Below are 144,179 nucleotides of genomic sequence, written 5' to 3'. Positions count from 1 at the left end.
GTGGCAAGAGTGCCTGCCTCGGATACACGAGGCCCTAGGTTCGATTCCCCAGCACCACATATACAGAAAACGGCCAGAAGCGGCGCTGTGGCTCAAGTGGCAGAGTGCTAGCCTTGAGCGGGAAGAAGCCAGGGACAGTGCTCAGGCCCTGAGTCCAAGGCCCAGGACTGGCCAAAAAAAAAAAAAAAAAAAGAAAATAACTGTGGTATACCAAGGACCGATGGCAGCCTGGTGAGAGTGAAAAAGCTTTGCACGAGAAAGGGCATTTTCTGGAGCTGAGTCTTGAAGCATGGGGTAGGAGTTGGCAAGGTAGGAAGAGGGAAAAGAATTCGTGCGCAGTGAACAGGATATCCAAAGGAAGGAAGTAGAGCAACTCCAAGTCTACCTGAAACATAGAGTTGCTTCCTTAAAATGTACATTTCTGAGCTTACATAGGTATTGGAATCAGAATCTCTGTAGGTAAGGCCTGAAATTTTACATTTTTAACTATGCAAATGTATTCTTATATGCCTATAGTTTGAGAACCTCTGGTATGGAGGAAATACATAAATTTCTGGGTGTTCCCTGTAAGAAGTCAATTCTGCAACGCAATGGAGAGATTGTGCAGGCATTCAGAGGGTAGAATAGAATGAGTATTTCCCAGATTTGTAAACTTTTAGGGGTCCAGTGGTCAAGAATGTCAGATATATACTATCTCAATTACAGTATTCTACCCTTTCTACTACAAATAATGTTTCACAAACCCTACTGGGTCCCTGGGTTCAGTGTGCAGGATATTTCATAGTTAGGGCTACTGTGTCAGCTTCCCTGATCAGTGACACACAAATCTACCTGCTAGCATTGGGTATGATCACAGTAGAAAAGGTCTGTCTAGCCGATGTTGGATGTCAATGGTGGTCAACGATGTGTATGGATTTGTAGCAAGATACAGTGGGAGAATAATAAAGCAAGGCCCTTGAGCTCTGGAGTAATACAATTTAATCAGAAGTGAAGAATTATATGTCTTTTGGAAAACATTTCATGAAAAACACCGAATGCCTGTGTGGTCATGAATCTAGACGGAAACAGGTAGAAGAATATAGCTGTATGAGGACGCACATATAAAATGAAGATGAATATAAAGATTTCAAACACTAACACCCAGGAGATCCCTGGAGGAGGTATTAGACAACTGTGTATACACAATAATACAGTCAGCTGTAATCAGGTAGCTTCTACCACTAATTACCTGTCATATTACCTTTTGTGCTGCTACTGTACAAGACGCGAGGCTGGATGATAGTTAAAAGAAAGGAGTTGATATAGCTCATCATAGTTGAAGTTTCTCTATGCTCCTTCCACCCAGACTATGAGAAACCCCATCTAGATACTCGGGTGTGCTACTGTGATAAGGATTCTCCCTGCCACAAGTTCCTCAACCTGCCCTCCCTTGACTGTGGCCTATGACATTCATGTGCACTTGTACAATCTTTCCAGGCCTTCCTTCTGCAGATTCCTCCATCCATTCTCCTAAGAACTGCACTTGGTCCTGGTCCTCACTCAGGTCCTTGCTCTCTAGTCCCTTCTTGCTTGGTTGAGCTGCTTTCTTCTGCTCTCTCTCTCTCTCTCTCTCTCTCTTTTTAACCATGTGCCCCCTTGCATAGTAGACTGATCAGTCCTTTTCCATGTGTAGTTTCTGAAGTTGTATTAGAAAGATTTATAACAACCCCACAAGAGGACCGACTTCCTTCTTTATAATAGTGTCTCCTATTCACTCAGAATAGCACTGGGAACTTTCTTACCTTGCAAATATTATGAAAATACTCTTAATTCTTAATGAAAAAACTTTTCACTTGTTGACCTGCACACATTCACTTTCAATCTTACTGGTTAGCAATATGGTTTGACCTAAAATTCTTTTGGTTGTATTTAAGTAGCTCCCATGTTGGCAGCTATTGAATAGGTCAGTTTTAATAGCACCAAAAATATCAGAGAAATCTCATATTAGAAAAGCAGCGGTCAGAGGGCTTGCACAAAATGTTCTGGGTGAGAAGCTGATGTTCTTTAAAACTGCCTAATCCTCACTCTCTAAATCATGTATGTATTAATTATTGTAGAAAAACTCAAAAGCATTAATATAATTTCTTATCAACTCAAAGCATCTCATAAAAATCCATTAAAGACATTATAGGTTGGACTTTTAAAAGATCAATGTGTTTGAGAGAAAAAAAATGAATGATCTTACCCAGAAGCCATTGGTCATATTGAAAAAACCAAACCAAACAACCACAGTGAGGAGAACATAAGAACACACATTTGCAATTTCTTCAACCTGTCAAGATGATGAATATATAATGGTTTGGCTTTGGACAAATTTATTCTTGGCAGTAATGTAATTTCAATTGGGAAAAGCAGTTCTTGTACTAGTTAAGGGATTAGCTGGAGTTTTAACATACAGGTAAAGCCTGTTTACTGGGAATAAACCTACTCTTGGGTTTTAAGATTTGTAAAACTTCACCTTGAGTGGTAATCTGAACTTTTTGAAAGTAGCCTGCACAGTCCCTACACACTGCTGTAGATAAGCTATGTCTTATGTGGACCCCTTCAGTATGGTGTCTACAACAGATGACAAAGGCTTCTCTGTTCCTGGAACAGAAAAATTATTACCTGGCCATGGTGTGAGTAATGGCTGGAAGAACAGAGTGGCTACATTTCCTTGCCCCAGGCACCTAGAACAAAACAACCGAACTTTCTGAATGGCAAACGGAACATGAAAGAGAACAGGAATTGCTTCTGGCATTTTCCAGTTACTAGCTGTGCCTTTGAGAGGCCTCTAATATTAAAAAGTTTTTTCAGATATTGAATTAATGGCTTGAAAAAAAGTCTCATGTCAGGCCTTGATGGCTCACACCTGTGATCCTAGCTACTCAGGAGGCTGTGATTTGGGATTGTGGTTTAAAACCAGCCAGAGTAGGAAATTTCCTGGGATGCTTATTTCCAATTAACTACCAAAAACTAAAAATCTGGAAGTGGAGCTGTGGCTCAAGTGGTAGAGTGATAGCCATGAGCAAAACAAACTCAGGGACAGAGACCAGGCTCAGAGTTCAAGGAAAAAATACTACATTGTATTACAAATAAATCATATTAGGAAGGTCTTGCTTTAGGAAGCTTTGCTTCATATGGTCTGGGACCTCACTATCCTTCACTTCCCATTACTTTCTGCAAGCTATCTTGCCACTCAGCCACTGAATGGCTCCATGCTCTTCTCCCTATGCTCTCACCCAGCCATGCTCCCAGTCTGCTTCTAAGTCTCCACTGTGTTGGAAACCCTACCCATTCTTTCAGGTCTGGTTCAACTATTACTTCCTTGAAGAAACCTACACTCATCAATAACAGAGATGAAGACATCTGGCTTGTGAATGAAACCTGTTTAGAATTCATGTGTTTCCTTCTCCAGATCACAGGCAAAGACAGAGGTTAGGTCTCCTCTCTGAACTCTCCACTATGTGAGTTCCTTCTTCTTCTACTCTATATCTGGCCTATGCTTCCTGGATGACATTTTTTCCTTTCTTTACCATAATACTTTATTTTCTTAAATTGGTTATTTCTAGGGCTTCAATTCAAGGGCCTGGGCATTGTCCCTGAGGTTTTTTTTTTTTTTGCTCAAGGCTAGCATTCTATCATTTGAGCCACAGATCCACTTCTTTTTTTTTGTTGTTGGCTAATTGGAAATAAGATTCTCATGGAATTTCCTGCCTGGGTTGGCTTTGAACCATGATCCACAGATCTCAACCTCCTGAGTAGCTAGGATTATGGCATGATTCCACCAATACTTTGATTTTTAAAAATTAATTTCTTTGATAATAAAAGAGATATATATATACATATATATGGTGGACAACAGAATATTTTGATATGCATGTGCATTGTAAAATCATTGTCAGAATCAAGCTAATTAACACAGATATCACCTCAACTAGTTGCCTGTTTTGTGTATGTAAGAATATTGAGGATCTTTCTTAGCAAATTTCAAGTACATGATACATTATTAACTGTAGCTACAGTATTGTACATTAGCTCATCAAATTTTACTCATCTTTGCTATAGCTTGAATCCTGAAAGGCTCCATGTGGTAAAGGAATGGTCTATAGCTTGTGGCACTCCTGGGAGATAAAGAAATCTTTAGGAGGAGGGGAGGAAGTTAGGTTATTGGGAGTGTGTTCTTGAAGGGGATATTGAAGCCTTGCCCCTCTACTCTTCTCTTTTCCTTTTGACCTCCATGAGATGAACAGGCAGCTTTCCCTGCCATATGCTCCTGCCATAATGTCCTGTACCAACCCAGGCCCCAAACCATCAGGACCAAGTGGTTGTGGATTGAAATTTCCAAAACCATGAACCAAAATAAATATTTTTTTTTTCCTTGTAAGTTGATTCTTTCATATTTTTGTCAGAGTAACAAAACTCTGGCTAATCCAATCTTACAAGTGAAAGTACACTGGTCAGCACCTCTTTAATTTACCCCCTTTAGACTTTGATAACTGTCAGTTTACTGTCTGCTTCTATCTATTCTACTATTTTAGATACTATATATAAGTAAAATCATACACTATTTATCTTTCTGGGCCTGCATTTTCTCACTTGGCATAATATCCTTTAGGTTCTAAGATGACACTATATAAGACAGACCTGTCCCACTGAAGCTTCATTGCCTTTCCTCTTCCTCCTGCCCATAATCCCCGGCCAGTCTATAAACAGAGAGATGTACAAATTCCTCTAGAAAAGCATCGAGGAGTATCCAGTGTCCAAACCATTAGAAGAGTGCTTGACCCACAGGATACATCTAGCAAAAAGAATGTCACTTTATCCCACTATAGTTTGCCATTAAAATTAGTAAGTACATTTTCATTCAGGTCAAACTGTATTTAATAGTAAATATTTTCAATCTGTCAAATGCTTTTAGAAATGAAATAATATTATTGTTATCTGACCCCAGTTGATTCCCTTTAAAGCAGAGCCTAGGTAGTGTGGTCAGTGATTTAAATGGACTAGAAGATTACCAGCTGGCTTACCTGGCAGAAATTGTACTTTTCTAGAGAGGTGGCCTCTTGTAAGTGAGCAAAAGCCACATGCATGATTAAAGGAAAGTAAACAGGATACATTTCCGATGTTGAAACTTCTCAATCTAAAAGGGATCACTGGAACACACCCTGCAACCCAATGTAGACTTCTATTTCTATTTCCACTTCTCAATATGCAACAATAAGGAACTGTAGCAAACTGAAAATGATCAAATGCTGAACCAAATAAATTAGAAATGTGTCAAGTCTATACTTGTGACTTTCTAATTTTGAAATGTGTAATAAAACTGTCAGGATTTGGTACAAATGCTGGCAAAATGTTTCAGTTCAAACAGTGCTGCACAAACCAAATAGCTGCTCTGCAAAGAAAAATGGCACTTGGGGATACTTCAAGTAAATGACTAGCATGTGTGTGGTGATTTCCATTTGGGGCAGTACAGTGAGCCCCTGTTCTCTGAGCTTAGGAACTGTTTACATGAAGTGACACTAAGTTTTGGAACTTCTTAGATGTGCAAACCTAAGATTAAACAAGCACATTCAATGATACAAATGCAGGGAAAGGGTTATTACATTCTCCAACAAAGGCCTTTTCACTAGTCAAAAACTGTGTGTTTTACTAAGTTAAATTAGGTTCAGACTAATTTAAGGTTGTACTTGTACCTAGTATTTGTTCACCATTTGCCTAGCTTTACTATATTTTCAGAACCTAAGAACCAGATTTTATTACTAAGAAGAGAAAAATACAGACTGGGGATTTTCCATGCCCAAGCACATTTTACCTTACTTTTCTTCCCCCTTTCCCCCTTCCATTTTCTCTTCCCGGTTCCTTTCTCTTTCTTCTTCCTCCTCTTCCTCCCATCTCTCCCTCCCTTTCTGACAGAATCTTGCTATGGAGCCCAAAGCTATAATCTTCCTACCTTTGCTGTCCAAATGCTAGGAGTAAAGATGTGTGTCACCCTACCCCTCTGGGAAGACAACCTAAAAGATTTTCCTTTTCTGATTCTTCTTGATTACTCTTTGCATTTTCCAAGAGCAGAGCAAAGAGGCTGATAGGAGAGCTGGATATGTGAATGTATTGAATTGACTTAATTGGAATTAGAGTATTTTGGATGAAGGTCAAATTTATTTTAGGCGACCTCTGATAATGATAACACACTGATTATTGTACGAGTTTCTTTCTTTCTTTCTTTCTTTTTTTTTTTTGGCCAGTCCTGGGGCTTGGACTCAGGGCCTGAGCACTGTCCCTGGCTTCTCTCTGCTCAAGGCTAGCACTCTGCCACTTGAGCCACAGCGCCACTTCTGGCCATTTTCTGTATACGTGGTGCTGGGGAATTGAACCCAGGGCTTCATGTATATGAGGCAAGCACTCTTGCCACTAGGCCATATCTCCAGCCCCTTGTACGAGTTTCTTTTTGGAATGTTCTATGTTTTGAACTCGAGTTCTCATACTTGGTAGATTAGTATGCTACTACTTGAGCCATGCTTCCAGTCTTGCTTTTTAGTTGTTGTTGTTGTTTCTAAAGAGGGAGTCTAGTGAACTTTTTTTTTTTCCCCCCAGGCTGGCCTTGAACCCTATTACTCCAGCCCCTTGAGTTTCTAGGATTACAGGTGTGAGCCACTGGCACTCTGATTGTATTTGCTTCTTTCTTCTCTTAATTCTTGGGTAATAAAATCCTTCTTGCAAAGATGTTCCTGTGTTCCTATCTTGTCTCTGCTCATGATTGTGAGCCAGGAGATGGAGAAGGGTTTCAGCCACTTCAGATTGATCTTTAAATGATTTTGTGCATATTATAAACTGGCAAACATATGGTAACTTGATTAATACATGTCTTTTTTATGAAAGTTGTAAAATAACAGTTACAAATGTGGGTTCTGGTCTCAGACCACATAAATCCCAGGCCAAGATTCTGTTGTTGGCCAGCTGGGCGATCTATGGCAGATCTCCAAGTTTCTGTTTCACCCTTTCCATAGGGGTGATGATAATTGAGACTATAAGAGATCATATTTGTAAATACCTTAGCACAGTGTCTACCGCACAGCTGGCACTCAATAAAGGTTAGCTGCTGTTTGTATGTGGGTTATCATTACTACACAGTCTTCTAATTTTGAGAATTCTGTTGGGGCTCTCATTCTATTCAGCCCCTCATTAAACCCATAACTGGGTCACCCTCACTTAACTCTTCCACAGAGGTACTGCAGGCCTTACCTCCCAGAGCGCTGACACTGATTTATCTCTTTTTAATTTATCAAGGGACTTCCACTAGCTACTAATTTAGCAGAGCCTAGACTCTCTGTGTATGTCCTTGAGCTGAGATGTAGGGGATTGGAGAGAGAGAGAGAGAGAGAGAGAGAGAGAGAGAGAGAGAGAGAGAGAGAGAGAGAGAGAGAGAGATTAATTGCTTAGCTCCCAGCTGTTCATTTTCTTATTTTTCAAAGTGGCTTTTAGTAGCAAGCAGGAGACAGAAAAAAGGTGGTTCTAAATTGGAGCTTGATTTAGTGTGTTCTGGCCACACAACTTTCACTTTCAGCTCTCTTCAAGTCAGTGGTGAGCAGGGTGGAGGTCAAAGCCAATCTGACATTAGGACACATGTGATCTTGTTTAAATGTTGTTTTTTGCAGGTTGGCCGTGACTGGGTGTGTTTGACTATCCTCTGAGCTCTGCAAAGTTAGAGCATGAGATTAATACCATCCCTTTCGGAGCAAGGTCAGGACAGCCAGTGTCTATTCCCTTCTCATTCCTTTATGTCTGACTTTGAGCAGACTGGAGCAGAGGCCGCAGCTCCCATGGAGTCTATAGAGAGGGGGCATAAAGACAACTGTGGCGCAGCCTTTGGTGGTTGAGGGCAGGAGAGGAGGCCCTGATAGAGGCTGAGCAAGGCCAGGGACATCATAGTGATTGGGCCATGTTGACTGAGGTGAGAGCAACCAAGGCCCACTTCATTCTATTTGGGAGAACAACAAATTCTCTGCTTTGTTTCCTGTTTGCATGAAATATATGTATCTTTTTCTTTTGAGACAAGATCTCACTATTTTGTCAGTCAGGCTTTGGCCTGGTGATTGTCCAGCCTCAGCCTCCCAAAAGTTCATGCCACAATGCCGACTTATACTGAAGGATATTGATTATAGAAAACAAATGAAGGGTACATATTTCCCCTTCTGCACCATATCTTTATTCTAAAAATAATATAATATGCACAAGGTGGAAGAGATTTTAACTGTTGATCTCATCATTCTGACGCTGGAGAGTTGTTCTATTTTTGGTTCCTTTAATTTGTTTTGGATGTCTATTTCCTCACACCAAAAATGAGGAACTTGGAATAGATGAGCTACAAAGGTTCTGGCAGATTTAAAACTGTATGGTTCTGTAAGAAGCTTAATTTATGAAGAAATATATTACCCCCTCCAGTCAGTTCCAGATAATGTGCTAGTTTTTTTTTTTAACAAATATTTCTGATACAGCATCCATTTTCAGTTCCAATGAGATGGAGGACAATGCACCCATTGATAAGCTGACTTCAAGAGGGAACATTAGCTACTAGTTATCAATCCTGCTATTTAATCTTCTTGATAAGAACCATGTTATAGAAACATTTCTTTTGCTGCAAAGCTAATAGCCATCTCAGCTGTATTGGATAAGACTGGACATGCACTCTGTAATAGCTCTGAAAAATAGATTTCACATTTGTTGCCAATTCAATTTGGATGTGTCAAGAAAAAGAGGGAAATTCATTTTTCTGTTCATCTATCCTGAACAACTAAGCAGTTAAAAAGATGTGTTTTCTCCAAGTCATTAGAAAACCTTAACAATTGCTTTTCATGTGGACTGTGAATGTGTTTGGGATGCAGACATGACTGCTGTTAGGATAATACATTTCTGCAATGGGCACAGGGTAGAGGGGATGAATTTGGTCCACGTGTACTTTGCACATGTATAGAACTATTGCAAGGACATCCACAAAACACAGGTGTGTATTAATTCAAAATTTAAAAAAATATTCAAATAAACCAAATTTCTTCTTTAGATTTAGGAAAATATCCTCCTCATATAGATGGTTTTAGACACTGCACTTTAAAAAGGGCTGGAGGGCTGGGAATGTGGCCTAGTGGTGGAGTGCTTGCCTAGCATGCACGAAGCCTTGGGTTCTATTCCTTAGCACCACATATACAGTAAAAGCTGGAAGTGGTGCTGTGGCTCAAGTGGCAGAGTGCTAACCTTGAGCAAAAAGAAGACAGGGACAGTGCTCAGGCCCTGACCCTAAGCCACAGGACTGGCAAAAAAAAAAAAAAAAAAAAGGCTGGAGATGAACAGTACATGGGGAGTAATAACAGTGTGGGTAGAGCCCTGTGCAGCACTGCAATCAAAATACAGCACTGTGTAATGGATTGGTTGGTAGATGTAGCTTCCTTAACTCCACTGATCTAGAAACAAGCTAGCTACTGTATTCTGTGCTCATTAGAGGAGATTAGAAAATTCTCTTTTTTCACAGGGCTAAGAGCTGCAAATATTGAGTAAGTGATGCCAATGATTGTTTGCTAAACCTTCAATTTTACACAATGAAGTTCCTACACCCAAACTAGAGGCAAACACCAGAATATGTAATGTTTTCGTAACATCATGTGAATTTCTAAGGGCATAATTTGAACAATTCCACAAGATGATCATCATTAGCCAGAACAATCCTATTCAGTACACAAGAGAGCCTTCAGAAATGCTTTTCAAAAACAGAACCAGCCCTTCAAAATGAACCTAGATCCCTTCCACTTGCTGATCCCTCTGCACCAGAGACACCACACACACACACACACACACACACACCCCGAGTTACAATCACATGTGCACACAGCATACATGAACACACACAACATGCATGCACATACATGTACATGCATATCCATAAACAAGTCACATGTAGCTGCAAGCACACACAGAGACATACACATACATAGACAAGTTCCACACACAGAGGCATTTAACAAACACCTATGATCACACACATGCACCCACCACATAGATACACAAACTCATACAGACACAGCCTTTGCATGGCTGGCGTGGGAGGAGGACACCCTTTGAGTGGCGGAAGTGCCACGTGAACAGGACAGTGTGGGCTTCTCAGAAGGAGCTGCAGACATGCAGCTGGAGTCCTGGGAGCATGGTGAGCAGGCTGCTCTTCTCAGATCACTCCTGAGGGGGTGGAGTGAACACTGGAAAGTAAATGAGGGAAGAAAAGGGAAGAGAAGTGAGATGAAGTAGAGGGAGAGAGAAAGGAAGGAGAGAAGAAAAAAGAACTCCTGAAAGCTGGATCTGGCCCAGGCGGAGGGAGGTTCTCTATCCTGCTTTTCTGATCCTGTAGGCAGAATTTGCAGTAGTGTCCCCAGTATAGGTGATAAATGGTCAAGCATATATTCTCTGTATGCCAGCGGCATGCCTGCCAATAGGACACCAATCTGGGGAGGGTGTGTGGTCACACGGTGCAGCCAGGAAGGGAAGGGACTGAGGACTTTGGACAAGAGTGGGCCTGGTGGGAAGGAAGGTCAGACAACTGAACTGCTCTCCTGTGTTCATGTAAATCAACTGATAGACAGCTTGTAGTTTAGATGACCAGAGACATAATGTGTTATCTCTAGAATCGCCATCTTAAGATTCAGTAAGAGTTTTCTTTGGTATCTCTGTTCCTACCCTTGTTCCTAAGATGCTTCCGCAGTCCCCACACCCCGGATCATCCTCCCACCCAGTGCAGGATGGCTTTTGGGGGCTCGCCTCTAGCCAGTGGAATGGGGCAGAAATGAATAAGTCATAACAAGCCTCAGGATTCTTCGTGGTGTACACTGCCCCTTCTCCTCCTCAGAGAAGGAAACAGGCATCATCTCACCAGCTGCTATGTGGAGAGGCAGCTTTCCCACCAGGGGCCGATGTCTCTGGACGGTGACCAAGGCCGGACGGAGGCTGCCAACAGTCAAGGTAGTGAACGTGGAAGCAACGCCTCTTCCAGCCAAGCTTGCGATGCCGTAGCCCCAGCCCACCTGCAATGCAATGGTGAGAGACCCTGAGCCAAGAGGCAGGCACTCAGCCCCTGCCTAGATTCCTGGCCCATGAAAATGTAGCTGGCGCTTTAGAACTCCTTCATTTGGAGCAGGTTCTTATTCCGTAATACATAGCCAAGACAAGGCCCACTTCTGCTGCCTTGCAGGGTTTAGGGATTAGCTGTCCTGCCTCCCACTGGCAGCATCTTGCTAAAGCAGAATGCTAAAACTAGATGCCTCTGACCAACACTAATTGAATACCTACTGTTTGCTAGGGTGATAGGAGGGTGAGGATTCAAGAGGTTACAAGGAAATGATAACAGGAAGTGAGGGAGGGAGGGAAGGAGAGGAGGGAGGGAAAGAGAGAGGGAGAGAGGCCTGATCTGCTTCATTCTGTGTCTAAGGTCTTAGTCTAATGACCTAAAACTTTCAGGTCCTCAACTCTTATTTGGCCCGTCAAATGAGCTACTTCCTTTTCCGATGGGGATACTCCTGAGCCACGGGTTCCTCATCCGGTTTCCGTTCGAGACCAGGCCCCTGAGCTAGTTTCCTTTGCTCAAGGCAGAGGCTGAGGACAAGGGTTACCACCATTACAGGGCTCAAGGAAACAGCGGCTCCATTCCTGCAGCTCACTAGTAAAACTTCTGTTTGACTCAGTAAGCACTTCACTATTGTTGGTTTTTAGGGCACAGTTTACCTCTCAATGAGGCCACCATTTCTCTCTTTACTCAGAGCCTGGAACTTGCTAGGCAATCCATCCACCCATCTGAGCCCCATAGCTTACCCTTGGATTTACTCTTGCATGAATTTTGCCCAGGCAAATCTCAAATTTGTGGTCCTCTTCTGTCTGCCTCTCTAGTAGTTGGGACTATTAAGCGTTGGCTGCTATGCCGACTTCTTACCTTTTGAGAAGATTCTTTTCTGGTTTTCTGATGCAATTTGCTCTTTAGAGGCAATAAAACATGGCGGTGAAGAGCTTGTTTCTGGATCCGTACTTGCTGGTTCAGCCACTGGCTGTGTGACTTTGGATAACTTGATTCTCTTTTCTGTGCTTCTATTTATGCATGCAGATATTGAACAATAATAACAAACTCGATAAATGCATATTTCCACTCAGAAGGACTAGGGATGGTCCACTGGTTTGAAACAGCCTCCCAGCCCTGCAAGTACTTGGTCACAAGGAAGCGAATACACGCAAAGTGCTCAGAGCAAAGACTGCTCCGAGGGAGTGTCTGTGAATTTTAGCTTCTACGACTTCAGTATCACTCAGGGCAAACATAAAACAATGTTCTTCAAAACCCAAACTGCTTCCTTGGGATAGGTTTGTGCTTTTTAAAAAAAAATTTTTGGAGTTTCCCATGAATCGAGGAATGACATGTACTGGATCCTTAAATAGAGTGATCGAGAAACTGAAATTTCTCAGAAGAAATAAGACTTCCTCTCTCTGCGAAGCCTTTAGAAAGTCATCCAGATTCAAAGAGTGGGAAGAAGTCTTACGTGACTTGGGAAGAAGAGAAAGTACATACATAGTAGGTGAGATGGGGACACTGTAGTGTTGTTTATTGAACATCTGAAGACCTGCAATTTGTAAGGTAAATGAGTCACGGTAGGAGTCCTTCTGTTGGTTAAAGGAGCATGCAGCAGAACGTTCAGTTTTGCGATCGGGGTGACGAATATGTACTCAGGGATGCATAGATACTTGCAATGACCTCAGAATAAAATGTTATCAAGAATAGTTTGCAGTGGACTAAGGGGCAATGCGCGCGAGCGTGCGCACGTGTGTGTGTGTGTGTATGTGTGTGTGTGTGTGTAATGGTTTGTTTTTAAGGACTGAAAAATGGAATACATCTCTCAGAAGGGGATGTGAGTGGGGCCTGAGTTTTCTTACAAGCTTGGATATATCTGCTTCCAGCCTTTTTTCAATCTTCCTTTCCCCCCAATTCTGTCCTGACTTCCTAGTCTTTCTATTTGCTACTTTCTCAGCCCCTAACCAATCTATCCTTCATCAATGTCCTGGTTCCGCTCACACACAGAGTCAGGTAGATGCTTCTTGTTTGGAACCTCAAGTCCGCATGGGGCTTTGAGAATGTCCAGTCTGGGCGTGCTTTTCCCACAAGCTCAGGAAAAAAACATGAAGAGAAAAAAAAAATCTATGACTGCAGGTATTATATAGAAAATCAAAAACCCATAGCAGGTTCTAGAATCTTGAAATTCAGAGTGTGATCCATGGGCCTCCAGTATTGGCATAATCCGGGCCCTTGTTGAAAGTGCAGACGATCTGACTCACAACCAAACAACTAAATCTGAATCTAGTTTTTTTTTCTTTACATAACCATCATGGATCTGTATTCACATTCAAGTTCTAACAGCACTCCCCAGAAACGTAGTATGTTAAAACTCACGCTGTTATAGCAGTATGCCACGGTAATAAAACCAAAACGTGAAGCTAGGCGCATAGGCTTCAAGTCCTGTGCCCACCACATATGAGTCACACCTTTTTAACCTCTTAGAGACACAGCTTTCTCATCTGAATGTGGGGATGATAGAAACATAATCCCATTGAATTGTTAGTTGAATTAATAATTACAGTGTTTAGAACAGGGGCTTCCACTCAGCAATTAAGTTCCATAAAGAGTGTTGACTAAATATTCTTTCGAGGACAACATAACCTCATCAAAAAGCTCTAGAACCAACCTTCCTTCCTTCCTTCCTTCCTTCCTTCCTTCCTTCCTTCCTTCTTTCCTTCCTTCCTTCCTTCCTTCCTTCCTTCCTTCCTTCCTTCCTTCCTTCCTTCCTTCCTCCCTCCCTCCCTCCCTTCCTTCCTCTCTCCCTCCCACACTCCCTCCTTCCCTCCCTCCCTTCTTTTCTTCCTTCCTTCTTCCGAAGTACTGGGGTTTGAACTTAGGGCCTCATGTTTGCTAGGCAATCTACCACTTGAGCCATACTACTGAGCCTAAAGTTTCATTACAGAATAGATATATGAAAATGATTCCTAAGGCTCAATCATTTCCTCCACATTCTCACCCACAACTACATTATGCCCAGTTTGGCAAAGCCTTTCCATCTTGTATATATTTCTATGCTGTGTTTATTTACCCTGGAAGGTAATTATTTGTGTATATCTGCTTTCCCCATTAGTCTATGACCCCTGGGAACAAGACTATGTCTTTGTCTTCTTGCTACTCCATCATGATCTGGAACCAAGAGATGATCAACAAACATTTGTAGAATAAATGAATATTTTTTAAATAACTATTTTCTGATCTTTTTCTATCCAGAAAATTCTTTGTTTTCCTCATACATTATTCTTTTTATGTTGTTAAGGACCAGGTTGCACTACCTAAAATAAGACACTTTGGTATATTATTTTGAGCAGAAATCCATGAAAAACAACAGATGCAGAGAGAGAGACTTTGTCTGGATTCTCCTTATGTGTTAAAGATGGATCTTCCAAAAAGCATTCGATTGTCTTTGATCCCCTCCAGAAATTTTACCAATTAATGGTCAACTTGTAATATAGGAGAGGACAGTAGAAGTCAACACTTCAACTAGACAAATTCTATCACAATTCTATCATGCTTTCCACCTGCTCTTCTAAGGGCCCATTCATTTAAAAATTATATAATAAAATCTTATCTTTTCCTTGAAGTGGTTTACACCTCCCTTCCCATTTCTTCTTAATCTATATATGCATAAGGTTTCAAATCTCCCTCGTTTTTGAGTACTCACTTTTTTTCCTGTGATCTCCCATGTATGCAATGTTAAAAAAACAAGGAGGTATCAATAAACATATATACAATACCCAGGGTACCAAAATCAGTAACAGTGACATGAGGGCTAAAACCTTGGCAAAGAAAGACAAAAGAAAATAGCATAATTTCACATGATACATTGAAAATAACAATGACAATGATAAACCACTTATGTCCATAGCTTGTAGTTCATTTCACTTAGCATAATCTTATATAAGTGTTCATATGTACATAGTTATTGAGCTATTGTCATCTTCTGCTAGGACTATCCTAGATGTGTACTAACCAATGAGGGAAACCATAGAGTATTTTTCTTTGAGTCTGGCTCACTTCACTTAGTATAATTTTTTCCAAGTCCTTCCATTTCCTTATGAATGGGGCAGTGTCATTCTAGAGAAGGGAAGGGGAACATCAAAATGGGGACTCAAAGGGTAAAAGGCGAGCCAATGCAACAGCAACACTTACAAAACTATATGCTGTAATCTAACTGTGAAACTCATGGGGGGGGGGTGGAGGGAATTGGGGAGGGGGGAAGGAGGGATAAAAATGAGGGAGGAGGTAACAAGTTTGATAAGAAATTTACTTACTGCCTTATGTATGAAACTGTAACTGTTCTGTATATCACTATGACAATGAACAATTTTTTTAAAAAGGAGGTATCCATTTTCTTCTGCTAATCTCCATGATATTGGTTTATATATAGACCTGGATATAAAACTTAAGTGGGTAAAGAATAAGTTCTTCTTGCCCTATAAGTGATCACCAACCAACATTTATAGAGAAATCATGTATGTTGCTGTGCATATTCTTTGGCTTACTACATACATCTTTATGTTGCTTATCATGTTGCTTATCAGTAGTTTCTAGTGGTCCTAAGAATGCAAAATACAACAGATTTATACAAGAGGGAGGACTTTCTACTATAATAAGTTTGTCTTCCACATCCTTCACTAACAGCAGAATGTGATAAAAATGTTCTAGCCTTAAATTATAGTGAAGGTTAAATAACTGTAAGTTACAAAAAACCACAGATTTTTAGAAACAGGTAAATTTTATGTTATGGTAAGTTATATTTCAATATTACCTAAAAAGGTCTTTGCAATGGTATAACTAATAGCTATCCCTTTTCTAATGCTATACTAATCAATCTAATGAAGTCCTCTTTTTTATTTATTTATTTTTGGTCTGAGACTGGGACTTGAACTTGATACCGGAAGCTTTTGCTCATTGGCTAGTGATCTACCAACTGAGCCACTCCTCAAGCTCCTAATCAACTTCTTCTTCTTCTTCTTCTTCTTTTTTTTTTTTTTTTTTTTGCCAGTTCTGGGGCTTGGACTCAGAGCCTGAGCACTATCCCTGGCTTCTTTTTGCTCAAGGCTAGCACTCGGCCACTTGATCCACAGCGCCACTTCTGGCCATTTTCTGTATATGTCGTGCTGGGGAATCAAACCCAGGGCTTCATGTATACAAAGCAAGCACTCTTGCCACTAGGCCATATTCCCAGCCCCCCAATCAACTTCTTTAATATACTTCTCAATCTAATTAAGTTGACTCACATCCCCATGGGTCTTTCACCCTTAGTCCTCCTTGGGAATATCTTGCAAGACATACCCATAGGTATGCTCAACTAATCTCTTAGAAACCTCTCAATCTAATCAAGTTGACAATCATAGGGCATCATGTTTAGCAAAACATATTCAACACCACCTGTTAATGAACAGTGAGGCAGACTTTACTCAGAGCCATCATTAGGAACCATCTCCATATGGGTAAGGACCATTGTAATGGGACCATATAATGGGAGAGGAGATTGAAAGCCCCAGCCCAGAGGACCACATGAACACCAAGTCACATACAGCAAAGTTCATTGGCAGCAAGATGACAAGGCTGTGCCTTTGGGGCTGAGCGCAATGCTTGTCAATGTTCAAAGCTTGTATCTTTATAGCAGGTAGCCAGGGCGGGGTTAACTGATTGCAACAGGGTTGGTTAGGTCTGGGCAGAAGGTATTCAGTGCTTCAGCGGGAGGCTATCAGTGCAGGGCTGGGAGTTATCTATTGCAACCAGCTGTGGTCTGGTCACCTGATATCAGGGAAAGGGCTGAGGACCTACAATGGAGGTTGTTAAGTCAAAATGGAGGAGGAGGGCATACTAACAGAGGTTAAGCTCAACTCTGAATACAGTATGGGTAAGAGAGAAGGAGCAGGGAAGGGATCATAAGTGGGTGGAAAAATGACTGAAAAGAAATGTAGAGATAATTCTATCTAAATTGTTCTAACAGTATTCTATTGAACACAGGCCAGGGTAAGAGTTGGTAGATGAGGAAACCAATCAGGTACTGTATTGAGGGCAGTGAAATCTTGCTAAATCCATTTATCAGACTTCTTGCTAAACCTGGATTTTTACAAGGAAATGCACAAATGAGATTATTAGGAAGGTCCAGAGGCTGAGCATAGTTTTGGTTAAGCAAAGAATTTGTCAACATCTATGAAACATCTAAAAGGAAAACAGAATAAGTTAGTGCTATTTTGTTTGTTTTGGGGTTTTTTTTTGGTAGTAGGATTGGAACTCAGCGATTTATACTTTCTAGGCTGGAACGCTCCCAGTTGAGTCATAACCCCAGATCTTTTTGCTTTCATTATGGGATCTTTCATTTGTGCTGGAGCTGCTCTGAACTATGATTTTCTTGTTTAATTCCTGGAGAGCTGGAATGGTAGACATGCTCTACCACACCCAGCTCTTATTGGCTGAGATGGGTCTCATTTGGCTTGAGCTGGTTACAAATCTTGTTCCTCCTAGTCTCTACTTCCCAAGTAGCTAGGATTTTAGGTATGAGCCACTGTACCCACATGGCTTTAAGTCATTTTTAAAGAGCAGAGTTTTTATAAAGGTCAACAGCTTTGCAAATTTCATCTTTGTTAGAATCCAGATTGTCATTTCCTGAGTGATCTCTCAAAATGATACAAAAAGTCATAGGCTGAATAATAATAATAGGTGATTATAAAAATAGGCACATGGACATTTGCACACAACTTAAAAAATATATATTATTATTACTGCGAAGGTGATATACAGAGGGGCTATAGTTACATCAGTCAGTTTATGCGTACATTTCTTTTTGAATAATGGCACCCCTTCCTTTGCTCTCCCTCAGTTCCTCCCTTCCCTCATCACCCACAAGGTGTATAGTTAATTTCCAACATAGTGCACACATCTTTTTTTTTTTTTAAGAGGTAGGGAGGGCATCAGAGATACGCATTGAAGAAAAGTGATGAGGTCTGCATAGGAGCACTAACAGCTATTGTTGATCTTGTTGTCCTTCAAGGAACACTAGGGAGCTAAAGAGCCTTGGGCTCAGGACTCGTCACTTTCAACTGGTCTCTTATAGGAGCTGTGGAGGGACTCTAGCAATTTTATATTCTTTATTTAGGAGAGTAGCTTTATTGACGTGTAACATTATATTACATAAAGTGGGCTTTTTTCTTGCATTGTTCTTTCTGCACCTCAAATGGAGCAATGCTAGTACCAACCTCTGTACTCCACCTTAGTTCCATAAAGAAAGCCATTTTCTCCACTCTCCTCCTCATCTCACTGTGGATGTAGCTTTCCAAATGTGCCGAGAGTTCTCAGTGCTTCTGATAAAGACACAAAGACGTGACTGTCCTCACACTAGAATAACGAGCACAAATTTCCCATGCTAAAGTTAGAAGATATAAATCTAGACATAACAAAGTCTAGCATTTGTGCTCTAAAACAAAAAGTACATGATAGGGCTATTGATGTAAAATAAAAATTCTGATTTATTGTAACTACTTTCAACGTCCCATGTGTATCTGTAGCTTCTATTATTGATGATGTTCTTGTATCACCTTCCAGTGGTTGTACCTACACTATCTCTGTAATCTTATCTGAGTATATTGGAAACCGTGTATACTGGTATTAGAAGTAGGAAATTGAAAGGGAATACCAAAATTGAGAGTCACAGGGAAAAAAAGACAAACAACTACAAAAGCAATACTTGCAAAACTGTTTGGTGAAAGTGAACTGAACACCTCAGGGGGGGAAAGAGAAATGGGGAGGAGGGAGGGGGGTATGAGGGACAAGGTAACAAACAGTACAAGAAATGTATCCAATGCCTAACGTATGAAATTGTAACCTCTCTGTACATCAGTTTGATAATAAAAATTTGAAAAAAAAAGAAAATGAAACAAAAGAAGGAAACTGTAATTTCTAAACTAAAATTAAAGCTTCGTTAAAAACAATACTCTCAAGAAAATAAAAAAAAATTCTGATTTAAAACAAATAAGAAAAGAGTTTATTCTGAGCCAAATATGAAGGAACATGGCCCAGGAAAACAGATTCAAGTAGCTTTGACTGTCATGTCTCACAGCAGACATTTCATGAACATTTATCACTACGGATAAAAAGAATATCATGTCAACACTTGCCAAATGTATTTGTGGGACATGAGGTAGAAGAGTCTACAGAATAGGGGGACATCTCTCGTTATGGTTTTAGGTGTTATGTTACAGCTTGCTTAGATTCAGTGTTGGTAGAAGACAGGTCTCCTAAGCATAGCAATAGACACTAAGATGATTATCTTGTAGTCAAGAGGGTATAAGGTCACATACAAAGGATTAAAGCAAATGACTACTACAAAGATTATGATAGCCAGGTGCCAGTGGCTCACGTCTGTAATCCTAGTTATTCAGGAGACTGAGGCTTGAGGATTATGGTTTGTAGCCAGCCCCAGCAGGAAAGCCCATTGAAACTGTATCTTTATTTAACAACCAAGAAGCAGAAAGTGGAGCTGTGGCTCAAGTGGTAAAGCAGCGACCTAGAGCACAAAAGGTTAGGGACAGCTCAGTCTAGACTCTGTGTTCAAACTCCAGGACTGTCACAAAAAGAAAAGGTAAAATAAGAAAATGTCTAGGATGCAAGTGGCTCTTGACAATCCCAGCTACTCAGGAAGTTGAGATCTGAACATTGCTGTTTGACGCTAGCCCAGGTAGAAAAATCGGTGAGACCCTGATCTACAATTAACCAGCAAAAGAAAGCCCTTAGTGGAGGTGTGGCTCAAGTGGTAAAGTGCCAGCCTTGAATGAAAAAGTCAAGCAAGAGCTTAAGGCCCAAGTTCAAGGCCTTGAGTTCAAGCCCCAGTGTGGGTACAAACAAAATAAGAGAAATGTATGACAATTATTTATTAGCTCCTTAATTAAAGTTTAAATGACCTTTTGACTTTAACAGAGGATTATTTTTTCCTGCCAGACAAAATTCATTTGCAGTTACCAACAGGAACCATTTCATATTCCTATGAGCAGGAAATATTTGGTTATTTCCTTCCTGCAACTTAGACCCTGACATTACAAAGTTGTAAAATGACCTTGTCCATCAGAGGCTATAGAAAGTACACATTAGATCAGAATTAGATCATTCCCCAGAGAAGATGAAAGGACCCAAGGATTGCTGGGCTCACCTCCCATTCTAGGACCACTTTTTCTACTTGGGGGATATGACTGAAGAGGAGAAGGTTCAACAGAGGATAACTTGGACAGCAGAAGTTGTTTAACATTGTCAGACTGGGATATTTGTCATTGTTGTTGTGGTGACAGTCCTGGGGCTTGAACTCAGGACTTGGGAACTATCATGGAGCGCTTTTGCTCAAGGCTAGTGCTGTACCACTTGATCCACAGCTCCACTTCAAGCTTTTTTGGTGGTCAATTGGAGATAAGAGTATCACCAACTTTCCTACTCAGGCTGGCTTCAAACCATGATCCTAGGATCTCCGCCTCCTGGGTTGATCGGATTATAAATGTGCACTGTCTGTGCTGGGCTCAAAACTGGGATATTTTGAGACTAGCAGAGACAAGATACCTGGAGGACAGTGCTGTCAAATACTAACCAATAAACCAACAACACAACACAACCTAAACCCAATTAAACAATCCTTCAAATGTTGTAACCACTTGTGGAGGAAAGAGAGAAGAAATAGTAAGAGATGAACATACTGCTTTAACATTTTTTTCATCACTGAAATGTGTATGTAGGGGTTCTGTAATTTTCTGTTGGAATTTTATAAGGGGATTTTGACACTTTGGTAAGCCTGAACTAAGACATCCACTTCAGCTCATAAAACCTTGTAGGTTGCTCATAAAATCCTGGCATTTTGTGTGTAATTTTAATTTTTTTTGTAGGCTGATTAAAAAGGCAAGAGATTCATTAAATTGATTTCAATAATATATACTGCTTAACCCAGTATACCCAAATCATTATTTCAACATGTATTCAATACAAAACATTAAAGTATTAAACAGAAATTACAGGATACTTCTCTTCCTCCTCCTCATTATTATTATTATTAATGCTGGCCCTAGGGATTAAACTCGGCCTGGACACTTTCCCTGAGCTTTTTCAGTCAAGACTGGTGTTGTTCTGTTGCTTGGGCAACAGCTTTGCTTTTTTTTGGAGGGGGGGGTGCTCAATTGGAGATAAGAGTCTAACAAAACACTTGTGCCCTGGCTGTCTTTGAACTGTACTCATCCGATCTCAGCCACCTGAGAAGCTAGGATTACAGGCGTGAGCCACAAGTGTCCAGTAGTCACTATTGTTTTTGATTGAGCTCTGCACTAGGTCCCAGAAGATCAGACTAAAAGTCAAAGCCAACTCAAGTCGTGTGAAAAATTCACATCATCAAACCATCTCATCTTAAGTTACCAGGAGTGGTAACAGCCAAAATTTCCAAACAGCCCAGTTTTAACCAGCATGCTAATGAACTTCTCTCTTCTTTAATCTTTCCAAAAGACCCACTAACCTGGATAATCTAGTATTATCCTCCCTCCCTCCCTCCCTCCCTCCCTCCCTCCCTCCCTCCCTCCCTCCCTCCCTCCCTCCCTTCCTTCCTTCCTTCCTGTCAGTTGTGGGGCTTGAACTCAGGGCCTGGGTGCTGTCCTTGAGCTGTTTTGCTCAAGGCTAGTGCTCTACCACTTTGAGCTCCAGTGCCACTTCCTGTTTCTAGTGGCTTATTGGAGATAAGAGACTCACAGACTTTCCCGCCTGGACAGGCTATGAACAGCCATCCTCAGATCTGGGTCTCCTGTGTAGTTAGGATTACAGGTGTGAGCCACAGGTGCCTGAGAGTTATTCATCTTTTGATGCATTTCCTGGTCCCTACTTTTACTTTGTACCCACCACTGGCTGTTTGTTTCTGCTTTCTTTAGCCCTTTTTGTTTTCTCAGCTCCCTTTACCACTTGTTTTATTTTATGGATGGAAGTGTGTGATTATTGTGGAACCACAAAGCAAATGAAGATCTCGAAGCCTAAAACTTTTGTGATTTTTGTCTGTGGAGCGTATTAAGTTACTGAAATCCACTGTAGAGCTTATAATTGCAAGCATGTCTCATTTGGTCTAGGACCATTTCAAATGCCTTCAAATTGTCAGGGGCGAATGTAGAGGAGAATAAGACTGGCTCCATCTTAAATTCACTGAGAACTCACCCGCCCTTGAGAACTGACAACAGCTGACTAGCTTGTTGCGCAAATGTTATCCCCAGTAACCGCATCCCTGTTGGAAATCAGCCAGTTTTTGTGAGCACCCCGGATTCCCCCCAAAATGTCCAAACTACCCCAACAGTTTGGCTAAGTCACCGCTTACTGTACTAAGAATGTGCAGTCTGCTTGCCCACCTGCGTTGTGGGTTTTTCCCTTCCTACGCCCAGCCTGAAAACTGATCAGGGTCACGGTGGCAGCTCCCCAGTCTGCCCTGTGTCCCTGGCCGGTCAGGGGCAGAGTCTCTGCTGCGGCCCTGACCGGTCAGCTTGCTCCCCATGCTTGGCGCGAAATCAAGCTGATTGTGCTTTGGCTTGGTGCCAGTCTCCTTCCTTTGATCACCGGCCCTTATCACCAATGACGACTGGCTACCTTACCAGCCAGCACCCAGTCAGATGATTTGTTCTCAAGCTCTAGAGGGCTTGTGAGCGTGCCACAATCAGAAGCTCCTCCTAGCAGTGTCAGGGACACTCAGGACAGATTCTCAGGCTGATGTCACTACTGCTGAAGCACCACCATCCCGCAGCACCGGGTCTGCTTGCCACCAGTGGCCCACTAGGCACTGGCATTCCATGCCCGGCTCCACGCCAGCGAGCAGGCTTCTTACCCATTAAAAGTTTGAAGAGAGGTTGAGATTGTGTAGGTCCCAAGACCTCTGATCATTCACTTTACCGGATCAAACTGCTTGGGGGCTTCCAGAGTGCCAGCTACCCAGAGAGAAACTTCGGTGGCATGACTCCCCTGGTAGAGTTCCAGCTAGGGGAGAGCTCTGACCCTAAGTTCAAGCCCTAGTACCAGTATTAAGAAAAACAAATAAAATATCTTTCAAAAATCATTTTGGTTGAGTTCTATAAAAATGATCTGTTAGACCCAAGGCAATTATAAAAAGAGAAAAAAGAATAGGGTATGGGGAGTTGCATTTCAGAAAGATGCAGGTTTAGATATTCTTGGTAGCCAAGAAGACAAAAGTTTCTTCTCAATAGATGCAAAGAAAGACAGATCTGTATTTTCATGTAACCAAGAAACAGAAGTTGCTTCTTTGTGGGATATTCTGGAAGATAGGAGGGACCATTTTCTCACAGTGATCACAAAGGCACAAGGTTTCCATCAACTCCAAATACAGATGGACTTGGATATGCATCTGAGTTAGAACACGCGGTCTTTGTCGGGCTTCTGTTACACAGGGGAAGATCACTCATGTGGGAGAAATTCACAAAAAGGATAAGAATAAATGGTTCAAAAATATAAGATATACTAAATTTCAACGTGTAAATTAAAAAAAAGTCTTCTTGACTAACAAAATTATATTTTCCATAAAAGACTAATGAATTCAGATCTATTGTGGCCTACAGGTGCCATTTAAGAATGGGACTTAGCGGGCTGGGGATATAGCCTAGTGGCAAGAGTGCCTGCCTTGGATACACGAGGCCCTAGGTTCGATTCCCCAGCACCACATATACAGAAAACGGCCAGAAGCGGCGCTGTGGCTCAAGTGGCAGAGTGCTAGCCTTGAGCGGGAAGAAGCCAGGGACAGTGCTCAGGCCCTGAGTCCAAGGCCCAGGACTGGCAAAAAAAAAAAAAAAAAAGAATGGGACTTAGCATACTCCAAAATATGTGTAAGTGGAAAAATATATTTCAGTTGTTTCAAAGCAATTCTAGAATATTCAGAATCCTCTCCTCTCCTCTCCTCTCCTCTCCTCTCCTCTCCTCTCCTCTCCTCTCCTCTCCTCTCTCCTCTCTTTCTTTCTTTTGTGCAGTCCTGCGGCTTGAATTCATGGCCAGGGTGCCTGTCCCAGAGCTTTTTTTGTTCAAGACTAGCACTACCATTTTGGGCAATAGCTTCACTTCTGGCTTATTTGGTAGTCAATTGGAGATAAGAGTCTTAGGGACTTTCCTGCCTCGACTGGCTGAACTGCAATCCTCAGATTTCAGCTTCCTGAGTAGTTAGGATTATAGGTGTGAGCCACTGGTGCTTGGCCCCGAATTTTCATTTTTGAGAGTCAAATTATAGAGTTTCCAAGAGTTTTATAGTAGATTATTTTTCATAAAAAGATTAAGAACTCATTATATGAGTTAATCATGAGGCCTTCATCAAGTATCTCCTCTGAGGATGACTCTTACTGGTATTTAAGGATAACCAAAATACAACCACTGTCTTTTGGGAGTGTAGGTCAAGTATTAGAACAAGACATGCAAGACATGATTTCAATGCAAGTGCTTTGAAAATAGCAAGCACTTGCAGGTTGGGAGCTGGGAAAAATTTATGGGGAGAAATGATTTGAGTAGAGCTTTGTAAGTGGTGAGGAGTGGGGAGAAGAATGATCAGTGTTATGTCTTTGGGCTGAAGGAACATCAGGTATCATAAATTGGAAGTATATGGTACCTACGTGACCCAGCAAGTATCCGGTGTTGGAGGAAGGTTCAAGCCACTTGCGGTAGGCTCACTATGGAGAACACGGGAATCTTCAAGTTATAGGACTTTGAAGATGGAGAGAGCTGCAGGGAGAGAGACCCATGAGGGGCAATTGTAGTAGTCACCATAAATAAACATGAGGTCTAGTCAGGGGGCTGCTAGCTGATTAGATACATTGGCGTATGTATCAACAGGGATCTAATAAGAGTTTGAATGTCCAATTCCCTTTTGTAAAACAGATTTTAGCATGTCAACCATTGGTTATTTATTATTATTTTTAACTCTTTTTTTTCTTTTTGGTGATGTAAATCAAACCCAAGACAGTCAATTTTATTATGAGGATTTATTTTCTTTAAAGATCAAAAAGTGAGCTAGAATTTTTTTCCCTGGCAGATATAATATGCTAAGGTTATTTGATTTTGGTCACTTATAATGACTTTAAATATTAATCTACATTAGAAGATTCTTCTTTATTGGTGGACAAAACACTGCTGCATGGGCATTTGTAAAGCACGATACTCTTAGACAAGCAGTATGAGCTGGTTGCTGGTGACACATGCTACTAATCCTAGCTGGTTTGGAGGATAAAATTTGAGGCCTGAGGTTCAAAACCATTCAGGGCAGAAAAGTGCATGAGATATTTATCTCCAATTAACCAGAATAAAAGCTGGAAGTAAAGCTGTGGCTCAAATATAGAGTACCAGCTTTGAGTGCAAAAGCTAAGGGACGGCACTCAGGCCCTGGGTTCAAGCCCTAGTACTGGCACACACACACACACACACACACACACACACCACACACACACACACCACACACACACACACACTACAGAAATCGTGGGAAACTTTATTGTTTTTGTCATCCTATTATTTCTCTTCTTCCCAAAACAGGGGGGATTGTTAAGCAGAAAGTAGCTATTACATTTCCTGTATAATTAATATAGAAAATGACAAATAGAGTTAGGTGGATAGATTATTTTTTTGGTAAACTATAAAAAAGGAAAGCAGTTTAAGGTGTGTGTGTGTGTGTGTGTGTGTGTGTGTGTGTGTATGTGTGTTTGTGTTGGTTTAAATAACAGAAATTTATTTCTCACAGTCATAAATGCTGGCATATTTGAGGGGCTGGCAGATCCAGTGTTTGTCAAGGGCCAGATTCCTGGTTTAAGGGATTTGTTTTGAAATAGAATTCACAGGGTTGAATTTGAGAGTCACAGTGGAGTGGTGAGAAAGAAAAAAGTACAACTGCATTCCAAGCTTCACATACTGGCCGTCTGCATGGTGACTTCCCTCAATGTGACCAGAAAAGTCAGGTAGTGAGGGCAACTAATCTAGTTTTAGACAGGTGATTGAGAAGCAGCTTCACTACAGTGATAAAGAAGTTAGATTATAGCTATATTATTATTAACAAATTTCCAGAACCCTCAAGGACTAACTTAGGTTTTAGAGTTATGAATTCATACTTTTATAATATATGTTATATATTATATATGCTGTTCACATTGAAGATCATGCCACCCTTTCTAATGTATGAATGTAGATGAATCAGGGTGTGTTTGTGCAAAGTGAAGAAACATGAAGTTGTCTTTTGATTTTCATTGTTATTATTATTATTTGAGACAGTGTTTTGCTATGAAGCCCAGGTTGGCCTGGAACTCACAATATAGCCCAAGCTATCCTGAAATTTCAAAATTTCCTGCTTCAGTCTTCTGAATGCTAGGCTCACTGGTGTGGGCCATCATGCCTGGTTTAGATAGAATTCTGTACATTAGGCCATCTTTGTTGACGGCCTTGTGTCAATCCCACCCAATGGCTCCCCAAGTTCTTTCAACTTTTACAATGGTAGTCCCATGTCTTCTAAAGACTTTCTCATGGTTGTTCTTGAGGCATTCTGAGTATAGGCACACTTTTCAAATTGTAAGTTCCCCAAGGACCAAGACCAATCCTATTGCTCAGGATACCCAAAGCTTTAGGAAAATGTCTTCTAGAGTACATAAACGGAAAACATTGCCCGAGTGAATGGACAGATGGATGCATGCACATGTTCAGGTCAGGAAGACGTACAGGGAACAGTATAGGTTTAGTACTGATTGATTGCCAGAAGAACCCTTGAACTTGGGTATACTCTGGTACCACATTAATCATGGTGGATCAATGATGGGCCACACATATTGTGGTGGTTCTATAAGATTATGTTGCTAGTGACATTGTAGCTACCTAAGTCTGTAAATATATTCTATGCTTCTAGAACAAGGAAATCAGAATTTGTTCCCTTGTTAGACCATGCATGACTGTATTTTTCTTCTTACTGTGTTCCAGAATGTGTGGAAGGCTTACACCTCTAAAATCTTCCTGCCTCTTTTCCATCTTCCTAGTTCCTTGATTGTCTAACTGGTTGCCTCCTTCACACCTACATGCCAACAGCAATTCTGTTTATGTAGTTGTTGGTGGAGGGTGCTATGGACAACTCATCCAGAACTCTTGAGCATGTTTCAAACCAGACTATCTTCATGTCAGATGCCTAGAGGTGCCAGAAGGTCCTAACTTAATCTGTGGTCCAGTTACTAGGGCACTCAATATATTTGAGTGGCAGATGGCTCTTGTGTTGTTGTACCCATTTTGAACAACTTCATAATTGTGCAAGTTATAAAGACACTTCTGAGTACAAATATAGTAGTGATCATTACAAGAGAGGATGAAAACTATCAATAATCAAGGTAAAATGATCTAAGAGCATTATACATACCAACTTTTTGTCTTATAATAATAACAATATAATTGCAATATGAGTGCTTATTACACGCCAGTCAAGTTTTCTAGAGCATAACACATCCCCATCTAAATAGCACTGTGCTCTGCAAAAGCAACAATAAAACTACGAGGATTATGGGAAAATGGAGTTAGGGGTACAGTAGTCTATGCAATATTATCAGTGGCACATTAAACACACACACGTACCTAATTAAATGACAGCAGTTTTTACACAGGTTCAATGCTTATACAGGAGTAATTGTCAAGTCAGAATGGGATTTAAACTTCAACCAGGGATGCTCTGTGTTTGTGGGAAGGCCTGGAGGCTTCAGCAAGGGTAAGTGATGGGGTGACAGGAAGGTTTTCCTGACATTTGATGGAACGTTTGAACAACAGATGATGATGACTGAGGTACCTAGTGGCTCATGATTGCATTGTTCACATCCCTACACTCTCAGTTCAACTGGGTGTGATTTTTCTGCTTGTTCTGTAAGTATTATCTACAGATCAAGATGGTATGAATAAATATGGAGGTCTTATTCTGCTCTACTTGTCCTCCAGTATATTAAAGTCACTGAAACAAATCTGCATTTTCAGGCTTTCCTAAAGCCTGACTGTTGTACTAGTTCAAATGGTTTCTTCAGATTAATTTATTTAATCTTGCATTGAGTTCTTTTGCTTTGGGACAATTAATGTTCTCAATTGATAAGAAAGGTTGTGTAACTTGATCAAGATAAAATCTTATTAAACAATTCCTTTCAGAACATTATATTATGCTAACATAGTGATATGTTTACCACATGTTTCCAGTAGGTTTTTGAAGTTGGATTCATTTTAGAGAGGGCCACTTTAAGTAATACTTATTACTTGATAATTGTTATATCTCATTTAAACTTTTCTTTTTGTAGTTTTAGTCTATTTTTCCAGTTGTTCCTCTGTCATGGTGGGGAATGAATCAGGCTATCACACTGTATATTACTGCTTCTTAAGTAACTGATTTGAAAGTATTGTGGTTAGTCTTTCTTGTGTGTGTTCAATACTGGCTTGACTTTCTCTTCTCTTATTGATAATTATGCTGCAAATAATACCCAGGAAGTCTAATCAAGGGTCTCAGTCATGGTGTAAACATTCTGTGCTCCATTAGCATCCCAAGTGTTTATTGCTTTGTGTATTTCATTAGTGTCCTTGGTTCCTCCTCATTATACAAACTCTTTACAGAACAGAAATATTTAACACAAAACATCTTGAATGCTTTCGTTTTTGAGCAATAGCATTTTAGATTGCTAAATAGACACTTCACAATTCAAATCCCATCGAGAGCTGGTAGCAAATGTGAATGAATCACTGATGACACAGTGAATGGGCTTTTGGCATAATAGTGATTACCATCAGACTTGAAGGTCAAGGGTGGAAGGGGGTTTGGATTGAGCTCTGATTTTGGAGTGGTCAGTTGCGTTCAAGCCTTAAAGCCTGTCTTTGTTAGCTGTATGATCAGGGATGGCTAAAACACCTAATCCTCTGGGAATTTATAGGCTCATCTGTCAAGAAAACTTTTTTTTTTGTCATGTTTTCCTCCTATCTTGCTTTTTGCTTATCTGTCTTTGGGAGGGTACAGAAGAGGCACAGAAATGGAGGGGCAAAGGGTGAATAAACACAGCAGTGGTACACACTAGACCCTATGTGGAAAATGAACTATACAACTTGTGGGTGGCAATGGGAGGGAAAAATTTGGAGAGAGCTAGGGAAAGAGTAAATTGTCCAAAAATGTACTCATTACCTGACTCACGTAACTGTGACTGCTCTGTACATAACCTTTACAATAACAATTAAAATATTGTTCAGTTAAAAAAAGAAAACCTTTTTTCATATCATTATGAATGAGCTAGGTCACATTATGCACATGATACATAATAGGTAGTTAACTACTTGTCAATGAAAAGGACAAAGAACAAAGGACACTGAATCGCCCGTAGAGATGGACCCTGGGTTGTTGGCCTGAGCCTGAGGTTGTAGATACGATGTGGATAGGTATCTTCCTGATTCACAGCATCACAAGGATAATGAATGTGCTAAAACAAGCAGGGACCACAAGGGCAGAGAGAGAGAGAGAGAGAGAGAGAGAGAGAGAGAGAGAGAGAGAGAGAGCAGAGCCGGAGGGAGGAGAGATGCAGGATAGTTGGTTGGGGTAAAAAAAAAAAAAATCTTTGTATTAGGGGATTCCACTACTGCCCCAAGCAGTGTTAAACATAGACTGTGAACATAGAATGTCCACCACCAACAGTGACTTCCAATGCAAGTTCTAGACTTTAGTTAATAACAATGTACCAATCCTAGCTCATCAAGTACAGCAAGTGTGCCACACCAATGTTGCTAATAAAGCAAAGTAGAATGGGGTGAGAGGGTGCATCAGTCCTTTATGGCAACATTGCCTGTAAATTTCTTTTAAAAAGAACTTGCTTTAAAAAATAAAAAAGAACAAAAGAGTTGATGTTAAGAAAGTTTGTGCTGTATTTTTTTTCAGTGTACCTACCCTAGATTTTTCCTCTTAGAGCCTTGTGACCCCAATTTTTGGTGGACCAGTGTATCTCTTGGCTGCTCCAGAGGAATGCCATGGGTCTTTCAGTGTGGTTATCGATTCCTAGAAGTCTTGGGCTGATGCATGCTCTAGAGGAGCGAGGACACTTTGGCTTACTCCCTACACTGAAGGCTTACAGCTCAGGGTTTAGAGTTCAGGCTCTGGGATGAGATAGATCCTCTGCTCACCCACTGACTGTGTGTAATGTGGACAAGTCTGATCTCTCGTTTTCTCATCTGAATACGGGATGGTATTTTTGAGCCTCTTATGAGAACTAAAGGGAATAGGAGTGTGGGAAGTGTGTGGTATCATATCTTGTACATGTTAAGTGATGGCTTTTTGTAAAAATTCCATGCTGCATTAAATCAATGGCTTAAAATTCTGATTTTAGATTTCTCATGAATCAGTGGTCCTAACATTCAGCTTAGGTGGGTGGTTCGTGCTCCACAAAGTCAGCTGGGGTGACTAACTTGGCTGCATTCAGCTGGTGGCTAAGCTGTCCTGGTAGGTCATAGAGCACTTTGCGCATGAGAATTCTCCTTAAACTGCCTTCTTTCTCCATGTACCCAGCTTGGGCTTTCCCAAAGCATGATGGTCTTAGGGTAGTAGGATTTCTCACAAGAGGATTTGTTTCTGAACATGGAGGAATTGGTCAGACTCTTAAAAAGTCTCTGCCTGAAACTGCATACTCTTATACAGTCTCCTGAATGAAGCAAGTCATTCACTGGCATTTATTCAAAGGCAGGAGGTCGGCATGAGCCTACTGGAGGGATGAAGTAGGGAAGCCATCTTTGGAGGTGATCATAGCACTCAAGTTATTATGTCTCCATAATTTGGCTGGCTATCTTGCCTAATAGGAGAGGCTGCATCTGTAGGATAGAATGAGGTGATCCAGTTGCTTTGGAAGCTGCAGTATTTGGTTGGCCAAGAAGTCATTCTAATGTGGCCATGAAATCTTGAGGATGACGATGTAGCTGTACAGAGGTCACCATTCCATAAGTGAGATTATGAGTAATGCATATTGATCAATGTCACCTCTTCCACTGTTCTTATCCCATTTTATCCTTCTCATATCTACCCTCCAGTTATGTAGTTAAACTTCTACATAATGCACATTGAATATAATGACTGCATTTGCCCACTCTTCCTTCTTCAATTCACTTGTCCAACTTTTTTCCTGCCCCCCCCCCCCCCCAGCATGTTTTTAATTCCTGGCATTCATTTAGATCAACAGTATACTGGTTGTTCAGAGGAAGTTACCCCTTTGGATTCCTCCTCTGTGTAAACTGTCCTTTAGTCAGTTTGCGTATACAATGCATAGATGTCCATGGAATCTTACAGTTGAAAAGGGCTAAGTACATTGTTAGTAATACTGTCCTGCTGATAATGTGCCTATCATCTACTTTGTATCATCTCATGTTGTGACATTTTCAGATTATTTTTAAAAGTCACTATAACATTTCTTATCCAACTTTTTACCTCCTCCCTCATTTTTGTCTGCTTCCCTCCTCCCTCTTCCCCTCCTCCGCCCCCCATGAGTTGTATAGTTGGTTTACTCCAAATGGTTTTGTAATTATTGCTTTTGGAATGGTTTGTCTTTTTATCCTTGGTCTCTCGATTCTGGTATTCCCTTCCCCTTCCCTAGTTCCAATACACGTCTATCTAGTATCTGGGGTATTAAAATCAGTTACAGTAATAGCAGGAGTAAAACCACAGGAAGGGAATACGAGAGAAAAAAAAGGTATGGTTTCACATGGCATGTTGAGATTAAGTACAACAATGATATAGTTTAACATTATCTTATGTGTTCATATGGGCATAGCTTTTGAGCTATTGTTTTCTTCTGCTATGTCTATCCTAGAGATGTACTACTTATTCCCTATGAGGGAAACCATAGTGTCCATCTTTCTTTGGGTCTGGCTCACTTCACTTAGTATGATTTTTTCCCCAAGTCCTTCCATTTCCTTACAATTGGGGCAGTACTGTTTTTTTCTGATAAAGTTGGGTAACAAATGTACTCACTGCCTTACATATGAAACTGTAACCCTTCTATACTTCACTTCTACAATAAAGAAAAAATAATAATAAAAAAATAAAAGACGAGGGAGAGGCTCAGTAGAGATTAAAATTACTGATTTCTTTAAGGGGTTATAAGTTCCTAGATTTTTTTTAAATTTAATTGGAGAACCTAATGCAACCATAAAAAAAGGAATTCCAAAACCTTGGGCAGCTGCTTGGCAATGTTCCTCCTAGAACAGCTTCTAGAAAGATCCACAAGTTTTGTATAGTCATCCAGTTCTCGATGATATCTGTTGAATTGGAAAGGTACTGCACCCATTTTTGAATCTGAGCTTTGAATGGCATATTGTACCTAAAACAAAAGTATGTTCAGTAAAAAAACGTCCCTATAACATATACATGTTATTTCAACATGCAGTTTTCTTTGTAATTAATGCAGTAGAGAAAATAAAGTAACTCGATCAAAATGTGAATCAATATTGGCTTTTGAGGTTTGTAGTTTGTTTTACCTTCAGATTGGTATGTTCTTGGCTAATTTTTCACCATCTGGAGTCAGAAGGCAGTTACTTATCTCACAGGCCACTCACGTGTCATTTTCTTTATAAAGTCCCTGTGGGCTCACCTGCCACCTGGTGCACTTGATCACTCCCCATTCTGAGGCCCTACTGAGTCATGAAAGCTTCCACCTTAGTAACTGTAACTGTAATTGCACTCATATATTTATCAAGGCTAATGGGACCACTATATGATCGGTGACCTAAGAAAACCAATTGATCACCCTGTACTTTGGGGAGGGCAAAAAGAGGAAAAAGGTGAATCCTTTGCTCATTGTCTGTTAGAGGAGAAGGTAAGAAAAAATACATTTAAAATATAATCTTTGGTCTGACTCTGTGTGAATGCCTAGAGACCTGTAAAATTTATCATGTCCTCATTTTTTTTTTTTTAACAATCCAGTGTGTTTACTTGTAGAGTTATAGGCACATTCTAGTTACCACAAATGAGGGAAACCATTGCAACCTGTGATTCTTTGGTTCTGAAATATTTCACTTAATATACTTTTTCCAAGTCTTTTCACTTCCTTATGAATGGTATGAGACCAAAGGAGAATATACTTAGAGGAGGATCACAAAGGTGTAGTAGCTATGTGCATCTGCTCATATAAAATAATATTTATCAAAATAAACTCCAGGAAATAGAAACAAGAGGATTGTTTTTCTTTATTGCTGTTTATATTTTCTTTTCTTTTTGTCTTGTTTGTTCATTTATCTCTCTTTGGGAGGGTAGAGGGATATAGAAATGGTGGGACAGATGGTGAACAAATGTAGCCATGGTCCTCACTAGACATTATGTTGAAAATGAACCATGCAACCTGTGGGTGGAGACAGGAAGGAAAAATTGGGAGAGGGCAAGGGGGGCTGTGACTTTTTCAATAAGAAATGTACTCTTTATCTGACTTACGTAACTGTAACCCCTCTGTCTATCACCTTTGCAATAACAATAATTAAGGGCTGGGAATATGGCCTAGTGGTAAAAGTGCTTGTCTCGTATACATGAAGCCCTGGGTTTGAGTCCTCAGCACCACATGCATAGAAAAGGCCAGAAGGGGCGCTGTGGCTCAAGTGGTAGAGTGCTAGCCTTGAGCAAAAAGAAGCCAAGGACTATGCTCAGGCCCTGAGTTCAAGCCCCAGGACTGGCAAAAAACAAAAACAAAAACTAATAACAATAATTAAATTAAAAAATAAAAATAACCCTAACACCAGAGCTAGAATCCTTGCAGGGTATTATTACAGGCATAGGGAGACAAAGCACTTTATTATTTAAAGTGGGGGTTTTGCTTGGCAAAAGGATTCCAAAAGAAGGTTTTGTTTGTTTTAACTGTAGGCTTAGGAGAATCATGTTAATCGATAGTGATGATGTGTTGTCAAACATCCCAGCTTCAGCCCAGGTCATTTAGGTGTTGGTAGGCCCCAGTTATAACTAGTGTAGTTTTAGTATTTTCCAGGGATGAGGGATTTTCTCACTGTGTTAGGGATTTGTGAAGACCCAAGTAAGGGCCACGGTTTCTAAGAGATTTGCAAGGTAAACATTGCTGTTTTAGGTTGTTTTGTTTCTTTACAGGACAGAGAGGAAGTTTTTCTTCAAAGAAAAAGACAAGCATGAGGAAGCATCTGAGCAAGTAAAATTTACTCTACATCTCTTTTAGTTGATGGCTGACAGTCAGCTTTCACTAGGTTATACTGCTGTAAAAATAGATCCTTCAATCTCAGGGGCTTGCCAAAAAAAAGTCACTCACTGGGGCCATTTTTCTTTTTGAAACAACGCCATTTTTGGATTGGGCATTTCAGGGAATGGCAGAAAAACAAAAATGAACAGAAGCACATAATAATTATTGAAGCTTTATTCTAAACAAAGTGATACAGGCTACTTCTTGCCATATTTCATTGGTCAAAACAAGTCATATAGCTAAGTAGTGAGGGCCCGCAGATAGGTCCTACTACAGCTACACAAACCCTACAAGTGGAAACTGAGAATTCCTTCTAAGACCAGGAAGTGGTCAAACAAAAGGGGTTTATAAATGTAACTTTAGGTAGGAGAAATAGGAATTTTTTGAAGAAAAATATAAAGGAAGAATTAAAACACCTTTTCTTATAAGTTTGGAAATCTTCAGAAGTGGAATTGAGGAAAATGATGTCCTTCCTGAAAACAAAATGAGACTTTCTACAAAACACTACAATCCCACTCCTTGGCATCTACCCTGAGCAGGTTATGCTAAGGACATCTGGATATGGTAAGGACCTCTGCACATCCGTGTCATTGTTGCACTATTCACAATAGCCAAGATATGGAAACAACTCAGATACCCCACAGTAGATGAGTGGATCCAAAAAATGTGATACCTATATACAATAGAATTTTACATAGTCATTAGAAAGAATAAAATAATGTCATTTTCAGGGAACTGGATGGAACTAGAACAAATCATGTTAAATGAAGTAAGCCAAGATCAGAGAGACAAATGGTGCATGTTCTCCCTGATATGGGGAAGTTAGATTTAAAATGCACTAGGAGATGACAAATCACACAGAATTCTACATGTTCACATACAGTGACACCAAAAGAGGATAGTCATAGGAGAGAATAACAAAGGTGCAACCCCCAAGTGCCTCTTCATATGTATAAAATAATATATGTTCTGAAGCGAACTCCAAAGATATGGACACAAAGGACTTCTGCTTATGTTTTTCTCACATGACTCTGTATTCTTTATCTTATAGACAGTGTCCTCACATGCAAATCTGTGAAAGAGTGAGGGAGAGCACAGAATCTGGGGAAAAAGGGCAGCAGTGGAGCTCACTGGACAACAATAAGAGTGCACTATGGGTGAAGATTGGAGGGATGGAATGGGAGAGAATGAGGGAACAGATGACACTGTGTGAAAGAAAATGTACTTATTAACTGATGTATGCAAAGGCAACTCCCTGTACATCACCTCTAAAACAACAATAAAAAATTAGAAAAAAATGGGACTTACAAGGTAGCAGTGGTTCACATGTATAATCCTAGCTACTTAGGAGGCTGAGATTTGAGGATTGAGGTTGGAAGCTGGCACGGGCAAGAAAGCCCTGAGACTCTTATTGCCAATTAATCACCAAAAAGCCAGAAGTGAAGCTATGGCTCAAGTGGTACAGCTTAGCCTAGAGAAAGGAAAAAAAGAAAAAAGCACAAAGACAGCATCCGGGCCTGGAGTTCAAGCCTCAGGATTGGCACACACACAAAAACGAGACTAATGAGGTGTCTAGCCTGTTGTAGTGAAGCCTGTTGAGGCACACATTTTTACCACGACTTGCCTTCGCTTTGGCAGGTCACAGAAGGTATTTCAAGGGAAAATGGACCCACAAGGAGCATTGCCATAATTGGGCATCATTGCTTAGACCTGGAATGCTCTTTGCACGTATTACTTTCCAACCTAAATCCAACTCATTTTTTTTTAAAGGTTTGCCTTAAATACCATAATTTCCAAGAAATCTTCCTGGAACTTTCCCATCAGTATGAATCACATCTTCCTTCAAAGCATTTCTGTGGAGTATATTTCATATTGTGTTGTGCTGTCATTCTTCTTCTGTCTTGAGGACAGAATTGTTGTCTTATTCCTCTTAGGATCTCCCACGATGTCTATTGCCGAGCAGCCAACAGTTCGGAACACAGCCATTTCCTGTCTCCAAAGTTCATGAATTGCAGTCTGGATAGAAGGCATTTTGACATGCATGGATTGGTTCCACTCTCCAGCGTTCTCAGAGTAGAAGGTGCACACAAAGGTAGGAAGGTAATAATTGCTTATGATTATTTTAGGACCCAAACTTATCACTAAGAAAGACTTAGCAAGGTAGGCAAATAGTGAGTAAAGATTGGGCGATGGCTGGGCATGATAGGAAATATTTGTAATCCTAGGTACTTGGAAGAGGAAGATCAAAAGGATTGCTGTTCAAGGCCAGCAAAGAAAAAAAAAAGAACAGTTAGCAAGATTCACCCCTACCAACTCAATAAACAAGCTAGAGGTGATAGTGTACTCATACGAATCCAGATATACTGGAGGTGTATGAAGGAGGTTCATAGTCCAAAGTAGGCCCTGAGCAGAAAGCATAAGATCCTATCCCCCAAATACCTTGAGCAAAAAAGGGGGTGGGGTGTAGCTCAAGTGGTAGCGTACTTATCAAGCTAACACAAGGCTTTCAGTGTATACCCCAGGACTCCAAGAGGGAAAGAAAAGAGCAGCAGCAGGAGAGGACTGTGCGGGTATGGGGTACTGTGAAGCAATCCTAGTATCTGTTCTTCTGTACATTAGTCCATCCCTTGAAGTTCTTTACAATCACATTTTTTTTGTAATATCAAGTGCTAATTGTTGTATAGTCATAGTTTTCAGAAATTGTTCTGGTGATGAGGTTCGACCTTAGTTACAAAACACTGAAAGTGAGTAGAGTAAGGATAAGTTAAAGGATGACATGCGATGAGGTTGTAAAGGATTAAGAATCAAATAGAGAGCTCTGTGTAAGACTTATTCTCACAATATAGAGCATGGATATTTTTAGAGTCTCTATATTGGATTCAGATGTGCTCGTTCTATTTTGTAAATCAAAGAAGTGGCCTATATCTTTCATTTGTGTGTTTAGGTTCTGTGGTGAGAGGCACCTTATGAAAACTAGAAATAGAAATCTCATCTTTGGTGGTAATAAAGCACAAGGACTTGAGGAGAAAAGGTTTTAAGGTGCTGGTAATTAGCAAAAATCTGAAGCACAGTCTCAAAGCAATTAAGGATGTTAATTGAATATCTATCTGGATACAGAATGGAATGGTTCTTAAGTGGCTGGACAGGGGAATCCAGGCTTGCTCTTGGGACTTACACCATACCAATGATGTTGAAAATCCAGAAAGAGCTGGGTGCCAGTGGCACGCTTGTCACCCCAGCTGCTCAGAAGTCTGAGATCTGAGGATTGTGCTTCGAAGCCAGCCTGGCCTGGAAAGTCCATAAGACTGATCTCCAATTAACCACTAAAACTCTGGACATGGAGCACCAGCCTTGAGCAAAAAGCTAAGGAGCAGTGTCTAGGCCATGAGTTCAAGCCCCAGCACTGGCACAGACACACACAAAAAGAAAACCCAGGAGACTAAGTAGGGGTCAACCCATGTTTGTCTAGTAGGCAACAGCATTTCTGAATGGCAATATACCGTCAGCTGTATGCAAAGCTGTGTATTTGAAAACGTAATATTAACCATCAAATCACTCATCCTATCTTTTTGTGAATATGGCATGCCATTCACTCATGGAAAACCCACTTATGTGTCACGGGGATTTTCATGTTTTCTGGTTTGGTAGGGAAAAAATCCCTCCATATCCATATGATTCTCTAAACGTCATCTATGGTTCCAGAATGGCTGCATTGTCACATCTATGTGCATTTGAGGACAGATAGCAATGAATATTGCTGATGAGCTCAGAGTGCCAATGTGAGTTTAATTTTGAGGTCCTCCAGAGCCTTTACCAGGACTTCACTAGCTGCCCCAGTTGCCTAATGTGAACACACCCCTAAAAAGAAAATTCAAAACAAGGGTTTCCAAGTAAAAGAAAAGAAGTGAGATATTCCTTTTAGAAGAACTTGAAGGGTAGGTAATTGGTTGGTAATTTTTGATAGGGGCTATGACTATGGGCTTAGGGAATGCTTTTGGCTGTCTCAGGCAAAGACAAGAGAACGTCCACTTACACAGCCTTGGAAGTAGCTCAAGCTCGACTGAGGGACTGTGTTTTGACTAAAGTCTATTGCTGGTGGCACACGACTGTTATCCCAGCTACACAGGCGGAGTGCCTGTCATCCACAGCAACACAGGCAGGCACAAGTACAATGACTGAAACTGAGGCTAACTGGACATCAAACCCAATCCTTACCTGAAAATACCCAGTGGTAGAAGGAGCTGGGGCTATGGATTAAGTGATACAGCATCTGCTCAGCAAACAGGAGGTGCTGAGTTTTATTCCCTGGTAAGACCCCAAACAAAAAACAAAAGCCCTCCAAGGCAGAGAATACAGACCAAATTCAGATTCATGGACTGATTCAGTGTCTCTGAATGATACGGCCGACTTTATTATCCAAATGCTTGAAATCCATAGCGTCTAAGCTAAAGTTGATCAAGTTTTCAACATTTTAGCTAAACTTTCCAGAAAACAGCAGACTGAAGTTTCTACTTCCTCTCTCAGCCTCAATACTGTTTCTAGAGAGGTTTCTAGACAGGTGCTTTTTGAAAGTGAAGGTGTCTTGTAGGCAGAAGAGGACAGGAGGACACAGAATCTAAAAATTCTCAATCTGATCTCTCTCCTTACTTGAGGGATCAAGCATCCACTAGGCTGGTGTGCTTGGGCAACTGCAGTCTATTCAACTACTAGCCAACGTTTTTGACATGTGCACCGGGCCTAAAACACAGAAATTGTACCTAAAGCCTGAAACTGGGCTTCTTATGTAAACGTATCTTCGGAGTGTAAAGCAAAGGAGCTCAGGGGGTGACTGAATATATTCAGAGCTTCTTATTTTCCCAAGGCAGTGGAACCTGGGGCTGGGGTTGTCAGCCCTTAACACAGGATGGGGAAGCAGGCTGAAGAGGCAGCAATGTGACCTCTTGGGATCAGGAAACGTTCCTGCTTGTTCTGTAAGGTGTGCATGTCATTATTTACACGGCTTGGCAGGGCGATTGATGGGGAGTTGTGTACACAGCAAGGTGAACGGTGAAGCTTCTCTGAACTAAGCTGGAAGGAAGCAACCTCCCGGCCCTGCTGCCTCGCCCTGGCTTTGCTTTACAAATAACGCTCGCAAAAATTGTCCCGACTGTTATCCATTTCTTGACATTAAAATTATTAGAGTTTTTTTTTTTTTTTTCCTCTCGAATGATTTTTCGGAGCTACAAGTTTCTTAGAAAGCTTTCCACACTGCCTTTCCTCGGTCCCCCGAGGAGGCCCTTTTACATGGTTAATTGTGTTCCAGGGCATTCCTGCCAACCCCCCCCACCCCCCCCACCCCCAAACCCCCCCAGCACGTTTCAAAGGAAAAACATCGTTTGTTTTGTCTTTGTACTTTGGAAATCTCCTGCACACTGCAGCGGGCCTTGGGTTGAGGAGGGAAATCGAGGAAGGGGAGGGAGACCCGGCTGAGGCCTTTGGGGTCCTGCCGGCTGCCCTTGGACAACTCGGGGGGGAGGGGGAGGGCGGGGGGCTTGGGATGCCCGGTGCAGGCGGCGGGGCAGAAGCAGCGGGAGTGAGTACCGGCGGCCTCGCGGAAGGGGCTCGGAGGACCCTCCGTCCGTGGGTCTGTCTGCTCCGGTGCCCCAAGTCGCCCAACTGCGGCTGCTGGCTCCCGGGTGCCCGGGCCAGCTAAGCGCGAGGGGGGGGGGGGGGCGGGGCGGGGGAGGGGGCGTGTCCTCCAGTGGGCGTGTCTCCCCGCAGTGGGCGTGTCCTCGCAGGGTGGACACACCCCCCCGCCGGGTTTATAATTCGCCCCGCGCACCCCGCCTGCGGACCGGCCTCCGTCGTCGCCCTCGCTCTCCGCCCGCCCGCCCGCCCGCGCGGGTCGCCCCGGAGTTGCCGCGGGCCGCCGGGAGTCCTCCGCACGCCCCGCTCGCGCCCTCCGGCGCCCGTGCGCCCGTGCGCCCCCCGGGGTCCCACCGGGTCGCGCGCGCCCACTCCGCTTCCCACGCGGCGCGCTCGTCCCGCCCGGCGGCCCCCCGCGGCCTTGCCATGGCTGACCTGAGCTTCATCGAAGATTCCGTCGCCTTCCCGGAGAAGGAAGAGGATGAGGAGGAGGAGGAGGAGGAGGGCGTGGAGTGGGGCTATGAGGAAGGTAACCCCCCGGATCGCGGGGCTGGGGGTTGGGGGACACGCGGCTCGGGGTGGGGGGGGGCTCCCGGGGTCCCGGCGCGGGAGGGAGGCTCTCCGGGGAGGTGCGGCCGCCGCCCGCGGTGCCCGCTCCCCCGCCGTCCCGCCCCGGCCCGGCCCGGCCCCGGCCGTCCCGGCGGGCGGTGGCACCTGCTGCCGTCCCCGGCGTCAGCCCCGCGGCCCGGCCGCTGCCAAGAAGGGCAGCGGTGGCTGTTACTCAACGCGTCGCCGGGCCACTTGCTTTCTGGTCCTGTTCGTGCTTGGGAACCGACGTGCTCAACTCTTCCCCACACAGGTCCGGAATTTCAGAAGGGATCCCTGGGCTTGGCGAAAAGAAGGCTGACTTTTCTTTTTACAAAGAAGAAACTTGTTTTCCCGGATTTATCCTTGCCAACCTAGGGGGCCTAGCAGCTAACCATCACTGCCATAGAGAAGATGCAATTTTAATTATTACAGCTTTGCATGTACATAGACGCACATGTGAAATGCGTATGCATACAGTGTACACACGTGTATACATGCAGGCGCACGCCTTACGGTCTCATTTCTATGAAGATGTGTCCACCAGCATCACGATTACACTTGTTGGCGTATGCCCACCACGTTGAAAGTTACAGCTAATTCCTAACTGTTGAACGCAATTCAACACTTTTGTGGTTGCTTTTCCAATCACCGCGAGCAGATCTAAATGTTTTAGAGCCGTAGGATGTTACCGCTAGTGGGCAACTACAAAAGAACAGAATAGTGCATTGGTGTGCAATATTGTGTCTGGTTAAGATTAGATCGTTCCCTACATGCACAGAAATCCTCTTTGTAACGTCAAGGATCAGAGAAATGTTTAAACTCATTTTTCCATGTTAAATCTTGATTTTTTTAATTTTTATTTTTTGCTCTTAGGTGTTGAGTGGGGCTTGGTGTTCCCTGATGCCAATGGGGAATACCAATCTCCTATTAACCTAAACTCCAGAGAAGCTAGATATGACCCCTCCCTGCTGGATGTCCGCCTCTCTCCAAATTACGTGGTCTGCCGGGACTGTGAAGTCACCAATGATGGACACACCATTCAGGTTATCCTGAAGTCAAAATCAGGTATTTTAGGAAGCTTGTGTGTTTTGTAAACTAGAGGTCCTGCTGAGGTTGATGAACTTTGGTTTAACTTGGACGATTTTAAAGCTAGAACTAACATAGCTATGTTTTCAGGCTATCTTTACGTTTTGGGAATTGTTTCCTGAGGCTGGTGAAATCAAGATCTTGGTTGAAATTTTGCTTTATATGATGTTTCTGGAGCCACTACAGTTGGTGGATGTGTGCTTTGTGAAATAGGATAGGTCTGGCGAGCAGGTGGACTGTTGTGCACCTTTTGAGTGCTATTCATTTTGCTGATTTAGCTGACATAGTTTCGATAATGTTCTGTTTAAAGACTGAAATGGAAGGCGAGGACTTGTTGCTCTTCAGGTTTATTTTGATAAAATTTTTTTGACCTAATTTTCTCTGCTATGGTACTATGACAAGACAAATACTAAATAATAGCACTGAAACCTCCACTAACTCTGCCAAAGATTTAAATGGTAAAGCTCTTGTTTTATTTATCTTTAAATCACCTACTCCTGCCATCTGAGCCTGTTTGGGATAGATGGATCTGAAATGATTTGGGGAGAAGGATAGTTTCCAGCGAAGTTGATGTAATGTAAGGGAGAGGAAAGCAGGTTAAGAAAAAAAAAAAAAAACCAACATCAATATCATGCTTTTCACAGTGAATCATCTTTACCTTTGGGAAGAATGTAAAATTAAAGTATGTTAAAATACATACTAATGTGTTTGAAAAACAAAAGGATTGCCCAAAATTTATCCACATTGCTAATTAGACATTTTACACCATAAAATCTTAAAGCTCAATATTAAGCAGGGCAAGTACTGATTCCAACTGTGGAATTAATTAATTTTTATTAATTTAATTAATTTTTATTCATTGTGAATTTAGATTCCATATGATAGTCATAGGTTCATGGTGTTCTCACCTGTGTTGAGTTAGTCTAGGCTGGGGCTCCCTAAGGAGATTCTGGATGTAACAAGTACTTAGTCAAAGAGAAAGAGCAAACTTAGCGTTGAAGTTAAATCAGAATTTTGGGGTGTTACCCATGATGAGACATTATGTGTTTTTTGAAGTGTATTGGAAAATGATTGAATACTAACCATCGAGGCAGGAAGTGTTGAGTCTTCCTCACCAGTGAGGAAGAAATTCCTGCCTGTGCCTGGTTCAGAGGCCCAGCGCTGTTTCTCAGAGGCCCTTTTGATAGTTCTACATACCTTAAAAAAGTTCACTGAAAAACATGTTTTGACCAGTTTATTACTTTTTTAGGTCATTTACACTTCTCAACGAAATAGTCTTGAAGTCCTAACCACTCTGTCATTTCTTTAAAGTCTTATCTTTATGAAAATGGAACATGGCATAATAATAATAGTTGAGTATTATTGTTTTCCTCTCCCTCTGTTTTACCGGATCCTTTCCACCTTCAGTTTCTGTTCCCTAGTGACATGTACTTTGAAGTACTTGTACCTTTTTAGCTATTTTATGTATAGTGACCTCCACATTTCTTAATGCTGTCTTTATGCAGTTGTGTTCTGATAGTTAAGATTCCCTCAAATATTAGATATTAATATTTGGAAAATGAAGACAAGTCTCTTACTATTCTCATGGAGTGCCTCCCTTATTGTCACACACCCTCTTTTTTCTTGTGGTCCTGGGGCTTGAGCTCATGACCTGCTGCTCTTCCTGAAATTTTTGGCTCAAGTCTAGTGCTCTACTACTTGAGCCACAGCTCCACTTCTGGCTTGTTTCGTGGTTAATTGGAGATAGAGTTTCATGGGCTTTCTTGTCTGGGATGGCTTTGAACTGCCATCCTAAGATCTCAAACTCCCGAGTAGCTAGGACTGTAGACATAAGCCACCAGCACCTGTCTGTCTCCTTACTTTTAAATACATTTTATTCAGATTAATAATCAGTGTTGTGTTTTTTAGTGTTCTGATGAAACTATTACTTCCAGCTGAGTCTAAATTCTTTCCAGCTGTGACTATGTTCTGTTTCATTTTTTGAGCAATGTTTTCTCCTGCAGTTATTTTTTATTAGCTTTTAAATTTATCTGTGATGAATTCATACTAAACATTCTGATGGATGACAGCTCTCTCAGCACATTCTCAGTCATCAGATAGTCTTCCCTCCTTCCCTCTTGTCTTTCTTTCTTCTTCTTGGTGAAGTAACTCCAGGTCTGGATCCCTCCCTCCCCTCGCATCATTTACAGCCACTGCCTGGCCCTTCAGGGATAGAACACCTGCAAAGTCTTCCGATTGTCTCCAGTATTTGCTTCCTTCTCTCCTGAATTAGATCCGTCCCCTGTAGGGCTGCTCCCTGACGGTGGAGAGCCTCTTGTTTCATTTGTTCTAAGGTTTATGTTCCAGGAACTTCCTGAACAGAGAGGCAGGTGAAGGGTAAGTGTAGGGCAATCTGATGTGTCTACAAGATTGTGTTTAGACCTCTCGAATTGACTGGATTTATCTGGCTGGCAGTCTGGCTTGGAAGGGATTTTTAGCATCATTTGGATGTCATTTCCACACTGTCTCTCTGGCCCTGGTCTTGGGCTGGGAAAATCTAGTGCCGTACACCTTTCAGTCTTCTCTCTCTGTGTCCTTTTCCCTCCCATCTTACCTCTACTGTATGGAAGCTTTTATAGTTTTCTCTTTCTTTCTGTTTTGAAATTTGATAGCCACAGGTCTTTGCATGGTATTTATTTCATTCTATGTGCTGGTCATGTCCATTTAATCAGGATAATTGTGTCTTTTATTTCTCAGAAATTGTAATATATTTCTTGTTTATAAGTTACCTGAAATGAGTATGGTAGCACACACTTACAATTCCCGAACTCTGTAGACTGAGGCAAGATGATACATACATAGTGAAGCCTCCATAAAAAAAAAATGTTTCTTAGTTTTTATCTCTGTCCTTTATATTTCGTTCAGTTATTTCTGCTTTGCTTTTGCCTTTTCTTCCATTTCATAGTAGGTTTTTCCATTTCCTATCTTTCAGATTTTCTACTGAATTTTTAATTTTTGCTAACTTGCTTGCATCATATATATGTTTAATTTTTGCTTTGAACTCATGTACCGTCTGTCTCAGTGTTCTAAGTGTTCTGAGCTTACAGGTGTATGCTACCTCACAGAGCTTCACATTTTTAATTTCTAAAATATGATTTTCTGTGAATTAAAAAATCTTAAAAATTGTAGCATCCCTGCCAGTCACCAATTGTGTAGATTATGCCTACTGTCCTGGCTACTCAGAAAACTGTGATCTAAGGATCATTGTTTGAAGCCAGCCTGGACAGACCTGATCTCTAAACAACCAGGTAAAACCCTAAAACTCAAACAAACAAAGTAGAAGTAGAGTGTGGCTTAATTTGTAGAGTAGCACCAGCTATGGCTGAAAAAGCTAAGGAACAACTTGTGACCTTGAGCTTAAGCTCAGTACTGGCAAACAGCTTTAAAAAAATAGCATCCAGTATTTCATGACTGTGAAACTTTTTCTTCATTCTTTTCTCTACTGCTTCTTTCCTGTTCTCTGTTTATTCTAGGCTCCTCCACCCGCTTGCTTTGGTCCCTGTCTTTGACTCTGGAGGTTCTCATCAAATGTCCGATGACCTTGGTTTCTTGTACAGATGTGAGAACGGCTCTAAAAGTGAAGGAGCAGCTCTGAGCACAAGGGAGGGACGGGGGTCGGGTGGACCTCATGGTAATGTGTTTTGGCAGGGACTGAGCATCTTGTGGAAGCCTCTTCACAGGTCTCGTTGATTTCCCTGGAACGTGCTTCCTTTCTGGTTTTGGTTTTATTTGGGGTGGAGGGCAAGCTCACCGTGGGCTCTTGGCCATGATCAGGGAGCATTACCACTTGGTGTCCATTTTTCTTCTGTCAGAGAATATAAGGAAGCGTCTCAGCTATGAGGACTAGGAGGGAGACGCATCACAGATCCTCTTAGAGACTTTAAGTATATTTTCCTGCATGTGCTTTCCCACTCTGCACCTTTCCATGGGCAAATATTTGATGTCTTTATCTCTTGAGCCTTTCCGGCTATCTGACTCCATTTGTCTGCTATAACAAAATACCATAGGCAAGGTAATTTATAATAGGTGTACATTTGAACAGTTGTGTCTGAAGTCCAAGGTCAAGGTGGCTGCAGAGTTAGCATTTGATGTGACCTGTACTCGGCTCCATAGTCGTGCCTTGTTACTGTCTCCTCACCTGGCAGAAGGGCAAAAAGGGCCCCATGAGCTCCTTTGTAAGTCACTAAGCCATTTCTGAAGGGTGGGACCTCATGAATCACCTCCTGAAAGTTCCATCTGCAGTGTTGTTGCCTTTGGGACTGAGTTGCAACATGCATTTTGGAGGGCATAGAAACATTCAGACCACAGCACATGGCTTCAGTGATATTCGTTGCTGGCCCCTACCTTTCCTCTGCCTATAGCTTTGAGTCCACTTTAGCAGCTCCTCAATTTCTAAGAGGCTATTATTTCTGCTCCTGTTCATTTTGCCCTAGTGCATTTTTGCCCCTTTGTTTAGTGAGGATTGAGAAGTGAGGGAGGGGATAAGTGCTGGAATACTGGAGTGTAGTCCTCCTTGTGTGATTGGAACGGTCTCCTTGAATTATGGCATGCTGTAATTTTAAGTAAAAAGCATTGTATAGTAAGCACACCTTCCCCTCCCTCCCCCTCCCTCCCTCCCTCCCTCCCTCCCTCCCTCCCTCCCTCCCTCCCTTCCTTCCTTCCTTCCTTCCTTTCTTCCTTTCTTCCTTCTTGAAATGATATGTCTCAGCCCTCCCAGGGGACCATACAGAGATAGTCACGGACAGGAGAAGGTTCATAAGGAGGTTTATTAGTGGGGCCATATCTCCCACGAGAGAGTGAGCATCGTGGCGGCTGCACCTTATCCAGGTGGCTGCTTCTCTGGGGCTAAAGGGGAAGTGGGTAGGTCTTAATGGTGAATAGGAGTGGCCCATTATAGTTCTAGGGAAGGGAGTTTAGGTCTGGGTGGATCTGGGGCCTCATGGGAGAAGCTGAGGACCTAAGGTGGGGGAAATGCTAACCCATCCTTCCTTCCTCCCCTCCTCCCCTCCCCTCCCCTCCCCTCCCCTCCCCCCTCCCCTCCCCTCCCCTCCCCTCCCCTCCCCTCCCCTCCCCTCCCCTTCTCTTCTCTTCTCTCTTCTCTTTTCTCTTCTCTTCTCTTCTCTTTTTGTGGTGCCAGTCCTAGGGCTTGAACTTGGGACCTGGATGCTGTCTCTTAGCTTTTTTGCTCAAGACTAGTATTCTACCACTTGAGCCACAGCTCTGCTTCCAGCTTTTTGTTGTTTAATTGGATAAGCACCTTCTAGACTTTCCTGCCCAGGTTGGCTTTGAACCTTGATCCTCAGAGCTCAGCCTCCTGAGTAGCTAGAATTACAGGTGTGTGCCACCAGCATTTAGCGACACACTTTTAGTTTTAATTAAAAAAATAGAAATTAAAGCAGATTTTATGCTTACCAAGCTATTGAAACCTCTGATCTTCTTGAGGCTGTCAGAGGTTAGTTTTCTTTCTTTTTCATTTTTTAAAATATTAAACCATTATGCAGTTGTCCTAAAAGGCAATTACACTATAATAATTGTATTATTTGAATGCTTATGCTTACCAAGTATAGCTTTTTAAACATAGTTTTAGTGATTTGGTTCCCACAGAGAAGCCCATCCGGATAAATTGCCTTAATTTGTATTTGAGCTATTTCCTAGGCGTGAGCTGAACTCCCCTGCCCGGCCATCCTCTCATCTGCTGAAACTTCTCAGGCCAGGGCCACTGGGATCCTCTTTTCCTCTTACCCCAAGTGCCCACTGTGTAATTCTTGTAGTACTTTAACTCTGTTTCCGTTGAATGGAATTTTGGGAAACCTTCTTTACTTTTGGTCTCTGTGACACATTCTCCTGGTGTTTCTTTTAAAATTTTAATTGCCTGTTCTCTGCTCGTTCTTCACGCTCCATTATTCTTAAATAATAGGTTTCTCAGTGTTTCTTGGCGAACTCTCTTCTCAATACTGTACATACCCCACACGCAGAAAGTGTACCACGAGGGTGGAAGGCTACTTCTGCCCAGTAAACAGCATCTGGGTTTAGGAAAGGGGATGTGTAGCTGCAAGTCCTCTGGTGACATGGGTTTCTGGAGGGTAGCTGGGCTGCCAGCTTCCTCTAATCACAGACCCTCTGATGGTGCTGGACAACCTGAACTTGAAGCTCAGACATACACAGTTCTTTCCTCATTGAGGAATCCATTTTGTGGGTGAGCAATTTCCACAGTCAGAAAGTCCTGCAGTCTCCCATTGTTTATTGTTTTTATTTTAGAACTCTGGACCTATGCATGACAAATATACCTGTATATGGCATCATTGAAAATACCTGTTTCTGTCAGTTTGTCATGTAATTGCCTTTTTTTCCCTTCCACACATGTTTAGCTCATTCAACGTATGGGCTAGTCCCTCAACATTTACTTATTACTTGCCACTTATGAACCCACTTATCTCTAAGGCCAAGCATATACTATGACTGGAAATGACCAGGAGAGCAAGACTATAAATAGCTTCTGACCCCTTGGTATCATCTGCAGTGTTGGGAGGCAGTAGGGTCTGGTGGGAACTTTGAAGGCCCACAAGCTAAGAGAACTGTATGCCAAATATATTAGGAGAGAATCTGCACCTCCAGCATGGCTGCTGGTTGGTTTCCTCTGACCAGCAGGGTGCATTTGACAGTCTGTTTTACCCTACCAGAGTTACACATTTTGCATGAAGTAAATACAAACCAGAGCCATTGCCTGTTCTCTGTGAGGTTGCTGTGATAGATCATGAAAGACAAATTTTGTAGGGGAAATTATTTTTGGTGGAAACTATTGGGGAAGGGATTTTGGAAGAACCCCTTGGATCATTTGAAATGATCCTTGATGGTTGAATAGCATATGGGTATGGTGGGCAGAAGGGACAATGTATAAAAGACATAGCTGTGGGAAGCTAAATCCTTTAGTGCATATGGAGGAGAAGAGTCAGTCATCATAAAAGGAGTTAATTAACTGGGTGCTGGTGGCTCATGCCTATAATCCTAGCTGCTGAGGAGGCTGACGTCTGAGGATCACAGTTCAAAGCCAGCCTGGGCAGGAAAAGTCCATGAGACTCTTACCTCCAATTAACTACCAGAAAACCAAAGTGGCGCTGTGGCTCAAGTGGACGCGTGGTAGCCTTGAGCTGAAGAGCTCAGGGACAGTGCCCAGGCCCAGAGTTCAAGCCCATGACCAAAAAAAAAAAAAAAAGAGAAAAAGAAAAAGAAAAAAAAAGATGGGTAATACCAATACCACAGATGGCATTTTGGAACACATTCACAAGGAACCTCAAGCATTCTAACTTTTCTCTGGAATAAAGTCAAAACTAGTGTGTTACTTTAGGAAAAATAACCTTGGAGCCCTAAATATGAGATTGGATCTGCGAGAGTTTGGGAGCAGGTTTAAAGGTTAGCGCAAGAGACTCAGTCACCACAGCCCTCATTCAATACCTATCAGTGAAAGATGAAGGGTGACATGGAGATTTCTTAGGTGCAGTACACAGGACTCCCGTGAGTAGCCTGTGGCACAGAAGATTGGATGGGAGTCCTTGAAGAGATAGGCAGTGGTGGACCTCCTGAGCTTGGGCCGTGGTTCACATCCCGTCACCCCTCCCCAGCCTTCTAGCTGGGCATATTTCCAGGTGGCAGAGTCCCTCCTAAAATGGATTTGAGCCAGTCATCATATTTCAAGGGCAACCTAACCAGACTGCTGGCCTTGGTTATGGCCACCATAGAGATCATTTCTCAGTAGGATAGATACAGGAATTGTAACATTTAAGGTGCAAAGACAAATTAAAATTGAACCTATTTGTGATGACAAGCAGCATAAATATAAAAATATAAATGATGGTAGTCCTCGCTGACCTCTACCTGGAGACGATACCCAACTCTCTACTTGTTTTTCCTATCATGCATACCTGTGAGAAGATGTAATTTAGGTAGAGCAAGGGACTAACAGACAATAAATAATAATGCAGTTGACCAATTCTAATAATATACTATAAAAGTTATATGAATGTGGTTTTTCTCTCTGGAGTTTTCCGTAAACTACAGTCACAGAATGTGAAACTTGGAGGAGAGTCTCAGCACAGAATGCTAGCCAGAGTGCTGTGGAACTTAGTGAGAAAGCATGAGACTGTCAAAGCCTGCTCCATGGAAAGTCACTCTGTCGGATTACAAACTGTGTGTTAAAGGTAGTGGCATCTTGTTTTTCAAGACAAGGGCTTGCTGTGTAGTCCTAAGTTGCCCTCAAATTTGAGATTCTCCTGCCTTAGCCTCCCAAGTGTTGGAATTATAGGTGTGTATTAACACACCAGCAAGGGTAATGACTTTTCGTCTTTTTGAGAAGAAGCTCTTGTGTTTTTATTCATGTGGTTGAAAAGAATCTTCATGGGAGAAAAATGGTTGACTTTTGTGCCAGCCTTGGAGCTATATAGTTCAAGTTATAACTTGCTCTGTAACTCAGAAGTTGTCTTTGTTTTAAATAAGCCTCCAAAATTTGTATTGGAACAAATATCTCTAAAATTTGAAGACAAAGTACTTCTGATTTTTACCACATTTTTTTTACTGGGTAATGCCATTTTTAATGGGTCAAAAGTGTGAGAGAATTGCTAATCAGGATAGATCATTTGTGTCATCTACTGTGACTTAATATAGAAACTTTAATTAGAAAGTTCTACTTCTGGGACTTTCATAATTTTCAATAGTAATTTTAGGCTACATAATTATTATTAATCATACTTCCCCCCTTGAAGCAAACTTTTATAATAGTTCTTAGTAACTTTACTTATGTAAAGACAAACTTGTCAGAAATATGAATTATTTTCACTGAAGTGGCTCTGTATTTTCTGTATATTGAAATGTCAGGGTTGACTTTGCTCACGATTTTGTATTATTTATTGTTAGTTAACTGGGGAACTTGAATTATCTGGGAAGTTTCTTTAATCTGTTTCATTTTGTATGCGCACACACACAACAGCATATTGAATGGTACATATTTTATTGGTAAGTACACTGTTTCAATAGCAGAAATAAATTTGATTGAATGGAGATAGTAATCAAGTCAAAACAGTAAATGATTGGTTATCGTCAGAAAAATCTGTGGTTTGAGGGCTATAATATAGGCATCCAAAATCACTCAGAAGCCAAATATTACTTTTATTTTTATTTTTATTTTTTGCCAGTCTTGGGTCTTGGACTCAGGGCCTGAGCACTGTCCCTAAGTTTCTTTTTGCTGAAGGCTAGCACTCTACCACTTGAGCCACAGCGCCTCTTCTGGCCTTTTCTATATATGTGGTGCTGAGGAATCGAACTCAGGGCTTCACGTATATGAGGCAAGCACTCTTGCCACCAGGCCATATTCCCAGCCCCAGAAGCCAAATCTTAAAGACAGTTTTTTCTTTTATTAGTCTATACAGAGTAGGTTCATACTAGTGGAAATCTGTTACAGTTGTGGTACCTGCCATTGATTTTATGTTAGCTCCTCAGTCATCATTTAGAAAGATAACATTCTATAGTGACATCACTAAACCTACTCTGCGCCAGTGGATCAAGCCAGGAATTCTAGCTACTCGGAAGGCTGACAATGAGGGGAACATGTTGTCAGGCCAGAGCCTGCAGAAGAGTCGGCAGGATCAATTTCCACGGAAGAGAAGCTGGACAAGATGGTGCCTCCCTGTGATACCAGCTCTGACAGGAAGTCCAGAATAGGCTGACTGTGGCTTAGGTAGGAATTGAGACCCTTTTCTTAAAGGTTGGGGGCGTGGCATGGCTCAATGGTATCATGCCAGCCTAGCAAGAATGAGACCTGGAGTTCAAATCCCCAACCCTAGTATCAACACACAATAAAGAGATAAATGCAAACATTCTCATCAGCAGCAATACCAACAATGACCACAAGCAACCACCAGCATTATAACAAACATCTCTGATAAACCATGGTCACTAATATGTGTCATAAAATGGGTATAAGGTATTTTACATTCAGAGAGGAAGGATGCAGTACTATCCTGCATCTACAATATTAATAAGAGTGGGGAACATTTTGTCTGCCAAGGACCACACAAAATTATCAATATGGGTGGACAGCGGAGAAAACCCCTGAGAAGCGTAGGTATTCCACAGGCCAGTAGTTCCTTCCAGACACAACCAAGATGAAACATCACTTGAGACTTGGTTCTATTTTCCCAGAAGAGGGGGGCCATGTCTCCTAAGAAGTATCTAAGGAAGTGGTGACAGTGACATCAGTTTATTTGTATATTCTGTCTACAAGTTGGTTAGTCCAAGGACAGTCAGCCTGTTGTCAGCACGAGTTGACAATGCATGTTGTTTCACTGTTGCTTGTCTGAACGCAATGTCATTATGGCTTTTAAACCTGCCATATAGTGACCAAATATCACTCACCCAAATCTGATATTCAGTAATGGAGGAAGAGTGTACCTCTTTTAGTGTGAGTGATTTTATCATGAATATAAGCTTTAAAAGGGGAAAATAATGACTTAAGAGAATCTGGCCAAATGGATGAAATGGAGCTGAGATTTATTTTTAGCCTATAAACACAATCACTCTCAGGAGATGAACAGGTAGTGCTTTTACCTGGCACCTCGTACACTTTGAGTTTAGCATTGTCATTTCTTAATGGATTTGTGCAGCCACATGATTTTAGTCTGGTTTATTTTGGATTGCATTTTCAGCAAAATGATAGGTCCCTGGAATCTGATTCCTGACTGAAAGCTGTCCCTTTGTCATTCTTCCTGGAGGACTAGGATTCTACAGTGCTTCCGTTCTCTGTGCTTCCTTCAAGCTCATGGAATGTGACTGCTGAGGACTGAGGTGTTTATTGTTATTTTTAGAGAACATAATTAATTTCAGTTAGTAAAGGTGCCTGTGGTGCTCAGATATCATTCAGTAATATAGCTTCACAAGTGGATGGCTTTACATTTCAGCCCGATAGAATATGAGATCCATCAGAGATCAGGAATATTGTCTGTTTTTATCAAAGCTACCGTATGCTAAGCATTCTGTAGAGTGCTTGGTCTAATGAAATAGATGATAGGAAATGTTTGTAACTAGACTTCGTGGGGCTTTGGACTTCTTCCTGTCAAAGCATGGATCTGTGAAATTTTAATTTCCAATGTTAAAATTTGAACTATGTTTTAACCTAAAGGCACGATTACTTTTATTCATTTAACTTTGGCAATATTGGGGTTTGAATTTCCAGGCGGGTGCTTTACCTCTTAAGCCATGTCCCTAGCGCTTTGGATTTATTTTTCATATGTGCTTTTGCTCCGGGCTTGGCCTACCTTATGCCTCTGAAGTTGGGATGACAAGCATACCTTACTGTCCCCTCCCTGACACGTTGGTTGGGATGAGGGTCTTGCTGCTTTTTTGTGTGGATTGGCCTCAATTGCTGTCCTCCTGATCTCTGCCTCATGAGTAGCTGAGATTCTAGTCATGTCTACCTCTTGTGTCTTATTGCTTTTAAAGAAATATTTGGGTTGCGCTTAGTGGCACAGGCCTATAAACCCAGTACTCAGAAGGCTAGGCAAGACGATTGAGAGTTCTGGGCCAGCGTAGAACACATATTGAGACTCTATAACTAAGCAATCAAAACAAAACAAGGACAGCAAAGTCCCTGGCACCGATCATGTGGGATGGTTTTTTTTTTTTTTTTTTTATACCAGTCTTGGGGCTTGAACTCAGGACCTAAGCACTGTCCCTGGCTTCCTTTTGCTCAAGCCCAGCACTCTACCACTTGAGCCACAGTGCCTCTGCTGTCTTTATCTGTTTATGTGGTGCTGAGGAATTGAACCCAGTACTTCATGCATGTTAGGCAAGCACTCTACCACTAAGCCACATTCTGAGCCCGGATTTTTCTTTTTTTTTTGGCGGGGGGGGGGGTGCCAGTACTGGGGCTTGAATTCAGGGCTTCTTGTTCTTATTTGGCTTTTTTTTTTAACACCACATCTGCAGTCTGGCGTTTTGCGCATTCTTGGAGATAGTGTCTTAGAGACTTCCGCCTGGGCTGGCTTTGAACTACGGGGCTGAGATCTCGCTCTCCAGTGTAGTTATCAGCTGTGGTGGTACCCAGCTGTGGAATATGTTTTTGAAACAGGAGTTTCTTTCTCTTCCCCTGAAATCATTGTCAAGACCAGGTATGTTTTCCTTTTCCAGAAAAATGTATTGGCAGACTTTTCCATAATAGGGTTAGGAATAGGGTTAGGCTTCAAGTGTATTGGATGAATGGACGTAGGGAGACATTTTCCAAATCCTCTTTCCCATTTTACATTTTGTGGTGGTGGTTGTCATTTTCTTTCTTTCTTTCTTTTTTTTTTTTGCCAGTCCTGGGGCTTGGACTCAGGGCCTGAGCACTGTCCCTGGCTTCTTTTTGCTCAAGGCTAGCACTCTACCACTTGATCCACAGTGCCACTTCTGGCCGTTTTTTATATATGTGGTGCTGAGGAATTGAACCCAGGGCTTCATGTATACGAGTCAAGCACTCTTGCCATTAGGCCATGTTCCCAGCCCCGGTGGTTGTCATTTTCATTTTATCCTCTTCTTTCTTCTCCTTCTCCCCTTCTTCATCCCTCCCCTCCCCATCCTCTTCTTCCTCCTCCTCTTCTTCCTCTTTCTCATCCTTTTTGTCTTCCTCTTCTTCTCTTCCCTTTCCTTCTTTGTAGTAACATGCAACCAAACCTCCTCTAAGGGAAAGTTACAACTTTCCCCTAAAAATTGAGAAGTATAGGAATGGCCCCTGAAGCCTCTGGTCACGTTTTTGCTGTGCCTGGTGCTGAGTTGAGGGTGTATCCTCTTTCTGATGGTGGATGGGTGTGGTGTGAGGCTCCAAATATTCTTCTCCTCTTTTTTTCTTTCTTGTTTAGGTGATGAGCTACTGTTGTAGGATGCAGAGCTGACTCCATCTTGATTAAGGAAACATGGTAACAATTGTTAAAATGAAGTTAAATATTAGGTCAACCTGACCCCAAAATTCTGCTTCTGTAAATGGCTTGCTTAACTTGTTTGTGGCTTGCTCTACTCCCTGTGTCAACTGCCCTATATCTGTGCTATGCTTTTACCTTGATAAACCCCAGCTCGAGGACTGTTAGGGGTGGTCGCAGATTCAGCTCTCGAGTCTGTGCCGCGCCCTGGACGGTCAGTTTGGTTTTTGCTTCCCCAATAAATCCATCTTTTTGCTTGAGACTGTCTCTGAGTGGTGGACTCTTGGAGGGACGTGCAATCTCCTCGCTCAAACTCCGTAACAGTACAGAGTGGGTAGACTTCAAGTCTCCTTTCCCATTTTTCTTAAGACCAAGTTTGGAAAACCAAGGAGTTGAAGTGGTGGTGAATTTATTCAGAGATTGTGGCATCTGCTTACAAAACAAAAAGTCACATGTGTTCTGAAATCCACTTCATGGATGTTTGCAGATGAGGAAGATGGACTGAGCTTGCAAAGCGGTTCTGAATGTATATAAACCTTGATCCACATATTTGATTATTTTGATTGTGTTAGAAAATAGGATTAAGTGTGTTATGCAAAGGAGGAACTGCGGTTTGGAAATCTAGGCTTAGGGAATTCACTGTTTTCTAGTTCATGTTCACAGATACTGATTTTGGGTTTCCTATCCTGAGTCACCCTTGGGACATATATCAGTTCCAGGTTCTTCCTTGGCGTCTTTGGTGGTGACTGGGCCACATGGGTTAACCCCTCTCAGCCCCTCTTTCACCTCTGTCCCTGAGGATGGTGACACTGTTCCTTGTTTTTTATATTAGGAAGAGTGTGAGATTCTGTAACATGGTCTTATGTTTACTGTACCCCCTTGCATTATACTTCATTTCCCCTTTGGTAAAATTTAAAGAACTAAAATGAGGAATTAAAATCATTTTTTATAGTGGATACCATTTCTTTTTGTTGGAGCCCATAGAAAGCTAAGAAACAGAATTTAACAGGACACCTCTAACAAGGACTTCATCACCTTCACCTTGTGCGACAGGCTCATTTCTCTGTTTTCTGCCTCTTTGTTACCTTACTTCCTTGTGCTAATTCACACATTCTAACTGTATTATACTACATTGACATCAGAATCCTTAAATCTTATCTAGAATAAGACATTAAGTAAGAACCAACCAAGCAAATAAATCTTGCCGCATCTGTTAGCTTTTTTTTTATTATGTTGTATTCAAGGGTGGACAAACAACTGTTCTCCATAGAGAAATCTGGAGTCTGTTATTTCCAAAAAGGCGACCTAAGTGTGCACAGTAATAGAGTGGTGTAGTGGTAAAGCTTTCTGACTGAAAACAACCTTAAATTCTCAGCTGATACATTGGAGGTGCTAGAGAAGAAATGTTCAGAATGAGACAATGCTTATTTGTTTTGAGAGTGGCCATTTGATTGTAACACATTTTAAAAGAAGCTTTTACATATACCATCAATAAATGTTTAAAACATGTACTTTATCACTTAAAGACAGATTCTCTTTCAAATGTAATTCTCACTATCTTTTATTGTGCCCTGGTTTGGGACAGAGTTTTGGATTATTTTCAGAAGTGAGAGACAGGGACAGGGCCTTGTGGAACAGATTCTAGTAACGAGTATTGTTAATTGTTAAATTTGTCATAGTTATATTTTGTTTGCACTATATGCAATACATGGATTGACTTCATCTTGGGTCTATTATTGGTTAATTTTGTTAGCCTAAACCTGTTACTTAAATTGGAACCCTACTAGAACCAATGGATGATATAAATATGCAGTTTGGCTCATTGATAGGTTTTCAGTGAAGTAAGGATGTGTTTGGGTCTCAGAACATCTTCCTGTCTGCTTAAGCTCAAGTCTCAAGGAAAATTTTCTTTTCCTTGTCTAGTTCTGGATTGAAAACACAAAAGATCTTAAAATACTCATATTACCATCACCAAGTTTTCAAGGACTTTTTTGTATCAGAATATCCAGAACAAGAATTTAAGTAAACACAGGTAGTATGTTATACCATGCTAATAAACAGATGTAATTGAGTAGAATTTATTTTCTTCTTTCAGTTCTGTCTGGAGGACCTTTGCCTCAAGGGCATGAATTTGAGCTGTATGAAGTTAGGTTTCACTGGGGAAGAGAAAACCAGCGTGGTTCTGAGCACACCGTTAATTTCAAAGCTTTTCCCATGGAGGTAAGAATAAGAACTGTCTTGTAAAAATCTTGGTGCTTGGTAAAGAAGTCTACAAATTCCTGAAAACAGTTGATTTAAAAGGGGATGCATAATTCTGGGGCTTTATCAGTTCATATAAGATGAACACAAGAGCATAGTGAAATGTTAATAAGCTTGGGCCAGCAGATGCGGTTTTCTCCCTACTTCCTGGCGTTGGACCGTGCAGGTAAGCGATGGGTCATAATGGTGTTCCACACATTTTCTTCTCTTCTTATTCGCTTATATGAACTGTACAGAAGAAATTCATTGCGATACTTTCATGCATTTCTGTAATATTGTTTGATCAGATTGCTCTGGTCTATGTTACTCTGTTACTCTTTCTTATCCTCCCCGCCCCCACCCCCCATGATCTACACTTGTAAGTCTCACCTGGGATCATTCCTTTCTGTTGCCTCTGCAAATTGGGTGTAGGTCACTTCTCAGATGCTACAAGTAGGTGATGAGCTGGAGACAACTGCAGCAAAAGCTCTGCAGTAGTTACAAAGTCTAGTTCAGTCCACTTGATAGCTTAGTCACCGAGGACAAGGACTCCGAGAATGAGCAGAGAGGGAATCCTAGAAAATGCTAATACCTTCTTAGTGAATTCTCGCATTTTCTCACTAGCTAGAGTGTCCTATCACCCATGGGGACTCTTCTGCTTTCTGACCTCCTGGTATACATGCTGGGTCTTCTGTGTCGTCAGCTGTGCTTTCTTGCTGCCTGTGCTGCTCAGGATGGAGGGCTCCCTTTCATTGTCCTGTCGATTCCCTTCCCTTAGCAGCTGCCTGGCACATCCTAGACAGATATGCCATGCCGGTGAAGTTGAGGGGATCTCCCAGATGGGCCAGGCTTGGGTTGTAGTTCTTTCTATAAGGAGCCTCAATTTCCCCCAGGATACAGTTATTCTCTGGCATGTGAATGTATGTTTTTCCTTTCTATTCCCTCCCTCTCACTCTCCCCCCTTTTCTTCTACCCATTCATCTATTCACTTGTGTATTCTTCTCCTCTGGGTGATCTAATCCATTTTAAGCCTTTAGGTTTCAATATATCTGCTTGAGATGTTATCTCCACCCAGATTCATATAGAGTGTCTAGTAGATTTTCTGATGTGGGTTCCTGATAGACATGACAGATTAAGTACAACCTAGCTCTTAAAAAAGAGTCTGCATCTAGGGGTGCTGGAATGCTAGTCTTTCTTCTCTACCATTTCCAGCTGTATACATGCTTAACACCAAATGGAGATTTGCTCATGGCCAGATACGTCATCTACTATCCATCTACTACCAACTCAGTGGTGGGAAATCCCTACCATATGATTTTATATACATGAGATGTATAATTTAAAAGATTAAGTTGAGTATTTCTTAGCATTACCTTAACTAGAATTTAAAAAATCCTTTTGGAAGGTAAAGTTATCTATTTCAATAAAGGAAAAGACCTGAGCTTTAAAAGTGAAATGTGAAATGTTTTAAGGCTTGAGGGGAAAATCCTGAATTCTGGTATGTTTGAGAAGGTTTGAGGAATGTGGTTGTGATAATAGTAGAGCACAGAGATTCTCAAAGGCCTCGTTGGGGAAGATCTTCACGTGTTTCCCTTTTCCTTGAAGCTTTTGCTTTTTTAAAAAAAGACTTTTTATTAGCATATATTATTTGAACAAAGGGGTTTCATTGTGACATTTCCATACATATTTTCATGAAGTGTGGAAATGTATATTGAACTTAGGGCCTCGTGCTTGCTGGGCTAGCGCTCTGCCATTTGAGCCACTCCCTCAGCTGCCTAGAGTTTGTTTTGTTTTGTTTTTAATGCCTAAATGCATCCTCTGATTTCTACTGCCTTAAAACAATTCTATGTCATCTCCAGCTCCTGTCCTGGCCTCAGCAAACCTGAGGAGGAAAAGCTCACAACTAAACACATAAGCAAAGAGAACACAAAACAAAGTAGTCCAAAACAGTGGGAGTAGCTAGCCACCTAGGGAAGGGTGAGAGGATTCCCAGACAAACCCTGCCTGCCCTCTTCTTTGGACCACATCTTTTTTTAAATAAAATTTATTTTGACTGTAAAGGTGATGTCCAGAGGGGTTACAGTTACATAGGTCAGGTATGAGTATGTTTCTTTTTGAACAGTGGACTTGATTCATCATTTGATCTTCAACAGGCCTTAGAGCATGCTCTAGTAATCATAGGCTTGGGGTGAGATGGACATAATTGGGCAGGCAAGGCGTTCTAGGTGGGGTACCACCACGAGCTTTGCTCGTGGCCTACTGTTTATAGTTCGGGGGAAGATTAATTTGATTATGGAGCCAGTGATCTGTGTTCTCTCTCAGTGTAGTCAGGATTTCTGGACCAAATGTTCCAACAGGTCTGGGTACGCGGTGGTGTTTGCTCTGTGCTGGTCCATTAAGTACAGGTAATGGATTGTTTTCAGTGAAGATTAAATGATAGCAGTTAAGGCTTTGTTTCTGCAGAAATATTTATATTTAAAACAATTGAATTAATGGATTGTATTTTTTCCAAACTAGATAGGGAGTAATATTTGTATTCTTTGCAATCTCAGATTATCCTTGATGTAATCCCAGACAAAATGCTCACCTAGGTGACCTGGCTCTTGTTTAAGGCTATATTCTGTTGTATAAATAAATGTGGTGAGTATACAGAACCAGAGAGAGATGCCTGTGTGGCAGTTTTTTTAAATAAGGACTCTGAGGGTCCTTGGGTGTGGTGACTAGCGAGAGTCCACATGGAAGGGCATTACAGAAGCAGTAATGTGTTGACAAATGCAGTGTTGCTGGCCCCCTGGTTCTGAACAGCCACTAAGATCACCCGAAATGCAAGGATGTGGGCAACAAGACGGCGGGGAGCGAGGGCACCGGTTTCCCTTTTGAATACATTGTTTATTTTAATATATTTATTACTTAAGAATCCTGCTCATATTTTACAGCTTAAGACCAATTTTAATGTCACAGTTACCTCCATGCATCAATTCCCTTCTTGGTTTCATTAAAATTATGTCTGGCTTGTTAAACAAATATAGTAAACAAAATTTTACCATGCTGTTACCTGCAGTATGTAGCTTTTTATAAACCTCTGTGAACATTGGGAGACTTGGACATTTTATGATTACTGCAAGTATAATAATAACATACTGAATATATATTTTTTACATTTTTTCTCCTAAGCTACAATTAAATTTTATTTAGGATTAACCAATAGATATATGTGAGGTATTTTTCCAAACCCTATTTCCTGATCGAAGGGCTTTAAACTGAAATCTCTCATCTTTAGTTGTATTCTGGTCCCACTCAGAAATGAGATGTTTAGGCCTTATATATTTATTCTTTTGCACGTTCTGCCGAGACCAACATTTTATTTTATTCATTTTATTATGTTTAAAGAGTTACGAACAAGGCAACAAACAGTACAAGAAATGTATCCAATGCCCAACGTATGATACTGTAACCTCTCTGTACATCAGTTTGATAATAAAAATTTGAGAAAAAAAAAGAGTTATGAAGGGGTTTCAATATAATCTATCAGTTGGTAAATAATGCAACTTGATCCTTCTCCCCCCTTTTGTCATTCTCCTCCATCTCTCCCAACTCCACTGGAGTCTCCACCAGCACCGCTTCCAAAGTTGACACGGCAGATTTTGACTTCCACCTCTGTCACCTGCAGCTCCTTCTCTAAGCAAGGTGGATAAAGCATACCTTTTGTATTTTCTCTTACTGAGATTTTTCAGTTTTCAGAAACACACTTCTACAGTTAGCTGACATGCCTGATCATGTTTGAACAGCTGAGTTCTGTTACAGAGAGGTCAGGTATCTGTCTAAATATCAGTGCCTTAGCAAGGGACAAATAATTGTGTTGCGTTTTCTTTTCTGTTAGTCCTAGACGCACCATGTATGCTCATACATTAAATATACTCTTATAAATGCGTGGTTCATATTTGCCAGGTAGAAATCCTTGATTTGAGGGTATTTTGCATTATTATTATTTAATCAAGACCTTAACAGGAGCAGAAGGTTGTTGATTTCAGACTTTAAGATCCACTAAAATTCTTGTGTAGTTGTTCTTCTGTGTCTATGGAAGCCTTTTGTTTCCTCGGAACACTGTGAACATCTTGGCCCGTGAATTGCAGTTTTATGGGCTGTGCCATTGTTCTAACACATTTCTGCTCTGTGCACTCACCTCTCTACAAGGATTGTATCACATCCCCATTAATTATTATTCTATGCCTGGAGCTTCTGGATATTTAGGCTTAAGCTTCACATCATAATTTCACTGTATTTGTTTGTGGACAAGCTATAGAAACTGTCAATTCTTTGATGCTTCAAAACAGCCAAACTCTGTGATCTGTGATAGTTTTTGGCAAATTATGGCCCATCTTTATACATGAAGAGTTAATATTCTAATGATTCTTAGGCATTTACGTTTTATGCCGGATCAATAAAATTGAAAAAGACACGTGATGAGGAGACCAACACATAAGCATTGTCTCATTCTCTGCCACTCCTATCATTTGATAAAGAATAGGTCTTTACTTGCCAAATGGAGAAAGGATATGGTCTCAGAATAAGCCACTGACCTTTACAAATTGAATAGATTAAGTTACATTATTTCTATTTTTCTCTCACTGCAGGTGCATGAAACTTTGTCAGGGTTGGACACCGTTCTGGCCCACAGACCAGCAGAGAGCATGTATGGTCATGACTTTCTTGCCTTCTTGGCCTAAAAGTCCGTGACTTATAGTGTATTGCACAGCGAGAGGTCCAGTTCTCTTGTAGGGCAGACCCTTATCTTTGTTTATATTGCATCTAAAAAGCTGTTTGCTCTCTATATTCTGAAAGGGCTTTGCAATAAACTACCAACATATAAGCTTTTCTGGGAGGTTTAGTGGATTAGGTACATAGAAGAGGAAAAGCAGCTCATTGTGCAGTGCAGGATTCTTTCATTATGAACAGTCCAGGCTTTGGTTCCAAGACAGGCCAATGATAATGTTATGAAGACCATATATCATCATATAATTGTAATCCTAAATACTACAATTGTTCCTTTTCTCCTTAGCACTGGTCCAAAGTGTGCACTTTTCCAAATACCCTATACTTCTTCCTTCTTTTCAGGCAAGTGGAAGAGACTACCATGAGGCGTCTTCTTGGTAAAATGATCGTTTTCTTATTTACCTGAGAGTACACATTGGCTCATTGTTTTGGTGAGTGTGTGCTGGAGTTTGAGCTAAGGTCCTGGATGTTGTCTCTGAGCTTCTTTTGCTTAAGGCTAGGGTTCTACCTCTTGAGGCTCAGCTCCATTTCCAGCTTGTTGGTAGTTTATTGAAGATAAGAGTCATATAGACTTTCCTGCTCAGGCTGGCTTCGAACCATGATCTTCAAATCTCAGCCTCCTAAGTAACTAAAATTACCTACAGTCATGAGCCACTGGCACCTGTCTGATTCTTACTTACTTCTTTTAGTGCTCAGAAGAAATCCTAGAGTTTTATTGGACAATAGTGAAATTATTATTGCAAATCTCTTCTATGAGAGACTTCCATTGACTTTCTAAGAAAATGTTATGTGAGAACTTTATAAGTCAGAATATGAGTCAGAGAATTAAATAGGTAATATATATGATGAAAAGATTTTAGGGTTAAAAGGAACATTTGAGATCACCTAATCCAAATGCCTATTTAACGCAGAGAAATCTTAGGAACTGAAAGATGAAACATCATGGAACAAGTTGAAGGAAACCATAATATATGACCAGATAAAGAAAGTTGTGGAAGGGTAGTTAATTATCCCATTTAAGAAAGTGTTATTTTCTCCTGCTGTTCTTTCTGCTAGTGGTTCTGATGGATACAGATAACATAATGGGCTATCCTTGCTGCCCGTGGTCCCTGCAGCTACCTCAAATGCAGAATGTGTGTATAGGAAATGGGCCTTGCCTAGGAGGTGGGAGTGAAGTTATGGCCCTGTGCCCTTGTCATACAGTCTGTAAAGGCACGGGGGTTTTAGGAAGCACGAATCACACAGATAAGCAGAGAGCATGAATGGACACCTTGTTGCCCCTTGGGAACTAAGGATACTTAGTGGACTGTGATTCCATCTACTTTGCCCATTTTCTAATCCAGATCTGGCTAAGAATGCCAGTTATAATCAGGTTCCTTCCCTTTGCTCCTTCAGAAATAGCACAAGAACCAACTTCTCCCTACTTTCCAAAGTCAGTTCTTACTAGAAAAATCACCTCTAGTTTGAGATTTTATTTGTGCCTGTAGTGAATACTCTGAACCGAATTTTCTTTGGAGGAGAAAAAGGAATTTGTCATTCAGAAGACCTAACATTGTTGCTAAAAGAGAGGATTTGCAATGTGAATGTTGAACTTCCCTGAGGAGTTTTAGTATTTTTACCCGAAAAAGGGACACCTTTTCTCTCAACATAATAATGGCTGTGGTTATTACTGTGTGGTTCCCTGGAATCTTCTCACAGTGCTAGCCGATTGTGACTGAGCCTCACAGCTGAAGAGATGAAGGAACAAGAACCCCATGCTCTGCTCTCTCCATCGCTTTTAGTTGTGGAAACTACTTCTCATCCTGGCAAAAAACCAGAAACAATAAAACACACAAACTTTTATGATTCCTGAATTCTAATGCACACCTGTACTTTTACTCCATAAAAGTCATGATCCCTGCTGTCGTTCATCATGTTTATTTTTTTATTTATTAAAATATATTTTATGTAGAACCTTAACAGTTGACTCACTAGAAGATAAATCATTATATTGGGCAAACAGAAATGTACTTTCACTTGTCTTGACATGATAGGGCAACCTGCCACTCCTACCCAGAAAGAGAAGCCTATCAGGCTGATCTGAACTTTGGGTAGTCACTTTGAACTTACCTTTGCTTTTTTTTTGTATTCTGTAAGCATTTCCTTACTAGATCATTCTTGGTCATTATTTCAAAATATACAGAAGATTGTTTGGGAAAACTAAATTTGGAAGAAACAGTTATAGCTGAGGTTTGAAGGCAAATTTGTAGAAGAATTAAAAATTAATAACTTCATGTTGAATTGGAAGCCCTGTGTACAAGGAAAGATACTAACAAATAAACTAAAAGACGTAAAAGTCACTGTATTGAAATGTTATGCAATTAATGTTTGAGTTGTTATAGCTTTGGGGTTTAGTGTATTATATTCCACAGTAAGATTTTGATAGTAAACATTCTTTTGAATATACAGTCTAACTGGCTATTTTTTATTTATTGCTTGCCTTTCACATGACTGTTACTCATCCCCAATAAAGCTTGTTTTACTTTTCTGTAATGTGTTAGTATATATTAATTGTACAAAGAAGATTCACAGCTGGGCATGGATGGGTCACACCTGTAATGCTAGCTACTCAGGAAGCTGAGATCTGAGGATCTCAGTTCAAAGCTAGCCTGGGCAAGAGAGTCCATGAAACTCTTACCTCCAATTAGCCAGCAAAAAACAGGAAATGGAACTGTGGCTCAAAGTGGTAGAGCACTAGCCTTGAGTAGAAAAGGATTCAGAGATAGTGACTAGGTCCTGTGTTCAAACCCCACAACTGACAACACAAACCCAAAAAACAAATCACACACACACACACACACACACACACACACACACACACACACACACACAGAGAAGATTCACTTCACCGTGGTATTTCACAAATGCTTATACTTTTGTCAGAGTAACTCTTCTGCTGTTTTCTCATTCCCTGTCCCTCTTATCCTTTCAATTATTAAACAGCTTTCAGTGAATTTCCACATATAGTCTTCCTGTGAAGACAGTGTATTTTGATGTTATTTATTCTCCTTTCTGTTTTTCTCTCCCCATCCTCTTTCAATGCGCAAAGCCCAACAGTTAGTCATTTTCTGCATATATGTACGCACACATGCTTGTGTGTACGTATAGATGTATATCTCTGTGTGTAGGATATCTCTGAGATCTCTAGCCTCAAATGAGAGAAAATTTAATATCTGATAGCTTTTTTGAGCTTGGCTTATCTCATTCAACATGATGATCTCTAGTTCTGCTTATTTTCTTGCAAATGACACAATTTCATTTTCTTTATGACTGAGTAATATATGTACATTCTCTTTATCCAGTCATTAGTTGTTGGGTACTTTGATTCCACTATTCAATTCTTGTGGACAGAATAAGCGTGAGTCTGCAGTCCTCCCTCATGTATGTTGGTTTAAACTCTTGGATAAATGCTCAACAGTGATGTGGTGGGGTCATAAGGTAGTTTTCTATAGTGGTTGCATTAGTTTATAGTCTTACCAACACTGTATTAGGATTCCTGTCCCCTATGTGCTTACTAGCATTTGTTGCTTTTTAGCTTGGTAATGATTAGCATTGTGACTCAGAGTGTGTTGGTATCTTAGTGTAGTTTTGATTTCACATTTCCTTTATGGCTAAGGCTATGCATACTTCTTCTTCTGAGAACTGTATATTCAGTTTGCTTACTCATTTATTAATTGGGCTAGTCCTTCTTTTTATGTTCTTTTGACTGATATTAATAATTTATCTATTGAATAACTGGTGGACATTTACTCCCATTCTGTACATTATCCCTTGGTTCAGGCAAATGTTTCTTTTGATATTCAGGAACTTTTAAAGTTGATTCAGTCGGCTGGGGATATGACCTAGTGGCAAGAGTGCTTGACTCATATACATGAAGCCCTGGGTTCGATTCTCCAGCACCACATATACAGAAAATGGCCAGAAGTGGCACTGTGGCTCAAGTGGTGGAGTGCTAGCCTTGAGCAAAAAGAAGCCAGGGACAGTGCTCAGGCCCTGAGTCCAAGCCCCAGGACTGGCCAAAAAAAAAAAAAAAGTTGATGCAGTCAACGTAGTTGACAGTGATTATTCTGGACAATGGAGGTTATATTCAGAAAAAAAAATTACTTGTGGTTATGTCTTCTAGAGTTTTCTCCATGTTTTCCTGTAGTAATTGGAAAGTTTCAGATCTTACATTAAGATCTTTTTGTTTCTTGTTATATGGGGTACGAGATAATTTAACTGAGGTTTTGTCTCCTGTATGCAGATAAACATTTTTTTATTTTTAATTTTTTTCAAATTTTTATTATCAAACTGATGTACAGAGAGGTTACAGTTTCATACGTTAGGCACTGGATACATTTCTTGTACTGTTTGTTACCTTGTCCCTCATACCCCCCTCCCCCCTCCCCCTTACCCTTTTCCCCCCTGAGGTGTTCAGTTCACTTACACCAAACAGTTTTGCAAGTATTGCTTTTGTAGTCGTTTGTCTTTTTTTACCCTGTGTCTCTCAATTTTGGTATTCCCTTTCAATTTCCTAGTTCCAATACCAGTATACACGGTTTCCAATATACTCAGATAAGATTACAGAGATAGTGTAGGTACAACCACAGGAAGGTGATACAAGAACATCAGCAATAATAGAAGCTACAGATACACATGGGACTTTGAAAGTAGTTACAACTGTGATATAACAATTGTCTCCATAACATGGAGTTCATTTCACTTAGCATCATCTTAGGTGTTCATAAGGGTATAGCTATTGGGCCTTGTGATGCTCTGCTATGGCTTGCCTAAACCTGTACTAATTATTCTCAATAAGGGAGACCATAGAATCCATGTTTCTTTGGTTCTGGCTCACTTCACTTAGTATAATTTTTTCCAAGTCCTTCCATTTCCTTACAAATGGGACAATGTCATTCTTTCTGATAGAGGCATAAAATTCCATTGTGTATATGTACCACATTTTCCTGATCCATTCGTCTACTGAGGGGCATCTGGGTTGGTTCCAGATTCTCGCTATGACAAATGGTGCTGCGATGAACATTGTTGTGCTGGTGGCATTACTGTGATTTTGTTTGTGGTCTTTTGGATAGATACCCAAAAGTGGGGCTGCTGGGTCATAGGGGAGTTCTATATTTAGCCTTCTGAGGAATCTCCATACTGCTTGCCAGAGTGGCTGAACCAGTTTACATTCCCAAACAAAACCGCAAAGAACCAATAGCCCCCTCATCAAGTGGGCTAAAGACTTACAAAGACACTTCTCTGATGAGGAAATGAGAATGGCCAGGAGATATATGAAAAAAATGCTCTATATCACTGGCCATAAAAGAAATGCAAATCAAAACAACATTGAGATTCCATCTCACCCCAGTGAGAATGTCATATATCAAGAAAACTAACAATAACAATTGTTGGAGGGGATGTGGCCAAAAGGGAACCCTACTTCATTGTTGGTGGGAATGTAAAAACAGATAAACGTTTTTACCAGCAGCATTTGTGGGAGAGGCTCTCTTTAGTATGTTTTCGGATCCTTTCAAAAATTAGGTACCTATAGCTATTTCTGAATCATGTATTCTGTTTCATTGATCTTTGTATCTGTTTTTATGCCAGTAAAATTATATTTTGTTTACTGTGGCTCTGAAGTATAATTTGTAGTATGAGACTTCTAGCATTGCTGCTTTTATTAGAATCATTTTGCTGCTTACCTTTTTTATTCTTCCATGTGTATTTTAAGATTGATCATTCTATTTCCATGAAGATTATCATTGGGAGTTTGGAGGGAATTGCATTGAATTTGTAGATTGTTTCAGTAGTATTCTCATTTCACAGTACTAATTCTGTCTATCCATGTCTACTATCAGGCCATGAATATGGGATCTTTCTATCATCTGACATCTTCATTTCATTTCTATAGTTTCATAGTTTTCATTGTATAATCATTTCACTTCCTTAATTAAGTTTATGACTGCACATTTTGCTTTTTGTTGTCTTTAGGTTATTGCAAATAAAATTACTATTTTTCTAATTTCTTTCTCATCCTGTTTATCATATATATATATATATATATATATATATATACAATTTTTGTGTGTTGTGCTGCTATCTTGCTATTTTAGTCATATCTTTAAAATGTTTTTGGTGGAATCCATGTGGTCTTTTAAATATAGGATGGTATCCTCTACAATAAGAATAATTTAACTTCTTTATCCCTTTTTATTTCTTTGCTGTATTATTCTGGCTAGGCTTTCCAGTACTGTGTTGAATAAGAGTGGGGAAAGGGACACCTCTTTTTTTTTTATTTTTTAACTTTTTCTTGTCAAAGTAATGTACCGAAGGGTGACACCTGTGTTTTGTTTCTGACTTGAGAGGAAATAGTTTGTTTCCTTCTTTTAGTAGCATGTTGGCTATAGATTTGTCATTTAAATAGCCTACATTATTTCGAGGTACATTTTTAAAAATTTCTAGCTTCTTAAAAGCTTTTATTAAAATAAAACTACATTAAATTTTGTGAAAGGCTTTTTTGGTATCGATGTGATTTTGTCTTTGATTCTGTTCAGTGCTAACTACACTTAATTATTTATATATGTTAAACTATCTTTGCATCCTTGGGATGAAATCAACTTGATTATAGTGTATGATCTTATACTGAGAACTTTTTATTTTTTTGTTTGTGTTCATCCAGGAGACTTGTTATTTATTTATTTAACCTTTGTTGTGTTTTGGAGTGAGTATAATTTCAAGCTCATTCAATATTTTATTGAATTCCTTTTCTTTTCGAGGAAAGAAATTGAGGCGTTATTTCTTAAACATCTGATAGAACTTGGTAGTGAATCCATTGGGGATTGCGATTTTCTGACTATTTTTCCTACTTATTTTGGTCAGATTAGGGATTTATCAGTCTTACTTACTTTTTCTAGGAACTAACTTCCTGTTTTATTGATTTCTATGTGCAGTTCTTTTAGTCTCCAGTTCCTTAATGTCTGTCTTGATCTTTATTATTTATTTCCATCTGCTACTTTTTTTTTTTCTGTGAGATTGAGGTGCATCCTTGAGATTTCTATTTTTTCACATAGGCTCTTAGAGCTAGTAACTTTCTTTTTAGCATTATCTATGCCATATCCAAGGATTTTGATAGATTCTTTAATTTTCCTTAGATTCCAGTCATTTTCTAATTGTCCTCACCTTGTTTCTTTAATGACTCACGTGTCCATTGACTAATGTGTTATTCATTCTCCATATGTTTGAATGTTTTCTGAAGTTCCTCTGCTGTTGAATTCTAGTTTAATTTCATTATTGTCAGCCAGAACACAGGTAATCACTTTAGTATTCTTTTTTGCTAAGATTTGCCTTATGTTCTAAAATATAATTAGGTATATATTTAAGAGGTAATTCTATTGGCTATAGATAAGAATATATATTGTGCAGCTTCTAGATCAAGTACTCTGTCTATGTCTGTTAAATCCACTGACTTAGTGGTCATGAGTTCCTTTAGCTTTATTTATTGTGGAAGATTTTCACTTCTTCAATTATGAAGAATTTTTGTTTGGCATGCTAATCTAGGATAGCTAGACAATTATCTTTCAGGACTTGGATTATGTCATTCCTTTCCTTTCAGTTCTTAGGATTTATGTTCAGAAATACACTATTATTGTGAGGGCCTTCCCTTTATATGTGATTCATCACCTCCCCCTTTCCCCTTTAACCATCCAGAGTTTTGTTCTGTATCTGTAGTATTTTAACTATAATACATTTATACTTAATTCCCATTTAATATCTGATCTTGCCAGCTTAGTATTCTGTGAGTGCCACAGACTGTGATACCTTGATGATCCTCATTCTCAGGCTTGGGAAGTTTTCTGCTACTCTTTTATTGACTATGTTATCCTGCCTTTAGTTTGTACCTGATCTATACCCAGGACTGGTAGGTTTTGGTTTTCTTTGTTCCTGGTGCCTGTACTGGGGCTTGAACTCAGGGTCTCATGCACCTGCACGAAGCTTTTATATACCACTTTAGCCACACTTCCTTTTCTGTCTCTTTGGTGGTTAATTAGAGGTAAGAGTCTCACAGATTTTTCTGCTTTGGCTGTCTGTGAACCATAATCCTCAGATCTCAGATCTTCTGAGTCGCTAAGATTACATATGTGAACCACCAATGCCTAACTAGATTTGATTTTTTGATAGTGTCCCAAAGGTCTTGGGTATTCGTTTCTTGTTTCTTTAGTAGTTTCCCTTTGTCATTGACTCATCTAATTCCTGTAGTTTATCTTCAGTCTCTTATACTTTATTTTCAGCTTGTATCATTCTCCTAGCAAATCTTTCAGTGTAGCTTTTTATTTGTGTTCTAGAGTTGTTTTTTAAATTTCCAAAATATCAGTTTGATTCCTTCCCAAAATTACTGCATCTTTTTGAATTCCTCTTTCTGATCTTGTATTGTCTTCCTTATTCAAATGGAATTCAGTTGACTGTTTATTTGTATCTTCTTTGGTTTCAGTCAGGTTCTTATTCCATTTCTTCTTTAATTTCATTGATCACTGTTGTCATTGATACTTTGAGTTAATTATCTGAGATTTTATCTGATTCATGTTTATCCAATTGCTTTGTTGTAGGATTGTTGGCATCTGATGGAGATGTGTTTTCCTGTGATGAGTATTTCTTCATTGAAATTTATTTATTAGAGGGTTTACTGTAACATTTCATTTGGGCATTTCCATTGTTTAAGTATGACTGGGTACTGGCAAGTTTGTTTTTTTCTGTCGTGTGTGTGTGTGTGTGTGTGTGTGTGTGTGAGATACATATGCTTGAAAGAACTTTGGAGGGGGATTTAGTATATCAGGCAAAGCTTTGGCCACCATGTTCAAAAAGTTGGGTTCCGTTTTCCATTCCATTGAGTTTGGTATGCTCAGCACCATGCTTTTTCTTTTACCAGGCTTTGTGTCTTTGTATGCTGGAGCCTCCTCCTGGTCCTACAAGCATTCCTGGGTTGCCATTTCTAATCTCACATCCATCTATTCCTTCTTTGGTTTTTCTATCCATCCAAACATCCATAATCCCACCAGTAGACTGTTTCGAGAACCTACCATTTAGGCTCTTGACCAAGTGTTAAGGAGACACAATGAATGCAACAGACAACTCAGAACGTTTTGTACAGCAGGAGAGTCCAAACCACTCCTTCATTCTTCTGTCTTCTCCTCCTTTATTCTTAAATGGATGGTTCTTTAGGAAAGTATCCTGTTGTTTAACCAGTCTATCCAGTACGTAAATTCTGACTACTAGGAGCTAATTAATAATAGGAACATTTGAAGACATTTATTAGAAAGTGACTATTGTAGATGATTGCTAGTCACACAGAACATAAAGCAACTAGAATGTGAAATGTCGAAGCTCTGTAGTCTTGGTCATCCTCTTGGAAAATTTCCTCTAACTTCACTGTTTCTGTTTATAAAAGGGCAAGAACTTAACTCAGAGGTTGACAGAGTTAACCTTTCTGTATTTCCTATGATTGTGAAGCAGTTGGAGAGCATCAGAGTTTTATGCCAATGTTTTATGATGATAAAAATCTAGTGGAAATATCCTAAAGAAGGTGACAAAACTCTTTTTGTTGCTGCAAATAAGATATGCTGAAAGTGTGAAGGAGAAAAAGTGTTAAACCTTTATTTTCCTTTCTTTTAAGATTTCTCCTGTAGTGAAATATATTGACTTTTACAGTGTAATCAGTATGTCATTTCCCAGTTTATTTTTCCTGCCATCTTTTTTATTATAACTATTATACATGAATAAACAGGAGAATTTATGTTCCCAAGATTATTTGGTAATGAAAATGAAGTAAATATTGCTTCAAGAAGGATTATTGTGTAACAATATAAGACTTCTGGTTGAATCACAGTATGTTAAGAGTTGTTTAATAATCTTAGCTAATATAACAGCCATTTCAGTTTTTGCTTTTGTCTTTTGGTGTTTAAGAGGGACAGCTTAGGGCTGGGAATACGGCCTAGTGGTAGAGTGCTTGCCTCATATACAGGAAGCCCTGGGTTGATTCCCCAGCACCACATATATAGAGAATGGCCAGAAATGGTGCTGTGGCTCAAGTGGCGGAGTGCTAGCCTTGAGCAAAAAGAAGCCAGGGACAGTGCTCAGGCCTTGAGTTCAAGGCCCAGGACTGGCAAAAAAAAAAAAAAAAAAAAAAAGAGGGACAGCTTAGGGGCTAGAAGTATGGTTTGGCTCAGTGGCAGAGTACCCTGGGTACTCAAAGACCCTGGGTTCCATCTACAGCAGTGTAGAGAAAGAAAGAACATGGCACAAGGATGTTTTAAATTAACCGTGTTTTTGCTAATGCTTTGATGTGAGTGAATGCATTTTTTTTCTTAGTTTCATAGGGCTCCCTACAACGGAAATTCATTATAGTATCCCAACAGAGCAGATTTTATATTCTTACAGTAGGAAAGGGGCTTTTGGAGACATGATTCCATTTGGAGGCAGCCGGCTCTGGGGCTCTGAATTACAAGGCAGAGAAAGCTACGTTCTGATTCCAGTTTATGTATTTTTCCATCTGACCTTGGTACAGTTGTTTATCCTCTCTTCCTTCTTTGCTTCATAAGGAGAATGAAGTTGTACTTGTCCTTAGGAAGCAAAGGAGTTATAAACGTTAATTATGTGATGTTGGGAAGGATGTGCACTGAATTTCTTGAAACTGGTGGTAGAGAATGTTATCATTAAACAAAATGTGGTATTGACTTGAGATGCTTTCTGAAAGCATTTTTATTGACACAGGTAGCTATATTGCATTTAATGGTGTGACTTAAGACAATCATTATTCTGTTATTGTAGAAGCTTTGAAAAAATAGAAAAATAGGCTTTAAAATGGAAACAACAACTACAGAAGGAAGACATTTATTCTAAGACCCGACAAATGACAGGCAGACTTTTGTTTTTACTCACTGCTGTCTTTACTTGGCAACTCAAAGCTAGCTAGCTTAGGGAACTGGATTACATTCTGCAGGAAAGAGGTTACTCAATGAAACTCATTTACTTAGCTCCTGAGTTAATTAATATATTCCCTATGAACCATTCTTGGGAACTGTACATTGAGTTCTCTGGACAAATTAGGAAAGGAGATGTTATTAGAGTCCCTGGATAGCGACAAAAACATCACTTTCCCATGGCTAGAACTGCCTTGGAGCTAGAGCTGAGCATGAGAAAGGTAAGCCTCTGCCCCCTTGAGGCAGAGGTGCCGGTTACAGGCAATGGGGCCACCAGTATATCAAGGAGGATCCACTGGTATCCCTAAGAGATTAGATTGCAACAGAGGTTAAAAAAATAAACAAAAATAAAGAGGGAGGATTCATTGAAGGAATGGAGAAAAGGGCCAGCTTTGTTTAGGGAAAATCCCTCTTTGTAAAATCCCGGAACAGGGAAGAGACATTTCCTGTTAATTAGACTCACACTTTAAATTCTCCTGCTTGCTCTTCCAAACTCCGAGGCACTGACAGTAGCAAGAGACCACTCACATCTGGGAACAGGTGAAGGAAATCTCATTCCTTTTGACTGCAGAATGCTTTATCCTCACAACTGGGAGCCCTTCTTCTTGCCTGCTGTAGTGTACCTGAAACCGCCATACAATTTTCCCTGTTCTTAAAAGACTTTCGGGTGGGCTGGGCATGAGCAGGGATGTTCAGTCACCCAATGGTTTTTCTTTCTACTTTATTTATTAGGTGGACTTCCCTCCTCCCTCCCCTCTCCCACCCCAGTTTATCTTGTCAGCCTAAGCATAGTGTATGACTGATGGACTTTTCGCTCTGATCCAAGGCTAAAATCACTAATCCCTTTCTGAATTTAGGTTTTTTAGCACTGGAAATACTTTGCCTTTTAAAAACAAATATCACATATTCACCTTGGTTTAGAGAACACAGATTACAGATTTTTATCAGTGGGCGTTATTCCTAATTAACTTATCGGCGTCAATGTGCTTTGTTTACCCAGTTCCTTCCTGTTCTTGCTCTTTTCTCACTATCTGGAATCCTGATACACTAGGCTCCAACTGCCTAGGTCTCTCTGGAGTTCAGACCACAGCATTTGTAGTGTTCTGTTGTCCTCAGTGAGAGCCACAGGGCAGTTTTCTTCTCTACCCTTTCTCTTCCAGAACCCCAATGAGAAGGAAGATGTGGCTGAACTTTGAGAGTATCAGGAAGGGAAAGTGCCAGTGTAGTTATTTGTTAGCAAATATGTAAGTGTCTGCACTTGAGGCTATGCCTATGAGAAATATAAACCATAAGAAAATAGCATTTGTTTTAATGGCTCCAAAGTGTGGTAGGGAGAGGTAGAGGTAAGGTAGAAATGTGACAGAACTGAAGGGCACAGTGACACCACAGGTCACTTCATTGTGCTTGATGCTGAACATTGGCAATGAATACGAAATAGAAGTACATAATTCCCTATGATGTGGCCAACCTACTTAAAAATGGCTGTTAGGCTAAGCTCAGTGCTGGTAGCTCATGCCTGTAATCCTAGGAGGCTGAGGTCTAAGGATGGGGATCTGACGCCAGTCTCGGCAGGCAGTCTCTGAGTGTCTTATCTCCAATTAATCACCAAAAAGCCAGAAGTGGAGCTGTGGCTCAAGTGGTAGAGAAGTAGCCTTGAGCAAAACAGCTCAAAAACAGTGCCCAGGTCTGAGTTCAATCCCCAGGACAGGCACACATCTCTCTGTGTCTGTCTCTGACACACACACACACACACACACACACACACACACACACGGCTGTTATATCTGAAAATGTGCTTAGAGTATGTGATACAAAGGGGGCATTATATGGATCATGGAATCATGGAATAATGGCTGAAAGAAAACTGACAAGGAATGGATTTTCCAGTTGGATCTTGGTAGTTGAACAGTGTTCACCCCGTCAACAAGGCTGGGAAAGCTGTTTCCGGATGAGAATAACATGAATCTGGGCAGAAATTCTGGGTTCCTCATCGTGTTTGGAAAAGGGCATTAGTGTTTTCTGGAGTTAGGATAGGAAGGGCCCATCTCCAATCTGACACCATATTAGAGATTAGACCCCAGATTCTTAAGTGGAATTGGCATGGAAGAAAAGCAAAGATGGGAAAAGAAGGGTGGACATAAGAAATGTGCCAGGGGGCAAAGGAATAGGAAATGATTGGAAATAGCGAACTAGGTTGCTGAGAAGTGAAACTTGAGTAAAGAAATATTACTGGAGCAACATCAGCGAAATGATGACACAATTACAGGTAGAGTAGCCCTGATCCAAAACACCCGTTGTCAAATGACATGGTGGTGCCAAGGAGGCAAAGGGAACTGGAATAAAGTTGTCAAGGTTCAAATGAAGTCATGTTGAAGCTGTGTGTGGGTGAGACTAATCTAAAACTCAGGAAAAATCTAGGAATTTTCGTGTTTGCAAGTTTCGTTTGATTTCGAATAGAATATGATTTCCAAGAGTGTAGAGGGCTTTATAAATAAAGATGGAAAAGAGAATGAAAGAGGAGATGGAAACCTTTCACGCACAGTGCCATGTGCTGAGCTTCAAAGCTGACAGCGGTAGTCTCTCAACTAGGGAACTTGGGCCTTGCATACTGGCCTGTCTGGAAGGCTCTCTCAAAATAGCCACAAGATTGCTCCTTCAGTGTCTCTGGGTCTCTAGTCAAACATAACACAGTTAGTGAGATAAAACCTTGATTTTCCTAAGCCTGCTTGGAGTCTGTATCCTTTAATCTGGTTTGTTTCTCTCCATATTTTTAATAGTAATTTCATGGTGTGTATGTGTATATCCACGTATGTGTGTGTATATTATATATATGTGTAACTATTACACATGCATACATATAAACAGAATTATTTCTTGAGTAGTTTCTTTGGTTTTTGTTCAGACACAATCTCATTTTTCTGCCTAGCTGGCCTTGAACTTCCGTCATCCTGCCTACACTTTCTGCATTGCTAAGACTTCAGGAATGGGCCACTATGTCTATCTCTAACGTCTTACCTGAACTGGCCTTACGCTATGACCCTTTCTGTATCTCTGTCCTGGATGGCTGAGATTCCAGGTGTTAGGTACAGTGTCTGGCTGCTCCTGGAGTGTTTGTGTGCTCCAGATCATTTGAGGTACTGGGAATACATCAGTGAAAAAAATAATACACATCACGTTTGCTGCAATACTTTCATTCTGGTGAAGTATGTCAGTTTCTTCGATGGAGCCAAGAGAAGCATTTCAGGAAATCATTGTTAACATCTGGTGTGGTTGTTCAGATGATACTATATATTTGGGCTGATGGCCATGACAAAGAAAAAGAAGGGCACATGAGAAGCAATATGGGGAAGAACCAGTGCTGTGCGCAGTGGAGACCTCAGTAGTTTGTTAGAGATCAGGAAAAAAGGAATTTTAGCTCCTCTAAGATATAATCCTTGGTAATTCAGGAATTGTGGAGTTCTAAAGGAACATCAGAGAATTCTCCACTCTTCTGATGGAAAATTGTGATATGTCACTTGAAATGTTTTGAATTTGACAGGTACGATTAATTCTGTAGAAATACTCAGGAAGGGGCTAGAAGTGTAAATCTATAACTGCAAAGAAAGGTAAAGAGAAGTCACAGACAGATTTACTAAAGCTGCTAATATATAGTCAGTTTTTGTTTGTTTTTATGAATCTCATTCAAGGGAAAAAGTTCCCGCAGGAACACACAGTATCTTTCCTTTCTCCAGTGTCATGGGGTAACAGTTGCAATTTTAATTTGGCATTCTCTCACCAGTGCTTGTTCGCATGACAGGACCATACAATGCTCCCCAGTACACTTAACCATCAGGATTCTCCCTGATCTCAGGTCGTGTTACTTTGTGTTCTGCTTTTCTTGTTCTGATTCTAACTCCAATACAACATATATTGTCCTTACCCACATCACTAATCAATCCTTTCTTGAAATTTTGTTAAGCTATATCCAATAATAAACTCCCTCTAATAACATCTGCTTGATATTTAGAAAATGTTGATTTCCCAAACAGATACATTTACAAATGACTTGGTATTAAATTTACATTTAAATTTATCTAAAACAAATCCACCAGTTATCATAATTGTTTAGAAAGCAAAACAGCTGTGCCTTGCTTAATGAAAGGGACATATTCTGAGAAGTGCACTAGTAAGGCATTCTGTTAGTGTGTCAGCTCCCAAAATGTAGTCACACTACGACAGTTGAGGTCAGTGACTCAACATGGCCTCTTCTTACCGTCAAGAGACAGCACAACATGTTTGAGGCTGTTGGCTGCTCGTGTAACAGCACACTGACTTATAATAAACTTAAAAAAATAAGCAGCTTAGAATAGTAAATACGTAAGTGAATAACACATTTTTATCCTTACCACGCGTTATGTGCTGTGCGTAATTATATCTGACTGCTGGAGTAGTAGTGTGTTTACAACAGCACTACCACAAATGTGAGGGCAAGTGTGTTCCTAGGATGTTATGAGAAGTGGGATGGGAAAAAAATATCTGAGCTCTTGTATAATCTTGCCAGGACATGGTCCTAGATATCCTGTCCATTGTCAACTGCTATCCTGTTACATGTGCAGAACTGTAATTGTAATTCTAGCATTGGTATTGATGTGGATTTGATGAGTGATTTGGGTGGCTACGATGATGAAGGCATTGACTTGTGACCAGCAGGATGAGAAGTGGGCTGACCTGAGAAGCAAGCCCAGGGCAGGGCCTGCTGCCAACTTCCCTGCCTCATTCCAGCTGCATATCTGTCCTCTGAATTCTTCGAAGACTTTCGTCATTCATGGTGATTCATTTTGGATTATGTCCAAGATGCAATCATCTTGTTTTAGAAAAGTTTCTCCCATATCGGTATGTGCTGTACAGAAATAAAGTGTTTTGCCATAGGTAAAATTTCCTATCTGAATTGTTGGGCCTTTCTGGTTCACACCCATTGCTGATGCCTTTCCTGTTCCTAGCTGACCTTTTCTTAACCCAAGCTGTTTTGGTACAAATTCCACCTCAGCCAAGGAAAGTAGTACTTTAGCTTGTCATAGTATTGGAAGGGAACAGTACTCAGTGTTTTAGATCAATAGTGTGTCAAAATCCAATTTCCTGACTGTCCTTTAAAATAAGTGGATGAGTATTGGGCTGCCCATAGCCCTGAAGGAGGGGAGAACCATCCCCAAATCTCAGGTCACCCTTAATTAGCACCAGCAGTACCTGCATGTGGTTTATGAAGAGCGTGCACTAGAGTAGTTCTTTGTGTAACTCTCTTGAGAAACAAGAGAGTTGAATTGGTTATTATGATCTTAAAGTAACTTACAAAGCTTACATAAACAAGGAAGTACTTGTGGGAACGGCCTAAGTGCATAGTTTTACTAAGCTCCTTCTTTTCAGAGTGGGTAGCTAGCCTGCTTCACCTTCATGTAGGGGAAATTGCTCCCTTCCAGGGGGAATGTTTTGGTAAGATTCTCTTACTTGTGTTACTGTGTATACTATGTGGTTAGCCCATTAAAGCTCTCTCCTCTCATGGTGCTTTGAAGATATAGAGGTTTGTGTTGTTGGAAAGTTTTATATCCTTTGCATTATCTCCTGAGAAGGATCAATGCAAGATGTACTTTTCGGCAATCTCCAAGGAGCAAAAAGAAGAGTGTTAATAATGTCTTATGAAGATGATGTACGTGTCATGCACATGCTATATCATATGTAATCCATCACAGGTAGGTATTGCTAGGTCTGTTTTTCAGCTGCATAATCAAGAGGTATTAAAAAACTCACCCAAAGTTACTTAGGTAATGGCCAAGACTTGGATCACTTGTCACTCTCTTTCATCTAAAGTCAATGCCTTCTCATATTTCTAATAAAAGGACTGATGTTTGATTTAGATAACTGCAATTCAGAAAGTGTAAGCCTCTGAGAACACCGTTGACACAGACAAAGCACCTTTGCAGGTGTATTGAGAATTAAAATGAAATGTTACTTTTTGACATTTTCTGATAAATGCATTTTACTACAAAGTATAATACCTTGAGTATTGTAATTGGGTTTAAATTTTTATTTCTAGTAATTGGCTTACTAGGCGATGTCTGAGGTAATTGAAGTTGGAGTCTGTTGAAAACCGACAGTGGTATTTCAAATGAAATAGTGTTGGATTTTTGAATCCTACTAAGATTGCTTTATCCAGGTAATCCTAATTACACAGGAGGCTGAGATCTGAGGACTGCAGTTTGAAGCCAGCATGGGCAGCAAAATCTGTGGGATTCGTATCTCCAATAAACTACTCAAAAAAAAAAAAAAAAGCTGGAAGTGGCTCAAATGGTACAGTGCTAACTTGATCACAGAGAGGCTCAGGGACAGAGTCCAGGTCATGATTTCAAGCCCAGGACTGGCAAAAAAAAAATTCCACTATCACTATTCATGGGCCAACTTAACAAAGGGATCAGCTCAGGCAGAGAGTCTGGTTAAAGGGGTCAATTTTGGAATCAGGGGTATATAAGTGACTGCAGAAAACATGAGTATAGGTATAATCACCAAGAATGCCCTCCACAAGATTGGAAGAGTTGGAAGATGGAACCTAGAGAGAACCATCTTTTGAGAGGAGTCAGAAGGGAACCAATAAGGGGGCCCAAGATGGAAGAGGAGGAGAGCCCATGGGCAGGGAGAGTGGAAAGGCCAGGTGCTGCAGAGTGGCCACGTGTGCAAGGCCAAGACTGTGTGACTTGGCAGGAGGAAGGCCCCCAGTGAATGTGGCGAAGGGTTCATTAAAGCATGTGGAGTTTGGAGGAAACACCCAGGGAAGGGGTGGTGATGGGAATGTAGACAAGATTCTGAAAAGTTCTGCTGTGTAGGGAAACAGTAGAAGAATAGGTGAGGTCGGAAAAGGTTTTGTTTTCAATTTGAAGATAAGGAAAATGTACTCATGTTTAAATGGTACTGAGAAGGAGCTTACAGAGGAGGAGACATCAGGTTCAAGGCCAGGAAGAGAAAGCATTGATGGTACAAAGTCCCTGGAGTGGGTCTTAAGCAGTGGAATGGAGCAAAGCATGGGCAGAAGTGTGGGAGGAAAGGTTGAAAGAGGCAGTGACAAAGCCTTCTGATAATTTGATTTTTCTCTAAGAGATGAGTGACATTAGTGTGAGAATATTAATAGTGTATATGAGCGTAGCTGAAGGGCTTTGGAGCTGGACCTAAGGATGACTTCAGAAGACACTGAGATACCTTGGAACTGAGATACCTTGGAACAGGTGCATTCCTCCAGTTTTCATAGCTCTCTTGGTCCTTACTTAGCGGCATTGAATTTGTGACTGATGGAGGTGGCCAGGCTTCATGTAGTAGAAAGCATCCTTAGTTATCTTTAAATTTTAAAAGAGTTGAGTTCTGACAGGCATCATGGGAAAATAATTCAAATCAAGGTAATGGAACACACTTTTTCTCTTTCACTAAGCAGGCTCTGTAAGTTCTAGCCTACCTACATTTCCATTGTCACTTCCTGCCTCAATATGAGTTCAGTTTTAGCCATCAGGTGCTTATTCTGCATACTTGAGGAACTTTGCAGAGAGTATTTCTTGTCTTTGTAATGGTCTTGCGTGACGACTAGCTGGTCTCATTACAGCTGAGGCTGGCCCAGCTAGCTTCCCCAGAAGCTGCTAGCAACAGTGTTCACTCACTGCAGACATGCTGTTGGCATTTGGCACAGTCTTCCTGGGGTCACCCGTATGTCTTGGATTGCACATTCTCCATTCCTTCCAGGCGTGTGAGTGTGTGTGTGTGTGTGTGTGTGTCTTATAGCTGTTTCTACAGAGAACTTTGCCATTTATCCATGCTTTGGACAAACATTTCCTTTCAGCTTTTAATCTTCTTTGACATTCCCTCTTTGGCATATAAAGCAAGAGCTGCAGGTACATCCTAGGTATCCAAAGCCTGATTCTCACTTGTTGGTCATATGACCCTGGGAGGGCTCTTTTATTTTCTATGGTTTTCTTCCCTTGATAAAATGGAATGATGGTGATTTTCTTTGTCTGCTTTGTGTTGCTATAACAGAAAGATTATCTGAGATTGGCTAATTTAGGAAGGAAAGGGATAGCTGGGAATGTGGTTTAGTGGTAGAGTGCTTGCCTAGCATGCACGAAGCCCTGGGTTTGATTCCTCAGCACCACATAAACAGAAAAAGCCAGAAGTGGCACTGTGGCTCAAGTGGCAGAGGGCTAGCCTTGAGCAAAAAGAAGCCAGGGACATTGGTCAGGCCCTGAGTTCAAGCCCCAGGACTGGCAAAAAAAAAAAAAAAAAAGAAAAGAAAAGAAGGAAAGGGATATATTTAGATCCCAGTTCTGGAGGCTGGGAGGATTAAAGGAGAAGGGCATGGGTATTTGCCCAGCATCCAGTGAGTGCTTCACGCTCTGATATAAGATGGAGAACAGAAGTGCAAGTGGGCATGTGCGAAGAAGCAAAGTGCACAAGGTAGCCTCACTTTATGATAACCTAGTCTTGTAGTAACGAATCTAATCTTTGGAGACTAAGAATTCACTGCAAGGAAGATTAATTGTTCTTATAGATCAAATCATCATTTCTAGCCCTCACCTTCTAACAGCCAGCACTTGGCATTAAAACTTCACCGGTGAGGAGATAAACTAGTGGTAGTAACAGACTCTACCATTACAAAAGATGCTTTGTTTTTTACAAGGCTGGGAATCAAACCCAGGGCTTTGGGCATGCAGAGCAAGCACTGTATCTTGAGAAGCACTTGACCCACTATAGAGATGTTAATGAGGGTTGAATGACATCATTTGTAACAAAATTGTTTGCTTATTCCTCTCAATCATCTTTTCTTTCTATTTGGTTATAGCATTTATATTTTTGTTTGTGCATACCCTGTATTCTTTTATAAAAAGGATTTGGTCTTTATGATTCCAGTGTCAAAAGCAGTAAATACTTTAGATCCTGCTTGTGCACAACAAATGGAGAGAAGATGCTGCCATGATTTCACAATTGTATTTATCAAGGGCAGCTCACATTTAGGGTTGAAAAGGAGGTTGACAGATATAATTCAGTGGTTCACTATACATTATTAACAGATTTAGTCTATAAATGACTTATATTGCACAATACCAAAGCCTTTTGATAGTCTCTTTCCAAAGTAATAAAAATAAAGGCAAAATAGACAATTCAAGATACAGCAATTGGATTGCAGCCATCTGATACATTTCTGATTTTGTTTTGAGAAAGTAAGAGATGGGACATAAAATGGAAAACAAAGACACCTGTGTTGAATACTCAGTTTTAATTGCTTCTGGTCTTAGGTTCAATATAAAATGTTTGAAGGCAATGCAGTTTCCTTCCTTGGAGGCACATAACCTCTCTCACAGGGTTTTGAATCTTTTGTAATGGATTTGCTGAAGGTAGCATTGTCCTTGGAAGAAAAGTGTTATGATGTGGTATTCCTAAAAAAGCAGTAATAGTAAGTAAACAAAAGGCAGTTAGCATTCACAGAGGAAATTGCTCTGCTTAGGAAGACAATCTTTTTTTCCCCCAATAAATTATATAAACCCAGTACTTTTAAAATTGAAAATCCTAAACTCAAAGAACACTACAAATACTGTTCGGTATTAATATATCAATGGATGAAGTGGTCCTGAAGCAAGCTAACATACTATTTCTTTTTACCTATATAAGGTGATTACATAATTAAATTTAGGTAAGCATAACTAGTGGGTGACAGAATTTCAAATCAGTTCATTTTACATTCCATGCTTTACAATGTATTGTCACCATTATTTCTGTCTATACCTTGGATAGCCTTATCTGAATAATAGCTGTGTGATACATTGACAGTGACATCTTACAGTGCAGCAGCTCCAAAAGATGGTATGGACTGAATCTCCATTTACCTGCAGGAGAATGGGCTGTAGTAGTATAATTAACAGTGTACCTGGAAAGAAATGCTGCTTTCTTTCTTAACTTTTTTGGACAATTACTTAACAGTCTAATTTGCTAGACATTTCACTTCTGATTTCATTTCCTTTTTGAATCCCCAAACCTGGTATTTTGATCTCCATTTTGCTAAGGATAGTCAAGACATAGCTTGCTTGCTTGCTTGCTTGCTTCCTCCCTCCCTCCCTCCCTCCCTCCCTCCCTCCCTCCCTCCCTCCCTCCCTCCCTCCCTCCCTCCCTCCCTCCCTCTCTTTCCTCCTCCTCCCTCTCCTCCTTCCCCTCCCTTCCTCCCTTCCTCCTTCCCTCCCTCCCTTCCTCCCTCCCTCCCCCCTCTCTCTTTCTTTCTTTCCTTCTTTTCTTTCTTTCTTTCTTCTTCTTCCTCCCTCCCTCCCCCCTCTCTCTTCTTTCTTTCCTCTCTTTCTTTCTCTTCTTCTCTCTCTCTCTCTCTCTCTCTCTCTCTCTCTCTTTCTCGTTTCTAACTATATCCCTAGCATGTACAAAGCCTTGGGTTTGATCGCAAGCAAAGCATAGCAGACCCTTCCTGGGTGCTTTGAGAATGCATGTGTTGGGCAGGACATGAGTAAGCGAGTTGCTTGGCTTCTGAAATTTCAAATCTGTTGTAGATCAGCCATAACATTCCCTAGCTGGACTTCTTTGGGACTGAGGAGAGCAATTAAATAAACACATGACACAGAATCTGGGACAGTCTTGATGGCTCTTTTCCCTCTATGGGTCTTCGCTGTGCAGTAGCCTAGCTCAGTGGAAAGTTCTTAAGAACTGCAGATTAGGAGGAAAGTGGTTTTCAGGTTCAATTACAGATTAGTTCATAGGTTGCCTTGAATACTTGCAATTTATATGAAAATTTATAGCATCCTGTGATCTTTTGAGTTTTCCCTTCAGACCATTAAAACAATACTGAATGTCATAGGAGACGTTCTCATAAACTCATATATATTAATTTTCCTCATTTTTAACATGAGGAAATATAGCCAGGAGTTTGTGGCTCACATCTCTAATCCTAGCTACTCAGGAGGCTGAGATCTGAAAATGGAGGTTCAAAGCCAGCTTGGGCAGGAAAGTCATGAGCCTCTTAGTTGTAATTAATCACCAATGAAAGAGAACTGTAAGTATACTCTTTGTTTCCAATGAACCACCAAAACCAAGCCAGAAGTAGAGCCGTGGCTCAATTGGTAGACCACTAGCCTTGAGTGAAAAAGGTGAGACAGCACCTAGACCCTATTGAGTTCAAGCCCCAGTAGCAGAACACACACACACACACACACACACACACACACACACACACACACACACACACACACACGGCAATCCTGCACATTTTCTAGGATATGTGTCCTTAGGTCGCTTTTGTCTGGGAGCTTTCCCATTCTTCCTTTCATTGCTCAGAGCTAGCTTAATAATTCTAAAAACAGCACATGCAAATCTCTTTCTGTCCTGACTTCTCTTTGTTTCTTGCAGCTTCCTTCTTTCCTTCCATCAATCACCACACTTCCTTTCAGAAAGTCTTCTCATTTGTCCTAATAGCATGATGGATTTTTTTGTGTCCTCCTGCCTATTTGGTATTTTCCCCTTCTTTATCTCCACATGTCCCCCATTTCAGTCCCTACTCCTCTCAAAGTATTGTCCGCATGTGGATGGATCCTCTAAGGTCCATCTCCCTAGTGGTATTTGAAGTCCGTAACTTTAGGCCCTTCTTCTCAGGGAGGCTTCAGGTCTGTACCTCTCTGAATAGTACACACGTTTTCTTCTTCTGATGTAGGTTACTTTTTGCAAAACGGAACCCATCTTACTGTGGATGAAGAAGGAGATAACTGGAAACTCCACTTACCCCTTCCTCCCTTTTCCATTTCCTTCACTGCTGTTGACTCAGAGTCTCCATGACTTTCTCCTTCCCACCACTCATACTGTTCATCTGCACACTCCAGTGGCGTTCTACCAGATGCCTAGGAAGAAGCAGCAGGATGGTAGGATTTGCCTGGTTGTGTAGGCAGGGGCGGGGGACAGGCACTGTGGGGACAGGCACTCCCAGTGAGTGGAACACAGTGAGGGAAGAGTTGGGAAGAGTCAGGGTCAGGCTTGTTTTGAGCATCTTGGGACAGGATGGGAAGCATGGCATTTGAGATATGTAAGCTTCGTATGGGCAGGAAATAAGGGCAGTTGGAGGTTTCTGAGCAAAGGAAATGTGGCGAAAGCTGGGCCCAAGAGGAGTTAGTCTGGCTTTGTATTGTAAATGGGTAGGGACAGCACAAGCCTTGGTGAGTTGGAGATAAAGGGTCCTGGTCCAGGGCCTCAAGGGTTGGACTTTGAATTACTACAGAGGGTCAGCAGGCGGATACTGAGGGAAATTGCTGTCAGTTCTAGAAATCATTAGCTTTAGATGACAAGATGACAGCTGAAAGGAAATGTTATTAATCATTTGCAAGATAGGAGACTTCACCAAACTTGTATGAATGCACAGGACGAGAGAAAGAAATTTGTGAGTCATAATTGCCTTTTCAGGTTTTTACTATTTTTTTCCTTCCCTCGTGATTCATTCCTTTGTATTTTAGTGCTGTCATGTTATTTGTGTTAATAATAAACCTCGTTTATCTTGAAGATAGCTCTCTTGTTAAGCTGCCATGAAATCTTCAAACTTATTTTTTCTCAGTGACACATAAATTATTATAAGGCTATGGCTTCTCACAGTTTCATAATGCTGGACAAATTTATCCATTGTGTCAAGGTAAGCGTAATGAGATTGAAGTTTCCAAGTACTGATGGGAAAGCAGTGTAATCAATTGCTGGAAGTTTGAGTCTGTGAGCCCTGATGGTTTAGTAGGAAGGCAGAGTGGTTGTCGTACTGCTAAAGAGAAGATGAATCACTTCTTCTTTGTGACATATATCTTGTGCTGAGGCTTGAGGTGGGGATTAGGAATGGTAAGGAGTGAGGGAAGACTGGGCTTTGGTTGTCGGAGAAAACCACTTTCCTCTACTCTCACATGCCTGTGTTGAGACCAAGCCAAATGTTTTGCTTTTTGAGGAAGAACAGCTGGAGTGAGCCTGGCAACTGCTGCTTACTTTAATTGAGGAATTCTCAGCATCTGCTTTCCAACCTCAGTTGTTAGTGGCTGCAGTAGGGATTTGGGTTCATTGGCTGCCTTCCACACACTTGACCCCCACCTGCTTCATGGGATGTTTGCAAGTTCAAAAAGGTCAGGCTCCCAATGGTCCGGGTGAGGCTGAATCCACCGGGCGGGGTGTGTGTGTGGGGGGGTCATCATTAATCCAGTGGTCCCCAAGGAATCCAGCCAGCAAGTAGAGTGACAGTACCATTCAGCTCTGCAGCCCCTGAGCAATGGCAAGTGACATTTATATGCTTGATCTTGGCTCTAAACTGCTGCCCTTCATCCTGTCTTCAGCCCTTGCTTCAGCGCCTTCACTGGCTATGGATATCGAATGCTAATAACAGCAGAATGTACAGCAGAATATAATAATAAAGAGAGCATGTGGGCAGACCCGAAGGCATGAATAATCCAAGCTAGTGAAATACTGTTCCCCTTGTGTTACAGAGACTGGTGCTGATGCTCAAAGGAGTTAGTGACTTGTGAAGTTCACAGAGCTAAAGAGTGGCAGAACTGAAAGAGAATCTCAGGCCTGTGATTCCTAGCTCAGAGGTCTTCTGTGAGAGCACACTGCCTCTGAGAAGTCTAGTCAAGTGGTACAAGTGCACCATGCTGCCACCTCTCCCTTTTGCCCTCGCCATGGGGCAGACACGCCCCAGAGCATGTGTGCACGGTTGGACTTTGAAGTCAGTCTTCTGAGACCCCTCTGCTCATAATAGCTGTCTACTTGGACCGCTCATGAGCTAGTGCGTCAGATGATTAGGAAAAAATGCTTTCCCTCCATCATACTCAGTGGCTGCTTCATTTCCAAACCACATGCGTAGCATCACGTATACAATTAGCCTTTTCTTCAAATGTCTTTGTTTAACCACCCCATTAGATAAAACCTTAATACATCTGTATGTGTGCGTTATATCCACACGTTAGCATGTAGACAGTAGTCTTCCTTATTTGAAGAGGATTTGTTTGAAGATCTCCCTCACTAGATGCCTGCAGCATGGCTGACATATATGCATACTGCACTTTTCCTGCACATACATATCTGTAATATAGAGTTTATGAATTAGTATCCATGTCACAATAATAATAAAATGCTCACAATGTATTGCAGTAAAGTACTACAGTAAAATTATTTAGCAGTCATGAATTTAGTCATGAATTATTTATGGAATTATCTACTTAATATTTGTACTATAAGGAACTGTAAATGTTGAAGGCAGAATCAGACAAAAGGGATTACTATATGCATTATATATCCTATGAAGCATAGAGAAATTGAAGTTACAAGGCAATTAATAAAAATTAAGTAGTTCAATAAGGATTTTCTAATCACTTGAGGATTTTTTTTTTTCTATTGGTACGAGTTCCGAGGCTTGAATTTAGGGCCTGAGTGCTGTTCCTGAGATATTTTGTTCAAGGATAATTCTCTACCACTTTTGCCAAAGCTCCATTTCCAACCTTTTTTTGCTAGTTAATTGGAGATAAGGGATCTCACAGACCTTCCTATCTGGGCTATCTGGGCTTTGAATTGTGATCCTTAGATCTCAGGCTCCTGGGTAGGTAAGTTTTAGGAGTGAGCCTCTGGTGCCTTGCCATTATAAGGTTTTTATTGAATTGTTTTTCTGTTCAGTCATATGGAATAAATCCCAACCTCTTCACTTCGTTAGGGTCCCTTCTGCTTATTCCTGTGACTGCTCATCTTCATATTTAAACCTCCTTCAGTCTGTACACTTTTTGTACACAGGATGCATTAGTCAGGATTCTACAGAAAATCAGAAGAGATGAAGGGAGGAAAATAGAAAGGGAAGGAGGGAGAGAGGCAGAGAGAGGCAGAAAGAGACATAGACAGAGCAGAGATAAATACGCACATAGTCTGAAATTTGTGCAGGCCTTTATTTGGAAGATTGAATTTCGAGACTGGCAACTCAGGAGGAAGGTTTAACCATGAACACAATTGGGGAAGAATTTCTACTGTTCTGAAGGGCTTCCATTTTTGTTCTTACAGCCTTCAGCCAATTAAATGAGGCTTGCCTATGCTGTGGAAGAAAATTGGTATCATTTAGTGTCTATTGACTCAAATGTTAATCACATTAAAAACAAATGCCTTCACCACAACATCTAGATTGATGTTTCACCAAACTCTAGAAGTACCCAGAGTATACATATTCCTGGTGGGTAAGCCAAACAGAAACAAAAGACTCATTTGTTTGCAATGGATGAGCAGTGTCCATAGATTATTTTCAGAAAACAAGTTGATAAGACTGTACAAGAACTCATGTTCCCAAATTGTAATGCTAAAGTGCCATGCCCATTTCATCTCCTTTCTTCTAAGTTACCTCAGGCCAGCTGTAGTATTATTGGTGAGTTATTCAGGCTCAAAGACAGGGATTTTTCATATTGAAGTAGAGGATGTGAGGACTACATTTTCACAAAATAAAGATGGCCATGGAGTTAAATGAGTTCCAGAAATTACAAATCAGAAGATAATAAAACGTAGTCCAGAGACATTCACAGAATTACCTATGATCATCACATAGCTACCAACATATTCTTTTGAAGAAAAGCTGCATCTCAGTTAAGAAAATCAGTTCTCTTAATTTCCAGGGCAATGATCTGAAGTTTTCACTTAGTAGCAGAATGGCCCAGTGAAATGAGCACTTATTCTTATCTTCAACCCCAAATACCATCACTACCATGTAGAACTTCACTTACAAGTAAGGTATGTCATCAGCAAAGTATGATTCATTTGCAGTGGAAATGAATCAAGCCAGTCCGTCATGTGCCATCTGCCATTTGTATAAATGGACTTATTAGGAAGCCTTTTCCATAAATCCTGAGTTTATGTATGTTTTTGATGACCACTTCTTTACTCACTTGTAGCCACCCCTTACAATCAGCTATTGTCATATTTTAGAATCATAGATTATCAGAAATGCTTATATTGAAGCCTTTCCTCTGAAGGAAAAACAAATTCCAAAACAGTAAAATACATACGTAAATACACACATATCTTCTGTTTTCATGGTTCAGAGAAAAAGCTATCCATATCATATCTTCCTAACAGAAGTCTTATTTACCTAATAGGTAATAATAAGAACAGTTTCATTGAAAGCCTTCTCAAAAGTTTATGCATAATATATATTTCTAAAAGTAGCAGGAAGTGTAATGATCCTATAGCTAAGAGAGCTTCCTGTCTGTGACATTTACTCCTTCCTTCCTTCTCCTTTTTTTACATTTTATTTTATTGTAAAGGTGCTATACAGGGGGGTTACAATTACGTAAGTAAGGTAATGAGTACTTTTCTTTTCGAACAGTACCACCTCCTCCCATTTTCTCCCACTTTCCCCTCCCCCACTCCCTTTTCCCTAAGTTGTAAAGTTCATGTCCAACATAGTGTCTAGTGAGTATTGCTGTTACATCGGTTCACCCTCTGTCCAACCATCTCTGTGATTTCCCTTCCTTTCCCCAAATCAGACAAACTGATATATAAGAAAAAGGTACTGGAATCAGAAACAGTGACCACAGGGAATAAACCCGAGGAGAAAAAAAAGAAAGACAAAGGAAGTAACTGCAAACAGTACACTAAAAATGATAAAACAACAAGAAATACTCCTCTTGTTTCCGTATCATGGAGTTCATCAATTAGCATCATTTTATATGGCCATATGTACACAGCTCCTGGGCTACTGTGATCCTCTTTTTCATCTTACTGGTACTGGGCCTTCTTTTCTCATTCAGCTTGGTTTGGTCATAGCTGATACTATACGACTTGAACAAAATTCCCAGCTCAGCATTTTGCTGGTTCATTGGAGATGGAGCCTCAGATTTCTCGATCCAGGTTGGCCTCAAACTGCCACTCTCCAGGCCGCAGCCTCCTAAGCAGCTAGCATTCCAAGTCAGGACCATGGGCACCTGGCTAGACTTGTCTCATTCTTAGTCTTGACGGTTTTGAGGCATCCTGAACACGATTCTGTAGTGTGTCCCCACTGAAATAATCTAATGTGCTTTTCGTGAGTGCACTGTGGTTTGGGATATCGGGCAGAAGAAGGCAGCAGTGGGCTACTATTTTCTTCTTGCTTTGAGGACAGCTACTATCAACATGATGAATTACTGCCGAGGTTGACCTTGATATACCTTTTGGTTCCTCTACTATCAAGTCACTCTTCACCCTTTTCTTCCCTGAAGTACTAAATGAAACACACGAAAAGGGTAAAACCTCTTTAAAGAACATGTGTGAGTGTTGCTGTTGAAGAAGGCAAGAAACCTCCCCTCCAAACAACCTATTCTTTTTTTTTTTTTGGTTTATTATTGTTTCATTTCTGAAATGGATAGCTCCTAATAATGTTTTGAGGTCTAAGAAAATATCAGATTGAACTTTTAATTTCACCGTGGCCTAGACCTTTTGTGTTAAGAAGACCAGTTCTTATCTGCTCCACTAGATGTCTTTGTGATTGCTACAGCTAGAGAAGAAATACTCAGATTAGCCAATCTCTTCCTATTAATTATAATCATGTTGTAGGATATGGTTTTCTTGACAATTCCCACTCACTGGGAAGTTACATTGACCTGACTTTTTCACAGCTTGGCCTTCACTGTATTATTCTTTTGCTTGTTTTTATTACTGATTTTATTCTCTCCCTCTAGTGGCCAGCTGTATACTCTTACATTACACAGAGACAAAATTCCGCAGTGGAAAAATGAGACATTTGACAATCTTCATGAGACTTAAAATGGATTTTCGTGTGTCTGCTCAACTAGTGAATTTTAGTTGTGTGTTTTTGTATTAGAAACTAGTTTTTAAATGGGGAAATGTTTTAAGGTGGTAAGTGGCAGAGTTGATTAAAAGCTCTAATGAAGATAATATTTCTGGCAGCTGATCTTACCCAGTGCCTGCTATACTGAGAAGCTCAGTGACAATTTGACTTTTACTGAGGAAGCTGAGCTGGTCTTCGTGCAGGAGATTTTCAGTGCTGTGGGAGCAAGGGCATGTGCTAGACATACTTGGAAGCTCCACAGCTTTATGAAACAGGAGCGCGGGCTCCTCTGAACATTGTCAGTTCTTCACACAGAAGAAAAATCATATCTAGTACAAGAAATGGCCTTCTTTTAGAGATTTACAGCAGCGTTTGTTATTTTGCTATGGCTTCAAAACTATAGCATTTATTTAAATAGTGTGCCCTCTTTGGTGATTCTGAGTTGAAATAATTTGTCAGAATTTGAGACTGGCTTCATCCATTTCCTGGTGGAAATTCTGGTGATATGCAGGTGGTAATCCTTTGTTTGTCCTTCTTTTTTCCTATCTTTTCGTCTTGTCTGTCTGCCTGTCTGTCGGTCTGTCTCTCTATTGCTGCATGCTGGGATGAGACTTGGGGCTCTTCACACATACTGTGCAAACAGTTACTGAGCTACCTCACCAGGCCCCACCCTTGCTCTACCCCGTACTCTCCTTTGAACAAATTATGGTGTTTGTGCCCAGATCTGGAGTTTCATTCCATTGAGGTCCAGAGGGAATGGCATTGAAGGACAGATAATTGAATCAATAGTAACTCTTTGAGGTTCTTCTCCACTGTGCTTCTCCTGAACTGAACTCAAGGAAGAAGAAAGAAGGAAGGAATTCCTGCAGAGAACTCACGGCAGACCACTCTCCCAGCAGTCTGCCTGTGGTCCCCTTGTTGGTCCCCTTGTTGCACAGATGCCATAGAGATCCAGCGAAGATGAAGATACAGACTTTAATTCTGAATACCAGGAGAGGTGCTAGTGATATGATGTGCGTTTCTCTCCCACCAGCTGCACCTGATCCACTGGAATTCCACTCTGTTTGGCAGCATTGACGAGGCTGTCGGGAAGCCACACGGCATAGCCATCATTGCCCTGTTCGTTCAGGTCAGACATTGTCACTTGTGTTGACTAGGAGATGCTAATTGCCAGGTCATTTCGGTAAAATACTTTCTGTTCTTTCAACTTTACTACTCAGAGGTAAGATTCAAACACATGTACTGAGAACACTGATAATGTCAAAATAGAAAACTCAGTCTTTATAGTTCATGAAAGTTCAGCCAAGTTCCTTGCCAGAAAGTTGTGTGCTTATTAGAGATTTTCCTCAGTGTGGCGTCCAGAGCTTGGGAAGAAATGATTTTGAAAGCATCTCATGAAGGTGGAGTTCATTTCATTTATGAGGATGAGTTTCAGAAATGCCTTTAGACTCATGCTGAAATCTAAGAAAAATCAATAATATAGTTGTGTTGTGGATTACTTTATCTCTTTGTTATTAATGATTTTTACTTGAAGATGATTTGTTGTTTCATATAGGAATCATGACACAAGATAAAACCAGAGTGTTGAAAGTATAACGAGTGTCTAAGAATTTAAAAGCAAATCCTTCATTTTAAAATGAATTCTCTTCTCACTATTTATTATATAATTTTTTCATGGGCTTTATATTCTATTTTAGAACTACATTCTATAATGCAGAATAAAGTATCGATGAAAATGATTTTAGCTAAATACCTTGATAATCTAGTTTATTTAATTATTTTAATTGGGTGTGGTGGTTCAGCTCTCATCCCAGAAACTCTGGAGGCAGAGGTAGAGGGATATGCCTCTTCCCTCCCGGGTGGCTGGTTCTCAGGCCAGAGCACTGGAGATGAAGGAGGATTGTGGTCAATGGGTATGGACTTGCCTTCTAAGAAGCTTGACTGGAGATAAGTACAAAAGAGGCAATTGCTAGTGGTATTTATGAAATTCAAGATCTTGTATTGCTGTTCTGAGCAAGAAGAGTTAGTGCAGTCATTGAGTTTAAAACTATTGAAAAAGAAAAGGGATGGCTTATGCAGAAAAGTCTTAGAGGAGGGATAAGGGCCTGGGGTGGAGAATGTACATAGTTGGAATGTGTTGGATTGGTAGCAACTCATCCTCCTCTGAAACGGAGGGCTAGGAGGAAAAGGGCCAACTTGGTGGCAAAGAAAGGCAAAAATAATTAGGGAAGTTCATGACTTATGACCTCCATTATCTCCGAGACATACAAAGCAACATTATTTATGGAATGAGGGACCAAGGATGTGGGGTTGGGCTTTGAAATAGCTCAAAGGGGAGGAGAATACACAGTAAGTGAGGAGAGTTTGCAGCCACTTGTGGCTGGTTCTTGTGATTGTTCAGGATAGCACATGACAGGTTCTTTTCTGTTCAGGCAAAGGAGAGCAGGGCAGTCCAGCAAATTGTTGTGCGGATCCATTGTAGCACAGATGACCTGCGAGGATAAATGGATGGAGAATTGAGTATGCTGGAAGAGAGGGCATCCATTCCAGCAGAGAGTGGGCAGGAGATGAGGTCAAGAGGAGCAGGAAAGCGTTGGTTCCTAGTGATTAGTAAAAGGAAAAAGAGAGAACAAAGGAGGAAAAAGTTGAGTGACGTGAGAATGGTCTCTTGGACCTCAGGTGAAAGTGAAGGCAGGGTATGGGCTGAGGAGGTGTGCTGAAGATGAAGGATGGAGGGATGAGGAGGGTTAGGCCAAGGAGGGGTCATTACCCACAAGGATGCTGACCCCCTACGGGAGGACAGCAGGAGGAGCTGCCTGGGAGGAGCGCTCAGTGGGTCAGTAAATGGCAGTGAAGGCATGATGGCAGAAGTAGGCAGTCAACTAAGGAAAACAGCCTTTGCTTGTGAGTGAGAGATGCCCGGTTAAAGGTGATATTGGAAGACTGACAGATTCCTTCCTTCTCCCTGGGAGACTGCCCAGTGTCACAAAGAAGTCCCGAGAAAGCTACAGTTCTGGACAGACCTAAACAGGAGATGGTGGGAGGCCTTGCCAAGGACAGAGCCATCCTGTATCCAAGGATTACAGTGGACAAAAAATGAGGCGGCCTTAGAAGTGAGAGCAGGTGGAACAAGGCTAGGCTCTGGGAGAAGAGAAATGACTAGAGTTCTCTGTTTGGTGGTGGCAAAGTAATGCAGAGTGAGAGGGAAAGAAGTAATTGGTCTCATGGTCCTAGTCTCCTTGACAAAACTGGTGGTGGTACTTGAATGGCTGTAGGAGTTTAGTGTGAAGATGGTTGGCTATGCTTGGTTTTTGGTGGTCATGACCTCTTCATATAAAGTTTTTTGGTAAAAGAAGGAAAATTGCAAAGTAATTGATGCAGTTTGTTGTAGTTTTTGTGGATAAAGTTTTATTGATAATAGTCTTTACGGAGAGAAGGAACAAACTATAATGACTAAGTACTGTGTATGTAATTACGAATCTATATTTGATGACATTCATTGAATTACGGTGTGCTAGACCAGGTGTGGGGAACTTTCTGGTACATAGTGAGACAGACATGTATGCTTCTTATTGGTGTCCTGAAACTGTCAGCCTTTATTGATAATTTTACATGGCCCAAGAATGATGTCATCAATATCCATATGACACTTGGTTGAAAAAATGGTTTCCTACCCCCATAGTAGGCTCACTTCTAAATTATTTGATTTAATTATATCTTCAACCCTATAACTATTGTCTTCTCTATTCTGTTGCTGAGGAAGAATATAGAGGTTGAAGTAAACCTGCCCAATGTCACACAACTAAAGAGTAGAGGAGCCAAGATTAGAACCCAGGCTGTCAATTAAAGCGGCTCACTCCCAGGCCAATGCATTATAAGAGTGTGCAGATGTGGACTCTAGAGTTTCAAATCTGTCAGGAGATACATGAGGTGGAACTAGACCACAGATAGAGGCACAGATGTTCAAGTTGTGTCTCCTGGTTAAACCACTAAGACGGGAGGGTTCCTTTCTGTGATGGTCCAGTGCAAGCTTCTGGTAGAGACGGCAGCTTCTTTAATTTAGGCATTCATTTGCATTAGGTGATTTAAGAAAAGTAAACTTCAGAAAATGAATTTTAGAGCATGTCTTGCAAATGGTCAATCCTTAGAGAGTTACAGTAGCATATGCCTTGGTTGCATTGCACTGATTGGTTTGCCCGTCTATTAAGTGTTGCTTGTCTCTCTACTTTACCCTGTTTATCTCCCAGTTGGTTAATTTTGAGAGAAACAGAGACTGTTTGCAGACTGACAGCTATGCTATATTCTTGTAGGCTGTCCTGCAAAAAATGTGGGTGGAGGAAGAAAAGCTAAGTATAAAGGATAGCTTCCGGGAGGGATCCAATGACCTCTGCTGCTACTCTTCTACCTTGTCATGATCTCAGCAGCTGTTGAAAAGTGGCACTCAGCTGGCACTTCACATTTTTCAAGTCTCAAATTTCTTTGGAGCTTTTTGTATGTTAAAATATGTAAAACGTAAAAAGACAGCTATGAAAAGCGTCCTTATTCAAGAATAAAAAGGTAGCTGTAGAATTTTGATTAGTGATTATGACTTATGACCAGTGATAATTGAGAAATGAGTCCCCATTTTGATAACTTTAACATAGGAAACCACACACCCACTTTTATGAGTTAATAAAAATGTTCAACTTTGATAAAATATTTATAGCAATGATCTATAAATGCCAAAGGTAAGAAGGTAGGGGTTTGGACATGTACTGAGACATATTAATTCAGAACTGTCCTTGACAGCTTTATATAGCAGCCTTTTATGAATTGATATATGTGACATTCTGACTGATACCCATATGTAGGAAAATGTATTTAAAATGGATTTTTGGATATCATAGCCAATACTTTATTCTACGAGCTGCTACAAATTTAGTTCCATTTAGTAGATAGTGGCCTGGCTATAAATAGAAAGGTCATTTTAATTCCCTAAGAAGGAGACTTTGAGCCTAGCTTCTGGTAGTTACTTTGATTAAAAGCTAAACATTCAAAATGTTGTCCTTGTGGTTTATACTTTATATGTTTCAGATAGGGAAGGAACACGTCGGCCTGAAGGCTGTGACTGAAATACTCCAGGATATTCAGTATAAGGTAAGTCATTGTGTAAAAGGGAACAGAAGTCTTCACATAGAGCTCTTCCACATAGAGCTCTTCCTGGTGTCCCTTCCCGGTAAGAGCTTGTAGGCCTGCCCCTGATCACCTCAGCCATGACGTGATGACGTGTCACGATCTATACATGTGACGTGTGGATGACCAGAGAAGCTCCACTTGGGTCTTGATGGCTATGGAGTTTATCTGGGGTTGGTCAGGCAAGACTATGTGCCTGCTAGAACCAGAAAAAGTAGCTCATATATGACAGCTATCCACGAATTGTAAATCCCATGTCAAGAACCAGGCAGTAGTAAATAGCCACATACGCCAAGTAGGAGTGGCTTTTTTGGAACTCATCAATTTTGTTCCAGTGAGAAGAGAGTGACACACCTCCAATCTAGCAACCTGATGAAACCAGTGAGAAAATGAATTCAGTTCTAATAAATTTTATTCAAAAATTAGGAGTTTGCCCTTAACGTGGAATGAATATTTGTTTTTATTTTTATTTTTTTTTAGGGAAAGTCCAAAACAATACCCTGTTTTAATCCTAACACTTTATTACCAGGTAAGCTTGTCACTTGTGGCATAAAGTGAATTTCATCTGTGAATACAATGACACTGCTTCCTGCAGAACATAGCAATTGTATGCTATTAATGAATGAAGTTTCTTTACAATTAATCTTCTCTGTAGAAGGTACCACTTTCCAATGACCATAAATATAGAACTAAAACTTTTGAAATAATAAAGAAATCCTTTGTCACTAGCTCCATTAATCCATGAAAAATTTCTCGGGACCAACATTGCTATTTCTGTGAAGTTTTAGCATAATATTGATCAGTAAGGTTCTTATTCATCCATCTTTAGAGTGAAATACATTTTATATCTACTTTTGCAAAACATCATTATAGTAATACTGTTATTTACATATTATCCTAAATGAAATTTTGTTCACATAATACTTGTGCATGAGAAACTTAGAATATAACTTGCAGTTCTAGGTGGTTTTATATAGAATTTTGATCTTTTTCTGCCTAAAATGCATTGTGTTGTAGTGTTTCAAACAAAATCAAAAGGTTAACGCACTATATCCTTTGCTTGCTATATTTAATTACAACAAACCAATTTGTTGTGTTTGTTATATGCATGTTTAATCACGAATTCTTGTTATGTATAGCTAGATGATTTCATAAGAGTGATTTTTTTCTCCTTTATATTATCACTTTAATATTTTGCTGTTGAAGTAGCAAGCAGTAGAGAGAAGGCTAGAAACTCATGGTTAAAAACATAGCTTTGCAGCCACACTAAAATATTTCAATCCTGCTTCTGCCAGTCAACAAGCTGTGTGACCTTAGGAAAATTACTAACTTGTGATTTAGTTTTCCCATCTGAACAGTGGGGCTAATAATAGCATCAATCTCTTTGTATTTTTGTGAAGGTTAAGTGAATTGATGTATAATGCTCAGAACAGCAGTTGGCACAATGTTTAATAAATATGAGGCATAAATCAATGAGGTAAATCATCCAATATTTGAAAACCCAAAACATTAATATATTTTTTCTAAATCAAATTTGACTGATACATATAGTAATCCATTGACATCAATCACTGTACGTAAATGGATTATTTATCATGTTATTTTTTCCCATTATGTTCTCCCACAGTGATTAGGTTTAAGAATATATTTATGAATCTTTACCATAAAATGGTGTCTCTTTAAGGAAGTATTCTTGGGACAGTTTATAACTTCGGGAGTTGTTGGGGTCTTCAAGATTATTAACCTGCCTTTTCATGACATGCTCATGTCTGTGCCTAGACCCTCTGCTGCGGGATTACTGGGTCTACGAAGGCTCTCTTACCATTCCACCTTGCAGTGAAGGTGTTACCTGGATATTATTCCGATACCCTTTAACTATATCCCAGCTACAGGTGAGTATGCTCTTTTAAATCTTTGAGAGTGAAGTTTTGAGCTAAAGGTTAAACATTATCCCCGTAAAAGGAAAAAGTCTGTTTCATGTTTGAGCTCCCTGTAGATCAGTTGCACCTTTTCAGATGAAACTTAAATGTCTTGAGCTAGCAAAAGCAAAGGAAAGGTCAAGGATGAACAAAACCTAGCACTCATTTATGACCTGGATTTTATGTTAGTTTTCACATAGTAAATAGAATGGAAAGATCCAAACTTATGATTAATTCAGTTATTCCTCTATGTGATTTTCCCAAGTGGAAGAAATAGGCTTGAAATTAAGGCCTGTGTGCTAATTATTTCTGCGGATCACATGTGGGCTATTTGCCAGTGCTTCCTTGCACAGATATTTCTGTGTGAGGGACAATGGAGTGGGAGTGATCAGAAAACTTCTAAATTGTTCACTGACTTTATTTTGGTCATACACCTACAGTCGTCAACTCTGCTGAGGTGCTGCTGTTGGTGCTTTAAATACTAATGTAACCTCACTGGGGAGGAACATACCAGTAATCTTAGCTATCAGGTAAGGCAGGTAGGAGGTCAGGAGTTCCAGACCAGCCTAACATTAAAAAAAAAAAGATTGAGGAACTTGGGAGTCAGCTAGTAGAATGTATGGTAGCTACAGGCAAACCCATTGGATAGTACAAGACAAATAATTACACCTGGACATGATTAAGAAACAGCCATCTAAACATTCACACAGTGAGAACAAAGGAAGATATTTTTAGGAGAGGGTGGAGGCTCAATAGCTTTGTGCATGTGATCATATAAAATGATGCTTTCTGAAATGAACTCCAAGAAATGGAAACGAGGTTTTTCATTGTACTGACCCTTTGTCTTGTGTGTGTTTGTCTGATTTGGGGAGGGGAAGGGAGCACAGAAACAGTGCGAGAAAGAGCAGACCAATTCAGCAGTGAAACCCCTTTGACACTGGATTGGAAATGAACTATACAACTTGGAGGTGGGGGGATCAGGAGGAGAAAAACTGGGGAAGAATGAGGGAAAGGATGACACTGTTCAAAAGGAAATGCACTCATTGCTTGACATATAACTCATCCCTCTGTACATCACCTTTACAATAAAATTTTTTGAAAGAAACATGTGCTAACATTATTATAAGGGATAAACAACAATCTGGAAGGATCTGGGAGTTTAACTCAGTAGTAGAGCATTTGCATAGTATTTGTAAGTTTTGGGGATCCATTCTCAGGAACATACACACATGAACAAAAAAATGAACAGTGACTGTTACATTGTTATAAAAGAGGTGCTTTGAATATTTCCTCTCCAGCCAAGATCTAAGGGACACTTCCAGAAAGCTCTATTTCCCTTTCATGATCAACCTCAAAGGCTTTGCTCATACTCAGAAGAAATGAAGTTTCTGAGGTTTTCTTTAGTAATGTCTTAAAGGTTGCTTTTTTTTTTTTAAATATCTCCCATCATTTCTGTAAGTTAAGAAGCTTAAGTCTGATAGCTTCTCATTCAAGTCTTCCTTTTGGCCTTAAATCTTTAAAATCCTCCTTTAAAAACATTTAAGAATGCTCTCTTTAACATTCCCTCCTTATTTCTGCCTTTTTAGGGTGTCATTTGAAAAATTCAGCCTCTCCTCTCTGCCTTTCCTTTTTTTCTTTCAATACTTTCTCGAATCTCTCTCTGTTAGTGTGTAATTGCTGCACAAGCTGATCTCGCTTCTACACAAACCTGGTCTCTCTCACTTCCCATCACTCTCCCTCCATCACCTTCCTTCCTATTACCCTTCGTAGAAAAGTTTCAACACTGTTTCATTTTTCACATATACATACAAAATACTTGAACGATATTCGTTCTCATTTATTCTCTTCCTCTCCTCCCTGGGCTCTGGCTGGCTCGCCTATCCTCCAGCAGAACTTGTTTTACTTTCCCATCATTCTCTCTCTCTTTCTGTGTGTGTGTACTGATAGCTTGCACATGTATATATTATAGATTAATCAGGACACCCTCCTCTGTTAAGCTCTCTTTCCTCGTCCCCATACACTACTGTGTGCTTTTTAACTATTTTAGGGTTTTTTTTTTTTTTGGTCTTTTTTCTTTTTTGGTACTGGGGATTGAACCCAGGACGTTGCACTTGCTAGGCAAGCGCTTTGCCACTGAGCTACATCCCAGCCCCCTATTTTAAGTTTTTTTAAAAACACATTTCCTTTGGGCCTTGATGTTTTCCACATGGAAAATTGTAATTCCTTCATCTGTTTGTTCTTATAAGAAACTATTTCTGAGTGCCAGCTAGACACAGGATACATAAATAAACAATCTCTACTTATAGGAACTTAACCAGAGAGTTTATCATTAAGATGACTACATGAACAATTAACATTTTTTTTTTGCCAGTCCTGGGGCTTGAACTCAGGGCCTGAGCACTGTCCCTGACTTCTTTTTGCTCAAGGCTAGCACTCTGCCGTTTGAGCCGCAGCACCACTTCCGGCTTTTTCTATATATGTGGTTCTGAGGAATCGAACCCAGGACTTCATGTATACGAGACGAGCACTTTACCACTAGGCCATATTCCCAGCCCCACAATTATAATTTTCTAAGACTCTGTCAGAAACAGTAAGAAAGGTGCTGGGCACCAGTGGCTCATGCCTGTAATCCCAGCTACTTAGTAGGCTAAGATCTGAGGATCTCAGTTTGAAGCCAGCCCAGGAAGAAATGTCCATGAGACTCTTGTCTCCAATAAACTACTCAGAAAAAGCCAGAAGTAGCACTGTTGCCCAAGTAGTAGAGTGCTAGCCTTGAGTACTAAAAGGCTCAGAAACAACAGCCAGGCCCTGAGTTGAAGGCACAGAACTAGAGAACAAACAACAACAATAACAAACAACAAAACCAAAAAACAAACAACAAACCAAAAACACATGATGAAGGAGCTTAACCTAGACTGCAAAGCTTAGAGAATAATTCTTGTAAATTATTAAAAGTCTGGTGAAAGACAGTGAGGAAGTTAGAAATTGCACTCTAATATTAAGGATAGAGCAAGCCTTGGACTAAAAGATGATTAGATTTGAGATATAATAACAAACATGCCAGCCGCTATAACAGGGAATCCTCAAAATGTTGGTGCTTCATAGTAGATAACCCATTTCATACTGACATACAATTCAGCATATGTGTTTCTGATTCATAGTGAAGGTTTCTCTCTGTACAGTCTTCTACCTTTCATGCATTCTTTCCTAGGTTGCCCTTGGAGGGGCATAGGACCAGCAGGAAGGAAGAGGAATATAAAGACATCAAGAGAGATTTCTCAAGGATAGAAATGACAGGCTCTACGATTATCTTTCCTGTCTGCTGACTAGAACTGGTTGCATGCCCACACCTGCTTGCAAAGGAGGCAGGAATTGCATTTTAATTTCAAGAACAAAAAAGCTAATTTGATGCTCAGATCAGCTAGTAATTGTTGCCACTGAATCTCTATCTAGTCTTCCATGTCTCCATCTCTTCTCTTTCTCTCCACCCCCCCCCCCCAACTCCCTGCCTCTTTGTCTCCTGTGGTCTTTTAATCTAGGTAGATACAGGTAAATATTTCTCTCTTAAATTGGTTAAAAGGAAATGCTATATTTAACCACAGTGGCCTTAAAGTATGCAATTGCACACTCAGACACCACATGTAATAATGATGGTCTCTGTAATGTTTTGACGTTTGAGTTTGTTGAAGACTTTTATCCTGAAATATTCTTTTTATTCATCAGTCTCTATTTCACCATGGGCTGATTCAGTATGCACTTGAAACCGTTTGAAGTGACTAAAGGCTTCTATGAGCGGCGGTTATTTCAGAAAAATTGGCATTTTAGAAAGATGCTCTCCCTCCGCCCTCCCATCTCCATGGATGTTTGAAATCTTCAAAGTACTACTGTGATCAGAGAGAAATATTTCTGTGAAATAGTTTTCTCTAAGATAACAGTGATTTGAGGCTGGCTGTTGATATGACTTATCTCTTGCAAGAAGTTGTTTTCCATAGAGTGAACTTAGGCTGAGGCCCGGGGGCTTGAAGAATGTAGCTTCAGTTCAGGATACCTGAATATAAAATTAAGATACACTTCAAAGTTGATAAAAAATGGACTGGTTCTTAAGATGTATCTGAGCAGTTAATTTTCTGGTCCACTTTGTTCACCACCTGCCGGTCCATGGTTCATGGATTCTGTCTGCTGTTTCTGCATGCGTAGCTATGCAAGCAGTCAACGGGAAGACAGATGGCTTTGAATTTTCTAAGTGAATTGGTTTATTATCAATTGTAGTCAAATATTTATCTCAAAGTGCTAAAGGTTTACTGTAAGGGATCTAATACTAATTGAATACTTCCTGTGTCTATGGAGCTGGGCTAGGTGATTTTGTGACTTTTCTTTTTATATCATCCTTGCAGTTCCACTTGAGGAAATCAATTAGTATTTGGAAGCATGGAAAATATAACAAGAAAAAGCTTAATAAAACATTAAAATCTTTGAAAACCAGGCTTTTGACTTAACAGACCTTTTGATTTTCCCCCAACTTTGTATCCTAAGCATATATGGGAGAGGCCTGAATTAAGATCTAGAAGGATTCAACTGTTTCAGAGTCAGGGATCTTCGCCTTAGCCAAAGGACACGTAAAATTTTGCTTCTCATTTAGGGATTTCATGGACTCTTTCTAGTGTTAGATTTCTGGCGCTGCCTACTTTGGAGATTTTCTTAAACCTGTAGCCTCAGTTTCCCCTATCTGCAAAAAGTGAAGAATGGCTGTTTCATGACTATACAGCACTTTAATGAAGTAACAGATGATGTATAAAGCAACTAATAACCAGAAATGAGCTTGGAGAGTGCTTATGCCATCTTTGCTTAAACATTTCTCAGAGGGTTATGCCTTCCAGGCTCTGAACCTTCACAGGAGGCTCAGCTCTGGCAAGTGAGAGAAACTGTCTTGCAGCTGAAGGGAAAGGTCCTCATGAATTTGGGGCCCTTTTCTCCTGTAATAGTGTGGATCAGTAGCTAGAGAAAGGGAGGTGAACTTGAGAGTTGCTGTTGCTAGGAGAGGAGCAGCAAGAAATCTTCCATTGGATTTATCTGTCAAATCTAACATGTAATCAGAGTTAATGTATAATAAGAGCTGAGTATGCATTTAAGAACAGTCTTTTGTTCTTCATCCTTTCTTTTAGAGGTGTAGACAGGTGGTACAGAGCTTTTTGTCAGCGGAGTGTATCATTTTCATGTTAACAAATCCAGCAAGTCTCTATGGCTACTGGAATTGTTTGGATACTTTGATCTCTACTTATATTGATGGTACTAGTGTTTGAACTCAGGGCCTTGCATTTGCTAGGCAGGTTCTCTACCACTTGATTCATACATCAACCTCTTCTAATTGTATTGTCTTCTCTTAAGATGGCCTTGTATGATATCTCCCTTATGTCTGTTTTTCTCTGAAGTTTAATTTTCTCTTTTGTATTGTAATTTAATATGCCTATATAAATCATTTATGAAACTTCAGTCTTATTAATGTCTTGCTGTTCTTTCATTTTCAGATAGAAGAATTTCGAAGGCTGCGGACACATGTGAAGGGGGCTGAGCTTGTGGAAGGTTGTGATGGAATTTTGGGAGACAACTTTCGACCTACTCAGCCACTGAGTGACAGAGTCATCAGAGCTGCATTTCAGTAGCCAAAGAGAACATGAATGAGCCCATCTCCCTCAGGGTATGTGCAGGTTGATTAAGGAAAATCAGGAGTACAGCTTTCTGTATTTAGTATTCCAATGCTGCTTTATGGTCAACCTGCCAACTTAGCAGTGAAACAAGTGTGAAGTCTATGACACTTTCTCAAGACGCATTAATGACAAATCAGTTGATTAATCCCATGTAATACTGGAAAAAATTCTGATTCTCATCCTTCTCTACCAAAGCACCTTTAACGTGGGGTTTTTGCTTTATTACTGGCGTCCATAAGGAAAAGCACTCGTAGCAAAGAAGCTTCATACTGCAAGGCCCTCTTTCGTAATTAGCTGTGTGGTTTCTGGAGGCTTCTGTGGTCACCTTCGGTGGCCGAGGAGCATGGAGGAAGGGCACACAGAGCATGCGCGCCACCGTGTTGGCCCTCTTACCTAATGCACAGCTGAGCACCATGCAGATTGGTCAATATCAGGTGTATCTGGCATGAATTAAAATACGTGTCCTATGCATGCTGTGCTTTAAAAATAGTGCATAATCGCATAGAATATTGTTTTTTTCAGTCTTAAAAAGCATTTAATTTCCCCTCATAAATCATATGTTTCGTGCCAGTGAAACCGGACTGTCCATCAATAGAGCTTAAGATGTTTAGAATAATGGAGATTCACAAAATGTGTCTCTAACTTGGAAGAAGGTCATTTCATGTTTTTTTGCTCTGTTTTTTATGTTAGAAACATATGTCCATTTTGTAGAAAAACTAATGCAGTCTATGCAGGTGATATATAAAATAAATAGTATCTGCCTGATGTTCTAAGTAAAATATAGTTATAGTGAGGTAAGTAGAGCTCAATCACAAAGAGACTTGGAATGTAAAAGCCAAAGCAAAGGATGCTACTAAAGTAACATATATAAATGATAATATATTTCAAAATATGATAAATGCATATATTTACATTATCCTCTCTCTCTCTCTCTCTCTCTCTCCTCTAGTAGCTTTCTTTTTCTCCTTAGATGGCATAAGGTGAATAGGCTCCCCAACCAAAACCAAAGGCTGACACTGCTGATTTCTTGTATGTGGCGATCCAGATTATCCTTAGATTCCAAATAATAAAATCATCGACCTTAGACTAAAGTCTCTGCAATCATGAGCAAAAATAGGTGTTTTCTCCTTTACATTTCCTTTCTGTTGCTTTTCTTTACCAACACATTTATGGAAATCTAACACATATGTAACATATGTAACTAGAATTTTCTTTGTTTTTTTCAAATTTTTATTATCAAACTGATGTACAGAGAGGTTACAGTTTCATACGTTAGGCAGTGGATACATTTCTTGTACTGTTTGTTACCTTGTCCCTCATACCCCTCTCCCTCCTCCCCTTTTCACTTTCCCCCCCCTGAGGTGTTCAGTTCACTTACACCAAACAATTTTGCAAGTATTGCTTTTGTAGTTGTTTGTCTTTTTTTTTTTACCCTGTGTCTCTCAATTTAGAATATTGGGTTTTATTATGACATTTTCAAACATATACACAGTGTACTTTGCTCATATTCGCCCCATCTATTGCTGTCTCTTGTCCTCCTACCAACTGGAAATGCTTTGTATTGACTAGATTAAGAAGCACTTATTAGCTGTCTGAACAGAGTATTTTACTTTATCCACTGGAACGTGACATATGTAGTTTAGTATATTGAATTTTTACATATATTTCTTATCTGTGAAGAGCAAAAAAGTAACGGATATGAGAATGATGAATATATAAAGATGACCGTGTACTGGATGTCTACTTATCAGTAGCCTAGGTATGCTTAGGTCAAGGTGTATCACAGTAAGGCGCCTCTTCTCTGAAGGGAATGCGTTCTTGGGATGGTTGGTACCTGGGGAACTAGGATGGGGCTGTGGCTGTTTGATGGTCTATGGAGGAAATGATGTTGCATGTACGTGGGCCCGGCTCAGATATTGCTTTCATGCGGATTCTCTGCTTCTCTCTTCGGTTATCCCTCACTTTGTATACGTTCTTCATTTTAGCTCTTGAGGTATTCTTATTTTTCCCCTCAGACTTGAGGCTTTTCATGGGTTGAAATACTTTAACTCAGCCATGGATCCATCAAAACATATTACACGACCTGCCTTGCATGTCTGTGGGCAAATGAGAAGGTCCTCAAGGCTACCCATGCTGTATATCATCCCAAGTTCTTTCCTATCCTTTACTCCCATTTCTTACTTCACCACTGTAGCTCAGCTCTGCTTCTTCTAAGTTTGGAAATAATGGGATAAAAAAATTTACTTTTGGTAGTAATGTGAAGACATTTAAAAAAAACAATGTTTTATGCTAAACTTTAGAATCGATGAGTTAAAGGAGTAAAATGCCATTCGATTAAAAGTTGTTACTAGAAATCTACCACAGGACTTGTTTTGGATACACAGAAGTGTACTATCTCTGGTCCACAGAGGTGGGAAGGACATCTATGGTCTCTGTACCCTGGGGACTGAGGTAGGGACACTGCCAGTAGTGAGATAAGCATTTGAAGCATCACGACACATGGCAATAGATACCATGAAGGAGAAGAAGGAAGGAGTATGCAGGTAGAGATTTCAGTTGGAGAATGTGTTTTTGGCAAGACCCTGTGGGAGTGTTCCCTGTGGTAGCTGAGCGACAGCTTGGTGAGTCTGGAGGATAAAAATTGATGTGAAGTTGCTGGGTATTAGTGACTTGTGGTCCTAGCTACTCCGGAGGGTGAGATTTGGAGAATTTCAGTTTGAAGTCAGCTAAAGCAGAAAAGATTACTACTCCATCTCCAAAGTAAGAAACAAAGACTACAGCTGAAGGCATGGCTTAAGTGGTAGAATACCAGCCTAGTGAATGTGAGGCCCTGAGTTCAAACCCTCAGTAATGACAAAACAAGAGAGGTGGGGGATGATGAAGAGGGAAGAGAGGAGGGAGGCAAGAGGAGGTGGAGGAGAGGAGGGGAGAGGATGGAGAAAGGAGGAGGATGAGGAAGAATAAATAATAATGAGAAGCAAGTGAAGCTTAGACTTTAGAAGCCTTGTCAATCATGTTTGCTCTCCTGTAGCAGGAAGGAAGAAGAAACTTGTGGTTTAAAGACTGAATGTGTCCAGGACTTGCTCCTGTTTTATAATGAGGATGGAGTAATATTCAGGAGGATAAGAGCAGGTGGGATGGGAGAAAAGGGAAAAGGAGCACACGGGTCAGGTTCAGTAAGAGAGTAGCAGTATGATGAACTTGAGCTGGTCACTTTCTCTAGTCTAGGGATAGTACTTTCTCTTTGACTGTTTTTAACGATACAGGACACTTGACGAAATGAGGTTGTAACTCTAAGTGTTAGTTTCACATCTAGTTCTAGATCAGAGTTGATACTAATTCTAAAATACCCGTCACTATGGTAACTGTGTGTGTTGTGTGTGTGTATGTGTGTGTGTGTGTGTGTGTGAGAGAGAGAGAGTGATTGGCACCTATAAGATTATATCTCAGATACTTTACTATATAATTGAAGAACAGTATTTACTCTTTTGAAGGTTTTTAATTAATTACAATTTAGTTATTTTTAAGAGAAAAAAGGGGTTATATTCAGATTTTAGTCGCTGAGATTACTTAGTGACTGAGATTTCATATATTTAGAAAATCACTGCTCCACAAATTGCTAAGAATGGTACAAGAATTCTTCTTAAGGCAACTCCAGTTCTGATTTTATCCTTCTATGAATATATTTTTAGCCCTTTATCTTGAAATATGTAATACAAATCTAGTTATAGTTCTACATAAAATTATATTGGGAAATCAGACTTATGGATGTGTGCTTTTTATTTGATATTTAATAATGCCCTAAGGCAGGTAATTCAAATTTTTATTGAAGTGAAGTGACTTGACAACGAGACTCTGAATTTAATGCGTGAATGTTTCATTTAAGCTCTTGGAACGGAAAAGGAGGGAAATTCTATTGTAGTGAGTAGTTTTCTCAAAAAATCCTTAAAACAATTCAGATTTATTTTAGCTCCATTTTACTGAAATGACTAGCTTTTGGAGATTTTTCCTTTTGCATGGTGTGTCCAGACATCTGGAGGGTTATGATAACCAAGAATTATTATTCCTGGGAATAATCTGAGACTTTGTATTACCATTTACGAAGTATAAATTGTGATTTTGCACTTGTTGAAGGAAGGACTCAGCCTGTAACTCACCAAGACAACAGGAATTCTTTAGCAGAGCCGTGGCAGTTCAGATTCAGGTAGCTCTTTGGTGTTAAATGGTCTTTGATTCACTCAACTCTCATATGACAAAGATCCAGACTTAACAAGGAACAATAGTAAGCCCAAGCTTTAAGATTCAGGTTACATATTTTTGGTACTAGTTTTCTGACAAAATGATAGTTTGCCTCTTTCATCAAATACCAGCCCATTTTAAAGGCTCTTCTGACTGTTTAGATTTCATCCATGATTTAGATATTGTTAAGCTGTGTACCTGTTTGTAGTAACTATAGTAAGTTGCAGTTTTACTTTCCTCAAGAGTCAATGTGACAAGACTGGTTTTCTTTTTTTCTCCCTTATGAGGGGAAAAATAAAAACTACCCAGGTTAAGAGGAAAGACAAACAGCAAAAGGAAGCAAAGAAAAGGGATCATTTGGCAAGTGTGTCTGACTAGTCCTTTGTCTAAATTGTCTTCATTTTTCTTTCTGGGTCTTCATCCTTAACTATGTTGAACTTTGCCTAACATGTACTTTTAAAATTAATACCTTTGCTTTCCTGGCTTTAACATCACTATAGCATCAATTTCATATCTATTTTCATTTTTAACCTATAAAAGAGATTTATGCTGAAAAGAATATGGCATCATGGAAAGGAAGGACTGTATAGGAAAGTGAGAATGTCAGCTCTGATTGGGCTGCTGGGTGAAAGCTGTTATCCTTCCAGGGGTAATGAGACCTCTGAACCCTGGTTGCAGTCAGTGGAACTTGTGACCCCCCATTTTGAGCATGTCTCATACCTAGCATTAGGGTGAGAAATGAAAGCTCCATTGATACAGTTGTTTTCCATTTACTGTGTCATATAGATTTATATAGTATTTCTTACCTTATAGAATCACTGTATCATACATCCTCATATCATACATCATACTGTATCGTATACCCTTATAATGGAATGGATTTCCTAAAAGATCACAAAGTGATTTCAATTGAAAGTAGAAACACCATGGATGCTTGAACTATTAAGTTTTGATTATATGATACAAAATTTATTAAGCCACGAATGAAAAATGTCAAAGCTATATTGGCTTTCTTCGAGATTACTGAACAAGGAAAGTAATCTTTGCTTTGAATTATAATTCTTTACCTTTTTATGCTTTAGAAAATTGAATAATTTATTATAATAAAATTTCTGAAATGATTTCACTTTGTTCTTGTCCGTTCGAAGAAGAAAAGAGAACATTCTGCAGTTTTGAACTAATGTGTAGGCTCAGTGTTAATATACTCTGACACTTTAAATGTAGTTTTCATGATCTTAACTGTAGGAGGATGTTGTCTGAAAGAAAATGACTGTGGTAATGTCATATGAACACTTTCTTCCATGCTTTTTGCCATCACGGTTGATCCGAAAGTGTGTAGTAACATAAAAAACAACAACAACAATAACAAAAAAACAGCAAAAAGCACTTGAATCGCTAAGGAAAGAATTTACTTCTAGAGTCTACTTACCTGTTACACAGCCCTGAGTTCAAACCATAGTACTGCCAAAAAAGATAGAAAATGAAATAAAAGTCTGTAGTTTAAGGAAATATTTCTTTTGTACATACTGAATGAATTGAGTTTTCTCCTCTTTGAAGATAGGCTATTATAGAAGCAACAATATTAAAATGAGCATCTTATGTCGACATTTCATTTTGATTAAAATTTTAAAATAAAGTGAAACCAAAGTAGTATTAATTCTTCGATTATTATTTTTTGGAAGAAGTCAGAAGTTACCTAGGGTGGGCTGGGAATATGGCCTAGTGGCAGAGCGTTTGCCTCCTTACACATGAAACTCTCGGTTCGATTCCCCAGCACCACATATATGGAAAACGGCCAGAAGGGGCGCTGTGGCTCAGGTGGCAGAGTGCTAGCCTTGAGCGGGAAGAAGCCAGGGACAGTGCTCAGGCCCTGAGTCCAAGGCCCAGGACTGGCCAAAAAAAAAAAAAAAAAAGAAGTTACCTAGGCACTGAAGTCAGGTTAAAATAGAAGATTAAGGAACTATTTGTTTGTTTGGTTTTATTTTTTTGCCGGTCCTGGGGCCTGAACTCATGTCCTGAGCACTGTCCCTGGCTTCTTTTTGCTCAAGGCTAGCACTCTGCTACTTGAGCCACAGTGCCACTTCTGGCTTCCTTCTATATATGTGGTGCTGAGGAATCGAACCCAGGGCTTCATGTATACAAGACGAGCACTTTACCACTAGGCCATAGTCCCAGCCCTGGATTAAGGAACTATTTATAAAGGTTGTTACCAGGCAAGTTAATAAAAATTATTGAATAGCAGAAAGTTTTCTTAGCTGTTGCCTTTTTAGAATCACCTCTATCCTTCTCCCAGGAATTTAACAAATGAAACCATCTAGTATTCATCTCTGTTTTCTGACAACTTAACTACTGTTGATATTTTAGGGATTGGTTTTTACCTCTGTGAATGTTTACATCGATGATGCATGATTTTGATCAATGTGATCATCGAGTGCATTCATTTTGCTTTTCAAAGACTTGTGCAGAGGAAGAGGCAGAGCTAAGAGATACAGGGACAAGAGCACCACGGTCCCCTGCTCTTCTTCCGTGCCTCCAGGTTTGGGATTTGTTCTTCTGTTTTGGATGTGTCTCAGGCATCTCAAACTCCACAAATGAAAGATTGAATTTTAGACTCTTCTCATGAACTTGGAAACCTGGAGCATACATACTCCTTGCTTCCTCTTCTCACCCCCCATTTCCAGTTTAACATCCTTCTTGGCTCATTTGCCTTCTGAGAGCTTCTGGTCCTTCTGTGGGTCTTAATTTCCATGATCAGAACCCATAAAAGTTTGCATCAGATTCTATAGATTGTTACATGTATTCAACATACATAAAACTGTTAAGGAAAAACTTATAAAAATAAAAGACATGGTTTGCACATAACAGTCAAACTTCTACATCAACCTAATTGGTTTGTATTAGCTGTGGGGAGAGAGCTGAGATGAATTTTTTTTTTAAATGAGTAATTGATTTAATAGAGCATCTGGAAAAGTAGCCATATATTCAACTAGAATAATTAGCAATATATTTGCACACTAGCAACATTTTAAGTGAAGACATAAAGCCTAAAATCAACTAAGAATCATTCCATACACAGCTGCCAAATAATGAAGTTTTTTCAAAAACGAGTGGAGACAAATTCTGAATCCGCATGCGAGCACATTGAAAAAGAGTGATGTCTGATTGGCTGTATCTGCCATTGGCGGGAATGGGTTCTGTTGCTTTTTAATTGTCACAGCGTAAGGTAGGATTATTGATTCTGTTGTCTAGAATATTAATTGCAAATTCTTGGAAATGGCCTGTGGAAAATTGTTCTTTACTAGAGCTAGTAATGTTGTGGGCAACATTATAGAGACATATGGAAAGTGGACAAAATGATTGACCCCTCTTATCTACCTTGTTAGTGAAGTAAACTCTGCATTTCTGAATTCCTACTGCGCATCCTTTTTATGTGTTTTATTAGAAACTCCTCAATGTTTTTAGGACTTACCTGTAGAAGATAGTTTCAGAGACATCTTAGAATCATGGAGTTGAATTGGATCTTGAAATTGAGGAGGTCTTCCTCTCGATTATTCTGTGTGGTTACTCTACATATTAGAAAAAAGCAAGACATAAACCTTTGTTGTTTGAGAATAACGAATCCAGAATTTCCTTCCTCTTACTCAAGGCAAACAAGTTCAGTAAAACAACAGAACACCCTCATGAGGTACTCTGTCTATTCAGCAATGTAAAGCCATTTGATGCTACATTTTTTTTGTAAAGAAATATTTTTTGGTGGATATCAATGGTTATAATCCAAATATTCCATTATTTTTGTTATCAATGTGGGAGAATTCCTATAATCTTTATGGGGCAGAGAGACACATGTAACTTTTTTTTTTTGGAGACATGAGTGTATATTCTGATTTTAATGTGAGTACAACCAACAGTTCTCTAGTGGCATCTTTTTTTAAAAGAATGATTCTATTTAGTGGGTCCTAGAAATAAGAGCACTGTAATGAAAGATGAAAGCATGTAAATAAGGCTAGCAATGTTATTAACCATCAAATGTAGTTACTTATGACATATTTCTGTACCTGAAATATTTCCATAGGAAATAAGACTAAAACCTACATGTACTTATAATTAGACATAATACAATCATTATCTTATTATAAGAGTAACCTAAATCCCAGTTCAGCTTAATTTATTGACTTTGATTGTGGACTAAAAAGTATTAAGCTTGAGCTAGTGAAAAATGTATAATATGTGCTTTCAATTAAGAAGTAATTAGATACTCGATCACCCTTATAGCACTCCAGGGATTAGGGAAGAAGGAAGAAAAATGTGACTCACTCTAGTGTATAAAACAGTTTGCTTAATTAGTTTAGTGCTAATTGAGATTGAGAAAGTGTCAAAGCATCACATGAGCTTACTTTTAAATGCTAAGTTCAGTGTTTCATAATACTTCAGTACAGAAATTGTCAGGTGTCAGACTGTATCCTTCATAGAGGTCACAAAGCTTAGGCTTTGTGATGTTCCAAACACTGTGCAGAGGTTTATTTCTTTGGATCATCACAACATTGTGTTTTTCTTCTCATTTTAGAGATAAAGAAACAGAGTTCACAGGCAGGAAAGTGCAAAGCAAAGATTCAGACTCCAGTAGGGTCTGCAGACAGCTCTTTTCACTTCACCACATTTCAGAATTAAGAACTTCCTTATACATCTTCACCTTCTTATCTCATTTAGGTAAATTCCTGCAAATAAGATTTGGGGGCGTGGCCGGGGGATCATGCATTCTTTCACTTTGTGGCTATATTGCTAATACCTGTTGTGAAGATTATGCTAATTTGTGCTCACACTGCTGATTGAATAGTGTAGACAAGTTAATTTTGTCATCTTTTGTTAATCACTCAGCATAATTCCTACCTTTGTCTTATCTTTTGTTACTTTTCAGTGTATTGAAACATATTTATGGTCCAGCTACCTGACAAAATTGTAGTAAGTCACCTTTGATCTCTTTGCTTCTTTCGTTCCAATGACTCCAAATGTAATTAATACCTGTTCATGTTTTTTGAAAAAGGAAACAACACATTAAAATGAAGCAGCCTCACACATCTCTGAAATGCTTTGGCAGGTGACAGCCCAGCGTCATGGCATGGGTAGCCCTGGAGCACAGTGGATGGGAGCCCGAGTTCACTTCTGTCTACACCACCCATTCATAGCCCGAGTTCACTTCTGTCTACACCACCCTTTCATTGTATGGCCTTGAAAAAGTTATTTTCTTTCCATCACTTGAAGTAGGCCATAATAGTGTTGGTATTATAAGGCGATTGGAAAAACATAATGAGATAATATGGTTAAATTGATTGATAGAATTTTGTCCTATTGTATAAGTATGCAATAGATAGTATCTTTACCATTTGATCTCTTTTATGTGTTCATTTCATATGGATGTGTGTATATATAAGCATATATAGGTGTATATACCTCTCTATAGCTATTATGTATGTATATATCTATATGTGCATATATATAAATCTATAGTTCCTTATGGGATTATATTATACATTCTGTTTTTATCTTGGTTTGATTAGGTATCTTCTTATGTCATTCCAATAGTATATGCCATGGTTTTTCAGTATATATTATTTAATGGATGTCCCAAAATGTTTTGAGCTGTTCTTCTTTTGATATTTAAGTAATTTTCATTGTTTTTCTATAACTAACAGTCTTGTGGCTAACTTTCCCACCTATTTCTTTTATAAAAATTCTTAGTAACGAGAGTACCAGTCAGGGAATTTTATGATAATATACATGCAAATGACATGTGTAACAATTTATGCTTCTACTAACCATATATCAAACTGTACTTTTCTCTTTCAGTGGCATTGGATGTATTGAATCTTTTCTTTATTGCCAAGCTGATTATAAATGTCTCCTTTACATTATATTAAGTCCTGTGGATCCTTGGTTTATTTCTGAAGTCCCTGTTCTGGTCTATTAATCTGTCTAGTCAAGAACATTAATCACAAGTTTTGTGGTATTGATGTATTTTTCAGAGTTTGGTAGGACAATACCCTTTGCAATTATTTTCTGCAGATTTTTTTGGCTTATAATTTTTCTGGATAAATTATAGTGTCATTTTATCCAAAGGGTAGAAATAAAGAACAAAATGAGATGGTACAAAAAAGAAAATAAGAGAAAAAGGAAAAAGCGTGCTATCAGAATTTGTTATTGGTATTACATGTACTTCAAGGGAATGTACATCTTCATAATGCTGAATCTCTATGTACCTCATATATTTTATAGTTCTGTCTTTTCATTAAATTTACTCCAAGTGGCACATTTGGGTCCAGAGTCAGTCTGGGGTGTGGCTAGCTGCTCCCCAACTTTTATAAACTTTATCATTAACTTCCTCATCTGTGAAGTGAATATTCTGAGTTATAACTTCATTTATTAGCATTCATTAAATGTGAGCTGTAACATTAGTATCTTAATTAGTATTAGCATCTCTTAGTGTCACTGTAGCATTAGTGTCTTTCTCCATTAGGTACCATTTTTTCCATCAAAAATAAAATGTATTAGGTTTATCCATGACTTTCTTATGAACCTTCCATATGATTTCCAATAGACTTCAATTGATTGTGTTTTCTAGATACATAGAATATCTGTAAATAATGAAAATATGATTTTTTTCTTTTTGAATTTGAATACTATATTACTGAGTACTCCATGAATAGTGATAACTATTTCAGTCATTGTTTTTTTTTAAATTTCTGTTATGCTTTGTTTTTTTACATTTAAATGTTATTGTAAAGGTGATGTGCAGTTGTAAGGAAATTAGTACGTTTCTTTTTGAACAGTGTTACTCCCTCCCTGATTTGATTTTTGTTTCTAAATCCAGTGGCTGATCTTTTCCCACACCCTCCCTTTTAAATCTTCAAAGGCACTTTATATTTCTGATGCCTTTCTTTCTCCTTTTTCTTGTCATTTTCCTTCTTCATTAACTGATGCAGTTATTAGGGAGTATGTGGGAAAAGAAGGTGTAGGTGTGACTTTGCTCGTCAAGGACGGGCATTTATTTTTTAACATTCTTCCTTGGGTATGGCAGGATTCTAGCAGCTATGTAAAAATGTAAACACAAGCAGAAGCATAAACTGTCCCTGCAGGAACGTCAGCCTAGGATTAGGGTTCAGTAGGGAGCACAGCTAAGTCTAAGTCCCTATCAGAAGGGTGTGTGCAGACTGCCCTGGGAACATGTCTCCCCACGAGAAAGAGACCACGTTCAAAGGGAGTTCTTGTTCCTAGCATATTGCTGTTTCTCCAAATGACTTTGCAGGCTTGACCCTGGACTATTCTCCTTAAAAGGGATTCTTTAATAGGTTTTCAGTTAATGGAACCAGAAGCGTTGGACCGGACATTGGCCAGTGACCAGCAGCACACACCCTGCAGGGGTTGGTAGGGTGTGTACGTACACGTGCCTTTCTTATTTTTAGTAGCTTCTCAGGAAATTACACGGTAGAGATTTGATTTGCACTCATTCCCTAGGGTGCCTCCATGGAAGATAATTTAAGGTTCAAAATAGTCATTTGAAAGATAACATCTGTTATATTGAAATAACTGATGATTTAGATGGCTCTGTAGGATGTGGCCATATTTCAAGGTCATTATTATGAACAATGATCATTGTATAATAGAAAATTTCACTTTATATTTAAGCTCTCCTGTTTAGATTTAGATAAATGAGTATTTGGAAGAAATCCCAAAGGGGAGAATGCAAGCCTGATTACCTTTGTTTATTCAAAGTGTCATTTCTTTAGATTATTTTACTGGATAGATTTATGTTCTGATTACCATGTGATACAGTTATGGGAGAAATTGTAAAAAATACACAGAATGCATAGAAAGGAGCATGTTTTCCAAATAATAATTGTTGATTGAGCATAGACCAATAATTTTATTCCTACTGCAAATCACATTAAAAGAACAGGAAAGATTTCTAAGTGCACAGACGTGCAGGGATAGAGAAGGAAAGGGGGTGGGGGAGAACATAACAGCATTGTGGAAGCAGATGTCTGTGTGGAAATGGATGTAGCAGATGTGGAACAAGCCTGTTTCCAGGATGGAACCTCGTAGAGTCTCAGGAGTTGACAGAGATACCTCAGTGTGGATGTAACAGTAAAGTCATCTGTATTGGGTAAAGGCTGGTTGAGAAAAAGCTGCATCCTCAGATTTCCTTTTAGGGCCTAGAAGATGCCTAGAGGTACTCATCCCCTCGAAGAAAGGAGAAGGCAGTCTCCATGTCAGGAAGTGAGCACAGCGGAGGTTCTGGATGCTTTGTGAACACAGTGAATAAGCCACACCCACAAATTTCTCCTTCCCTTCCTTTTTGCTTGCCTCTAGTACAGCTGAGGCTCCAGACGCTGCATGGAAACAGATAAATAAGTCAGTTCCTCAAAACTCATGTGCCCTTCCTCTCTACGTGGGCTCCAGGACACTGGCAGAAAGGTCCCTTCTCTCCACACAGAGGCGAGAAGGATCTCCGGGGATGTCTTTCTGCTCTTGCCCAGTCTCTTGGGGGCTTGTCCTGTATGGGGTGTGGGAGACAGGCCTGTCTCTCATCTTCTGGAGTTTTTCACTCTTCGATAGAGGCAGCTAGGAATATTTGAAGAAAGCCCATAACATGAAAGACCCCCCCAACAAAAATGATTACTTAGGATGTCATTTGTAGTTTGAAGTTTTTCTTCAAAAACTCATCATTTATTGGTAGAGAAAGAAATTGTAACCATATAATAAAAACAATCAACTTCTAAGAAAAGAAATAGAAAACAGAAAGCTTTTGAAAGTTGAAATACCATAGCAAATATAAAGGATTTTAGGGTGCTGAGGCACAATTGAAGGTATTTTTTCCCCATTTTTCTTTCTTTTTATTGTCAAGATGATGTACACAGGGGTTACAGTTATATACTTAAGGTAGTGAATACATTTCTTGTCATACTTGTTATCTCCTCCCTCAGTTTTCTCCTGCCTTTCCTCCCCTTAACCCAACCTCTCCTCCCCTCCCCCTTGCTTTCATCTTTTTTTGTGCCAGTCCTGGGTCTTGGACTCAGGGCCTGAGCACTGTCCTGGCTTCTTTTTGCTCAAGGCTGGCACTCTGCCACTTGAGCCACAGCGCCACTTCTGGCCTTTTCTATATATGTGGTGCTGAGGAATCGAACCTAGGGCTTCACGTATACGAGGCAAGCACTCTTGCCACTAGGCCATAATATTCCCAGCTCCTCATTATTTTTTTAAACCTTCCCAGTGATGGACATCGTCATTCTAGTCTACAATGCTTATGAACTTTATGAATATTAACAATAAAACAATTCCTTCCAGGGCGGGTGATATGGACATCTCTTTCCCTTCGCTTAGTGTAATCTGTTCCTTCTTTTTCTCTCATTTCCTCCCTCCTCCGCTGCCCTTGAGTTGTCTCGTTTGCGCTCATCAATGTCCATTGCAGCTGTTGGGCCTCCTCTACTGTATTGTTTTTTTCACCCGCTTAAGGAAAGCCCTTTTATAATTTGGCATGGAAAAGCAGATCTGCACAGAGAAGCAGTAATATCTCAAATGTAAAATGCTTTGTTTATTCAGGTGCTATGCTGTAATTTGCCATTCTCTGTGCTAAAACTAAAGTCATAGTATTTACCATTAGATGAAGTAAAAAGAGAACTTTGTTAATTAAATATTAACTTTCAATCAGAGAGTAAATCAGTATTTTCTGGTAATATTCAGTATGTAACATCCAATTATTCTCATTCATCTTTGTTAGGTGTTTGTTACCTAGTTGGTTAAGACACAATTTGGGGGGGGACAGAATATAATTTTCAAGCTGAAAACCAAACACAGGTATGTAAAAGATGAGTGTCTTTTAGAGTAAAACATTGGACAAAATTTTTTTTTACACTCTCTTAGTAAGTGGCCCAGACTAGCCTTAAACTTGTGAATTTCTTGCTTCAGCCTTACAAGGAGTTGGGACTCCAGGGATATACCACCATGCTTGACTTGACAATTCTTTAGAATCTGTTGTAGTACAGTTTGCTTGGCTAGTATACAATGACTTGTAACTATCTACTTGATATATTTACTGTATCTGAAATAGCCATCTGCCATTTGCTTGAAACTCTCCTTTCAGTATGTATGCTTTTTCTTTTTGTGGCAAATGGCAACTCAACTCTAACAACTCTGTCTTATTTTCACATTCCACATTCAATTAATTACTAAATCTAGGGATTCTATTATTTGAAATATATCTTTAGCCTAATTACTATTACATCTCTACCTCTGCCATGTTGGTCCAAGTGACTGTCAACTCTCATTTTCATTGTGTTATAAATATACTCTAAAATGGCAAGAAAGCACCAATTGAAGGTATTTTTGAGAGAGGAGAGAAAAGGGTTAAAGCGTAGGATATAGGAGAGAAAAAAGTAAGAATATCAGAGAACCAGTCTTTGGAGCACATGAAATGATAAGGCAGAGAGTGGAAGATGAGAGCCCAGCAACAAGGTCATTCTAAACATTTTTCAGACCTCTGGACATCAATTTACAAAGAAAAGGACCCACTGGCTTTTGACACAGTTGGCCAAACAGCAAAGCACCCTGCTTGTGAAATTTTAGAACACTGAGGAAAAATTACAAGGAAAGAGTGAGGGAAAATGGAGAAATGAAAGAACTTAATACTTCAATATGGAACTTCCAGAAGCAACTGTGAAGATACAGCCAGTGAGCATGGCTCTGAGGATCCTGACAGAACATTACAAACCATCTCGAGAGTTCCTTACCCAGTCAAACTTTAAACTAAGAGCTGGATAGAGTAGCCACTCTCAAATATTTCCTCTCAGATATTGAGGTTATCAAAAACTGTGTTTGCCAGGAAGCTGCTAGAAGAGACCTCACCAAAGTGAAGGAGCAAGAGAGAGGGGAGGGGAGAAATTGGCAGGGGGAGGGAAGAAAGGGGAGAGCTGAGAGAGGGAGAGGACCCCAAAACAGACTTGAAAAAAAATGGGAGAGCTAGAGAATGCTCTAGCATTCATTGGAGTGAGGTCATTGGCATGGAGGCCATTCAATCCAGACCTGAGCTGGGAGGAGGATTCTAGATGAACCCTCTGCACATATGTAATGCACAGTATGTCTTAATTTGGGAGGAGGGGTGGGCAATTGGCAGGTAGCTTTTTGGGTGTTTGTTTTTTTTTTGCCAGTCCCAGGGCTTGGACTCAGGGCCTGAGCACTGTCCCTGGCTTCTTTTTGCCCAAGGCAATTTACCACTTGAGCCACAGAGCCACTTCTAGCTTTTTAAATATTTTTCTGTATATGTGGTATTGAGAATTGAACCCAGGGCTTCATGCATGCTAGGCAAGCACTCTACCACTAAGCCACATTCCCAGCCTGTGACAGGTAGTTTTGAGTTGAATTAGTTATGAGTATAAAGGAAACTAAAGGTGGAAACATTCAAGATGTTTATTCAATGCCGAGGAAACATTATTGTAGTAAGGAAAAATCAAGTGAATACATGTAGATCAGTTCTGGATGATATTTATATTGCTACAGTTATATAAACTGGGTATCAGTCTAACCCAAATTAGGTCCCTGAAGGATGGGGTGATGGAAAGTGTTTATGTATACAGGGAAGTCTGACAGGAGAAAAGAAGGCCAGATCTTCTGCTGCCATTGGGAAAGTAGCCACAGTGATCATGCTGCTTAGTTCTACTACTTAGTTCTCACTACTTAGTTCTGCTACTTAGTGATGTTAAAAACTAGTCTGAGAGTTGAGAAGTAGGAAACTGGAGACACGTGGGACGGGTAGTTTTCATAGTGAACATTTTAGAGCTATTTAATTCTTTAAACTGTGTATGCTTAATTTCAACAGGAATAAAAATAAACATGAGCACTTGCTACTGTCATTTGGTTATATGTCTCTATGCATGTGTGCTTGTGTGCACACACACAGACATATTCTCTCTCTCTCTCTCTCTCTCTCTCTCTCTCTCTCTCTCTCTCTCTCTCCCCCCCGACTCCCTCCCTCAAGTGTCTAATTTGGGTCAGATATACTGGTCTCTTGGCAATCTGAAGATAAAATGGACCATGCTCAGTTATGTAAACATGCAAATTGTTTCTGAAGTTTAAGCAAGGGGTAAATGTAAACATGTTGCCGAAACGAAGGAGCCATACTTGACATGAATATTAAGCTGTAGTTTAATATTTAGTGAGATATCTCACTCAGACCTCCTGACACACTAACACTAGTATCTAGTGCCGCCATTGCTGGCGCCTCAGTTGTGTGTCTGGGAGGTATGTTACATGCAGCACGCTGGATCTGTTGTCATGTTCCAGTCTCACCCCCTCCCTACAGAGCAGAGATTGTAATGGAGGCTCAGAAGGGAAAAGTCACTCACCTAAAATCGCACAGCTACTTGGTGGAATACTTGAGCCTTAAGCTTGAGTTTCTTTGGTTCCAATCCACCTCTCAGGTCATGGTCAATGAAGACGTTTACCCAGTTAATCTGGTATCTGCCACAAGCAAGATTCAGTGTACATTTTCAGTGGAGAGCTAATATAAAGATCATCTTCCGAGAGCCTTGGCATTGGAAAGTATCTTTTCCTTGAAAACATATCAAAGAGTATTATTTCTAGCTTCCTTTAAGGTACATTTACCAGGAATAAGTGCTTAAGTTCACCAGCAGATTCCACACCTAGGTAAATAAGAACTTGTTAGCCATTTTTCTGTGAACCCCGGACTCGTGCCTTTAAGCAGAAATGAATGAGACACCAGTGGGTTTGTGTGCTTGTTGCACTGTGGATGTATGCAGAATATGAAATCACTCAACTTTCAGTCAATCTCTGACTTCATTACTTACTCATCTTTGTGTGGGTGCTGGTTCTGAGGCTTGAATTCTGAGGGCTGTGCTCTTGCTTGTCTTTTCCACTCATGGCTCATCCTCTACCACTTGAGCCATGCTTTCAATCCAGAATTTTTGTTGCTCATTTGAAGATAAAGTCTCTCAGACTTTTCTGCCCAGATAAGCTTCAAACCTCAATACTCACATCTCATCTCCTCAATAGCTAATTACAGGTGTTAGCTGCTGGCACACAGGGAACCTATCCATCTTTTGTGTAATTGATATTTTGGGTCATACTAGCTTAATTTTTAGACATTTAGCTATATCCTTCAAATGCAGGTTTACTTTATGAGCCTAGGGTATTGCATCTGGACCAGCCTGTTCCTAGTGAGTTCAGAAGAGTGCTGTTCCCTGATATGGCCATTTAATCAAGAGTGGCTGGCCACATTTCACATGTAGACTCAAGAGTTCTTTCCTTGGAAGGAAATTCATATATTGTGACCTTTAGGCTTCATTTATCTTTGAGGTTCTGTGATTTTGTAAAACCCAAATGATCATTGATCAGTTTCATGTCACTTAATAATGTAATTTTTGAGCTTGTGAATGTCAAAACAAACACTGACCTCTTTTACCTTAGAGATTTCCTTTTTGAGGTTCCGTCTTACAGATCTGATGGGAGAAAGAATTGGGGAAATGTGATCGGGGTGATTAAATTAGGGGTGAGTTCATGAGATCTGTGCAACAGCACAGTGACTGGTTCAGAAGAACGTCAAACTCTTTAAAAATATTGAGTAGCTTCTTCGTTGTTGCTTTTGTGGAACCTGAACTCAGGGCCTGGGTACTGTCCGTGAGCTACTTTGTGCTCAAGGCTAGTGCTCTACCACTTTGAGCCACAGCAGCACTTCCAGTTTTCGAGTGGTTAATTGGAGATAATAGTCTCATGGAGACTTTTCTGCCTGGGCTGGCTTTGAACCATGATCCTTACCTCTCAGCCTCCTGAGTAGCTAGGATCACAGGTGTGAGCCACCAGCGTCTGGCTTGGGTAGCTTTTAAGTGTTCTCCTCACAAAAGTACAGCTATGTGAAGCAATAAATATGTCAACTAGCTTCAGTTAACCTACAATGTTTTTTTTCTCAACAAATCACTACATGATAAATGCATATAAATATGCCAGTTTATGAAATAAACTTACGAAGATCATGACCCAGTATTTTATTTGAAATACAGTTTGTAGCTATATGCTCCAGCATTATAAACATTTTCAAATGAATGGTCTCAGGAACTATGTATATTTCCGTGTGTGTGTGTGTGTGTGTGTGTGTGTGTGTGTGTGTGTGTATAAACCTATCCCTGGATGTACATATACACCGTATGGATGATTCTAAAGTATCAGTTGGTTTCCAATTTTTTTTTGTTGCAGTGAACATCATCACATATAAAATCATCATATGACTGGATGATTCTGTATTTGTTATAAGATTCTAGAAGTATGATTCTGGTTTGAAAAAATCATATACTATTAATTTTTTTCCTTTGTGATTTTTGTGGGATGGCACTAGTATCTTACACATGCTAGGCAAGTGGTATATTTCTAAACTACACTGCCAAACACATTCCTAAATTTTGATGGATGTTATTTTTTGAAATAACAGATAAGTTTATATTATCTTTAGAGGGTGTTAGATTCTATTGGTGTTAGATTCTATTGGGAGTGGTAGCAGATGTGTTGTTGAATTAAAATTTTAGCTAATGTCCTTTTCCTAAATGAGTATCATATAATTTGTTATTTCAAAAACTCTATACTTATTTTTTAAACTGTATACCTAATAGAATGTCAGTCATTTAGGGACTAGGAAGACATGATTTTTGTGTTTCTGAGTTACCATGCACTCATGGTTATTGTATAGGAAATAAATGACAGAAACTTAAAGATTTACTTTTATTTATTAGGTGTAATATACAAATATTTTGTTTATAGTTAATTTGGTTAAAACATTTGTTTCTGTGAAATTTTGTACTAATTGATTCTGCCACAAAAACAAAATTATGGTAGAATTTGTGGAAAAGTTACAGGAAGATATTTCTAAGTTTTCAGTTTTCTTCATTATAAACTTTTCCCCCCATTTTCATTTCTTCTGGTTGGAGTAAGCGTGTAAGAATGCTATTAACTTAGTTACTTTGCTCTTTTTTCCTGAAGGAGGAAGACAGTGATCCTGTGGTGTGCCCTTGGACGGAAATGGAAGCGTGTGAACCGAAGCCTCACTTTATCCCTGCAGCCCGCAGCGTCTGTCTTGTCTAATGAGCTTTGCTGGGCCTCTATGACACTTGCCTGTACAATGCTGTAATGAAGTAGTAGAAGTGGCTGTACATTCAGGAGGAGCCCCACATTATATGTCCATATACATTGCACACCTACTGTTTGTGGCTTATGTGTAGAAAGAATGAAACTAGTTTTCAGAATTTATATCAACATGAACATATAACGTATTTAATATTGAGATAGACAAACATGCATTTCTGGCATTAGTAGTCTTCCTTTCCGGTCCCCAACAGAAAAGTTGTTCATGTTGAGACTGGTGTAATTCTTGACAATAAAATAAGATCTTTGATTAAGAATAGCCTAGAACTTTACAATGCACCGAGAAGGATTAGTAAAACCTAAATGATGGTATTTTTCAGTACCTATACCAAAATTATTGTCAAGCTGATTTGTCATGGAAAATATCTTTTAAGTTGATGAAGTGATGTAAAACTTACTTCATCTGTTTCTTAAAGGATTTAATTGGATATGCGAAGTTAATATTATGAAATATCTGAAGCTGTGGCTTCTAAAAAATTGAGAATGGCATAAGAGATGAAAGGATGTAAAGAAGATGGGTATTACACACCAGGAATAGCTTTATTTTCCACAAATAAAAATATGAATTTAGAAGTGTCTTGTTGTAATTGAATGCTACATTTTATAAAACTCCAATGTATTTTATTATATAGATTGCACTTTGAAAGCTGGCCAACGATAGCCTTCTTTTAATTAATTTTAAGTACTGCTCACAAATTTGAGCATATACCTATTGTTAGATGTGACAGAATGAGAATTTATGTAAAACGATAGCGTCCCTGGCATAAAGGAAGAGCACAATGACTATTACTTGTTATAATTGTTGTAAAATGAATTACTAGAGTGCAGTCTGACTTTGGAGGCATGTGTAATATACAGAGCTAGGAATGCCAAAATGTCTTTTAGGAGAAGGTAGAATAAGTATGTACTCAAAGATTTTAGATGAGTTGTTTTAGTGGTAGCATAAAGAAATAACACAATAAGAACCATATTAGACATCCTTGAAAGCAGAAACCAAAAGGTTTCGTGTGGAGTCCTAGACCGGAAAGAAAAAGGACCAGAGCAGCAAAAAACAGGAAGTAGGGCTTGTGGGGGCGGGCATGGATTGGCAGTTCTTGAGCACAGTTGCAGCAACAGGCAGGACTGTTGAGAGGCAGAGGCCCTGGGCACTTGCTTTCTAGGTCAGAGCATCCGCCAAGGGGGAAATGGCAAAGAAGGGTATAAAAAGCCGGATTCACAGTGGTATCTTTCAGACTACTACAGGTACCGTCATGGGCAAACATGGGCTGCAGAAGTTGTTTCCTTTGTGGTGAACCCCAAAAGATGAGTCTGAAGCCCTTCATGTATAACCTGTCACATGTGATCCCAGGAGGACACCGGGACCCAGGGCCTAAACAACACACTGCTGCTCTCTCCAGTCCTAAGGGCCTGGGTTCCTGCCACCGTTCCCCAAAGCATACACACTGACAAGTAGAACAACAAAAATTATTTGAAATGATTTCCAGGGTGATAATTTAGTTTCCTATATTTTGCCCTCTCGAGTTTTGCTCATGTATTTTATTGAAGCAATTTATTTTCTATGTGGTTTCTGAAATGAACTGCTTGATTCAGAGCAGTGCTCTCCTGTGAGGTCCTTTGGAAGCGTCATATTCTTGAATATGGAAACCCTTTCATGGCACTTACCCAATTCCAACTTTGAATAGGAATACTGCAGCCAGTCTGCATTGGTAGCAATGGATTTGAAAGTATGATTTATTCATCATCAAAAATATAAAAAAGAAAACCCAAATCTCAAATCTATTGTCTCTTGATGGTGGGATGTGAAAGAAAAGTAAAAGCTACATGAGGGACTTTGAAATTGAACACAGTCTAGAGCAGAAGGGAGGAGGTACTTAGCTAGAGATGTATGGCAAATTAAAACATCTGGAAAATCAGGGTGGCTCTTTTTATTTCTTGTAAAAGTGATGTCCAGAGGGATTACAGTTACATAAGTCAGGTAGTGAGTACATTCCTTATTGAACAGTATCACCACCTCCCTTACTTTATCCCAGTTTTCCCTTCTAATACCCCTCCCTCTCAAGTTGTATAGCTCATTTCCAACATAATATTTGGTGAATATCACTGCTGAATTAGTTCACCCTTTGTCTCACCATTTCTGGGCTTCCCCTTCCCCTTCCCCAATCAGATAAACTTACGTACTAGTCCAGGGGTACAGAAATAAAAAACAGCAACAAAGGGGGAAAATGAAAGAAAAAAGAAAAAAAGAACTGTAAACAGCACAAAAAAAAATCTTTCTGGGGCTGGGAATATGGCCTAGTGGAAGGAGCGCTTGCCTCGTATACTTGAAGCCCTGGGTTCGATTCCTCAGCACCACATACATAGAAAACAGCCAGAAGTGGCGCTGTGGCTCAAGTGGCAGAGTGCTAGCCTTGAGCAAAAAGCAGCCAGGGACAGTGCTCAGGCCCTGAGTCCAAGCCCCAGGACTGGCAACGACACAAAACAAAAACCCTCTTGCTTCCATTTTGTGAAGTTCATTTCAATAAGCATAATTCTATATCTTACGCACACACATATTAGTCCTTGTAATCTTCTCCTAAGAATGTCCTCACTGTGTGAATGTTTAGAATCCTAGCTAATTAATCATGTCCAGGTGTAATTATTTGTCTCATTACCCATTCAGGTTACCTACACACTTCTGGGCACATTCTGATTATTACAAATGAGGGAAACCAGTTTTCTTGTGGTTATTGTTTGCATGAAATATTTTTCTATCCGTTTGTGTTCAGTTTATGTTTTTAAATCTAAAGTGTGTCATATAGACAGCTTTTATTTGTTTTTTGAGGTGGGGAGGGATAGTAACTTCATCCACATAATCCTTTATCTTTTGATTGAGTTATTTAAGCTAATCACATCAATGTTATTGTTGAGATTTTTGAGCTTATTTTCTTAGAATTGCTCTAAGGCTTACAATAAATGTGTTAATTTATCTGAATCTATTTAATTACAACTAAATTACGACTTGTTTATTCCTACACAACTATTCCTCTCATTAATGTATCATTGTTATTCATACTCTCCTCCATATGCGTATACATGTGTATATATATTTGTGTGTATGCATGTAGTATACATGTATGTATATATGTGCATATCTGTACATATATGTATACATATGCATATATATGTATTTCAAACCAAACAATACATTTTTATAATCATTACGTAACTGTATATGTGTTAAGGAAGCTGAGAAAAACAGAGTATGTATATATCAAGGGTTTCTTATATAATCCTTTGTTTTGTGCCAGTACTGGGGCTTAAACTCAGGGCCAGAATGCTGTCTCTGTGATTTTGTTAAGGCTGGCACTCTGCTTTTTAAGACACACCTCTACATCTGGATTCTTTTTTTTTTTGGCCAGTCCTGGGGCTTGGACTCAGGGCCTGAGCACTGTCCCTGGCTTCTTTTTGCTCGAGGCTAGCATTCTGCCACTTGAGCCACAGCGCCCCTTCTGGCCGTTTTCTGTATATGTGGTGCTGGGGAATTGAACCCAGGGCCTCATGTATACAAGGCAAGCACTCTTGCCACTAGGCCATATCCCCAGCCCCTACATCTGGATTTTTGATGGTTAATTGAAAATAGCAGTCTCATGGATTTTCCTGCCTCGGCTGACTTTGGATTATAATCCTCAGATCATAGCCTCCTGAGTAGCTAGGATTAGTAGTGTGATCCACCAGCACCTATTTTCATTATTCTTTTTATTTACCATTCTTGGTTGTTTTCATTTGGTCCTGTGAATTCAAGTTTCCAGCTGGTATTATGTTCTTGCTTTGGTACTGATGTGTTCTCATTTATCAACTCTGTTCTGTTACTGGGAATTTTGTTATATCTGTGTATGTTCTTGGTGTAAGCATATATTTACTTTGTCAATAGAGAAGTAAGAAATACATACTTACATTATTTTATAATTTTGTAATTACATTTATTGGCACACCTTTCTTGGTATAGATTCAAATTAATGTCTGGGATCACTGGGATATTTCTTGTGAGGCAAGTCTGCTAACAACAAATCCTCTGGTTTTTATTTGGAATGTCTTTATTTGACCTTTATTTGCAAAACATTGCTTTAAGGGATATGATTCTTCATAATTTTTTTGAAATGCCATTCTACCACCCTCTGGTCCCTATTGTTTCTGGTGAGATGTCAACTGTAAGAACTTACTTTCTACATAATACATTGTTTTTCTTTAGCTTAAGAATTTTTCTTCTGTGCTGGGGATATGGCCTAGTGGTAAAGTGCTCATCTCGTATACATGAAGCCCTGGGTTCGATTCCTCAGCACCACATATATAGAAAATGGCCAGAAGTGGTGCTGTGGTTCAAGTGGCAGAGTGCTAGCCTTGAGCAAAAAAGAAGCCAGGGACAGTGCTCAGGCCCTGAGTCCAAGGCCCAGGACTGGCAAAAAAAAAATATATTTTTTTTCTTCCCCTATCCTAGTATTCTTATTATGATGTGTTTAGGTATAAATCTTTTATACTACTTGGAATTCTCTGAATAGATAGAAAATGTTTTATTTGGAAATGATAGGCATTATTTCTTTGAATATTTTCCCCTTTCTCTCTTTCTCACCCTCTTCTCCTAATTCTATTAGGCTTTTACTAATTCACCTAATGGAGATCTATACTTGAGCTTCTGTGATCCTTTCTGTCCAGTTCTTCACATCCAGCGCTTTTGTTTGTTTGCTTGTTTATCCGTTCAGAGGTGTAACTATACTGTTTCAATTAGTGCTATTGCTTCCACAATGTAAGACCTGTGACTTGCCAGGCAGCGAGTGGACAGTCAATCCAGTCGGTGCTATTTCTGGAAACTTTACAGTATGCACACCTCTGTGGTCAGCTTCTCAGCACTTCAGGATTCATGGCCAAAAGAATACAAAATCTTTTTATCCTCCTAGATCATTCATTTCATCTAGGCCAACAAACAGTGATGAGGTCTAGATACAACTTATCATTCTTGGATCAGAATAGTAAGAGCTGGCTTTTCTTTTCCTTTAAGTAGTTGTCCAAAGGAGTTGTTATTTGGCAAAGCAGTTTATGAATAAAAGGCATTTAATCAAAGTCACTACTTTCAAAACTCTCACCCATCCCTACCTTCCCCAAACTATTCCTCACTCTTCTTGATTTTGTAGAATATATATATTTGTAGAATATATATTTGAATATATATATTTGTAGGATATATATTCACACACAGACACACACACACACACACACACACACACACACACACACACACACACACATATATATATATATATATATATATATATATATACTGTGTATATATATATCTTCTTCATTCATCTACTCCTTCCCTTGATTCCACTCCACCTCTTTCACTACCTACTTCCTGGTGTTTATTTTGAACGTTGACTTCGCTTTTCTAAGGAATTACACAATTTTAGTTCCCCCTTGAATCTGCCATATTTCAGTTGATACATTTGTGTACATTTGGATACCATGCGATGTATTTACTTATAAGTTTATAAGCAAAATCTAGCTTCCTGTGGGTTTTCCTTAACTCTTTTTTAATTCATTATGTCTTTGTTGTTGTTGTTGTTAGCAGGGCTTGAACTCAGAGCCTGGGCTCTGTCCTTTTCACTCAAGGCTAGCACTCTACCACTTTGAGCCACAGCTCCACTTCCTCCTTAACTCTTAATAGCAATATGACACAATAGCAAGCATCAAACTCTTGTGCCATTTACATTTACATTTAGAGATTGAAGAATAGTCTGGTGCATTCCTCACTTGTCTTGTATGACCTGCATTGGTTCAGTTATAACTTGGAGTACACCAATTCTGTGGTTCCATGCTCTTGCTCCTAGTGATCGTTGATGGCCCAGGTCTTCATGGATGGAGGAAGCAGTGTCACAGACAGTGGGCCAGAGCTGCTCTGTCAGTTCCTGCTGACAGTATTGAACTTGCTTCTGTTTTTATGCACCCTTTTCCTTTCTCCAGGAGAACAATTCTACAGCCCAACTGTTCTATACAGGGCCCTCTGCACGAACTGCAGTGGATCTATCACTATATCTTTTGCTGTTGGTAGTGCTCAGGTTTTGAGGAGAAAAATATTACTGTGCAAAGCAGCACCCCTGGAGATGCCCCTCCCCTCTTTTTTTTTTTGATTCCTCCGGTCAGACAAGGCTTGAAAAGGAAATGCATTCCTTAGAATTGTGCCTGAATATGGAAATTTTCTAAAGAACATGAAAGATGACTGAGAGCATAGTCTTGAAATGGGAAGTAAAAACAATGTATTACACAATTTGTATGCTACTTTCTATTGATGCAGACAAAAAAGTTAACTATGCCCAATTTTTCTTTAGTAAGGCAGAGAGAATCATTGCAGGGTGAATCATGCTTTAGAATCACTGGTAGAACCATCTTAAAGATGCAAATGTAGGCCGCTAGACTGTTGCTTTGCTGCAGGTGTTTTGTGATCTTGACTACCTATTCTCTAGCCAGGAAGCTATAGGGAGAAGTTGAAGCTATTTGCATAAAGAACTAAAGCCCTTCTTCAGAGACAGAGAGAGAACTGAGGCTTTCTCAAGTTGAAAACCCATGAAAGCATCACATCAGAATGGTGAGACAAAGGGTAAATGGCGGACCAAAGCAACAGCAACACTTACAAGATAATATGTAGTAACCCAGCTGTAACCCTTCTGTACATCACCTTGACAATAAAAAAAAACAAAAAACATGAAAGCTCATTACTTGCGAAGGTCACGTGTAAAGCAGTCCACACAGGAAGCAGCATGACAGATCCAAGATGTCAAAGCCCTGAGTAGGGCTGGTACAGCATTTGGAAGCTGAGAACTCTATCAGGGGCTGCTTGCCCCTTCTTTCTTGATTTGACTTTGCTATGTGAGTGGCTGACTCTTCAAGTGTCAGGGAGCAATCACACTGGAATTGATGGGCCTTGCTTCCTTGAAGCAACTGTGGCTATTTGGACAGTTTCAGGCAGAGATACTGCATGAGTGTCCTTAGACTTCCCACAAATAAAGGTATGTGTAGGTAAAAAATAAAAGCCAGGAGTTCATTTTATTTTTCAGTAATAGATTTTTTTCCTTAGGGTCTACCTGCTAGGCTGCATCTTGATCAGTGTCACTCCTTTCAACAGTCTCACCCAACCATCCTACCCACCCCTTCCCTCAAGAGTCATTGGCTTTGTTTTTTTTTTTTGTTTGTTTTACAGTCCTGGGGCTTGAACCCAGGGCCTGGGCTCTGTCCCTGAGCCTCTCTGTTTTCAAGGCTAGCGCTCTACCACTTGAGCCACATCCCCACTTCCAGCTTTTTTTGTTTATGTGGTGCTGAGGAATTGAACCTAGGGAATGCTAGGCAAGCACTCTGTCACTAAGCTACATTCCCACTCTCATTGGTTCTTTAAAATATTAATTTTCTTCCTGTTTCATAGTCATTTAGTAAGCTTTGTAGTACTTTTTCTTATTTAGAAGTCAATGTGAAAAAAGAGTGAAAAACATTAGTGCATGCATATTTCAGAGGAATTTCTTCAGTTTTTGCAAATATAAATATTTTTATTATTTTTCTCTTACTTTGAACCTATCAGAAAAAGAGGTCCCAAGTAGTTTTTCAACTGGCTGCGTTTTTCTTTTAACAAGAACATTTCTAACAAGAGCTTGCTGAAAGCCTTCCTCGGCCTTCATGGTGGAGCAGTAAACCGTGCAGGGGCATCACACTGGTTTCCCCTAATAGATGTTTTGGCATAGCATTCTGAAGTGACTGGATGCATGAGTTGTCTTAAAAGGACAGCCTACTGTGATTTGTAATCAAAGTCTCGCCACAGCAAACATAGCTGCATAAAACAAAAGGGCTCTTCCCAGCTTTGTGGGAATTTTCACCCAAGCATTTAAAAACATGGAGCCTGTTTCGTACCTCTAAGCATTCCCATTACTGTCAATGAAAGCCCTGTGTACCTCATCACCCAACAGGATGCTTGAGTCTGTCTGTAAGAACCCTAGACAATAAAGAAAGACATCTCCATTTTTTTTCTTTCTGTAGTGGAGCAGGATAATTCTGCCCAAGTGGAGCTTGGGCAGAATCTGAGAACATTTAAAATAAAGCTGTTCATCTGTTGATACTATGAAAATGTCTTACTGTCACAACATACATGGAAATGCTTCCATTTATGTTAATGCTTGGTGCTTTTTTGATTTACCTCAATTTTATTCTGAAAGGAGTGTAAAAATCATTTTTGATCAGAGAATTGAAAATGCTTTAGATACTACTCATTTATTTTCTCACTAATTCAAAGCAAGAATTCTTCACGGGTAGAATCAGAGAAAAAGGATGGACGAAATGGAATAGGTGAAAGACATAGACATACTAACAGCATAATGATTCTGTTTCTTGTCTCTTAAGGAAACAAAGTCTATCATCCATATTGAGCTAAACTGGTGGGCTGAGGGCATAGAAACTTTGATTTTCAGAATATGAGCAAGATCAGTTACTAGATCCTTACCACTAAGACTAGTGAGAAGCAGCTGTAAAGAGGAGCATCATGGAGCAAGAATTACCATAGTGTTTCAGATTTCTGTCACTCTATGGTGAATCCTCGTCATTAAGTATATGTGGCTATTTAACATTGAGAAAGGCTATCCCTCAAATGGAAAGGACATAGGTTTGGGGTTTAGAATAGAGGCTGAGACTTATTTAGTCAGCAAAGTTAATGTGGCATGCATTCAAGAGTGAGCCTACTAGTGGTTATAGAATTTCCTAGTTATGCAGTTATGTGAATTTTCTGAGCTTGGTTATCATGGATATTTTGTTCACTTAGCAATTTTCTGTTAGGAACTTTTTTTTCTGCCATCAAACTAGGTTGTTAATAGATTATGTCTTCCTGATATGACTGACGTAGGCAGAAGTTACCTAAATAGTCAGGTACATTGACCACAATGATCAGTGTGAGATGGACACATGACACAAATTAGATTAATCTGAGAAATGTGTGGAGCTTTGTGGAATAAGGGATTAATAGGTGTTCTCTAGCATCACGAGCTGTAAGGATGCTAGTAATTCAGATATGACCTGCCCTATGAAAAATTTCAACTCATAGAGAAGAAACTTCGCAGAATAAGGGAGCACAATGATTATTTATGGAATTTACATTGAGCAATCACATTTTACCTTACCTGGATGTAGCCCTGGACATTTAGTTGTATGAAATCAAACTTATTTCTCTTTTCATCTTTCTGTTTTGTTTTGTTTAGACCAGTCTGAGTCCTGCAAGAATGTTTTGTATCCTTATAGGTAAACTTATCATAATGATGGCTTGTACATCAAATATGTGGTGGTAATTCAATAAGTGCAAGTGAAAGTGAAATGCACATGCCATTTGTTGTGTCCATCACTGAGCACAGATGAAAGATCAGAAGTGGTCGTGCTTGAAGTGATGAATGTGAGAGGGTGAGCACCATGTTTAAAGTCTCCTGTGCTCTAGGGTTATACTGATTCTTAAACTGATCTTGGTTTCTGAACAAATATCCCAGTATAACATAGGATATAAAAGGAACTAAACTCCTTCAACCACTGGTATCCCCTTATTTAACAAATATTTGTAATACTCCTGTGTATCAGGCACTAGTGAAGAGCAACCGTTGAGAATAGAGCCAAGAGGCTTCTCCCATGATACTCACAGTTCAGTATAGATTCAAGACCTGACAGGAAAACCTCCTAATGGATTTGGTTAGCATTTGTTGTCTTGAGTAAGAATGGCAGTTCCATTGCTTAACTCTCTGGCAGGGAACACTGTAAGGTTAAAAACCACATCATTTTTCTTCAGTAATATACAAGTACTTTTGAGTTACATCTGCCCTGCTTTTTCTTTTCATTCAATTTAGAAAAATGGGACACAGATTCAACCATCTACGAACTGGAAATATTAGGAAAAGTTACTTGTGGGATGCGGATGTAGCTCAGAGTAGAGAACTTGTCTAACATAAAAAATATCCTGGGATCTATCCTCAGCCCTGCAAAAACGTACATTTGTACTGAATATCTACATTTTGCTTGTCATTATTTCCTGAGTAGCATAGTGCAACAAGTTATGATATTTGCATTGTACTAAGTATTATAATTAATCTTAAGATTATTTTTTTTTTTTTTTTTTTTTTTTTTTTTTTTTTTGGCCAGTCCTGGGCCTTGGACTCAGGGCCTGAGCACTGTCCCTGGCTTCTTCCCGCTCAAGGCTAGCACTCTGCCACTTGAGCCACAGCGCCGCTTCTGGCCATTTTCTGCATATGTGGCGCTGGGGAATCGAACCTAGGGCCTCGTGTATCCGAGGCAGGCACTCTTGCCACTAGGCTATATCCCCAGCCCCTTAAGATTATTTTAGGTGGATTATTTAAATGGACACGAATAGACTGAATAAGTAGATTTGAATAGATTGTGTGCAAGTAACATACCATTTTCTAAAAAGGACTTGAGCACCTTTGGGTTTCAGTACTCAAGAAATGGTGAGAACAGTCTCTCTAGGATACTGAAGAATGACTCTGTGTGTATGTGTGTGTGTGTGCACGCATGTGCGTGCAGGCACACTTTGCCAATGTAATACCAAAAAGTGATTTTTCTGAAGCTTAAGATTTGACTTTTACTCATGCTAGTATTATGTACAAAATTCAATGTTCACAAGGCAATGGGAAGTAGAACAGTGCAAGCTTCGGAACCAAGCAGATGGGTTTGAATCTCAGCTCCGCCATTTGTCATGTAAAAAAATGAAGCTTTCTGGATTAATTTCTAGGTCAGAAAAGACTTTTTTTTTGGTGTATACTACACATGCCTGTATAGTTATCTTCTATTTATTTTAATCATCTACATTTCAAATGTACAAGTCAAATGTTCTTGCTATATTATTATTCCCACAAACTGATGGGAAGGAGTGGAGGGGTCCATAAAATTATTGTAAGGGGATATGGAATCAGTGATGTTTCAAAAATGACTATAAGCCAAGTAAATAATGTTGCAAATATGATATATATATATATATATATATATATATATATATATATATATATTAGGAAACAGGCTGGAGGATCTAGATGTCAAGGCTAGCTTTGAGACTGTATTACAAAGCAAAGCAAAAAGCGTATAAGATTCCAGATGTTACTGATGAATTCTTCTTTAAGAATATTCTTATTTTAACTTTATTTTGAACAATAAATTTCAAATATAAAGAAGGTGAAGATGATGACCATACAGTTAGAAATACCCATTTTCCCATTACTAAGAGTTATCACCAGCAAAACTAAAATGGAACTGTTGTATTTTACTCTGTTTAGGAAGTCCCCTTTTACTACTTTACTATGAAGATATAGTTCTTATAAACATGGAGTTTTCCATTCATCTAAATACATATATGTGCGACTGCATGCTAATTGTATATTTTTATCCATTCATTTAGAATGATATAAGTATCAGCTATCTTGACTTTTTTCGATCAGTATATTATTTTGGAATTTATATGAACACTATCATATTTTATTTTTATGTTTTACTTACTTATTGATTCCTTACTTGATAGTCATTTAGATTGCTTTTATTCTAAGATGTCATAATACATGTTTTTTACCTACATGAGAACTTTCCTAACATGTGTAGAAAAAAATGGTACTATAGTACAAAGTATTGTACAATGTTAAAACTATATTATTCCTCCTGGTATAGGGTTAAATTTTTGTAAAAACTCTCTTCATTTTTTTCCAGCTTTGGTGGTATTGCCAAGTTTTCAAAATTTCTTTCTCTTGCCTTTAGTTACTCCACCCTTTTTGTACCCCTCCCCATGGTACAGCCAGTCAACATCTCATTCTTTTAATACCACCTCCACTGTGATTTCTTGGAGGATGTATGCACCTATTGCATTCTTGTAATACTTTACTTGGAAATAGCAAAAAAAAAAAATCTGATGAAAAAAAAACAGAGAAATATCTATCCTTTAAAGTGCCAACTATCAGGCTGATATGAATGACTTGAATTCAAGAAGTGACAAGTAACAGATTGTCATTTGGAAATAGAAATGACCAACCTTTAATCCCTGCCCATCCAGATCACCACTGATAAGATTTCCTAATTATTTCCTAACTGGGAACAGCAAGCAACCTCCAGCACACACGGTACATTTATTCATGCAGGTGTCAGAACTCATCATTGAGTATTTTATGATAGCAGCTAGGTAATTAAGCGAATGTTTGAGGGAGTAAAAGGGTAATATAGACAAATGATAGGGTAGGGTGGAATAGAGGGAGATTTGAGATTTGGATGCTCATAGTTTTGTCCTAGAATTTGATTGTTTAAGAAAGCTCCTAGGCATTACATAAAGCATTTACTTTTTTTACACACAGAGGACTTTAAATTTTCACAGAACTGTTTAATATCTGGTGTGTGGAGGGAAAACTGAAGCTTACCCGGCCATGCCAATTTTACCAATGGTGATATGCTATTAGAAGTCATGCCCTGCTGAGTTCAGTGCTCTCTCCATTGCATGTCTATGAGACTGCTGGTTGGCAGGCAGCCTTTGTAGCTCTAAGTTCTCTACTCTCCTATCATGTTGGAAGTGCTGTCACTGCAATGAATAGGGTGGTCACTATAGCAAACATCATGGCTTGTGGGAGTTTGAAGTTGCAGTCAGAATCACAATGGACTCTCAGCTGTGTGACCTAGACTAAGTGCTCCTCTATCCTTATCTGTAGAGTTAGCTATTGTTGCACACACATGAAACCCACAGTGTAGTCCTCACACTTGATAGTGTCAAACACTAGTTTTCTTTCCCTTCAGGACTCCAAAATGTAGCAAATTCCTTTATTAAAAAGTCAGACATAGGGGCTGGGGATATGGCCTAGTGGCAAGAGTGCTTGCCTCCTACACATGAAGCTCTTGGTTCAATTCCCCAGCACCACAAGTATGGAAAACGGCCAGAAGGGGCGCTGTGGCTCAGGTGGCAGAGTGCTAGCCTTGAGCGGGAAGAAGCCAGGGACAGTGCTTAGGCCCTGAGTCCAAGGCCCAGGACTGGCCAAAACAAACAAACAAACAAAAAAAGTCAGACATAGACATTAGCAGTACTTAGAAAGGTATTGGTGAGCAAATGAATAAACGGACATTATGATATATTTTAAAAATCACTTACTTATTTGAAAGAATATATTTACTCAACTAAGATAATACTGTTAATATTGCCTGTAGAGAGGCTTTGCTAGACTTAAATAATTGGTGACTATTTTATATTTTGGAGATACATACCTGGTTGCGTATGCTATTTAAGTAACCTTAAGCTTAGAAAGCGTTTGAATTATTAATTACTAAAAAATAAATAAAGTAGACAGGACTTCAACTTTTGATCATGAAAAAGGTAAAATACTTTAAGGATTGCTTTATTTCTATAAAATGTAGGAAACTAGACTGTGATTCCTGAGGGAAGGGAATGATGTTTGCATCCCAACATCATCCCAATGTACTACTGAGAGGCAGTTCTCAGGTTACAGTGCAGGGAGACAAGGAGATAACTCAAAAGATACTGGTGATTTGCTGACTGGTGGAGGCACAAACAGTTTGTGAATGATGAGGCAGAGTACAAGACAAAAGGACAGGAAGAAAGTTCCACACAGAGCTAAAATCACAGATGATCTCTATTGAGTCTGGCTAAAAATACTCTTATTCTCATAGAGGAGCTAACCTTTGTAAACTGGGGCAAGAGTCACCAGGAAACAGCGGGATAATTCACATTCTTACCAGTGGATAACTAGATCAAAGAAACCTTGTGTGTGGACTTCTCAGAAGGGTCACCATTTTGTGCTCAAATTAGATCTAGAATTGCTCCAGGCTAGATGAACACCAATAAGCCTTAAAGGACAATATGATGTGCATACAAAGGTAACAGAGCAAAGTCACATTCTCGTTAAAGGAAAACAGCCAAATTTAATACTCAGCAATGTAAAACTAATGGCCAAGGGCCTATAAATCACAAGGTACTCTACTTCTGCTTCTACTTGGGAGGCTGAGAATGAGAGTAGGATATTTCAAAACTAGAAAAGTTCATGAGAATCCTCCATAATCCATGGATGGATGCAGTGGCATTTACCTCTCATACTAGCCCAGTGGGAGGCTGAAAGTGGGAAGATCATGGTTCCAGGTCAGCCTGGGCAGAAAAGTCCTAAAGATTGTCTCAGTGGATGATGCTAGGTATGGTGGGGTGTTTCCTGACAGCCTAGCTACACGTACAAAGTACTAAAACAACTACAAGCCCCCAAATAAGTAGATCTCAGTCTAGCAATATACTACCCAGTCTGGGTAGTAAGTGAAACTCTATCAAACATATCCAGTGCAAAAAAGATTATGCCTCTGACAGACAAGTGTGAGGCCCGATATTCAAAAACCAAATGCCACCAAAAATCACTCTGCTTACAAATAAGTACAAAAATATGCTTAATATTTAATATGTGTAAGGGGAGAACTAATCAGTGTAAAAGAATCAGAGCTGCAAGAGATGAAGGAATGATGACATCTTGAGCATATTTATTTTATTTTAATATTTTTGTGCTGTAGCATCGTTCAATAGATATATCTGCCCAACCAGCAAACCAGTGATATTTCTTTAATGTAATCAATTCATATCTTGGTGGATAAAATGTGATCACATTCATTGTATTTCATTGGTCACTAGTAAGGCTTAATGCAATTTCATATTCATGGGATATCTGTATGTGTTTTAGTGTTTACTTTTCTAGTTTTTATTTCTTTCAATAATCAGTTTCTAGACCTCTTTATAGATAGTGATCATTTTAGGTTATTAGGTCTTAAATATTTATACTTTCTCCATGATTATCCCTTGGTTTGATTTTCAGCCTGAAACAATCATTCTATTTTGCAAGAATGTTCAATATACTAAACATTGCAGAGGCAATAAAAGGAATTTCCACCCACTCACTCGTTACACACTTTCTGCTAATATTACTATTTTACATTACTGGGACATATTTGTCACAACTAATGAGCCAGTACTAATACATTATTATTTACCGAGGTTCATATTGAATTCATATCTTATTAAAATTTTCCCTAGAGTTCTTTTTCAATTCTAGGATTCCCTGTAGAATGCTGAGTTTCATTTATTCATCAAGTGTCTGAATTGTGTTGTTTCCTTAGACTTTCCTTGATATTTTTAACTGTTATTGAGCATTTATTTATATCCTCATATAGGTGGGGATGCATGATTAATAATATATCACATGAATGAATAGCTAAGGTATCCTGTATATGCAGTACAGACAAATTATTATTATTTGCAGTTTAATATCTGGCTAAAATAAGTCAGCAAGCAGTAAGAGAAGCTGAATTATTTTAATTAAATCTTTTCTGTCATTTGTCGTTTATCATTGAATTTCACTCTTTAATAAAACAGTAGCCATAGTAACAAATCTCAATGGCTTCCTATACATATATCAGCTATTTCTATATAATGGTACTTATATGGATAATTCTTATTTATTTTAAAAAAACATTGAATGATGAGCCTGGTACCCATGTCTCATGTTTGTAATCCTAGCTACTCAGAATGCTGAGATCTGAGGATCAGTCTGAAGCCAGGTTAGACAGGAAGGTCCTTGTGACTCTTACCACCTATTAACCAGTTGAAAAGCCTGAAATGGCAGTGAGGTGTAAGTGCTAGAGTGTCAGCCGTGAGTGCAAGATTGCAAGGCACTGAGTTCAAGCCCCAGACCCAGCACTTACGTGTGTGTGTGTCCACATACACATGTGCACAAAAAATGGAACAATGATTTTCATATTTAAAATGAGGATAAAAATATAATATTCACAATATATGATTCAGAAACTTCATGACATTGAATGGCTTAATTATTTTTAGGTCAATTGTTTGGGGCCTTATTACTAAGAAAGGTATAAGTTTCTCATAATAATAGTCAGCTACATCATTTTAATTATTTTTAACATTTAAGATGTTATATTAAAATATTTTATTATCTTTAAGTAGTTGTACAAAGGAGTTGTCCTTAAGAGTTTATGAATACAGTGCATCTTGATCAATGTCATCCTTTTCAACATTCTCACTATCCCTTCCAACATGCCCCTACCCTCACTTTTGTTAATTTTGTAGGATATATATTAAATTCTCCATGTATTCTTCCCTACTTCTCTTCATTTATCTGACTGTCTCTCTACCTTCCCTATGACCCCACTCCCCCACTTTTTTGCTGGTCCTAATGCTTGAGGCCTGGGTGCTGAGATCCTTTTGCTCAAGACTAGCACTTCATCACTTGAGCCACAGCATCACTTCTGGCTTTTTCTATGATTTAATTGGAGATGAGAATCCTACATACTTTCCTGCCTGAGCTGGCTTCAAACTGCAATCCTTAGATCTCAGCCTCCTGAGTATCAAGGGTTAGAGGTGTGAGCCACCAGAGCCTCGCTTCTAGAGTATATTTTACTGAACTTTGTGTTTGACTTTGTCCTTCTAAGGAATTACACAATTTGATTTCTCTCTTCAATCTACCGTATTCCAGTTAATACATTTGTCTACACTTACAAACCACCTAATGTATTTACTTATTAGTTTATAACCTAAATCATGCTTCCACATATGAGGGAAATTATGCAATCCTTGTCTCTGTGGGCCTGGCATACTTCTCTTAACATAATTTTTTCCAGGTCTTTATGTTTCTTTTTTTATTACAAATTTTTATTGTCTAGGAGAAGTACAGAGGGGTTACAGTTACATTCTTTATGTTTCTTTACTGATGGTGCAATACTATTCTTTCTAATGGATGAGTAACATTCCATTGTGTATATATACCACCTTTTCTTGATCCATTTGCTTATTGAGGGGCATCTGGGATGACTCCAAACCTTGAACATGTTTGTGCTGTGGCTTTACCGTATCCTGGTTTGTTAATTTTGGGATAAATACTTGGGAGTGGAATTGCTAGACCATAGGGTAGTTCTTTTTTTAATTTTTGAGTAACCTCTCTACTGCTTTCCAGAGTGATTGGACAAGTTTGCATCTCCACATACACTCTAGTAGAGTTCCCTTTTGCTCATCTCCTGGCCAGCATTTGCTGCTGCTTATTTTCTTGATAATGGCTACAATAATTGGGATGATTTAGAATCTCAGTGTTTGAATTTGCATTTCCTTTGTGTTGAACATTTCTTTAGGTGTCTATTGGCTATTTTTACTTCTTCTGAGAAGATTCTCTTCAAGGTACATAATTTCTCACTTACCTCTGAGGTTGCTGACATTAATCTTTAATTTCAGTCATACTTTTTTACTTCTATCTAGATGTTGAAGCTTTAAAATGCTTTTTAGCAATTCCTATTTATCCTTTCATTTAAAAGCTAAGGATTTAGCTCTTATTACTTTGTCCAGTCCCCCCACCCATTCTCTAAGTAACTTCATTGTCATTTTAGTCATGGTCATATTTGTTGTTTCCACTACTGCAAATATGCTAAAGCCAAGGGCAGGTGGAGCCTAATACAGTATTGTTTCAAACCATGCAGTGGCAGCATCTGCCTTTGGAAGGCCCCCAAATCACCCAGAGAGAACAATTACCTTTTATTTTGTTTGAATAATGATCTACATACATATTGCTAATTCCACCTCAGATTCTTCATCAGTTATCCCAAACTCTAATTTTGTCATCAAGAACTTGATAATTCTCATCTTCCTCAGGAAGAATCTTTAGAAGCCAATTATACTCCCAGCTCTGACTGCTCTTATTGCTGGTCATCTGAGTCTCTGCTTCATTTTACTACAGCACTGGGGACCCTGCTTCCTGCAAGCAAAGACCTTAAGTATAAAATTCTTAATGTCTCACATATTGAAATATATCTTCCATTATACTCTCAAATTTGATCAATAATTTCTCCTCCAATGTCATCTGTTGATGATCTTTTCATGGTTACTGGCTGTCTGTACATAATCTGTCTTGATGCATTAAAATAGTTTGGTTGCAGTATCATTTTACTTTTGCCATGTGCTTTTATTTTTGTCATGTTTGAGGCTTAGTTATTAGGTTCATACACATTTATGATTACAAAGTCTTTCTGATGAGTTGTTCCTTTTATTATTCTAAAATACCTTCTGTGTCTTTGATAATTATCATTCTCTTGAGGTCTTTTTTATTTTTTGGTCACTATAGCACACTTAGGATAACTATATGTATTTTCTGTATACAACAAATAGTTGACTTAGAATCTATTGATAATTTCTTCTTTTTGTGTATCTGAGTTTGAATGCTGAGCCTCACATATGCTAGACAAGTGTTCTATTACTCAACTATACTCTCAGTTCTTATATATTCCTTTTAATTGGAATATTTATTCCATGGACAATCAATTTAATTATTTCTATGACCAAACTTGTTTTCAGCTCCTTCCTTTGCTTTGTTTCTTTTCCCTTCTCTCTTTCCTTCCTTCTTTCTTCCCTTCCTTCCTTCCTTCTTTTCTCCCTCTCTCTTTCCCTCCCTCTTTCCTTTTTTTTCTCCCCTTCCTTTCTCCTTTTCTGCCTGGGATGGTTTTAAATCATGATCTTCCAGGTCTCGTCCTCCTGAATAGCTGGGAGTTTATAGGCATAAACTACTGATGCTCAAATGGTTGATATTAGCTTATTATTTTTTGGAGCAATTTGATTGTGGAGTGCTCAAGTACCTATTTCTTTAAATTTATACTGCTTGCAGGTTGTAGATATTGTTAGGTCTATAAACCTGAAAATATATAACTTTTATCATCTTTGAGTTTTCTGCCACTATTATTTCTTCTTGTTTTTTTTTTCTTGGTCTTATTCTTCTTTATTCTTCCTCCACTCTTCCTCCACTCTCTCCTCTTCTTCTTCTTTCTTCTCCTCTCCTTGTTAGACCTTCTTTTTTTTTTCCAGTTCTGGAGCTTTTGGACTCAGGGTCTGAGCACTGTCCCTGGCTTCTTTTTGCTCAAAGTTAGCACTCTGCCACTTGAGCCACAGCACCACTTCTGGCCATTTTCTGCATATGTGGTGCTGGGGAATTGAACCCAGGGCTTCATGTATGGGAGGCAAACACTCTTGCCACTAGGCCACATCCCCAGCCCTTGTTAGCCCTTCTTAATCAAGTTTTGGAACTTTTAAAATTGTCTCATTTGTTCAGGAGCTCTCAGCATTAACAACAAATGGTTCTCATTTTTAGAATGAGAAAAGCAACCATTTTATTGTTTGCTATTTAGCTAATCGAACAAGTCTTTCAGTTCTGGTACTACGGTTCTTCACAGTTTTAATTCTCTCCTGAGATCCCTAATCTTTCTGTTCATTACCATTGTGTTACATTTCTTTGTGCATGATCATAACAAGTGATTTTAAATTGGTTTCTAACAATTCCAACATCAGAGTCATCTAAGTTTGTATTCTAGTGCTGAAGGCTGGCAAGTTAGGATATCATTTTTACCACCATGCTACAACTAAGTCTTGACATGTTAGGGGAGTTACTCTGTTCTGCAGGCCACAGGTTTAGCTGAGCCAATGTTCTCCCCGACTTTTCTTTGATGCTGTTTGGATGCTGCAACATTTCTCATCAGTGGTCTGGTTTCCATGCATTTGAGATAAAATTCTGACAGTCTTCTGACTCTTATCTTTTCTGAATAACACACTGAGGATTTGGGGGCCATAAAAGGAAGAAAGGCAAAACTCTACGGAACTACTGGAGTGACTGAATGATCTAACATTTTCTGCCTAATGTTTCTGCCTCAATTTATTACAGAATATTTAACTTTCTATTCAATACAGTACCTAAGAAACTATCCAGTATACACTAGGCATTTAGCAAATTGTATTAAAGAATACAAAAGCAGTTGTGCACCTAAATTTCCTATATTGTTTGAACAGAAAATAACTGAAGACTCATGAAATTTGTTACATAGCAAGTCTTCTAGCTCACAGCTCTGCAAACTTTCTTTCAAGTTAAGGATTTATTAGTCTAGATATAACCATAGTTTTTCTTCTGGAAGCATCTTTAGGTACAAGCTACAGTGCAGATTTTTCATGTTGTTAGAGACCTTGACAGTTCTAAGCAGCACTGGTCAGATGTTCTCTAGAACGTACCTCAGTTTGGATTTTTCTGCTGTTTTTATTGTGTCTTTTTTTTTTTTTGGCCAGTCCTGGGGCTTGGCCTCAGGGCCTGAGTACTGTCCCTGGCTTCTTTTTTGCTTAAGGCTAGCACTCTGCCACTTTAGCCACAGCGCCACTTCTGGCCGTTTTCTGTATATGTGGTGCTGGGGAATTGAAGCCAGGGCCTCATGTACACAAGGCAAGCACTCTTGCCACTAGGCCATATCCCAGCCCCTTTATTGTGTCTTGATTGGGGAAGAAAACCATAGCACTGAGGTACCATTATAACCCTGTCATTTTAAGAGTACTGTGTTAGTCAATTTTCTGTTACTGTGACAAAACACTTGAGACAATCAGCTATAGAAGAGAAATGGCTTATTTTGGCCCATTATTTTGTACATTTCAATAGTAGGTAGGCCTCTTGCTTCTGGTTCTGTGGTGATACATTGGCTTAGAAAAGAAGTTCATATAGATGAAGTCTGCTTACCTCATGGCTAAAATGAAAGAGTGATCAAGGATGAGACTAAGTTCCCACTGTCATCTTCAAGGGTTCCCACTGTTCTATTATCTAAGACCTTCCCCTACACCTTACTTCCTGAAGATTTTACCTCCAGCTAATAGCATCAAGCTGTGGGGTAAGACTTTATCACATGATCCTTTGGGGGCCATTGCAATTCCAAATTCTAGTGGATTCATATTTTCCTCATGAGTCATGGCAATGTTAACCTTCTTTGTCACTCAAAGAAGGGTGTGTTTGAAGTAGGACCTGTGAGATGAGTCAGAGATTTGCAATCAGATGTCTGATTTTTACTTTTCTTTGGGACAAATTGAATGATGCTTTAACAAGCACTGATTGGCATAAAAAGAAAAATCAGACTGTAGATAACCGAGTTTATTTAAGAATCTTGAGTAAGTATATGTTAAATATTTATGAAGCTTTTGCTCTTTATGTGTTTATTTATGAAAGATGGATTTTTCCCAGGGACTTAAACTAGTTAAACTTTCTCTGAGGCTATTTGATAAAATAAGGATACTTTTCTAGATTTTGTTTTTTAATAGTAATAACATGTAATGCAATAGGAAATGAGCAAAATAAAAAAATACAGTATATATTATATTTATACTAAGATAAATTTGCAATTACTTCTAATGACCAGCATTAAATACAGTATGTTGAATGCTTCCAATTGCTCTTCAGTATAAATTATGCCATTGATTAGATTTAAATTGGTAGCTATGATACATAAACTAAATATTGTGACATTCTTTAATTGAAATGAATACTTGCACTTCAATTAGTGGTAATATTTTTAGTTATTAATCCTAGAAATTTGTTTTTATAGTCTGTTCAGATTTCTACAATCAAATAGAGATATGAGCAGCCTGGGTT

General features: G+C 39.7%; 1 protein-coding gene across 1 annotated transcript; it reads left to right on the top strand.

Annotated features, from left to right (window-relative positions):
• The first annotated feature begins 40,332 nt into the window (after positions 1-40,332).
• On the top strand, positions 40,333-123,985 carry Ca8 (carbonic anhydrase 8). The gene is made up of 9 exons (XM_048358734.1): positions 40,333-40,507; positions 41,440-41,631; positions 56,725-56,849; positions 91,471-91,566; positions 95,511-95,573; positions 96,090-96,138; positions 97,389-97,501; positions 103,054-103,223; positions 122,506-123,985. Exons 1-8 carry the CDS (start codon positions 40,405-40,407, stop codon positions 103,186-103,188), a joined length of 876 nt encoding a protein of 291 aa, XP_048214691.1. The 5' UTR covers positions 40,333-40,404; the 3' UTR covers positions 103,189-103,223; positions 122,506-123,985.
• The last annotated feature ends 20,194 nt before the right edge of the window (positions 123,986-144,179 follow it).

The sequence above is a fragment of the Perognathus longimembris genome, chromosome 12 (assembly GCF_023159225.1).
Source record: "Perognathus longimembris pacificus isolate PPM17 chromosome 12, ASM2315922v1, whole genome shotgun sequence".
In the NCBI taxonomy this organism is placed as follows: domain Eukaryota; kingdom Metazoa; phylum Chordata; class Mammalia; order Rodentia; family Heteromyidae; genus Perognathus; species Perognathus longimembris.
The sequence above is the reverse complement of the archived record's forward strand: the minus strand, read 5'-3'. Positions and strand labels throughout refer to the sequence as shown.

Excerpts from the sequence above, each read along its gene's own strand:
- Ca8 (XM_048358734.1), top strand. The coding sequence starts at position 40,405 with ATGGCTGACCTGAGCTTCATCGAAGATTCCGTCGCCTTCCCGGAGAAG. Across the intron at positions 41,632-56,724 it reads TATCCTGAAGTCAAAATCAG|TTCTGTCTGGAGGACCTTTG; the intron begins GTATTTTAGGAA and ends TTCTTCTTTCAG. Across the intron at positions 97,502-103,053 it reads TAACTATATCCCAGCTACAG|ATAGAAGAATTTCGAAGGCT; the intron begins GTGAGTATGCTC and ends TTTCATTTTCAG.